Genomic DNA, 144179 nt, shown 5'->3' with positions numbered 1-144179 from the left:
AAAAAGTAGAGGAGCACCGCTCCCAACTGCTCCCGCTCACTTCGACCACTGGTATACACAAGATATGTAGGTGCGCTCAAAGTGAGAAGGAATGATTCTCCCTGGCTCTTCATAAAACCAACCTTCAAGCAAATGGGAATACAAACTGCTAAAATAAAAATCCAAATTAAGGATAACAAGCACCAAACAATCAAGCAAAAAAAACACTTTTAAGAACATCAATTCTGATTTAAATAGCATTAACCTCCTGATATCCACATGCTAAGCGGTGAAACACGTGTTGAAGGTTCAAGTCTTCTGCAATTGAAAATGGTGGAATAATCAATAACTGCATAAGAATGTCAAAATTGAATGTGACAAAGTTCTGATTTACAGTAAAAACGTACAAAAATATAACAGGAAACACTATTGTCATCCTTCACACATGAATAACGAAGGTCATAACTCCTTCACTGTAAAAGATATGTATGGTGTACTTTGTTAGTGAAACACAACACTCCAGAAACGTCCATAGCAATAATCAATTGCCTGCAACTTATCTACACACTACTAATGAACCAGCACCGTAACTGGTACAGTGTCTGATACACTGAGAAGAATTCCGGCGGCCATGTCTCCATTTTCTTTTGTTTGAGAACTGACCCTTTATGTCTGAGATACATTAATCTGCCAAAGTCTAGCTCCTGCTCTGCATAGAAAAGACAGTACCCTCTCAGCAGTGGAAACTTATCACATCTCCCCTCCTCTATTTTATGCTTGGCACCCATTGGGGTACTTGCAACATAGACATCTGATAAAATGGGTTACCTGGGAGGCAACTCTGCCCTGTGTCTTCCTTAGCTCACAAGGGAAAACACCTCCACAACCTCATCCATAGCAATGAGGGGCTAAATAGATCTATTCAAGGGCCATCTTTGATGCCGAGGGGCAACACCCATCCTCTACTCAACACGGGAGCCCATGTATCGATACCCCTTCACCGAAAGGGACTTGCTGCCACGATACGATTTCCAATACCTTTCCTGGGTGCCTCACTCATACCTAAGCACATGGGCAAGTCCCTCTCCAGGGACCTTTATCGTTTTGCCCTGATCCACATAATGGCCTGTCATTATATGTTTGGATTCTACCATCCCCAATAGGAAATATTGTTAACAGTGAAAATGTTGCCAGCAGAAATGTAGTCAGTGAAAAAGTTGTGGTGAAAATACCTCTTAAGTGAAAAAGTAGCCAAGCAGAAAGTAGTCAGAAAACGCTGCTGACAAGTAGCCAAAATGTAGTGTTGCTAGGATAAGTGTTAAGCTAAAGGAGGGTTTTGTGGGCTTGTGATTACCTGGTTTAGGGCAAGGGATAAGGGTAAAGATTTTGGTTAGAAATCGGGCAAGAGTTAAGGTCTGGTTGGTTGCTGCAGGGCTGGTGATGTTGGAGTTTGCTTAGTCATTAGGGTAGATTAAGTGCCAGGGTAAGTGTTAGGGTAGGGTTTATGGTAAGGCTAGGGTTAATAGTGTAATGCTTTGGATAAGCGTTAAAGAAAGAGATAGGGAGTTGGAGAGGGCTGGTGATGGTTTAGGATATGGGTTAGGATAAGCCTATAGGATAGGGTAGTGTAAGCCATAGAGTTGCGGTTAGTTTAAGGCTAAGGTTATAATTAGAGTAAAGGGTTGGGTTAATGCAAGGGCTGTGTCATTTGAGGCAGGCTGGTGATGGGTTTGGAGTAAGGTTCACTGTTCATTCTCCATTGATTTTGTAGTGAGTAACATGCAAATAAAATGCTTTAGCGCGCTGAGGGGTTAGTGTTCTGTAAGAGTTTTAGGTAGTAAGTAGAGTTAGGGGATGGTTTAGGAATGGAGTTAGGGTGATTGTGGAGGTTTTATGAAAGGTTTGGATCATTGGCAGGGTTACAGTCTTGTACTTTTGTGTATTTAAAAATATTTTGTACACCTTATTACTGGGAACATTTTCACACTTTGTATTGATTGTATTGAATGACTTTTTGCTGATTACATTTTCACATGAACACATTTTTTCCGAGGACCTTGCCACATAGAACCAAACTAATAAAATGAGATACCTCTTTGTCAAAGACTCTGTTCACAGAATCACTCAGCAAAAAACATTATGTTCCCCCATTTGGGACCTCACACTCTCGCCTCACAGACATCTCCTGCCTCCCTCTCCTGTCATAAATCCTCACAGTCATTGGCTCAGTCACATGTCAGTCATGCAGTCACTGGGATAAAATTAGTCTCATCCAGCCTCCATGGAGACACCATGCTGCCACCTAGTGTCAGACACCTGCCAATGTAGTGTAGACCAACCCAACGAATGAACAAGCGATGTGACATGACACCAAGAACTACTGATCTGAAAGCTTACCCATTAGTTCCCAGACTACATTTTTACAGGCTCCATTTTTCCATCTACAGGCTAAGTAGGAAAAACAGCATTCTGACTCTTTATAATGACATGGGGTTACAATATGACCATGAAACAGCTCTGCATTTCATACTGTATTTTCAAGATATAAAAATTATGAACACATGAAACAAAAGTAACTGTGCTAAAGTCACTTGCGCATGGTCATTATTTAACACAGACATGGAGCCATATGAAATGAAGGGAAGAGTAGAGACTTGCAAGAGACCAAGATAGCAGTTGGTTTTGGCTTTTTGGGTGGCTTATAACTTCGCCCCGCCAGGCGAATCCGCACAAAACTTTGCAAAATAAGTATATGTCCCCATCGGATTGATTCTGCAAAGTTTGGCGAGGTTTTGTGCATGGTGCAAGTTATATGGGGGGTTCCAAAACATGTGGCTTTTTCCCACAGATGTAATGGAAAAAGAATTTTGCTCACCCCTACAGCCCAAACCGCTGGATGGATTTTTGCCTCATATGCACCACGAGCAATGGCTTGGTCCCAAAAGCGTGCTTTTGTAAATATTATGTAAACCCGTCCAGTAGTTCTTTTTATAACAACCAAAAAGTTGGTCAACATGTTTTAATGATATCTGGGTTCAGTCCACAGACTCACTTCCCTATTCACTCCGCAAACAGGCCTCCGATTGGCCCAGACTGTGGTGTGAGGTCAGCGGACTTTGGACGCGCCCACTGATTGGATCGTGAGGTGCGTCAGATTTTTGGAAATGCCGCGCCATGGTGGATTTGCAGACAACGGGCTTGTCTGTGGACAGCGCAGTGGGGGGAAGTCTCGAAAACACATCTGAGGTTATTTAGTGGTGTCAAGGGTGGGGGAGTGGATGAAAGATGACATTGGGCTATTTAAGTAGGTTGTAAAATGTGGGGCAGGTGTCATAGCTGTCCACGGACACCGTAGTAGTTCGTGGACAGCAACGTGAACAGACAGCTTGGGAAAGACATTTGGGGTTATTTGATGGGTGTAAGAGGGCATAGAAGTGGTAAGGAAGTGGAATGAAGGTAGTGTGGAGCTGTTTTTATAGGTGAAAAAAGCGTTTGAAAAAATGCTGCCGAAACCCTGGTGTCATCTTTGACTCCACCCTCTCCTTCTGTCCTCACATTGTGGATGTCTTCAAGAACTCCCAATACCAGCTGCACCTAGTGAGAGGTGTTGTTGCTTTTGTCACTTTCCCCCAGAAGCCCACTGTCTCAAGAGTTCTAGTTCTGTCTAGGCTGGACTATTGTAACAGCCTCTTTCTAAATCTTCCTGCCTCTACTCTTCGACCTCTGCAATTTATCCAAAACAGGACTGCAAGACTTGTCCTTGGCTTTAAGCCAAGGGATGATATATATCTCCAGTCCTGAAATCTCTACACTGGCTCTTATTTGTAGCTGTAAGGATCACGTTCAAGACCCTCTGCATTATTCACAAGGCTTTCTGAGGTAGGGACCACACTACATGCAACTTTATGTTCCTAAGCATTTTTCTTCTTGAGCCCTTCGCTCATCCACCTCCAACTCTTTGAGGGTTAGACGCTTCTCTCAGTAGATAGTCGGGGGGCTAGATTTCTATCTCCGGCTGATGGGTCCCTCTGGAACAGCTTCACTGCCTCTCTCAAACTTGAGCAGGAACACCTCAGGTTCTGGAAGTAATTGAAGACTTTTCTTTGTGCTTTTGCTCTCTCCCTCTCTCTCTCTCTCTCTCTCTCCTGCCACCCTCTAAATCAGGGGATCAGGTTCCCTCATAACCAGTAGCCCCATGCACTGTTTCCGGGCCCACCACACATATTGGAATGGTACTGCAACCCCATGGTGTCATGCATATGTGCACTTAGTTAGAGCTGGCCACCCTGGTGTCACTTACTGGGGGCTGCTTATTGCACGCTCACCATTCCATCCCCCTGGCACTTCGCTCAAATTCTTTGCTGGTGAAACCCTTCTCATAGCAGAGAGCAGGGTCAGATCACTATTGACGTATAGGGAAATCGTTGCCTGTGTGCACCGTGCCTGAGGTTATCTTTGAAAGAAAACGTAAATGTATTGGGAACAGGCGTGTTGATACCGGTAAAATGGAAGTAAATATTGTGATATGTGGTTTACTTGAAATATTTCATTGTTTTTCAGTACACTGATTGGCAGTTATACTGTTCATTCTTGTGGCATGTGTTTCCAAAAATGAAACAGACTATAGGCACGCTGTGAACTCTACATAAACGGTGTCATTGTTATTTGTCCTTGAATACACCACACTAAGAATTTGAAGGACTTAATGTGGTGAAAATGCACAAAGAAATGATAAGATTTACTATATTGAAAGCTGACGTCAGAAAGTAAAGTTTCTATTTTAGAAAACTGTGTTTTGAAGCATGTACTTTGTATATTTAACTATAAAGTGGCTACTGAAATATGTTTTTGCATTCTCAATTTTACAGAGAATGGCCTTACCTTGTTGAGTGGTGGCATATACATGCATTTTCAACAGTGCAATGTTTTTTCATATGCTTATCGACATGGTGAAAGTGTGACAGGGTACTGACGCGATATTGTGCTTAATGTTTTTTTTAGATCTCTTTCTCGGGATATAAACAGTGCGTAACCACGGCAGAAAAATATCAGTGAAAAATCTATAATCCTCTAGAGTGGTTGTTTTTAAATCAACCAGGAGATATCCGTAGGGCTTACTGGTCACGTGTTCAAAAGCTTCCATGAAAAAATGCATTTTGGGCGGATACATCTGGTGGGCTATCAAAACTAGATGCTGTTTATTCTGTTTTTCTTTTTAAATAACACTAGATTGCTAGCGTATAGTGTTATCTATCTGTTACTCTTCCCCTTATTAAATAAGTTGTGCACAATATAACATATGCTCAGATTGCGGTGATGGGAGTATTGAGTAAAGGCTTTTTCTAGTTTGGCATTCTGAACACCCTCGGTCATCAAATCATCAACAATAATGATATTTACCATGCTTAGCGGTAATAAACAATCATTGTTGAGACTCTCTGGCATCCCTTCTACAACCCAAAGACATTTAAACTGCTGTTGCAGGGTGTTCTATAGAGGTTGCTAGCCGCTATAAAAGCAAATCATATTTTTGGAGGCATGTGGTATCAAGATGTGTGCGTTTTCTAAATGTTTTTTGACAAAATATCTCTTGTTGCAGCTAGAAGGGCCTGCCAGCACACACGCAAAGTGGTGTTGTAGCCTGGTATTCATATTGACAAATACGTGTGCATTAGCGAAGCATACACAGAAATCCAAGTATGAGTCTCTCTGTGAGTTCAAATCACATTGAATGGCGCGCCTTTCAAGCTTCTAAAAGTTGATAAAACAAACATTACTACGGCTGCGTGCTTCTAACTGGCGTTTAAGTGCTATACCAAAACTTACACCAAAATGAAAATAAAAAAGCTGTAAATAAAAAACATGATGCATTGTACATCTTGAAAATGGTATAAAACACATGCAATATATATCACACACAACATAGCTTCAGAAGTTATAATGAATCAATCTGCATATAGTGCCCCAGCCAGGTGCACATGAAAAAACATTGTGTTAGCATTTGCCAGGCATTCCACAGCACCGGTTTTCAGAAATAAGAGAAGAATTTGGGGCGTTGGAGCCATGGGCCCCTTTGGATGAAACAAAAGAACAACTCCTGTTTATGGAACCCCCAGACACTCCTCGGCCTGATGGGTGAACCAGAAACAACTCTTTGATCCTAGGCCCCTATCAAAAACAGTAATTTACCCTTTGTGGTTCGGTTGTCAAAACTCTGTGATCAATTTCTGGGTAGCAGCAGCTCCTCCGGCGTTCAACCCTTGGTGATGACGAAACAATGGAAGTCATGCAGACCCAAGTGGGCCCAGTGTTGAATTTACAAAAGAGCTCTGCAATGCCTGTCCCACAGACACTACATCAGGTGTAGAAAACACACCAGACCCAAGCGGGCCTAGTGTTGAATTTACAAACAAACTCTGCAGTGTTGGTATCCCCAAATCCCACGACTCTTGCTGATGCTGTAACAAAAGAGGGTACCCCATTCCGGGGTCATGGAAACATTCCAAATGTGTTGCTCCATACAGAATAGCCCCCATCCCAGTGCCCTCAAAAGCCCCCATAGAAACAGGTTGCATCATTCCATTCACCTCGGGACATCCAAGATTTGTTGAAAAGTCTGCCAAAAGCACCATCCCCACTCCATCCTGCCATCCATAATTTGCTGAATCAGTCGCTCTACAATTCATATCCAGCGATTGCGACACCTGTGCCATCTGGGTATTGTAGGCTATTTCTATAAAAACAAAAAATATAGAGTCAGCGGCTTATAATGTTAATATTTATACCCTGAGTCAGAATATAAGATACTGAATCTAGGAGGCTTAAAAAATGTCAACTGCTCGTGTGATCTGTGACACATTTACAAACCGAACATTCTTTTACAAAAGGCGCAGTTATATTTTAAAACTATGACACACAGTTCAGAAAACAACACAATTGCAACTATGTAACCAACAGGCACAGTGTCCCTCATGGTCCAAAGGGTCACACTGTCCCTGATGGTCAACTGTGCTCTCCAGCAAATTTGAAAGAGCGCCTGTTCAAAATAAATATTGAACACACAATATTACGTATCTAACTCACATTTGTTTTTTAAAAACTGACTCACACAAGCACTTGCACACAGTTTGCTGGAATTTGTGATTGTAATAATACACATGAACACAACTTTCTGCAATATATGCTTAACACGTTGAACTATCCTTTGAACTATCAGAGGATAGTTCAGTGCCTACGTTTATCAAAATGTATTTCAAAATTGGCTATTGAAATGTTCAGACATTATGTGCTTAACACACTGTGCTATCTTCTGAACCATCACTGTGCCTAAGTTTATCAAAATGTATTTCAATTTTGACTATTGTAAATGTTCAAGGCAGTATGTGCTTAACACACTGTACTATCTTCTGAACCATCACTGTGCCTAAGTTTATCAAAATGTATTTCAACTTTGGCTATTTTAAATGCTCAATACAGCCCACCAGAAATATGAGTCAGGATCGCTTGATCAGCGCGTAATTGACAACAACAGCCATGCGATAGGGTTAGAGCTGCAACGGCTGGCAGTAAAATATCCATCTGTGTGCTATTTAAGTTTGGTGAACAATGCAAATGGACTACTTTAGCACAGACCGATCTGTAGTTTAAACACCCCATACCAGAAATGGCTAAACCTCTCAAAAGCCAAGTTTTCAAATAATGCCTTGCTTAACTGAAGTAGAGTGCTGTGAACTACCTTGCAGATATTTAAAAAACATTCTCACACCCATTGCTTGCAACAAAATACAAGGTATTTGGTTAGTGGTTGGTAATCAACTCTGTCCTCACGCAAAAGCCTCTAAGACCCAAAAACATTGCAAGGCCTGCAGAGAAACACATGCCTTTACATTACACATGTCACACTTGTTGTATGTAGCTATTTTTCACACAGTGGGGAGCTGTAAATACCTCATAACACAGATTGACTAGTCCTAACACTGCTATTTCAAATTTTAAAAGCACAATGCCCTGCTGTCAGAAACACCTTTGGAAAAATATATGCAACCTCCCGGGCAATGTTGCTTACCTTATTCACACTGGGTTGTTCAACACCTCGATAAGTCAAGATAAGATAAGCTGTGCCTGGGGCAGTGTCTTCCTGCCGAAATATCTGCCTTCAGGGTAGCTTTGCAAAGATCTCTGGCGCCAGCCCTATCCTGCTCACTGCCAGCCCGGTAAGCTGTCTTTCACTGAGTGCTGTGCCTGGAGGGGCAGTCCGTGTTAGCTATTCACCTTTGCAGGGGTGGTTGCACCTCACACATCCCGTTGTGCAAGCCTGGCACTGTAACAATGGTTCAGGGGACCCCTCTTTTATAGAACAAGTTACACATATTTGTAAAAGGGGCTTTGTAGTTCTTTTTTGACTCATGACACTCTGCTTCTTCATTTTTAATGTCCCACATTGTCTCCTTAGATTGTGCGAGCACGCGATACTCAGCCCTGGATCTCTTGACATTGCCAATTTGTCACACCTAGTCTAATAGCTATTTAAAGTTCTGTGTTTATCAGGAAATGTGTATGAGCAGGGTTCTCGGGCATTATCATGAATGCCCTGTCATTTTAAATGTTTGATATTATCTCTTTAGATTGTGTGAGCCCGCGATACACAACCCTGGGTCTCCTGACAGTGTCATTTTGTCACACCTAATTAAAATACTTGGTTAAACCCCCCCGGGCATAACAAGAGCCCAGATTCATGGACTGTCCTCTCAGCCCTGGCTCTCTTGACATTGCCAATTTGTCCCGCCTATTTTAATAGTCATTTAAAGTTCTCGGTTTATCAGGAGATGTGCACTCTCTAAAACCACTATCAAGGCGTGACGTCATTTAGCATGCCTAGATTTATATTACTAAAACTCTTAGCAATGCGTGATTCACCCAATCTGCCTAGTTTTATATTCCATCTCTATCAAACTCTCACACAAGCAGCACCACCCACTCCTGCGTCATCGCCGTGTCACCAAACCCTAACACTCGCCATCTAACTCGTCACAACTCACTTTTCCCTCAACCAAGCAACAGCATACACGTGCTCTGTCACATTAAAAACATTTTGATATACATGTTATATCAAACTGTATCAAAGTACACAAACACACTTTATATAGCTGTTTTTCTAAAACGGATATCAAATCGATATAAAATTTGATATTGAAACATTTTGATATAAACAATTATTTTATATCAAATTCCATATCAAAAAGAAATCAAACCCACCTGTCAACGGAAAGATTTGTGCTTTGGAGGGAATTGTTTCCCAGTCACCTGTAATTTGAAGAAAAGTGCGAGAATACAAGTGCCAGAATCCTTAGAGACATCAATGTGAATGAACCTGAAACACCTGAAAAGGAAATGTAACTAGACACACCTGAAAAAGAAAAGAAACACAGTCTCCCTGATGATTGATGGAGTCAAGAAAACGTTTGGAGGAGAAGACAATTTGTTGCTACAGCAGGACAACTTGACTGGGAGCCAGAGTCTGTGCCTTGCCATCTTTCTTAACACTATGTTCCAGGAGTCCCGGGCTCAAGAGGCTGCAGCACCAGGGCCATCATGCCTTACTATGGAGAGCCATAAACATGGTTTTCCCCCTCCCCCTATCAAGGGAAAGATTTGTGCTTTGGAGGGAATTGTTTCCCAGTCGCCTGTAATTTGAAGAAAAGTGCGAGAATACAAGTGCCAGAATCCTTAGAGACATCAATGTGAATTAACCTGAAACACCTGAAAACAAAATATAACTAGACACACCTGAAAAAGAAAAGAAACACAGCCTCCCTGACATTGATGGAGTCAAGAAAACGTTTGGAGGAGAAGACAATTTGTTGCTACAGCAGGAAAACCTGACTGGGAGCCAGAGTGCGTGCCTTGCCATCATTCTTACCACCTGTCAAAAATGTTACATTGGAAAAAAGGGACCCCCTAGAACTACTTATTAGCATTATAACTGAACACCTATTTATATATGCAGTGGATCCCACCAATATAGTAAGCGCTTCTCTCTTCTGTGGATATTTTCTCTCCATTATATCCAGCTACAGTTCTTCTCCTCCTTCATATCTAGGCATCCCCTTTTATAGTGCAAGTCGGTTTTCTCTCTTCGCCCCCTTGCTAAAAGAATACAGCCTTTTCAAGGCGGGTAAAATAGGAGAAGGTGGGAATAACAATGATTTCTGCAAAGTCTGGCATTTGAGCACCCACCCCCATCACTCCCTCTATGAAGAGTAGCCCCCAATATGCGTGTATCTTTTGACAATTAAATAACTCTCAGGGAAAACATGGCTCACCTTCTAAGGGTGCACTTTGAAGGACATCATGCATGGATTCAATAACATTCTGGGATAAGGAGCATCTTGCCGGTGACTGGATGCACTGTGGACTGTAGCCATTGGCATTCTCTGCACTCCTTGCAGTCAGCATATTTTGCACGACAACGCCTTTTAATCATTTGCATGGGCTGCATTCCATCTACAGCATCTTGCCTTTGTTCTTGAGCTATGTACCTAGTGAGGGGCCAAAGGTACCACACATTTCAGATTGGTGTTTTGTGGGATTGAAAATTCCACACCAGTGGCAGGAATTCTCCCATCCCTACCCCTGTTCTCACTGCCAGCTTGTTTCTCGTCAACTTTCTGTAGCTAAGGCACACCTCTGTGCTTAGTTATGGTGCCCCTGCTAAATGGGACACTTTGAGGAATCCTGCCTAAACCTTTTATCTTGCTGACTCTTTTATTTATTTATTTGTTTTGTTTATTTATCTATTACGGGCCGGCGCCTGAGAGCATTAGGGTGCACATATACACACAGGACAACAGCAAGTACACGACATTAGACTCTGAATCTCATCACCTTCTTCTGCATGGATTCAGCAACCCAAGTTATGAAGCCTAACTACAGGTGTGTGGGGTCGTTTTTTGCTTGTGCAATGCCATGTGAGTGGATATTGAGGCCTTTTCGAGATGCTGGAGAAACATTCCAGGAAAAATGGCAAGGGGTTCTGGCCCAGGCCCCGTCACCTGACAAACATTGTTCTTTGTCAGATATACATGGTGTTGACTGACAGAAGTCCCAAGAGGCCCAACTGGACGCAGCCCCTCTGTCTGCTACCATGAGGTTTAAGATGGCTCTCAAGAAGGCTCTCAGTCTGCTCCTAGAATGCTGAAAAAGGAAATATGGAGGTACTATTTTCCCCAAACTAAATGCTCCTGCTTCCCAGAGCTGCTACCTCTGTGCTAAGGGTAATACGGTGAGCAGACCCGACCCTTACCAGCCAGCTCCTTCTCCTTGGTGCGACTATGGTACAGTGTATCTATGAGAGAGAGAAAGCGAGAGAGAGAGGGTGGAGAGACAGATTGACACTAGCAGAATGAGTGAACACATGAAAATCAAGCTGTCTGCAAAGACAATGGGAGGAGTGTAGGGAGAAGTCCTTGCTGTATCATCTCATTCCTCTTCATAATTTCCATGCCTTTCTATTTCTTGGGATGACTTCACAAGCCTTGACAATCCTTTCCAGGCCTCTTAGTTTGCCATATAATGCCTTGTGTTACCTGGCTAGGCTATATTATGTGACGCTAAGCTCTGCCATTGTATGTTAGGTCACAATGTGCCAGGGCACACACTCCAACTCTGAAATGTGTCAGTTTGCTGAAGTATCCCATCTGAATTCCTACCATTACCTTAAACATATTTCAAATGCAGCACTGAACATGGAGCTAACCACACAACCTATGGCAAATACACACATTGCGGATAGTGGCTACATCATGCTGCTTTCTTATGCTGTTCTGTGTGAGATGCCATGTTAAGGTAACTACAAATCGGCCAAAAACCGACCATTCTGGAATTGTTTTACACAATGCCATGTGTTATTCCATAGACGGAAGGCACCTGTTCCCAGAGCCTGAGTTCATTGCTTTGCCCAACACCAATATGAACTACCGAGTATTCTTTCAGCCGCCCACTCTAGCCAACAACACCACCCATCACAAAACCATTTCTCTGAAATGATGCATGACAAGCACCATTGCATACACCCTGAAAGCACATGAAATGCAGGCATTGACTCGACTGTTGCAACAGAAAAATGCACACTTAATGCCATACATATTCTACCGAGAGTATGTTGGGTGTTGTGAAGTGTGTGCAGTTTGTGGTTGTTTAGGTTTGTGCTAGAGGTATGAGTGTGTTTTGTTCAGTGTTTGAGGGTGAGTATGCAGGATACTAGAGCGTTTTTGGTAGGGTTAGTAGAGATTTGTCTGTGGCCTTTTGTGCCATGGTTATGTTGATCTGTCGAGTTCATACTATTTTGTGGTGATTTGTGATAGGTTTGTGGCTTTAAAGTGGCTGCTCTTCCCCAACGGTTCACAAACATGGGTCCACCGAAAATCAGCAATAGGGACCTGCGCCAAAAATGTATTTTCAAAATTCTTATGCACATGCTTTCAGAATTTCTGGTTGCACTAGCTCCTTCAGAGCAGCATACCTGCATCCAGGCACCATTCAAACATGCTGGACTTGAGCACGTTTGTATTCTCACATCTGCATCTCTAGTTCTTCTAGTAGTTCCGAGCATGCAGTCTGTTCATGACATACGAAATATTCACATTGCCTTCAGGTCGCCTGGCTGCGCCCCACTTCACAACATATGATGTGTTGATAGCCATCAATGTTTAGTTTAGGCTCCTTGTGAGGTACAGGGCAGCTTTAGCACCACCCATAAAGGGATAGGGCTAATGGTATAGACAGAATGGATGAGATATGGTATGTGAAAGAAAGTGCACACATAATGTTGTGTGCCTTAATTATTCACACGTCATCACCTTTACTCTCTGTTGTGCTGAGTGCTTCGTCCCGCGGCTTTGGTCACAACAGGATCTGTGCAGCTCGAAAAAAAAGAGAGGGCTCGTAAAGCCAACGTCTAAAGAAGAGCAAGACACTTGACACCTATTCCCAGTGACTTGCTCACCTGTGAGCTAACCACTCTGAGAGGCCCCACAACAGCAGAGACAAACAGCGTCCCAGTAGGTCCCCTGCATTGCCGGTCACTCTGGCTCCTCTGCCACAGGCAGCATGAGTTGGACGAGTCAGCTGGGCGGTAGGGGCACTGTCATGTGTCCTCCTGCCTACCCTCTCGTGAAATCCAAGACAGTGCGCCCTGGGAAGCAAGCAGGGCTCAGGGTGTGCAGGAACACTGCATTTCTTTTCGGGCTACCGCACCATCGTATATGCAAGTGCATTGGAGGGCCCCAAAGGAGCACTGGTCATTTGGCAAAACCCTAAACCATTGGCTTCTCCAGTACATGATTGACTATTTTATGGTTGATAGAGCAGCGCTTAGGAAGTCCTTCCAATAGGTTGAATGGTGGCTGGAGCTGGGATCCTTGTTACTTTCCAATAGAAAAAGGCAGTCACTTTTTCCAGGTATCCTATGATTGAGCTATGATGAGTTTCACCTTGGATTATTTGCATTTACATTTCCTAATTCTGAAATCCTGACTGGATTTTATTCTCCTGTCTTTCAAAAAATCCGGCCTAGAAATGGTGGTACATTGTGTTATCGTCAAAAAGATGGCCGTCACGGAATTACTGCCAAATATTTACCACACCTCCAATTCGTAATACGGCAAGCATGAGGGGAAAGGTAGTAAAGTGCCATCAACTACAACAGAACCTACAACACAACAAAGTAATTTGATTACGAATCCAACGTGGCTGACAGATTTGGAAAATATTTCCTTCCCTCTACGCAGTTGCAAGCAAATACATTTTTAATGTGGCGCCTTGATGTCCCGTAAATGCTGACAGTGGCGTAATGTCCCCAGGGCATTTTGCTGATAATGACAGAGAGAAAAGGATGAACACAGCTTCCAGGAGCACCTATAACTTCATGAAAAGGCAGCTAAGGCCTCACACAGCACCTGTTGCCTGGGCTCGGTTAATTACTTTTCTTTGTACTCAAAGGGCTGAAATATTAATGACGGTGCCTGTAATCCCCCAAATCAGAAACTGACACCCACATCAATCAACAGCAAGGAAACCCAATTTCTCATCTAACCATCTAACCTTGGATGCGTATAAACAATCGCATTAATTATGCATTGTTTTGAAAATGCAATGCGAGGGGAAACGGGGTGCGTGCGCGCGTGGGCGGTGCCTCATTTCCACATGTTCTATTTTTCGTAGACTTTGGGAGCTCGCGGACGATTGTCTTCTTGCTGCAGGGCAAAGAGGCGAGGAGACACAGTTGCTTCAGAGCTCACGTCATCATAGCAAAACAAAAATAAAAAAAATAGGGGCACGCAGGGACATCATTTAGGGGTCGCCAGGGGGTCGCAATTGTGGCCCCTGAGGACTCCCTTGCTACCCCTGTGGTCTCCCTTGCGCCCACTAAAAAAGCAAAAAAGTTAGTATTTTTTAGTTTCTTTTTTTTAATGCAAAGTATTGGGCTGTGGCCAGCGCCATGTGGCTCTTTGATTCTGGAGTGTCTGGATTTCTTGTTCAGGCCTCTTAAAAAAAGAAGAAGAACAGGGGTTCCACAAGTCTAACACTTTCAGTAGTGACCCTCAATAAGAAAGAATGGGAATACCAGATCATTTATCTTTCTAGAATTCTTTATAATAAATGCTAGACTCATTAAAGGTTTATTTCAGGCACACTCAACTCAGCCTTTCATCCCCAACACAGGTTGAATGATATTGTATGCATATCTATTCCATATAAAGCGCTTAAGTGTAAGTGCTATATAATACACATCATTATCATTTGGCCATGGACGTCTGCTTGCATTCAACGTAATTTGGTAATATGGGCCTATACATGCTGATCTTAATGATACATATGGCGATCCATTCTTGTATGAAATGTATATCAAATTATTGTGATATCGTAACCATATTTTTTGAAGCGTGCTTAGGAACAATGCTATGTGATGCCACTTGTTTTGTCAAGGGGTGAAAGGTCGTGTTTCATCGCTTACTTTGATATCACTTCGGGGTGGAGTCAAATGACATCACTTCTGTGATGTCATCAGAGGTCAAGGGTCGTGTGATGTCACTTCTGCTACCCCTGGCGTTTTGGTGAAATGATGTCCCTGGAGGCATGCACTTCAAAAAGACAATGGGCCTCATTACGAGTCCGGCGTTAACCGAGGCGGTAAAACCGCCTGGTTAACGCCGGACTCGTATTACCATTCCGCCTCTGTGATTCCCGGAATTACCGGGGCATTACAACCCCGGTTTTACGGGAATCACGGAGGCGGAATGGTGTAAATCCCTATTCCCATTGAGTCCTATGGGACTCGATGGAAATATGGATCATGGAAACACCGGCAGCATCTCGTAATGCTGCCGGTGTTTCCTCGTCCGCCTGCATGCGGGAGGTGTTAAACCCGCCAGGTCAGACCTGGCGGGAACATCACCTCCCGCCTGCAGGGGTCGGACTCAGGCGGTCCGGAAACAACAGTGGCAGCGGGTTTACCACCACCGTTATTTCCGGACCGCCTGGGTCGTAATGAGGCCTAATGACTGTCCTGCAGAAATATTATGACAGATATAGTTTGAGAACGGCCATGTAACTGAGAGACTTTAAGAGGCAGTTATTGAGCCAAGTGGCTCTATGAGGACAGTAATGCCTAGCCCAAGTTTTCAAACATTCTGGTGTTTGCACATGGGGATGGGAGCTGGGTTTTGCCCTTTTGAGCACGTCTGTTCACAGGAATAAATATGTCCCTTCACTACCTGGTGCATTTGTAAGATGCGCATCCACCAGTTTGTTAGCCTCTGGCCATGTGGGTGCACGTATGCTGTGGCAACCAACATGACCATTTTTCGAGACTGAAAGTGGGAAGAAGCAGGCAATCCAATGGATTCTTGTCCCTATCTGGCCATCATGAAATAGAAATGGGGGCTGTTTCAGCAAAACAAGGGCATACGTGGCTGAGTGCCAAAAACAAGCTTCAGCAAAAGAAACTCTACCCCCACTTTTCCGACCCAAACACTTACAGACAACGGACTGACACCACAGCCATTTACCTGACATGTCCCAACACAAGGGTCAGGCAGAGTCAGGCAGTTGGCAATAATCTCACACACCCGACGGCCTTTTCCCTTCCCCACATGGATAAAGGTGGCGCACGAGAGCACACTACCGACATGGACGAATGCACAAGGAGACAGCTACACCCAGGGCTTTAAGTGGGCCGGGGCCTGCCGGGGCCGGGCCCCGGCAGCCTCCAAAAAGTGGGACTGAGCCGGGGCCCTGCCGGGGCCCCCCCTTCCACTGCACGCAACATTGGCGGGATGCATTATCCCGTCGCGGCGGCAGCCGCGACGGGAGATGCGCCTGCCATGAAGTCAGGCGATCTGACAGAAGTGGCAGCCAACCACAGCGATGCTGTGCCTGGCTGCCACTTCTGTAAGTCATAGTAACTGCCTCTGGTGACCTCTCGCGCGAGGGGTCCCCAGAGGCAGTTACTGTCCCTTTGTTTCCCCAGGTCGCCGAGGCGTCTTTAACCCTCGGCGAACCTGGGGATTCCTCGACATTTTTCGAGGTTTATGAAAGATGGCTTGAAAAGTACACAATTCAAGCCATCTTTTATAAAGCTTTGCCGACGGACAATTTTGTCCGTAGTCAAAGCTTTATAAAAGATGGCTTGAATTGTGTACTTTCAAAGCCATCTTTTATAAAACCGAAATGTTTTAAAAAAAATGGCCTGAAAAGTAGGCAAACCGTAAGGTATGCACACACACATATATATGCATGTTATATATATATGTGTGCGTACCTTACTATGGTTTGTGTACTTTGCAAGCCATCTTTTCTAAACATAGAAATACATATTTCTATGTTTAGAAAAGATGGCTTGCAAAGTACACAAACCATAGTAAGGCACGCACACAGATATATAACATGCATATATATGTGTGTGCATACCTTACGATTTGCGTACGTTTTAGGCCACGCCCCCCACAAGCCACGCCCCCAAATGAGGGCCCCCCCTCGATTTCTTACCCCACTTAAAGCCCTGGCTACACCAAACCGGCAGTTCAAACGGAGGAGAAAGGTGGCGAGACCTCGAAGGATGATGAAGGGGGACTGCCATTGCCCTTTTCAACTGAGACCCACAAAGCCTCTGTAAAGGGATTTACAAGACCAGGGAGTACAGCTGACATGTGGAGTGACCAATGTCAACAGTGCACAGGGGCCTCCCACATTGACAACACAGGCGGTGAGGTACGCTGGCTACCGTGTGTCGTCCTTGACTCCAGAAGCAAACCAAGCGGACCGAACACAAACAGTGAGACCGAGGGAGCTGATAGCGAGCTGAATAATATTAAGCCCAAGGTTGAAAGCAGCAACATTAGATGAATGCAAGAACTTGAGAACAAAGAACTTGAGTGTGTTTTAACTTTTGGGGGAAGCCCAGAGAAGGGCCATCTGCAGAGTGGTCAGGCGCCGCAGGCGTGCTCATTCGAAGGACTCTCGATGGCCCCTTTTTCATTGAAACTGCAAGTACCAGAAGGCCCTAGGAAAGGGCGGCGTGAGGCGTCGGAGTGGTCTTACAAGGGTCACGTCAAATCCTTTGTATGCTCGAAAGTCTCTGACCTGTTGCCAAGAGAAAGCTAAGGGAAGTGAATCCTGAATTGTGAGAATGTAAAGTCAGCTGTATATTTTGCAAATGTGAACATTGTGTAGAATAAGGCGAGAGTGAACCCGATAGAGGGATGCTGAAAGAAAGCTAGGAAGAGGAAGTCCATGCTTTCTGTTTAGACGAAGCAAATCACAAACTGTATTAGGTAATCATGAACTGTGTTAAAGGTTCTTGAATAAGGCAAGGAAGTTGCATTTGAAAAGCTGTAGTGAATCCAATGGAGGGGGGCCCAAGAAGCAAGAAGGAGCCGTGCCCGGCAGAGGGAGATCTAAGCGGTAAAGAGTATCGAAGGAACTTGTGTTTGTTTGTTATTGATTTTATACATCCGTCCTTCTAAGGCAAGAGACTTTGCAGAGAAGAGACTTGGCCCCTGAAGGTTCTTATATTGTTGAACTGGAATTGTGAGCCTCGTGCTGGAGAAGCCCAGGAGTGTACTGTGCTCAGAAGTCCCGCCTTGGCCCATGCTAAAAATGTAAGCAAGGGAGACCTTGCCATACCATCCTGATTTACCATTTTGTGAACACTTCTTTCTTTTCTGGGGAACATTATCCGACATTCTTATTGTAACTTAGTGGTAAGGATAGGCAATATTTTTATTATTAATATAGACCCTTTTTATTTGTCACTAGGACTGCTTTATTACTATTTGATGTTGTAGCTTGCTCCCATCTTAGATTTAGGTTTAGATTAGGCGTTTATCTCACCCATTATAAAATTTAATAAACACCCTTGAACTGATCACTTGTGTCTGTCTTTACTAGTGAACTGGATGGACCCCAGCCGGCCCATAAGGCTGGGGGTCTCCAAACAGCCCTTTAAAATGAGCAGCAGCACCCTCAAGATAAATGGGGATGCAGATTCGTACTCTTGCATCAAATAATAATGACAACTCAATAGTTTGGCAAAAGGAGTCCGTTTAATGACAAGTACAAAAAACAGGGCGTTCAATGAACATCAGCACCCGCTCGATCTTCCTTCTCGCTTAAACTCAACATAATTTCAGAAAAAACATAATATTTATATCAAAACTCATCATCACTGACGCGTAATCTTAAAAAACCTAACATGCAACATGACTGGTTATAGGAAGGTAAGTTTAACATAGGTACTATAACTATATGTGGTAACGGGGAGAGGGGATTGGATAATCAATGTCAAGTGGGGAACCTAAGCCCTTCCTTCAAAATGGCTACTGTAAACATCACTAAAAGTACAACGTCTCATTGGTTCTACTAACTATAGGACCCTAGATTACATGGTCCACTATGATTGGGTTGGCATCAACCCCACTCATACTTTTCCACTTGCACCTAGCAGCATGCAGAATAACCAGCCAGGTGCAGGGAGTTTGTCTGCACCCCAGCTGTCCTCCAATTATGTTGCAATCAATCATCACCTCAGTGGTCATGTGTCAATTACTTCTTTGTAGTTTGGCCTTGATTATACTTCTTGGTCTGAGAAAGTTAAGGAGTATGGGTCTGGCAGGGATCCATGCGTAGATGTGAAAGTCTCATCCCTTCCTGCCTGCCTTGTCACGTGATTAGGACACAGTGAAATCGACCTCTTCTTTGTGCAATTTCGTGTATTTGATTTAATTCTGCCAGTATTCTACCAAATGTGGCTTATCTTGACCTTTCTGGACAGGATTTCTCATAATTGTATCAACTGTTGGCCTTTTCCAGCCCGATACAACCCTGGCTTCTTTGCATGGTTAACTTCAGCTGGGTTTCTCTCTGTCGTAATTCTCGATTTGTTTGTGGCAGCACTCTCCTCTTGAGACCTTTAGTAACCTTTGTTTAATTTTGATCATGTGCATAGTCGATTTACACTCATCTATAAAGTGCTTTTGAGGTATATATCTTTATAGTTGGTGCTTGCTGCAAGCTACTGTACTACTAGGCATAAGCAAGCTTCACGATTTCTTTGCTTCTTGCGGTTTCTTGCATCTGTCCCCGTTTAAACTAAATTAATTTCTTCATTGTGCATATGGCATACATTTCTTCATCTTGACTTCAACTGTTTCACCTTAGGCTCAAGATGTCACTTATCCATGGTATTTCGTCTCTTTGTCAGCATTCCTAGGTCATTATAACTTCTATATGTGCGTCAGTCCAATTTCTCATGAAGTCACCATTCGTTTTCCTTTAGTATCTTCTTGGCTTCTTCGGGTATCCCAGTCTCACAATCGTCTTTTTGTCTTGCCTATAAATATGGTTTTCTCAATGGGTACCTTAATGTCCAGGTTTTCTTAGGTGTCGGTACTTCAATAGGTGCTTTTACTCTTATAGATAGCGGGCAGAGCCCAGATGTGGCTCTCTGCTGGTTTATCTTTTCATCCTACGTCACATATTTTGGCGTGAACGTACCTGGTACTTCGAAGGGGGCGGCGTGAGTGTGGATGACACTTGGCACTTCCTCTTCACTCCCCTCTCTGGGTGATTCATCGACCACTCTCCCTTTTTTCTTTGCATTCACTTTTCTGTCATCTTCTGGATCTAGACATCTAGGTCTGCAGAAATGTTCCTTTGGGGTCCATATCTTTATGACTCCCTTCAAACATCCTGCTGCTCTTACATGTTCATCTTTGCTCCATGTCTTTAGTTGACATTCTCCACTTGGATTGCAATAGATCCATTTTCCCACATATTTTCTATGTTTCTTCGGATACCGAAACTCTGTTCCTTCTGGTGCATAAATGCTGGCCTTCACAAAGTCTCTTATTTCTTCGTCAGTCAGGTCCTTAGGCTTCCATCCTGACTCAACATCAATCATGATTTTCATCCCTATGGCCTTTTTTGCAGTTTCCTGGCACTGAGAGATTATTAGCTTGATTATACAGAATCCAAGCAATATCATTACCAACAGGGCTCCTATGAACTTGAATGCATCTGCCATCCACTGAGGAACCCATGAAAACAGTGATGCAAACCAACTGTCATCGTCGACTTCGTCAACTTCATCTATCATCTGATTCTGTAGTTTTGTCAGAATACCTGTGGCTTCTGTTAATGTCACGACCATAGCCTCTGGCCTTGGGACTTGGGGTCTCTGGCCCTCGCCACAGTGTTCCTACAAGGCCCCAAGGGCCCAATCATACCCCCATCGGCTGTCCTGGAGCCAGTCCTGGCGCCTTTGGTGCCAGGCTCATATGGCAGGTGGAGTTTCCATTGGGGAATGGACCAACATGGCTGCCCCCACAAGGTTCAGCGTGGAACTGCACCATGCAGTCTAGCATCTAGGGCGTGGTCCAGCCTGGAGGTACCTGGGATACCTGCAGGCTATTTAAGCCACGCCCAAGCTGAGGAACGCGCTTTGCGTTGTTCTTCACTCGCAGAGTGACGTTCACCGAGTCCTGCTCGCAGCCTCCTTGGCCTGTATTTACAAGATGAGGAAGGCTCTAAGGGAATCGCTAGGGGGGCACTTGGGTGGCGGGCCGCGAGAGAAGGTGATTGTGGCTAAAACAGAACTCCTGTCTTCTAGAATAGACCCACGGCAGCGCCAGTGCCCGGGGGAGGTGAATCCAACTCAGAAGCGATCCGGCTAAGTCGGGTGGCGTCCCAGTGGACACAAGGTGAGCGTTACAGTTAAGGTTTAATTTTCGTCATCGTGAGATGGTATAAATGTGCAACATGATGCTCCGATTTTTGCACAAACACCTCCATCCATAGCTGTGATCATGTCTAGGACATATCTGTTCTGGGGCGTCATTAGTCGAACCGCTCTTAACTCTTCCTTGATTGCATTAAATCCCTTTATGGTTGTGTTAATGGTCTGAAGTAACTCCCATCTGGTTATCTACAACCATTTAGTATTTTCTCCAGCCTGAACTCTCGGCATCAGGATTGTCGTGAACACTGATGAGGTTAAGCTGAACAACCTATGTTCATATGGGATTGCATCAAAGGCTTCTATCGATTTGGCAGAGAAGTCGTTTTCTCTTTTCATCCTGGTTATCAGTTCCACAGATCTCTTCTTCCTCAGGTGAGCATCTGCTTTCGGGAAACTGTCAATATTCAGATCACTTCTTGGAATCACCAACGCTGGAACATGGACATTTACCAATGTACATATACCTCCCCAATTCTTCGGCAATCTGATATATCCTTTGGATCACACGCCCAATAATGATCCATTATCACTGCAGTTGCATGCATCATTCCTGTAGCATCGAAGATCCATCCACAGTTTTGATTTTCTTGCATTTTTCTTGTACCATTGTTTCTGAAGCACTGTTTGGAGTTCTCCAATGGCACTATCTGTAGGGGTTCTCTTCTATCTTCGACCCATGTTAGCAGTCTTGCAAGTCTTGGTGTCGGGAACCGGATCCCACGACGTATCCCCTGACGTCCGAAAACATCAGGGGGCTCCTTCAGGGAGAGACTTTCCCTCAGAGAGCGCAGTCTGCAGGATAGAAACAACCTGTCATACCATGGGCTCAGGTGAAAAGGCCGGGCAGCAAAAGAGCTAAAATTGGAGAAAACACATAGGTACACTGGTCATGTTATGAAATAACAGATAACAACACTCCTTCCATGACATACTTCCCAACTCTTAGCTGTGGTCCAAAAAGGGATGGTCAGAAACCTACGTACGCTGTGCAAGGCCTTGACTGGCGTACAGGACACGCCAGATGCCGTGCAGGATCTCTTTTGAAGGAAGTGCTGGTGTTGATGACCTGACCCAGGCAGAACGAGGGCGCAAACTAGAAACACCAAAGTCAATGGGCCTCATTCCAAGGTGAGTGGAGCGGTAAATCCCCATTCCCCATTTACCCTTCCCCATTCCCATTTTTGCCCCATAGGGCATAATGGGAGTGGGGAAGGCGCTAATTACGGCACCAAGGCGGGTTAGCGCCTTGCATTTTAACGCCTGCTAAAAGCAGGCGTTAAATGGTAATCAGGCGTTAAGGGTTAACGGCGCCGACGGCGCCGTTAAACCCTTAACGCCTGTGTTGTAATGAGGCCCAATGTCAGTTCACAACAATCCCAAGTGAGGTGTAGAAAGTTCCCGGTGCAATCCGTCTGAAATGGGAAAAGTCACAAAAATCCAGTGAATCCAAAATGAAGAACCACAATGTACTCTGGTTTGTACAGTCTATGCAGAAGAATCCAGTGCGCTGATGAGGAAGAGTGGGCTGGGTTGGAAGCAAGGGAGAAGTACCCAGAGCACTAGGGAGTAAGGAGGAAGCAGAAGTGGGTAAACAAGGGGAGTGGTGAACGTGCGAGGAATAAGGCATTGCAAAAAGGTATAAAGCAAAAGAAAACACAATGCTAAATGCTGTGAGAAATGTTCAGCAACTGGAGGCACGGGGAGCCCAAGTTGTGATAGAGGTGGGGAGCACCAGAACAATGTGCGAGTCCACGGGTGCAAGCGACTCCGTACTGATCCGTGTACAAGAGCAGGCGCCTGAAGATAGAACTTTAGGCAAGTAAGCAGTCCATTGAGCGTAGCAGAAGGTCGAGAGCCAGGAGAGCAGCAAAATGAGAAGGGATCCGGGCATCGAAGCAAAAGGGCAAAGAACAAATAGCAAATCCTCTGAACAGAACAGGGTCAAGAAATCCAGGAAGTCAATGGACGGGATGAAAAGCACTAAGCAAAAACACAGAAACCTTGCCGGGCGAACGCGACGGTAAAGGAGCGTCGCCCGGCAACATCGAGGAAGCTTTGAACTGCTGCTTCCGTGTTGCGCGTGAGGCATGATGACGCGGTCTGCATGTAGGGTGGCTGAGAGATGTAGTGCATACCCGTATCTTCCTCTGGGACAGGTGCCAGGGCAGCTGACATCGTCTCTGCGCTATTGGGAGGTGTCTCCCTCCAAGAAAAGCGCAGTCTTTCCTGACACTTGGCCATAATGGTTTGCATATCATCTGTGCATTTTCAATTGTTTCTTTACAGTATCCAATGAGCATCCATGCTCTGCAGATCACTACTCCTTTCTCCCATCCCTCTGGAGAAAGCACTGTTCCCCAAATTTGCATTTGACCTCTGTTCTTCCATCTTTGAGCTTCTTCTGGAGTTTTCCTTTGATGGTCAACTTTTTGTTTGTTTCTCTTCTGATTTCTGCTCCTTTAACTCCAGGCTTCTCATATCTGATCACAATGTTCTTTGTTTTGCCATTGTTTTTCTCGTATTTATGTCTTGGACATAATCATCTTCATCTGGGTCAGTTGCTTCAGTTGCCCATTTGAGTGAAGCATCACTTCCCATGAACTGGCCTCTGGTCGTGCACATTTCTAAATGTGACAGACAGTGTGCTGTCTTGACATCTATTTCAACAGCTACGAAGATTTTTGACTTCCCCATGATGTAGGGTAGGAGTGCACACACAAAGCATTCTTCCTCTGAAGTTCGTCTTCCATCTTCCTTCATATGTTGGTACCATATGTTGTTTCCCAAGTGTGCTATGCTGTCCAGGTAATCGTTCAATTCGTTATTGTCTTCTCGCATGCTTCTTCTAATTCTTAAGGTCTTCCTGTAGTTTGCTATAACGACATCCTTAAACACATCTGTATAGCTTCTTCTTGCTGGAGGATTCTCAGGTATCTCGATCAATGATCCAGGCATTTTCATCTGTATCATTTTGAGTAGGAGGAAGTTCGGTAAGTCTTTCCTTGTCTTCCTGTCTCTTTTTGGCTCTATTTATGAATGTCCATATTAATTTTGTCATTATCTCAGCACTTGATTATATTTCAGGACTTAAGCTTGACCCTTTCATCACAGGATCAGGCATGCTCGTCGGTGCTGTCTCTGTTCATTCATTTTCTAGAGTCTTTTGTTTCCTTAACAGTTCCTTTTCCCTGTGTCTCGTGGCACTCTTAGGTAAGGTGCTTCTTGTTGAGTTCTGTCCAAATTCTCCCCATTATGTGTAATGTGATTCTGCAGTCATTGACACTAGACCAGTTGTGTATGTACTCATTATCTGTGTACGTGTACCTTTCATCAACTCCTTCTCGGGTTTACTTTGCTGACCCTGTCTCTGGCTTTTCAATTGATCTATTATCACGAGTGTCGCATGTGTGTCATTGTTTATCACATCAATCTCAAGTTCAGTCACTCTATCATTCTTTCTAGGAACTAGAATCCCTATGTAGGGTCTGGGTACCTTTGTAGGTTTCATGCGTACATCATTGGGTGGGTGCACAGGAACCTGAACGCTTTGTGCACCAAAGAAAAATGCAGTTCTAATCGTCAATGACAGCAGTATGGTAATAAACACTATGCATGTGTAAATGATACATTTATAAGTAAGCTTGTATTTCTGGGCCAATATGAACGCCTTTCCTCATGAGGACAACGCTGCTATTTTGGTTTCCCATCTTGATCATCTAAAGAAGCAAAACTAATTTTTTATTACATGCTAAACATTGCCACTTTAATCTGGATTCTGCTGCTTCTGCTTGCAGGTCGCAAATGCTGGACTGATTATCCTCTTTGTCTGAATAAAGAATGTCTCTTGTCTCTGGAACCAGTTCTTTTCCATCAACGAAAGTTCCAAGTGAGGCAATAAGTTCATAAAATCCTAATTTGCATGTTCCATATACCAACCAATTCCCAGTCTATGCCTCTAATCTGTTTCACTCCAGACGACATGTTGGTTTCTTGTCAGTATAAACAAAAGTGAAGTCCTTGGCAACACCTTCACGATCTGTCCTTCGAAGGAAAGTTTACACTCCTCTCCTGTGATTCTGAGGCTGACTAGAAAGTTCAACCTGCATCACGATTCCATGCAGGAGCATACTCAGATGTGAAGTGTTCGCTGGGTCTCTGATGAAAGTGAGGATGTCGACATTTGCTTGTCTCCCCACAAGTTCTGGAAAGTCTTCAATTAAGCGAAAAAATACATTACTGGCTAGTCTGCTATTCTCTGGTGACATGGACATTTGTTTTGTACTCACTGTACTCCGGGAGTAATAGAAACTGCTCTGGAATCAGGCGAGCAGCCTCCTTATTGTCTTTTCGTTTTCAGGATTTTGAAGAAACTCTGTTATACTCGTACGCCTCCCACCGACGACGGGTATGACCTCATTACTAACTCAAAATAGACCATAATGTCTTTGGTGAGGTCACTATTGCGTGACACCTTAAGTAAGTCCAAATAGGGATTCTCTGTCGAAAGAATCAGGATACTGTATTCTCTTCCAGTTTATGTATCCTCAATCAAAATTTGGCATATTTTTTCTTATCAAGGCTTCAGTGTGCCTCCGCCCAAAGTTCAAAGTCAACAAGCTATTTTGTGGCTTATACGCGCAATCCTTCTTCTTCACCCTGCAACTAGGATGCACAGAGAGTACGTTTTTTATGTCCTTTTTCCCTTATTTTGCTCATAGGAAGTGTCCAGAACTAAGCCACAACTTTGCACAAAAGTTCTTTGTCTTTGCTTTGCTGGTCATGCGTCCTTCTTCCTCGTCATGGATCTCGTCTGCACGTGCTGTTGTTCTTCCCCATTGTCTGTAGTCTCTTCGCAGTGGGGTGCAGGCAGAGGGTCTTCTCCGATGTATGGCATGATGTCGCCCAAGAGGATCCAAGCCCTTCTTCCCTGTAGCTTGACTGCAGAGGGTATGACGTCCTCCACTCTAAAGGGGCGGTTGAACCTTGGCTCGTCCACTTTTTCCTCATGTGGTTTCTCAACAGGACCATGTCCCCAGGGAATATTGTAATTCTGAAACTTGGTTTGGTGTAGCATCTCCTTCTGTGTTCTGTACTGCCCTAAACCCTTCTTGTCGCCACTGCAGCTGTCGTGAAATTACAGTAAGACAAGATGTCATGCAATTCAAGTAATTTTGCATTTCCAATCCTAACACTTCTCCTGTTGGCTGAGCATCACATCTAGCTCTATTTTTAGGTGTCAATGGCATGCGCATCCTTCTGTCTGTCATGATTTCGTGCGGCGTGAGATGATGGCCAGAACCAGGCTGGTTTCTGAGTGCATACAGTGCCAGTGGAAGACAGTGCAGCCATCCCTTCTTCAGAGTAAGCTTCAACTTGGCTATGCTTTCTTTTAACAAGCCGTTGAGCTTCTTGCATATCTCATTCCCTTGAGGATGATATGCCGAAAAAAAGTTGTGCTTTATACCAAGCAACAAGTTAATCTGTTCAAATACTGCATTAACAAAATGAGGACCATTTTCTGATCTCATTACTTCACACACTCCCCATTTAGGAAACACCTCCCTCACCAGGAATTTGGCTGCACATCTAGAGTCTTGGTGTGTACATGGACCTGCTTCTATCCATCTAGAGAATGGGCACACCACAACAATTAGATACCTGTACCTGTTACATACTTGAACCATATCGACATAATTGATATGCAAGTGCTGAAAAGGCCCATTAGGCCTTGGGATAACTCCTCTAATCACACGTAGTGTATGCCCAGCCATGAACTGCTGACAGACTATACAGTTTACCATAAAAAATGCAACGTGGTCTGCCATGTTCGGTATAAACGAGTCTTCTGCAATTGTTGCTGCCAGATTCTCCTTTGTTGGGTGCTAGATAGTGTAACTATTCCAGTTCTATTTTCAAGAGGGCTATAGGCATCACCGGTTTACCAGTGCTGTCTTGTCGCCACAAGCTCTCTGAGGGGTTTAAAGAACACCCTTGTCGGTTCCAAAGGTTCTTCTCTTCCTGTGGTGCTTCTCCTTGAAGCTCTATTAACAAAGTTTTTGTTATATTGCTGTAGCCTTCCGGCTAACTTTGTGCAACAATAATTCTCTCATGCACATCAGTTATTTTCACATTCATTATTATTTCATCTTTGTTTGCCACACACTTGGCTTCAGTGTCTGCTGTTTGATTTCCACGTGAGATCAAATCGGTCCCTTTCGTGTGGGCTGGGCATTTCATGACTGCTATGCCCACTTGGAGTTGTAGTGCCTTAATGAGCATGTCCAATAATGCTGCGTGTTGCACTGGCAGGCCGTCCCCTCGGAGGGAGCCCATCCTTTTCCAGCGCGCTAGGCCTGCATGCACTCTCAACGTCACATAGGTGGAGTCACTGTACACCGTTACTTCCTGGTGTGCGTGATTTTTGAGTGCGAGTATCAATGTCAATAATTCTGCAGATAAGAAGTACGGCCTGCGGAGGTGTAGAAGGAGCCCAGGGGGGGGGAGGTGGACAGAAGAGGAAGGAGCAGATGGCAAGGTAGCCAAGGAGGAGGCAGAGGGTTAGGCAAGGAAGCAGAAGAAGGGAGAGAACAGACAGCAGGAGAAGAAAGGAAATTGATGAGGCACAGGAAGCTCTTACCAAACAAGAGAAGGTTGGCCTGAGGGCCTTGGACCAAGACGGTGCATTCAGGAAAACATTAATGATGAACTTAGAGGAGTGGAAGGGGGCCCGGAGGGCCTCCCACCGGGTGCCACCATTAATGGGAGAAGAAGAGAAAGGAGAGCGCACAAAGACCATATGAATAGTCCATAGGTCTGGCAAGGGAACAACAAAGAGGATGTCGGTGAGGGTCTGTCTGGAGGAAGCACTGGTATAGGTGTCAGCAATAGGGAGGCCCGAGTTGGAGACAAGGATATCGTTTTTGAACTTCTTCCTACCAGACTTAGGGCCTCATCACGACCTCGGTGGTAACCCTTAAATCCGGCGGTAGCGCTATTACCACCAGATTTAAGGGTCCGCCGAATCAGGGCTTCGGCGGATTTCGCCCCAGCTCTTAGCTGGGGGGAAATCCGCCGAAAATTCGCGCTATTACCGCCGGCGGGAAATCCGCCGGCGGTAAGAGCGCGAAAATTCCCCATTGAGCCCAATGGGGAATAGGGCATTCCCGAATGGGCTCAGTGGGGAATGGGAACTTCCAAGTCCGCCCAAGTCATGATCCCGCGCTATTAGCGCCGGGGGCAATGGCGGTCGCGCTAATAGCCCCCGCGCTAATAGCGTTACCGTTACCGCCGAGGTCGTGATGAGGCCCTTAGTGAGTAGAACAGGATAGTCGATAGAGAAGCAGTTTGAAAAGATAGGAGAAACACAGAGCACCATAGAGTAGGTGTGGGAAGAAGAGAGAGGAAGAGGGGTGGAAGGGAAAGGTGGGGGAAGACACTAGAGGAGGACAGAAGGAGGGGTGCAAGCAAACAAGACAGAAAGGGACAAGACAAAAGTGGACGATTGACTAAGTAGACAAGAACTCAGATGGAAGAGCCGGCAGAAAACTAGGCAGTCCAGTAAGCAAATCAGGTTACCAGGACATCAGGAACAGAGCAGTCATTAAAAAGAAAACCTAGAGGAGGGTGGAGCACAGCAGAACACAGAACAATATACAAAAGAACAAAGATGTTGACAAATGTAAACCTAGAACAAGGAAGACTACAGCAGAACACATAGCAATACAATGCAAAACAGGGCAGTCAATGAGGAAGAGCAAAGGGGGCGCGTAGGTGCAGGGGTCTGGAGAAGGTGGGGTGCGTGGCACACGCGATAGGAAGTTGCGAGGGACCACGCAGTCAGGGAGGCACCTCTGCGAGTGAACCGCACACACATGCTGCAGCATGAGAATATAACTTTTACAAATGTACAACTTACTGTGCCACGCAGTACCTGTACTCGCCCCAGCATCGGAGAAGTTGGCGTTGTCTGATGATAGTGAGGATGGCCTGTGGGGACAGAGGGAGTAAACACATGCTGGTACATGCTTACCTGCTGTCTGGTCAGGGTTTTCCGGTCCTGGTTCCTCCTGGTCCGAACAGGTCCAAACAGGAATTGCCCTTTTCTTTGTCTGCCCTTCACTTCGGACGGCCGGGGCGAGAGATGCCCTTGATCTAAGAGTTAAGAGCAGAAAGGAAGAGGCAGGGCTAAGAAGGTGGGTGGTGCTTAGGCCAGGTGACCTACATCCACTTGCACTTGCTCCCCATCTGCAAAGGAAAAAGAGGCTGGAGACAGCAGTCAAAGTGTATGGAAAAAAGTAGTGGAACTATGTTCCCTACAGGCCTGTCCTCGATCCTCACAAACCGCATCACCACGCCCCCTCACATGCACAATACAAACCCCCAAACATGGGCCTGCTTTTTAAGGGAACATTCAGTGCAGTTTCATCTTCTTCCTACACTTTTATTTTAAAACAAAACCATCCCATAACGGTTTCTTTTTAAAATAAAAGTATTGGAACAGTAGATCTTAATTTTAAAAAGTAGAGGAGCACCGCTCCCAACTGCTCCCGCCCACTTTGACCACTGGCTGGAGGGCTCCTTAAGTATGGAAATTGAGCGGCAACCAGGAAGGCAACAGGTGGGTGGGGATTAGGACAGGTGACCTAGATCCACTTGCACCTGCTCCCCCATCTTCAAAGGAAAAGAGGCTGGAGGGCTCCTTAAGTAGGGAAAAAGAGCAGCAACCAGGAAGGCACCAAGTAGGTGGGGCTTAGGCCAGGAGCACAGGGCGAGGTCCGGCCTTATGCTATCGGTATAGGCGATTCCAGGAAATTGAGAATTTTGCGATTTTTCCATAATCGGAAGTTATGACACAACAAAACGTACACAAGGCTATATCAGACCCCTACGTGCATGTCAGCTACAGGCGGGTGGTACCGCTAGTTACCTATAATTCAAATAAATACAAATGGAATTCGATTTACCATTCATTTACCATTGCTGATTACTTCTTGAAGTGGACGCTGTAGAAAGAAAAGTATTGTAATTTGTGTTTTCCCAACACAGCGGTATGATTTATTTGTGTAACAAGAAGTTAATGTGAGCTACAAAGAAGGTGGCATGTGTAGTTTAGTGTGATATCTATTACCTATAATTCAAATAAGTAAAAATATATTTCCTGTACGCCGGCATTGTTCTTGGCTCATTGGTAGCTCGGGGGGGGGGGGGGGACCAAGGGGTATGATATGAAGCTGAAATAGGGCTGAATAAAAGAACTGACATTAGACGTTTCTTGTGTGACACTTAGCCTGGAGAGGGAATGAACTCCATATGTTGAGGGTGGCCTCTCAATTAACCGTTACAAATGATGCTAGTTATTTATCTTGCACAATAAAAGGGTGTGCACAGCAAGCACCTTCACACTTTTTCCAGTACAACCACGCCCTGTGAAAGAAGACAAAGGATCACTGCTCCTCAGAATAACCAAAGGCCTGCAACGTCTGCATGTATGGGGTCGCTGGAGAGGGAAAACAAGCCCCCAGATAGGGAAAACAGTTTTATGTGTTATGGTTGACTATGTTTAATATATGTGCACTTACACGTGAACTATTCCTCAATTCGTTTTTGGTTAATTTATTTTTTTTAATTGGGGGATACCCCCAAACCCCTTTCTAACTCACACTCAATCTGTTTTTGGTTAATTTCTTTTTTTTAATTGGGGGGTAACCCAAACCACTTTCTAACCCACACCGCCTCCCACTCACCACTCACCCCAACCCGTACCTCTACACAAACACACATATATACAAAAAGAAAATTCGACCAAAAGCATATCAATGAAAAGTGCACGAATAAAGTGCACACATGTAAAATATACTCGACAATGACACGTGTTATGGAAAAAACATGTTAACAAAGCCAACATCAAAGGAAAATTGTTGGCAAAAAAGCCAAAAGAAAGAAAGATATTAGGAAGAAACAAGAGAGCACAAAAATTGCGTTCCTTAACCAGGAAGTAGTTGGTATCACAATGGTGATGGCAACTCTAGTCTGCATCAAACAGAACGCAGAAAAAAAGTAGAAGAGCTTCTGCAAGCTGCATTGCCAGGAGAAATGGGTGGGTATTCCCTTACAGAGGGATGGACTAGAGTTATCACGAACCATCAGCCCTCGGCCCACGCCAGTGTAGAAGTGATGTATCCTTGAATGTCCAACCTAATGGTCCATAGCAAAACAAAAGAGTTGATGGCTGGAAGGTTTAGAATAAATCTTGACCTCTGGCACTGCTCTGGGCAACCCTCCAGACCATCGTTCTTCGCCTGCCAAGCCATTACAAAAGGGGAAAACCATATGCAAATCAGGCTTGGTCCCACCCCCAAAGGGGTAGTCCAGCCCGAACTGCTAGGTCACATCCCTTTTGCATAAGGGCACAAGGATCCCCAGACATGTTTCAGCCTTGTTGGGCATCATCAGTGAGGAGTAGCATGGGTCTCTAGGCCCAACAGGCAAGGGACCCACGTCTGGGCATAACCTTCCCACTCGGGGTGACAATAGCAAAACAAAAGAGTTGATGGCTGGAAGGTTTAGAATAAATCTTGACCTCTGGCATTGCTCTGGGCAACCCTCCAGACCATCGTTCTTCGCCTGCCAAGCCATTACAAAAGAGGAAAGACCATATGCAAATCAAGCTTGGTCCCACCCCCAAAGGAGTAATCTAGCCCGAACTGCTAGGTCACATCCCTTTTGCACGAGACCACAAGCATCCCCAGACATGTTTCAGCCTTGTTGGGCGTCAACAGCGAGGAGTAGCTTGGGTCTCTAGGCCAAGCAGCAAGGGACGCAAGTCTGGGCATACCCTTCCCACTCGGGGTGACAATAGCAAAACAAAAGAGTTGATAGCTGGAAGGTTTAGAATAAATCTTGACCTATGGCATTGCTCTGGGTAACCCTCCAGACCATCGTTCTTCGCCTGCCAAGCCATTACAAAAGGGGAAAGACCATATGCAAATCAGGCTTGGTCCCACCCCCAAAGGGGTAGTCCAGCCCGAACTGCTAGGTCACATCCCTTTTGCACGAGACCACAAGCATCCCCAGGCATGTTTCAGCCTTGTTGGGCGTCATCAGTGAGGAGTAGATTGGGTCTCTAGGCCCAGCATGCAAGGGACCCATGTCTGGGCATACCCTTCCCACTCGGGGTGACAATAGCAAAATAAAAGAGTTGATGGCTGGAAGGTTTAGAATAAATCTTGACCTCTGGCACTGCTCTGGGCAACCCTCCAGACCATCGTTCTTCGCCTGCCAAGCCATTACAAAAGGGGAAAGACCATATGCAAATCAGGCTTGGTACCGCCCCCAAAGGGGTAGTCCAGCCCGAACTGCTGGGTCACAACCCTTTTGCATGAGACCACAAGGATCCCCAGGCATGTTTCAGCCTTGTTGGGCGTCATCAGTGAGGAGTAGCTTGGGTCTCTAGGCCCAGCAGGCAAGGGACCCACGTCTGGGCATACCCTTCCCACTCAGGGTGACAATAGCAAAACAAAAGAGTTGATGGCTGGAAGGTTTAGAATAAATCTTGACCTCTGGCATTGCTCTGGGCAACCCTCCAGACCATCGTTCTTCGCCTGCCAAGCCATTACAAAAGGGGAAAGACCATATGCAAATCAAGCTTGGTCCCACCCCCAAAGGAGTAATCTAGCCCGAACTGCTAGGTCACATCCCTTTTGCACGAGACCACAAGCATCCCCAGACATGTTTCAGCCTTGTTGGGCGTCAACAGCGAGGAGTAGCTTGGGTCTCTAGGCCAAGCAGTAAGGGACGCACGTCTGGGCATACCCTTCCCACTCGGGGTGACAATAGCAAAACAAAAGAGTTGATAGCTGGAAGGTTTAGAATAAATCTTGACCTATGGCATTGCTCTGGGCAACCCTCCAGACCATCGTTCTTCGCCTGCCAAGCCATTACAAAAGGGGAAAGACCATATGCAAATCAGGCTTGGTCCCACCCCCAAAGGGGTAGTCCAGCCCGAACTGCTAGGTCACATCCCTTTTGCACGAGACCACAAGCATCCCCAGGCATGTTTCAGCCTTGTTGGGCGTCATCAGTGAGGAGTAGATTGGGTCTCTAGGCCCAGCATGCAAGGGACCCATGTCTGGGCATACCCTTCCCACTCGGGGTGACAATAGCAAAACAAAAGAGTTGATGGCTGGAAGGTTTAGAATAAATCTTGACCTCTGGCACTGCTCTGGGCAAGCCTCCAGACCATCGTTCTTCGCCTGCCAAGCCATTACAAAAGGGGAAAGACCATATGCAAATCAGGCTTTGTCCCACCCCCAAAGGGGTAGTCCAGCCCGAACTGCTAGGTCATATCCCTTTTGCACGAGACCACAAGCACCCCCAGACATGTTTTAGCCTTGTTGGGCATCATCAGTGAGGAGTAGCTTGGGTCTCTAGGCCCAGCAGGCAAGGGACCCACGTCTGGGCATACCCTTCCCACTTGGGTGGACAATAGAAAAACAAAAGAGTTGATGACTGGAAGGTTTAGAATAAATCTTGACCTCTGGCATTGCTCTTGCAACCCTCCAGACCATCGTTCTTCGCCTGCCAAACCATTACAAAAGGGGAAAGACCATATGCAAATCAGGCTTGGTACCGCCCCCAAAGGGGTAGTCCAGCCCGAACTGCTGGGTCACAACCCTTTTGCATGAGACCACAAGGATCCCCAGGCATGTTTCAGCCTTGTTGGGCGTCATCAGTGAGGAGTAGCTTGGGTCTCTAGGCCCAGCAGGCAAGAGACCCAGGTCTGGGCATACCCTTCCCACTCAGGGTGACAATAGCAAAACAAAAGAGTTGATGGCTGGAAGGTTTAGAATAAATCTTGACCTCTGCCATTGCTCTGGGCAACCCTCCAGACTATCGTTCTTCGCCTGCCAAGCCATTACAAAAGGGGAAAGACCATATGCAAATCAGTCTTGGTACCACCCCCAAAGGAGTAGTCCAGCCCGAACTGCTAGGTCACAACCCTTTTGCATGAGACCACAAGGATCCCCAGACATGTTTCAGCCTTGTTGGGCATCATCAGTGAGGAGTAGCTTGAGACTCTAGGCCCAACAGGCAAGGGATCCACGTCTGGGCATGCCCTTCCCACTTCGGGGTGACAATAGCAAAACAAAAGAGTTGATGGCTGGAAGGTTTAGAATAAATCTTGACCTCTGGCATTGCTCTTGCAACCCTCCAGACCATTGTTCTTCGCCTGCCAAGCCATTACAAAAGGGGAAAGACCATATGCAAATCAGTCTTGGTACCACCCCCAAAGGAGTAGTCCAGCCCGAACTGCTAGGTCACAACCCTTTTGCATGAGACCACAAGCATCCCCAGACATGTTTCAGCCTTGTTGGGCGTCATCAGTGAGGAGTAGCTTGGGTCTCTAGGCCCAACAGGCAAGGGATCCACGTCTGTGCAAGCCCTTCCCACTCAGGGTGACAATAGCAAAACAAAAGAGTTGATGGCTGGAAGGTTAAGAATAAATCTTGACCTCTGCCATTGCTCTGGGCAACCCTCCAGACCATCGTTCTTCGCCTGCCAAGACATTACAAAAGGGGAAAGACCATATGCAAATCAGTCTTGGTCCCACCCCCAAAGGGGTAGTCCAGCCCGAACTGCTAGGTCACATCCCTTTTGCACGAGACCACAAGCATCCCCAGACATGTTTCAGCCTTGTTGGGCCTCATCAGTGAGGAGTAGCTTGGGTCTCTAGGCCCAGCAGGCAAGGGACCCACGTCTGGGCATACCCTTCCCACTCGGGGTGACAATAGCAAAACAAAAGAGTTGATGGCTGGAAGGTTTAGAATAAATCTTGACCTCTGGCATTGCTCTGGGCAACCCTCCAGACCATCGTTCTTCGCCTGCCAAGCCATTACAAAAGGGGAAAGACCATATGCAAATCAGGCTTGGTCCCACCATAAAGGGGTAGTCCAGCCAGAACTGCTAGGTCACATCCCTTTTGCACGAGACCACAAGCATCCCCAGACATGTTTCAGCCTTGTGGGCGTCATCAGTGAGGAGTAGCTTGGGTCTCTAGGCCCAGCAGGCAAGGGACCCGCGTCTGGGCATACCCTTCCCACTCACGGTGACAATAGCAAAACAAAAGAGTTGATGGCTGGAAGGTTTAGAATAAATATTGACCTCTGGCATTGCTCTGGGCAATCCTCCAGACCATCGTTCTTCGCCTGCCAAGCCATTACAAAAGGGGAAAGACCACATGCCAATCAGGCTTGGTCCCACCCCCAAAGAGGTAGTCCAGCCCGAACTGCTAGGTCACATCCCTTTTCCACGAGACCACAAGCATCCCCCGACATGTTTCAGCTTTGTTGGGCGTCATCAGTGAGGAGTAGCTTGGATCTCTAGGCCCAGCAGACAAGGGACCCACGTCTGGGCATACCCTTCCCACTCGGGGTGACAACAGCAAAACAAAAGAGTTGATGGCTGGAAGGTTTAGAATAAATCTTGACCTGTGGCATTGCTCTGGGCAAGCCTCCAGACCATCGTTCTTCGCCTGCCAAGCCATTACAAAAGGGGAAAGAGCATATGCGAATCAGGCATGGTCCCACCTCCAAATGGGTAGCCCAGCCCGAACTGCTAGGTCAAAACCCTTTTGCAGAAGCCCACAAGCATCCCCAGACATGCTTCAGCCTTGTTGGGTGTCATCAGTGAGGAGTAACTTGGGTCATTAGGCCCAGCAGGCAAGGGACCCACGTCTGGGCATGCCCGTCCCACTCGGGGTGACAATAGCAAAACAAAAGAGTTGATGGCTGGAAGGTTTAGAATAAATCTTGACCTCTGGCATTGCTCTGGGCAACCCTCCAGACCATCGTTCTTCGTCTGCCAAGCCATTACAAAAGGGGAAAGACCATATGCAAATCAGGCTTGGTCCCACCCACAAAGGGGTAGTCCAGCCCAAACTGCTAGGTCACATCCCTTTTGCACGAGACCACAAGCATCCCCAGACATGTTTCAGCCTTGTTGGGTGTCATCAGTGAGGAGTAGCTTGGGTCTCTAGGCCCAGCAGGCAAGGGACCCACGTCTGGGCATACCCTTCCCACTCAGGGTGACAATAGCAAAACAAAAGAGTTGATGGCTGGAAGGTTTAGAATAAATCTTGACCTGTGGCATTGCTCTGGGCAACCCTCCAGACTATCGTTCTTCGCCTGCCAAGCCATTACAAAAGGGGAAAGACTATATGCAAATCAGGCTTGGTCCCACCCACAAAGGGGTAGTCCAGCCCAAACTGCTAGGTCACATCCCTTTTGCACGAGACCACAAGCATCCCCAGACATGTTTCAGCCTTGTTGGGTGTCATCAGTGAAGAGTAGCTTGGGTCTCTAGGCCCAGCAGGCAAGGGACCCACGTCTGGGCATACGCTTCCAACTCGGGGTAACAATAGCAAAACAAAAGAGTTGATGGCTGGAAGGTTTAGAATAAATATTGACCTCTGGCATTGCTCTGGGCAATCCTCCAGACCATTGTTCTTCGCCTGCCAAGCCATTACAAAAGGGGAAAGACCACATGCAAATCAGGCTTGGTCCCACCCCCAAAGAGGTAGTCCAGCCCGAACTGCTAGGTCACATCCCTTTTGCACGAGACCACAAGCATCCCCCGACATGTTTCAGCCTTTTGGGCGTCATCAGTGAGGAGTAGCTTGGATCTCTAGGCCCAGCAGACAAGGGACCCACGTCTGGGCATACCCTTCCCACTCGGGGTGACAACAGCAAAACAAAAGAGTTGATGGCTGGAAGGTTTAGAATAAATCTTGACCTATGGCATTGCTCTGGGCAACCCTCCAGACCATCGTTCTTCGCCTGCCAAGCCATTACAAAAGGGGAAAGACCATATGCAAATCAGGCTTGGTCCCAACTCCAAAGGGGTAGCCCAGCCCGAACTGCTAGGTCACATCCCTTTTGCAGAAGCCCACAAGCATCCCCAGACATGCTTCAGCCTTGTTGGGTGTCATCAGTGAGGAGTAACTTGGGTCATTAGGCCCAGCAGGCAAGGGACCCACGTCTGGGCATGCCCTTCCCACTCGGGGTGACAATAGCAAAACAAAAGAGTTGATGGCTGGAAGGTTTAGAATAAATCTTGACCTCTGGCATTGCTCTGGGCAACCCTCCAGACCATCGTTCTTCGCCTGCCAAGCCATTACAAAAGGGGAAAGACCATATGCAAATCAGGCTTGGTCCCACCCACAAAGGGGTAGTCCAGCCCAAACTGCTAGGTCACATCCCTTTTGCACGAGACCACAAGCATCCCCAGACATGTTTCAGCCTTGTTGGGTGTCATCAGTGAGGAGTAGCTTGGGTCTCTAGGCCCAGCAGGCAAGGGACCCACGTCTGGGCATACGCTTCCCACTCGGGGTAACAATAGCAAAACAAAAGAGTTGATGGCTGGAAGGTTTAGAATAAATCTTGACCTCTGCCATTGCTCTGGGCAACCCTCCAGACCATCGTTCTTCGCCTGCCAAGCCATTACAAAAGGGGAAAGACCATATGCAAACCAGGCTTGGTCCCACCCCAAAGGGGTAGTCCGGCCAGAACTGCTAGGTCACATCCCTTTTGCACGAGACCACAAGCATCCCGAGACATATTTCAGCCTTGTGGGCGTCATCAGTGAGGAGTAGCTTGGGTCTCTAGGCCCAGCAGGCAAGGGACCCGCGTCTGGGCATACCCTTCCCACTCAGGGTGACAATAGCAAAACAAAAGAGTTGATGGCTGGAAGGTTTAGAATAAACCTTGACCTCTGGCATTGCTCTGGGCAACCCTCCAGACCATTGTTCTTCACCTGCCAAGCCATTACAAAAGGGGAAAGACCATATGCAAATCAGGCTTGGTCCCATCCCCAAAGGGGTAGTCCAGCCCGAACTGCTAGGTCACATCCCTTTTGCACGAGACCACAAGCATCCCCAGACATGCTTCAACCTTGTTGGGCATCATCAGTGCGGAGTAGCTTGGGTCTCTAGGCCAGGCAGGCAAGGGTCCACATACACTTTGCCCGAACCAAATATTCTCAACCTAGAGGGGCTTGCTATATTGCCCAGAAGCCCTCAGTCTGGGTTCTCAGATGTCATTGCCTAGTTTCCCGAATCACACAAAAAAAAGACATTACTGAAGGCCCATCCACTGTGGATAGACCCGAAAACCTCACTCAGAGAATAATAAGCCGACAGGATTGCGAAAGATGGCCACCATTGCAGGAAGTGAGCTCTAAGAGCTGCACGAAAGCACAGAGGTAAACAGAAAGAAACTTCAAAGCAACAGTGAAAGTGCAGAAAAACAGACACAATACTCAATAGTACTGATGAAACCTCTGAACCTACGATAAAAGCCAGTAATGGAATGGAACCAGCTCTGCGAATCAAGAACTGAAGATGACTGTGCATTGAAAAAGCTAGTACCATGAAATGGAAATGAACTCAGCGGTAACAGACAAATGGCCAGAGCACATTGGCTGTGCCACGCTGCCACCACTGACAATGCGGGAGTGAGCATAGAAAGACTAACAAGTAACAATGTGCTAAGTTGCATTGCATTGCATTTCTCCCAAAGAAATCGTCCTGTCGTGTGTTTCCACTTTGGCCGCCGTTCCATTTTTGAATATCCTAATTCATTTTAGTATTGCCGTGTCTCAGACGGCCAGTTTCACTGATTTCCTTGTTCATGTGTACAGACTCTGTAATCTCTCAATCCTTGGGCAAGATAGTGGTGCCCTGTCCTCTCCATTTGGAAAAGGCAGGTCAGGTACACTGTTTTGAGGAAAGGTTTGGGAGGTGCACATTGCTTAAATTAGGCTGTATTGGTCTGTTTCCTAACAACAATAGTTATAAACGTCCATCTTGCATTTAGGTAATTGCCTTATATACATGAAATGTTAATGGGGTTTTCCAGAAAGGATTAGGCGGAGGCCCATTGTGCCACTCGATTTGTCGGCAGCCCCAAGTGCTCAAGTGCTAGAGTAGGGGAGGACACCTTGGCCACAGTCCTGTTGTCACCAGACGTGTGCCCTTCCTCGGACTTTGTCTCTAGAGCAACTGAGGAGAGGAAGAAAAGGGGTTCAACTAATACCTTGGTCCTTTAGAATCATGAGGAAAATGCACAACCAATACATTTTTCTTTCTAAAGAAGCTGAGCTATCCAAGGCAGAATATATTGCTACTGACCTCAGCAAGCATACCATACTTGGCACACAATTGGGAAGCGGATTTACTCCCTGGCAGAACATTTTGATGGCCATTTATTCCCCCTGACATAATTTCCCTGGATTTAGGATCTTCCTCCCAATGAACATTTTCTCTGTGGCAAATGTTTTTTATCGAGAACCATATGTGCTATATTATAAGTGTCAATCTTTAATCTTGGACATGTTTACTGTGACATTAGACTTAGCTAGCAATTTTGATGGGCACGCCCCACTTGGGACAGCGTTCTGGTGGACACTTCCTCTTGACAGGTGTTATCCTGGACATGATAGAATCATACTCATTTATACCACCACGGTGCTCTCGTGGCACTAGGATCTTGACTACATAAAGGCAGTGTATTAAAGGAAGAACGTATCCTGCACCTGTGACACAAACCAAGTCTTGATTGCTTTACAAAATCTGCAATACTCATCAATTATGAAGAGGTCAGGTGTCAACTGAAACGAAAAATCCCTGTCATGCTTTGCTTCCTACTCTAAAAGGGGTTGGGCACAGTGTTCTGTTGGGGTACATCTGAGGGCCTAACTGCCACAGAGATGGAACATTTCTGAATAAGATTATAAGAGCGGCACTCGGCAAAGGCCTGGTGCAGAATGCAAAGAATCTTTAATGTCACTCGTTGCCCAGGAAACCAATGCTATGTTCCAATTGCAGAACTAATGTGAATTCAGGAAGGTACATAGATAAACTGTCCTAGGTCTCAGAATCTTGATATGGGTTGTAATATCAGCAAGACGCGATCTCATATTGTTGGGTGTGAAAACACTGTACAATAACTTTCAATGCAGACCTTGCTGTTGAACCCTTACACGACTTTTAATCGAGGTAACACATCGTTCGATGGAGGGGATGCAGAATAACTCTTACACAAAATCATAAGACCGCCTCAGGAAGTTGGCAAAATGTCTCTGTTTTATTTTCAATTGTCTAAAACAGGGAGTTACAACGGACATCAACGGACACCGCACAGCATAGTCTCAAAGTATTTAATAAAAAAGCATTGTTATATAGCAAAAACTTGTCATATGTGAGATCATACTACTTGGCAAACTAAGAAAACCTATGTGAGATTGTGGTTTTTTCAAGTGGAATATCTAAGTATACTTTCAATAAGGGATTGGATTGTAATTGGGTCTCTTCAGTCAGGTGGACAACTTATGCCCACCCCTAGTGCAAGTCATCTTCAACAGAGTACACAGCATATCATTGGCTCTCAAACTATAAAGCCCTTCAGCATGTGGCCCTCTACAATTGGTTTGGCACGCTTGTACTCTTCTGGAACATTTGACTCACTAGCAGCACGTAAGCTGGTACCCCAGGTGTCAGTGGGTGGAGTTGATCATGTCTCCCCACCCAATTAGCCAGACATCCATCACACTCATGCTGTCTGCCATTCAGATTGTCTTTGAACTTGTCCTTGTAGTAGCTTCTCTTCCCTGGGAACATAAGGGAGTGTGAGCATGTTCTTATCAAGGTTCAGATCTGCATGCCCACTTCTATTTCCATCCTGGACTCACATGACAGGAGACTGTGAATCGGCCCATATTATAGCATTTCATTGTCTTAAATAGAGAAACTTGGCACTCATGGTGTTCTCTCTTTGCAACTTAACAAGGGATGCCTCGGCATCTCACATTCACTGTTCTTCAAGGACTGATAACCAGTTTTGGCAGCCTCAGCCTATTGACACCAGTCCAGACAGCCTTTCTTGGTCTACCTTCGAGCTTCAGCTTATTTCTTTGCTGTGACACATGCATAGCCATCAATCTTCCTTTCTCAATGGGTTGAGGTTACTAAGGTTGTTACATCGAATATCCAGATTCTATATATATTGGCGGCACCGCTTGCAGTCTACTCACTACATATAACAAGCCATTATTTTGAAGGATCTGTATTTTATTGGTGATGCATTTGCCAGTCCCACGATATAGGGCGTTGCAGTAATCGAGTTCGGATAGAATTAGGGCTCTTGAAAAGGTAGTGCAGCTGATGGTGGATAGGAAGGGTTTGGCTGTTCTGATTAGTCTACATGTGTAGGCGGTGGAGGAGTCTATAGAGTTGACCTGTCTGTTGAAGGAGAAGGTGGTGTCTAAGTAGAAACCTACAGTTTTGACTTATTTGGCTACTTTGATGGTGTTGCCATCTATGATGAAGCTTGTGTAGTTGTGGCTGAGTTTTCTGATGTTGGAGGTGGTGCTGAGGATTATAAGCTCGGTCTTGTCATCATTCAGGCATAGGCCATGAGAGACCATCCATGCCTGGATGATGAGGTACACTCTATTCACCAAGGCCAAATCCTTGTCATAATCTCCCGTCAGCGGTATGAGGATCTGGGTATCATCGGCATAATTAGTGTAGGTGATACCAAGACCGTCGAGATCATTGAAAAGGGGCTTTGTGAATATATTGTACAGGGTAGGGGAGACATATGAACCCTGGGGCACCCCACACGTGATGGGGATGGGGTCAGCAGAAGCAGAAGGTGAGAAGACACGCATTGTCCTGTTGTTAAGAAAAGATTGTATCCAGTCTATGGCTTCTTGCGAGAAGTTTACGGCTGAATACAGGTGGTTACAAAGGATTTTGTTATCTACTAAATCAAACACTGCTGATAGGCCGAGAAGTAGTAGGGTCATGTAGGGTCTTCTCAACGGATACTTTGTCTCAAAGGCTCGTCGTGGTATAGGCATTATTACTGGCGTTGCGCATGTCGCCATTTCCGGTATCCACATATTGGCAGAATGGGGGCGGGACTTCCTGCAGAAGCATTCCGCTGCTCCTCTACACTGTGTTATTAAATAACATGGATTGGTGGATTGCATTGCCATCTCCATCATTTCTGAAACTGGCATTTTTCCAAGATTGCAGTACTTCTTCTTTTCCTTAAAATATGTTCTTCACTGCCCAGCACATTCCTCTATAGACTACACACTCCAATGTTTGAACTGGTTGGAACAGAAAATCAGCTGGGATGTCCTACTTCGGCGATATGCGAGAGAGCAACTTCCGTAGAGCCATTTCAGGAACATTCTACTTGATAGCTTATGCTTATGCTTGGAATGCCTAAGATGTAAATCCTTCTATGGGCTAACAGAGATGGAGGCGGTGGTGCAGACGGTCCACATCAGAAGTGTTGCATAAGAGAGCACAAAGAAAATCAGACATCAACAGTGGGAATTGAACTCTGAATGCCATCAAGGTAACTCACACCTGCACGTTATGCATTGCACTCTACGACCCATCAATTCACTTATGGTATATTCTCAGTTATCCAGTCTACTTTGAAGCCAAGCAATTAGGGAACGTATTCAGAGATGGCTGCTTTATAGTCATAGAATGTTTTAAGCAACTTCTGTATTCTGGCCATGGTAAATTACTTTCTGCAAGAACCTCAAAGTAGTGCAGTTTATATTGGCATAGCAGGGGACAAGAATACTAGTCTCAAGCTCACTTATAATTGCACTTAATAAAGTTGGATGTCCCACAATTACATCTATTATTTAACAAAGCATAGCAATATTTATAATTTTATTTTTGTTCAAGTACAAAAAAAACAATGATGTGAAGTTAATTGTTTTATAATGTATTCACCTACAAAATTAAGCTCGATATCATTAATATTATTTCTTCTTAACGAGGTCACATGCCAATGCATGTTTACTTGAAAGCTTTAATTAAAATAATCATTAAGTCACCATATACTTGCAGGTGTAAAATGATTCATGTGGGCAACCCTAAAAGAAACACGGTATTCCCATCACACACTCGTCACGTGGGCACTGATTCCACCCTTCTTGTGAGAAACGCCCTTATCTTTCGGATTATTTTTCAAAGAATGCAAATGGAAGTAGTAAGGTGACTTTTTACGTTTTTTAAAAAAAGTAGATGTTCACTTTTAATGATGCATAAAGATGTCTTTCAATAATAAGAATATATCAGTAAGATGAATAGACCATTAAGCTGCAGTTTGTCCTCTCCCACTGCCTTGGTTATACAACATATAAAAGATTGTTTTTCAAGTACTAAAGAATGTCAAATATACACATACTAAAAATGAGTGCATGACACAACAAACAACATCTATATTTGTAGTCACAAATTATAACTAAATATTGATAGTCCTCAAAGAAGCAAATTATGCACAACAGTTATTACAGCTTTGTAGTATGAAGTTATCCATTCTTCTTTCAATCCATGCACCTTTCTTTGGAATGCACTTATTTTCAGTTTTACATACACATAGTTTATTGACATTTCATTATATTTGTCTGTTCCAACCCTACATGTTTTTAACGTCAACACTTTTGCTGCAGGATCTACAGGCGTAAACATTACTCGGATTGTTACTTTTCATTGTAGAATTAAACCTTAGTGTCTCTTAGTGATTTTTGAATAACACATTTGTTTTATTGAATAGAAGATCTATAATCACAGTGAAATCTTATTTCACTGTGAAATTAATGCTAACATTCTTGTAAGTATTGTATTTACGTGTACGTTTGCTTGAGGACCATAAATCAAATTCAATTTCTTATTCTGGTTTTTGGAAAATAATCCTATAATTATAATTTTAATGGATTTAAGTGCCGCATTTACAGCTTGAATTCATGATGGCTGCTGGGTTAAGCAGCAGCCATTGTGATGTCACAACTGACACATAATAACTGATTGCATAGCTGTAGTGATGTCACTTTCTTATTACAAGTTAGTACTCATGGCACAACTAACCGGTAGTAAGACAAATACTTAAAGGATTGTATACACGTTTTGCAGGTTGCCCTGAATTATATGCAAATAATGACTGCAAAATAGGTTCTAAATGCGCTAGCAGATGTAACTTAAGTGCTAAGACATAATCTGGCATGCCGGAGAGGGTATTAGCGTTATTAGCACTGCAGGTTGTCAATCCGGTAACCCGGGTGCTGTGAGTATTGTATTTTCATTCAATGAATGGGGCGCCTCATTGCATCCCAGTCATTAAATGAAAATACTTCAGTAAGATGGCCGCCATGGATCTGGAAGGCGGGCCTCCATACCTAGCCCCTCGTCCATTTTAATGGTGGCCACACCACACCAGGAGTTTAAGCAGCAGCAGCTACGGCAGCAGCGGCATCTTCCGCTGCCGCAATCAGGCTAGTGGAGAGGGGGGAGAAAAAAGGGAAGAGAGGGTGGGGAAGTTGGCAGGTGGCAGAAGCAACCATCAGGCAGCTCGGAATGCAGGCTTACGTCTGGCGATTCAGCCCGTGTTCCTTGCCTCCTGATTGGCTGCCTCCCCCGTTCCAGGTGCTAAGTATTTCCTAAATCCCTTTTATTTCAAATTGAAAGAGAATGTTGCATTACAATTTATTGTTTATGATTTATTTGAAAGAGATTACCTATGCATAGAGTACAAATGTACAGTGTTATATATTGTGCATTTTTACATGTATCTACTATGAACTATATTGTTTGAAAATACGTGATCATTTTTCAAAATAGATTAATACTGCAAAATGTCTTCTTAAATGTGATGGCTGTACATATAACAACAAACCCAAAGTGGGAGCCTCAACTTTCACTGATACCTTGAGGTATTATATTGGGAATTAACTGTTATTAACAATGTTAAGGCGTTGTGAATTATTAACAACACAATGGAAAAGAAGTGGTTTAATGAAATGATCAGCTTCTGTAATTTCTTAGTATGCCTATATATCTTTTAGATATTGCATTAGAGAGTGAATGTATGGATGCATGATTAGTAAAACGTCTTTTAGAATTAATTAAATAAATATGCTTCTACGTGTTTTTTAGACAAATCCTAATAAAATGAATATAATGATTTGAGCTTCATATTTGTCTGCCCACCTTCTTCAGTATCTCGTGTTCTCCTGGTACCACTTTCGTTCATATGTACATACAACAACACTATACCTTTACAAGTTTGGGATGGCAGCTTGTAATACAGCAGGCTCCAATTCTCCACAAACACACCAATGAAGGATGCATGTAAACTACTGAGCTGAAGTGACATGGTAAGAGAGAGAGTTTGCAGACATGAAGGATGCATGTAAACTATTGAGCTGAAGTGACATGGTAAAATAGAGAGTTTGCAGACGTGATTGGTTCACACATGCTTGAACAGAGCCAATCAGAGGGAGCTGGAGATGTATGGGTAGAAACAGAAGAAGGCATCCCATGTTCCTCTCCCCTAATGCCCACAAACACAGCCAGATGTTCATGGAGGGATAGCATATGCCATCCAGGCACTCTGCCATGCCTTTTTCTTACCCGGTAGTGAAAGTGGTCTGACGCTCTTGCAGACATGCCCTGCTGTCCGTGTACAATGAGAGGGGATACAATGTGCTCTGTTACTGGAAGGGGAGTTGTTACACTTCACTCTGTGCATGGCTAAGTATGGTGCAGAGCAAGAAGACTGTGTGATTGGAGGATAGTGGGTTCATTGGTTGGACATATATGTAAAGGTGCTTAGTACCTTTACCTCGATGTTAGCAATTAGGTGGTGATGTGGTATGTGTATGTGGTATCAAGTGGAATCAGGTGTTACTAATGCATCAGCATATGTTTAATTGCAAACACCTAGAGATGATAATTCATTGTGAAAGTGATCGTTTTTCATATTTTCCTGAATATCTTTGGTATTTTCCGTGAAAGATACGTGTACAGATCTGATGCCTCTTTTTCCACAAACCATATTTATCTTTTCTGGAGTAACTCAAAGACAAATGTGGAAAAAAGCAAAACAATGTGTTTCACAAACTTAAAAATCCACGCATATTGTAAATAAAGCTGTCTCTTCATTTCTTCATGACCCTAGTGTGGCATGTGTTGAGGCCTCGCCTGGGCCTCTGTGTACCTACCAGAAATGAGTCACGGGAGCCGGGACAACCTACATCCTTCTTTATTAGTATACAGGCAGCAACTGCCAAACCCTGGTCCCGCCCCCTCCCTAACCCCTACGTAACATCCTGTCTGTCCTGCTTGGGCCGCAACGATGGCCTACCCACACAACGATGTGGGACATGCTGACAGCATGTCTTAAAAAAAAGTCAGCCCTCCACCCAAGAACTTCAGGCATGTTCTCTGTATCAGTGCCCGATAACAGTATTTATATTGGCATATAGTTGGGCACAGGCAGCTTGTCCAATCCCTAGAAAGGACCATGTGCACATTAATGTGCAGCACATTACACCCACACGTCCACCCAAGCACATCCGTCCACACACTGACAATCCAATCCAATCCATCCATCCATCCTCCATTTGCCAAGTCTTCCGCAATTCCCAGGAGCCTCCAGCAAAGGAAGATGAACACCCACACTCCCTCCTCTTAACAACATTCTCTCATGAAATAATGTTCTCGGGTGGCCCCCGCTATTTGTATTTTATCGATTTATAAAGTGCCTTACGCCAAAGCGCTATGTTCCCATTTCTGTGGTGGACGAACTTTGTAGCTATTGGTGCACTAACAGCCAACCCTGAGTGCAAATGAGGTTGAGGTCATCATGGGGACGTCACGTGTCTCTGCGCTCACGTTAGCAACTGAGTCCAACACAGCATAGCGCCAACCATGCTGTAAGCTGTTCTGTGGGGTTGCCTGCAGTGCACATTGTAAAGGCGCAGCTGGTCACCCTGTCACTATTCAAAGCACCAGCATATTTGGGCCAGCACTGTGTACAAGATGCCTGGGGCACTTTACAGTGCTTTCTAGTTTAGATGCAAGAAAGGTGGGCTGCTGAAGGAGTGTGTGAACAGTTTCGGGCACCCACATATGTTTATGAATGCTTGTAGCAGGCTCAGAACTCGACTGCTGCTGAGCAGGCTCTGGGGCACTTCCTTTATCCACATTGGAGGTGGGATGCCGGTTTCGTGCAGTTTGCTGTTGGCGCCCTTGACATCCTGCTGTACCTGCTGGCTCTAAGATCAGTGAAGCCCTGTACAGTCAAACGATTCGGGCTCAACCATTTTGCATATGCAGTCGAATCACTAATAGAAGAGTCTTTAAAATTGATGAAGAATTCCGGCATGATTCAAGTTGTACTTGTTTGCAGTGCAAAAGGTCATGCACTTGGTTACACTGTCGCTGTAACCAGCGGATGAAACAAGGTTACTTCAAGCATTAGGGACATCACAACAAATAGAACCCCAGAGAGTAATATCAGTTTTTGATAGTCAATGTATCACGAAATGTCATATTAAGACATTGCCAATTGAGAGACACATAACTTTGTGATATACAATACATGAACGAATGGTCACTATCATAATTATACATGGATCAACACTATAGTCTATTTAACTTTGAGCGTGGAACGTTGCGGCTAGCATGCACTGGTCAGCATGGACTGACTAGTGTGCACTTCCAAATGTTGTAGATCAGTCACAGAGAAAATGATTTGCCCAGCATGACACCCTGTGTGAAGCTGTGAATTTAGCTCAGCCTGCAATTTAAGTACCATCTAATCAACTCTAGCAAGTACAAATATGTGTTAGGGTTTAATGGTTTATGTATGGATGGCTTGGAAGGTACACACCACATAATATACACACCTCACAAATACATAAGTACTTTCAGAAACATGCTAAGCGAAATGATTTGAAGTTGTATTTGTATTGAAAATATCAGAATGTAAATTAGTGGAAAGTATGCAAGGAACACAAAGCAACGTGAGTCTAAAAGAAATCGGGATTTCGTAACGGTGCGTTCCAGACGTGCAGAAACTTGAAGAAATTGTGTGGTAAGGTCACATACTTGTAGTCGTTGCTTAACCCAGTGCAAATGCGTTTTATTATGAACGATGTAAAGCTGTCAGCGTGCATTGCCTGCCTGGCTTGGAGTCTGAAATAAAAAAAAAAGCTGCAGTAGCTAAAATGGGTATATTTCTTTATATGCAAGTAAGACAAATAATGAAAAATGAAAACCTTGAAATACATGTGTTTTCATTCATGTAATTCATCATGCAGCTAGGTGGCATGCTGCTGTGCTATTCAGGCTAGCTGGTACATCAACACACAGACGCTCTAGCACGGCTACAAATATCTCAGACTCGTGGGCGTTCAATTGCCAAATCTATATTTATATTGGTACAATATTGTTCAACTGCATGTTACTAAGCAGTGGCAGCACGGGGAGCCTTACTGATAGATCCAGTCTGCCACCAAACAGTGAATGCAAGCTGAATTGAGGAACAGTTTGGGGTGGGGCACAAGTTCACACGACATTACACCTCTTGCCTTAACACATTGGGCATTATTTCCTAAGCTCCAAGAGTGGCGAGGCAGGTGTTAAAACCTCCACCGAAAAGGGTGGGAAATGGCTGCACTCTTCAGTTAATGCTCCGCAGAGAGTGATCAGATGTGCATTTTTGGAGCAGGAGCCCACATCCTGACATACATTTCAATCACCACCTTCCATTGCACAGAAGAAATAATTTATATCAGCCTGGAATGTACATGATAGCGTCACCTCACATCATTCCTGTGGACTTTAACTGCTTCTTGTAGATGCCAAAAGGTAGACTATTCCTTGTGTTGTTTGCAGTATGAGTTGGACATGGTGGACAGAAATCATCACAATTTGGCATCTGACGTATGATGGCTTTCTTTCTGCCAAGATGTGTCCGTCTGTCCACTGAGGGGATGAAGGGTGGCTTCCTGTAAGCACTCAACATTCGTGGCGGTCTCCAGAATCTGGTGCAGAGTCAAAGACACTAGCTCAGTGTTGTTGGCAATGAGGTGGACATGTTCTTCCATCTGCTCCACTTTCACTGCTTCTACTTTGTATTTGGCTTGGAGTGCATAGTCTGCAGTATTCATCACATCCAGTTGGTATTCTTTTAAAACCCCAAATAATTATTTAAACTTGGCAAATGCAAGTGAATAGCATTAATATATTATAGCACAGGTTTATTCAGGTATCTGGTCATTGCATCTAATGCCATTCCATCGAAATGTTTCCATCTAAAACATTTCCATCAAATGCATATGTTTGGGGGGTAAAGGGTTAATTTTCGTTTAGGTGCATTATAAAGGGTAAAAAACAGGGGTTGGGGGACACCCCCAAACCCCCCCCAAAAAAGAAAAAAAAAGAATGCATTCAATGCAAATTCTTTAGATGGAAAAAATGTGATGCAAGGAATTTGATGCAATGACCATAAACCTTTTATACATAAGCGTTATGTAACAGATTTGTCACCTACACCACAATTCCAAAATCGAAACCTCAGTTGAGATAGTCACATATCAGCCTGGTTTTGGGACAGATACACCTGGACCTCACACCAGATATCTCTAGGTCTAGAAGTCACGGGTTGTGTTAAAATTAATGCTTCCTCGCTGGACCATGGTAGCTCCTCCAGCCAGTCTTCCTCAAGCAGGGGACGAGGATCCCTCCATTTCTTCAGGATGCATCTCTTGGCCATCATGCATCCCACATTCAGGAATGATCTTTTGCGCCTGTCTGGGACTGTGCTCCAAATCCCAAACAGGGCACTCATGAGTAACAGTTCCAAGTGTACGTCCAACACTTCAGACATTGAAGCATAGACATGGCTCCAGAACTCCAGGGAAGTTCCAAAGCATGTGTAGATAGCCTGCATTTTCATGCGTGCATAGTGCAACATATGTAAGGTCTTGTATTGAATTTGCTTAAATCTTGAGTTCAATGATATCTGATTGGCGAGAGCACACATCTTACCCCACATTTTGGTCAAGATGTCCATGCCCAGTTCAGTGGCCCATTTACCTATGGATTTAGACACTGCCACAGGTTTTTGTCCATAATCATTTATATGATATGATATGATATGGTATTTGTAACGCGCCTATACACAAGTGTTTCAAGGCGCGACGAGGCAGGGAGGGAGGGAAACAAGGGGAAGACAGACAAACGATCCTACTAGGCCAGGTGTCATTCAGATCGCGCAAGTGCAGAGGTAGGGGGAAAAGGAGAAAGTGCAGGGGGAGGAGGTGGGGGGGAAAGTGCAGTACACGGTAAGTAGCGTAATAAGATAATAAATAATAAATAATAAATAAAAGGGCCAGCTGGTGGCAAGTGCGAGGTAAGTGCAGAGCAAGTGCTAGGAAGGGGGAAGAAAGTATCCTCCGGCAGCCATACAAAAGAGGAATAAAAACCATGAGTTCACTGTCAGGTGGTTCAACCGGACAGCATTCCTACCACTTCCAAACAGCTGTCCTCATCCTGTAGACTGTAGTATCTCTGTGAATATACATTTGTGCCCTATCAATACTAGTGTGCATCGTCAGGAGTTGGCTGTCGGAGAACAGGTCTCCAATGTGTTAGACCCTAGTTTTCCCCAATGTGCATGGAGTATAGCGTCCCATGTATGCTGCAGGTCAGGAAATTTCCACAGTGAAAGCGCTTTATAGTATGGGCAGAGTGTGTCTGTTCTCTGAAATATAGCACGCCGTGCCATCAGGGTGGGCTGCACCAAGTCGAATGGGCAGTCATCTTTATACAAGGAGTTCAATATTAGTGTTCTCATATCAGCCGTCTCTGACACTGCCCATTCTAACTTCACATGTGGGGGGGCATTTGCATCACTGTACCAATATGTCGCAGACTGTGCCTGGGCCGCCAGCCAGAATACTTCAAGGTGTTGGTTTGGAAGACCTCCCTTATGGTACAGGAGGGACATATCCTCACATTTCTTCCAGCCCGCCCCCCTGTGCAATAAAAACTGGGACATAGTATTGTGTAGACGATCAAAAAATCTTTTACCCCCCATAGTGGACCATTCACAAATAAATATAATAGCTTGTGGGGAAGTATCATCTTAATCAGGGCCAGTCAGCTCATCAACGATTGTGGTACATTTGACCATTTATTCAGTTTGGGCATCACGTAGGTCTCCTGTTCACCAAAGTTGTCGGTAAACATGGAGTTCCGTCCTCTGGAGACTACAAATCACAGATATTTAAATTCCTCCGGTGTCCATTTAAGAGGGTTTACACCCAGCAGTCATGCCATGTTGTCTATTAGGGGGAACATTTCAGATTTTGTATAGTTCACAGTGAATCCCGAGAATTTCTCAAAGTATGTGACATCATCCATTATGGGGTTTAGGTTTACGCTGGGCTCTCTAACATACAACAAAACACCATCGGCATATAGCAAAATGATGTCAGTGGATCCCGCTTTTCGGATACCTAACCCTTTATGCTGTTCCCTAATCATATTCGCCATGGGTTCTATTGCTAGTGCAAACAATATGTGTGACAGGGGCCTGTCCTGGCACTTTCCTCTGCTGAGCTCGAACGAATGTGAGGTTACCGAGTTTACCTGAACCCTAGCGGTCGGGCAAGAGTACAGCAGTTTTATAAAAGTGACAAATTGTTCCCCTAACTCACATTTTTAAGAACCACAAACCGGTATTCCCAGGACACCATTTCAAAGGCCTTTTGTGCATCCAGCGTCACATCCGCTGCCAATGCTTTAGGCAAGATACGTGCCGTAATGTTGAACAATCGCTGAACATTCAAAGACATGGATCTCCCAGGAATAAATCCTGCTTAATCTCAGTGCATCAAATGAAGCATTAGGAGTAGCAGGTGATTTGCAATAACTTTTGCGTTCATTTGAGTGTCTACATTCATCAATGATACTGGGCGGTATTACTCGCATTCATCGCTAGGCTTCCCTGGCTTGAGGAGTAGAATCATTACAGCCTCTCAAAGTGACTCCGAAAGCTGCCCATTTCCCAAGGACTCCTCCAAAACTTTCAACAGGTAGGGGCCCAATATTGCTCCGAATGCCATGTAGAAATCAGTCGTAAGCCCATCTAGGCCATCGGCTTTATTTCTCTGGAGGTCTTTTATTGTATTGTATTGTAATGGAACTTAATAAAATGCAACTACGGCCCATAGGCATATAGGCGCTGAGCAAGTTGGTGATTGAGGAGAGGCAAAAAGGATCAATAAGCAGAAATATTGTGTTAAAACAAATGGGTTTTAAGAGCTTTGCAGAAAGGCTAATACTCCTCAATTTCCCTAAGGAAGGGAGGAATCCTATTCCACAAAGTGGGAGCCGAAAAGTAACAGCCGCCAAGCCGAGCACGTTGATAGCGATGCACTTTTCGAAGCACATGGGAGGATGAGCAGAGAGACCTGGGAGAATAATATCGTTTCAACATTTTTTTTCAAATGGATGGCACCTGTGCCATGAAGAGACGGGTGCGTCACACAAAGGGTTTTGAACTCCACTTGTGACTTCACCAGCAACCAGTGAGTTGTAACCAGCCCACAGAAGGGGTCAGCCTGGGCACATTAAGTGCTAGCCTAGCTGCAGAGTTTTGCAGTACTTGCAATCTTTGCACCAGTTGTTTCGACTGTCCCAGATAGACCCTGTTGCAAGAATCCAAAGAGCCCATGATTGCCAAGGTAACTACCTTGACCTGGCAATCACCGGGGAGAAGAGAAAGAATCTTCTTTTGTACTTTGAGTTTTTCTGAAACCACCATTAGAAACTGCCGCTATCTGCGCTTCGTGGGAATCAGAGGGCAGAAGCTTCACACCCAGACATTGCACAGACATACTCGCAGTAAGGCATTGGCTAAGGGAGTCTGGCCAAAACTGGGAGCTCCAGGTGTTTCTGGCCATCTGGGGGCCGAACACAAGAACTTCGTTTTCTACCCATTGAGCTTCAACCAATTGGCAGACATCTATTTGTCAATATAAGATAAACTGTGCCTCAATATACAAGAAGGCTAATTTGAAGGCTAATTTGCAGGGGAGTCCAGCCGAAACACCAACTCAGTGTCATCAGCATACGTATAAAAGTGAACCCCCGACTCTGAAATAAGATCTGCCAGTGGGCGTAGATATAAGTTGAGCAAAAGTGGAGATAGAGACAATCCTTGTGGCACACCACAAGAAAGAAAGGGAGAAGAACAACAGACCTGAAAAGAAACAGTCTGAGTATGCTCTGCCAGAAATGAGGTAAACCAGGCGAGCGGAACCTCTGAGATCCCTGACTTCTCCAACTGGGTCAGGAGAATGCCATGGTCTACTGTACCAAAGGCGGTGGAGAAACTTGAGAAGAATCAATACTACCCCCTTCCACGGTCCTGAAGCAAAGCTAGATCATCCAAAAGAGCGATCATGACAGACTCCGTACCCAGAGAGGGCCTAAAGCCTGATTGGTTCGGGTGCAAGAAGTTGTTAGCTTCGAGAAAATGAGAAAAAGGCAGGATAACCAAAGCCTTCATAAGTTTCATCAACACCGTCAATAAAGAGATAGGCTGGTAATTATCCACTAAAAGGGATCAAGATTTATTTTTAAAAAGGGGTGTACCTAAAGCATGCTTCAAAGAGGTTGGAATCCCCCGAGAGAAAAATTAGTATTGAAGCGCTGCTGTAAGCCCATATAATTTAATCAATCATAAATGGGACGATAATTTGTGATTTGGCAGTGTTAGAGAGTCTAGATAATGGGACACTGTCCAACAAAGCATGAATACTCACCTCACTGCTAGATATGTCAACACGGTGTAGGCCAACCTAAAATTCTCTAAATACCATGTTGATGTCCTGGTCAGCGTATTTTATAGAGTTCTGGTCATCCTGTATGGAGGCAACTTGTATTGGTCCCCTCTCTGATCGTATCAACCATGCCAGCACTCTACCCAGATGTTCCCTGTTTGTTTATTGATTTATAAAGCGCACCAAACCGGAGGTATCAGGGCGCATTAGCAAAAGTTACAAGAATACTTTAGGCTTGAGTTACAATAGTTACAGTTCGTATATACAAATAATACAGTGGATATATACATAATTATACAGATGATAGTGCATTAGGTACAGACGGAATCACATTGTTAAAAGTTGGAATCAATGGTTACATCGTAAGGAAGTCATATAAAACAATCAATCATGGCCTAGACAATCCTGAGTTATATCAGTGGTCTTTAGCTATAAGCCAGTTTATGGTTTTTCGCCTGAAGTTAGTGAAGGATTGGTCTGCTCTAAGGACAGGGGGAGGGCAAACCAGGCCTGTACTGCTATGACGGGTAAGCTGCTGCCCCCTGCCATTGATAATTCTCTCTGAGAGGTACAGTGGGGTAGCTTTATTGAGACATTCATGAGTTAGAGAGACCGTTTTTTAGCAAGATTTTGTTGTTAATGGATAGCCATGTGTTCTGTCTTCTTGACTCCGAAATGTGCTCTCTCCTGGGTATGCCAAGTGCTGTTCTGAGTGCATTATTATGGAGAATTTGGATTTTGTTTACGATGTACTTATTTGCACCCAGATACAATGTATTACAATAGTCCAGCTTAGAGTGGATGAGGGCTCTGGCTAGGGTATCACAACTTTCTTCGGAGAGAAAGGGTTTACAGGCCTGTGATACTTTGAGTATTTTTATTCAATAAAAATAAAAATAAGGAGACCTCAGCCAGCAAGTACTACAAATGTGCCAGAAAGTATCAGATTCCCCACAAGATCTTTGATCAGGGTTTCCACAGCGATTTCCATGGGGCCATTAGCAAAACTTTCCAGTAGCCCCACTATACAGTATTCTAAGTCCTCGCATTTTTGTAAGGCCTGTTTCAAGTCTTTAGACATAGTGGGCACTTGAGACTTGAGAACCTGGAGATCATCTTCGGCATAGCTGATTCCGGTTTCCACCTCTTTCAACCTTGCACTTACACGTTCCCTTTTGATATTCATAGGGCTGATGTTGGTTGTTATTCCATCTAACTTACAATTCACAGACATAAATCCAGTTTGCATACTTTCCAGAATTTGTCCTAGGTCAGGCGGATCTTGTTCTCCAGCAATGGATAACGCGTTGCATTCGGGATCAGGGTTGGGTCGGAATTTGCCTGACTGGTGAGTGAAAGCCTCGATGTTACTCTGTTTTTTGGTGCCACCACCTCCCTTAGTCATGGCACCAGTTCAGCGAGTTGGCGTGTGCAAGGTGCCCTGTCCACCTCGGGCACACGGACGGGGTCCTGGCGATTCCACTCCTCGGGATTGTTTGCATGTGAAAAGAGCGGGAGTAGGCCAAAAAGCAAGGGCCCCACAAAGGTAAACATGAGAACCAGATTTTCAAGATCTCAATTTTACAATATTTGTAGCCCAGTACTTGCTTGCAGGTGAAATCTATATAGTTTGCAGTAGGAGCCCAGTTGCCAGAGCACACTGCATTTAGCACTGAAGTGTGTGCAGGACCGCAGGGCTCAGGATCCCACACTAGCATAAAGCAGGCATTTCTCCCAGGGCCCAACGCATCTAGGCTTGTCCATCCTCCCATCAGAACTTTCCCCCTCAGGCCCGGGTTTCTAATAACCGCTAGGTTGAGAAAGATATAATCACTGCCCCCAGGTTTGGAAAGTAGGCCGGGCCGGGGCACCCACAGTATGAATGGTCGCTGTTCCACTCTGCAGTCACTCACAATCAGGGTTATCAACTGCTGTCCACCTCCAACAGTGGACATCATGCCTGTCTCGTCTTTGATGTTTCACGCTGCATCCCTGCCCTGCTCCTAGCGTAGGCGGAGGTCCGTCAGGCGAGCAGTGTCCCAGATCAGTGCCCCCGGGGTGGGCCACCGCAATGCAGAATGGCTGGCTTGGAGACTCAGCAGATGGCGGCCATTTTACAGGCTGCTCAACAGTGGCCTGTCGCCCACACCCAGTTGTTATTCTATTGAGGTTGGTATTCTTTTAGTTCTAGTATACATTTTTAGTTTTGGCTATTTTGTGGTGCTAAAGCACCACCTATAACCTGAAGCTATTGCTTTAGAGTACTGAAAGGGGATGACATGTGAGGAGGTAGGCACAGTTTGGGGGTGTTGTTTGGTTATGTATCCACTCACTGACTACCCATGATCCTGCTAATCACTATTGCCTTTCCCTCCCACTACCTGCCCTGCCCACCCAAAACAAATCCTCCTGGGATGTCTTGGAGCTTGGTCTATCAGGAAGTAACATCACACAATGGCCTGTCAGTATTATTTATAAGGAGTGTGTGGAGAGAAGAGGACTTAATTGCAGCTGCAAATGTGCTACTGATGCAATACAAATGGCTTAGCCAAGTCTGCCTTCAGCCACTTGATTTATATCAGTTCCTTGCACTGATATAACAAGCCTTTAAAAAGCCAACAGTTTTGGCTTGTATATGGGTATGAGATGGGCATTTGCATGGAAGCGGTATCATATGCCCAGCTAATAACACCATATTGCCACCTTACATTCAGGTAGTTCAATTATGGCAGTGCCTGGCAAATGCCTATCCTATTTCCACACAAAAGTCAACACTGCTAAATTTGGCAATGCTTCCAGAAGCAGTGGCAGCGGAGGTGCTGACCCTTGAATACCCAGCCAGTGTTTTAGAGTCAAGCAATATTATGAAAGCATATCCATACAGATATAAGGGAAAATGGTGGCAGCCTCACAGGATTTTGATGGTCTTCTTTTTGGATAGCAGTGCTGATCAGTAGGGCAGAGTGCCCTGCTGCCATACGGCCCAATCGTGTGTCACCATGCCTTAAATGTGCCCAGTCCAGATGGGCTGTCATCGACTACCAACTCTGTGCTATAGTGCAGGTCAATGTAGTCCATCATGGTATTTGTCTATAAGGTGCCCATCTTTCTTTTAATAACCTCTCATGCCTCAACTCCAATAGCAAGTCCATGGAATCCTTTGGGAGCTTGAGCAGCATTCCTTGAAGATTGCCAGTTTGGTAGAAAACCAACCATAGTGGTTCTATGTCATAATCCCGACTACTGAAGGCAATATTGAAAAAAGGCCTCCTCTTTTTGGCCGATTTTGTGTGGCATTCAACAGCTGGCATAATGACAATTTTGGGGGGTTTCACTGCTGGAAAAGGCCTTGGAGACACTCTCCCCGACCTCTTCCCACCCCCACCTTTTAAATCTAAGAGTTCACTCCCCAGCCATCTCCCTTCCCATAGAACAAACATTGCGCCCAGTTACCCCAGACACACACACACACACTTAAAAACAAGTGAATGCCTACACACATGTACCGACATGTACACACTTACACACTCCCAGCAACCCGCAACCACATCCAAACGTGGTGAGATGGGAGGGGCCTTACTTAATCAGTAGCTGGGCTGTGTCTGCCAGGTGTGGCCTGGCAAATAATGCAGCTAACAAGGGGCGGCACATGGTCGCCCCCACCACACTAACAAGGCAAGGAGTAAGGCGGGTCCTTTTTTGAGCCCAGGCCAAGACTGTCAGATGCGGCCCAGGCAAGGTGGAGAACAGCCGTATTAGCTTGGGCGTCAGAGTAGCACTCCCATGAAGAGAGGGAGCACCGTCCTTTGAGCCATGGCTGCCAGCGTGGCACTCCTGTGATGAGAGGAAGTGCTGCACAGAGAGCCATGCATCAGCGCAATGCTCCCTCTCATCATGGGAGTGCCACTCTGTAGTATTGTATACTACATCGGGTGATGATGTAGCAAGGAATCTAGAAGAGGAATAAGGGGATGGAATGGGGAGGACAGTGGAGCTGGCAGTTGAAGTAGCTGAAGGACTCGCCTAATGCCGCTCCGTTCATATCCCCTTATATACTAATATTATATATGAATCATAATAACTAAATAAAGTATTTTTGTAATATAATCCTTTAATGTGTTTTCCCATACTTCACATGGCGACGAGGATCTTTGGTCTGTCCGTGTACGCTGTCAGGCCAAGGATCTGAAGAAGCGGAGAAACACTAAAAGAAAGGAAGAGCAGTGCAATGTGACTACCTGACCAGTGAGGATACGGCGACATAATAAGAAAGGTACAAAAAAAAGAAATTATTATAAAAAGGAGGCAGACTTACGGTTTGTGAGCTTCGCGCCTGCATTATACGAAAGTTCATCACGAGTCGAGCTAGAGTAAAGGAACTTTGAGTGACTTTCACGTGCGTCAAATGAGTGCGGCCATTTTGTAAACATCAGTCGTTGCTGTGTCAACGGCTGTACTGGGAACCGAAGCACATGAGAATACGCGTGTTAATCTTACATGCTGGATACATCGTAATGTTACGTTACACTACGCGGTGATCTACTGATGAGTTAATATATTCACCCCCACATTCTAAGTCAGAATCACTTGTCCTCATACACAGAAGTAAGGAACGGAGACGAAATATAAGGATTACCCGATCCACTCCTCCTCTTCACAGTATATAAAAAAAAACAAAGTTGAACTGTGCCAGACAAATAATACTGATTGGCTGCGTAGCTTATAGAACAGCAAATATAGAGAAGAATTGAGAAGTGTATAGAAACCAGAGCCATTGATTGAAGTGGAGCAGGGGATCACCTCCATACTAGAAACATGTCTATGCATAGTGTTCTGCCACCAGCCATGTTCTTACCAGAAGCTGGTGAACCGAATCTACCTTGGATAAGGTGGTTAAAGTCTTTTGAGCACTATGCTACTGTAGTGTGCGGCACAAACTACAGCGTAGAAAGAAAAAAGTCATTGCTCTTACATTGCTTGGGCCCAGCAGGCCAGGAGAAATATGAAGATTTACCAGACCTACTTGATGAAGGGGATATGAACGAGTATGAAAAATGCATTGCAAAGCTGAACAAACACTATGAAAAGAAGTTAAGCACTGTATTGGAGAGATACAAATTTGGTAAAAGGTCACAAGAAACAGGGGAAAGTGTTGAACAGTAAATAACTGTTCTAAGGAAACTAGCAAATAATTGCAAATTTGGACACCAATTGGAAGAAAGATTGAGGGATCAAGTTATGTTGGAATGTGGCAGTACCATGCGGAAGATGACCCACCCCTTGATGTAGTGTTACGAACTGCCAAAGAAGTAGAACACATGGAGAATTGTGTAAAGATAGAGTGAAAGGGACCTCACTTAAAACAGAATCTACTATCAATGCTATTCAAACTGCACAGCCTGGGAATGGAAGCAATCACGGTTCAACTATGAAGAAGAGAGAAGAGTTCAAAGCACAAGGTGCGTTCCGGTACAGTGGAGATGTGAGAAGTCGAGGATATGGACGGGGATACAGTGGATACAACCAAGGACGTTTCACAGCTACTTGTCGACCTTAAATCGGTAAAAGAGGCAGAGGAAGGAGCAGAACTTGCTTCAGATGCTCAACACACTGGGCCAATAGCCCTGAATGTCCCGCTCTCCATATAATATGCAGGAACTGCAATGGAAAAGGTCATTTAGCTAAGTGTTGCAGAATAGATAAAAGCAACATGAATTGGATCGGTAATGAAGGAGATGATGAAAGAGAGGAATGTGTCTTTGCCATCGGTGATTACGATAATGAAGTAGAATTAGAAAGTCCAAAGACCATCATTATGATAAATGGCAATCCAATCAGAATGATGACAGATTCTGGAGCAAAATACACATTATTACCAGAAACAATATGGAAAAAGATTGGTCCGAAGTGGTTAAATGAACCGGATATTAATCCCAGTGCTTACGGAGGAGTAAAAATCGATATTATAGGTTGGTTCAAGGCCAAATTGGCATTCAAAGATAGGACGATGACTGGAAAAGTTTATATATCAAAAAGAGGTGCATCTCTTTTACTCAGCTGGACACACCAGGCATGGCTCAAAGTATGACTAGATGCCAGTGCAGAAGAATCCATATATGTTGTAGAATGTTACACTTCGGCAGAGAAAAACTTCCCTGCGGAGTACGTGCCATTCACAGGCTCCTTTGTGGAGCAGATACAGGTTGCCATGGCGTCTGTACAAGCTACGGCGGAACCCGTGTCAGCTGACACGTTTCGTACGTGAAGGACGTACAACAAGGCACACCCCCCTAACGGCTTTAAAACTGCTGCCTTCCAGAGGTCTTGTTGGTGCTAATTAGTGTTTCTTACTATTTGCGTCCGTTCTCCCTTTGTGAAATCTCGTCACGAAATCCTGACTTGATCTCCTGGTTCTGACCCACACCCGAACTTTTGGATTGTTACGTCTCCTATTCCATTGGCACTTCTTATAGACCGCTACGGTATCGACCCAGACTGCCCCTGGACTGCCTTCTCTCCATCCTTTTCATTGTCGTGATCTTCTGGTATTTGACGCGGAACGTTATTTGGATTGTCCTTCCCTGCTCCTGCTGTCTTTGCAACTCATTCGTCAGCAGTTACTCGGAACACCGCGCTTGCTCCAACCCTCGTTTGGGAAGCGTGTGTTTCAGGTAACCACCTGTGTTTGTTTGCTGCTATTTCTGCCAGCGCCATCTTTGACTATTGTACCTCATTTACCTACTGCTCTGTTGGTATTCCTCTCTACTGGATTTGGGACAGTCATTGAACTACAACACTCAACAAACTTATTTTCAAAGTGCATATTGACACTCTCCTGATCCTGCACCAACCCAGCTCTAGCGCGACCCACGTGCCGCCCGGGTTTACTTCCCTGTACTAACTTACCTGTTTATAATTTTTTCATGTCGTTTTCTCCAATCCTGGAAATCGTTAACCCTTGAGAGTGCCACAATTCAGGTCTGTAGTTTTCGCTAAAAACTCTATAGGAAGAATTCATTAGATTAATTCACTCATTTGGGTTTACTTCTTTACTTGTAGGTCCATCCTGGGGAAAGTTCCACTTCAATCCCTGCCTAGGTATTTCTTGTCCCATACTGTGCTTGATTACTTACTTGTTTTGTCAGCACTATCTAATATCTTTGTATTCCTTTTCAGCATTGGTATTGGCGGTGTGTGTTCTCCCCGCTCTGTTATTCAACTGACACCTCTGCCTGTTCCAATAGAAACAGCAGAGAGGTACGTTGTAAAGAAGAGCCCCTCTTTGAGGAAGCCTGAGTCTTGTACTCAGGGGAGCTGGAATTGGAGGCTGAATATCGATTCCTTTGTACATATCATCTCCAAGGTCATCTATCTATCTTCCTGACCTGTTTGTGGAGCGGTGAGTAACATAGAATCAATGGAAAGAGATACAGAAAGGATAAAGAAGGAAGTGTTCAGAGATGGAATAGGATGTGTGAAGGGTATCACACACCATATACAACCCAAAGAAAAGTGCAATAAGGAACTCAAAAAGTTGGAAGAACAGGGGATAATTGAAGAAATTGATGTCGGGGAATAGGTGTTGCCACTATTAATCGTGAGATCGAGCTCGGGAAAAGTCAGGGCGTGTATTGATCTGAGGGAGTTGATCAAAGGTATTATTCCAGAGAGACACTCATTGCCAAATATCCAAGAACTATTATCAACTATGGGATCAGCTAAAGTATTTTTGACGCTAGATCTTACATCTGCATACCATCAAGTTTTATTGCATAAAGACTCAAGACATCTTACTGCATTCATTACGCCGGAGGGATTGTATCAGTACAGGAGGATGCCGTTTGGTCTCATCTCAGCAGCCTCAGTGTTTCAGAAAATTATGCACCATATATTTGATGGTGATGAAGGTATAATTTTTTTTCAAGATATATACTCATATATGCATATAACCAACAGGAACATAATAGAAGGCTAGAGAAAGTGTTAAGGAAACTATACAAAGTAGGCATCACTCTGAGCAAGTAAAAATTAAGATTAATAGGAAAGAATTTTAATATTTGGGTCATGTCATATCAAAAGAAGGTATTGCACCCAGACCAGAATTGATGTTGGCACTAGAGGAAATGGCCACCCCAAGTAACAAAGAACAGCTGAGGACGTTTTTAGGCATGGCCGAATATTATTCAAAGTATGTGAGGAAATTTGCTGATCACACAGCTATGTTGAGAGATCTTACGAAAATCAATAAAAAGTTTGAATGGAGTGAAGAGTGTGAAAAAGAGTTTAATTATATCAAGAATTCTTTGGGAACAGCACCAGCTCTAAAATACTATGTACGAGGACGACGTACAAAGATTATGACAGATGCCAGCAACGTTGGACTGGGGCAGTGTTAACACAAGTACATGAAGGGGAAGAGAAAATAATAGCATTTGCTTCGCGATTACTAAAAGGAGCAGAGAAAGCATGCGCAACTATAGAAAAAGAAGCATTGGCTATTGTGTGGGCGGTCAACAAATTTAGAAGTTTTGTGTGGGGAACAATTTTTGAATTACACACTGACCATAAACCACTTGTTGAAGTATTCATGACTAAAGGATTGGATAAAGTATCAGGAAGAATAAGACGATGGGTTTCCAGGATGCAAGAATTTGATATAGTGATAAAATACATTCCTGGTGTGAAGAACTATGCTGCAGATTGTTTGTCCAGATTGACGAATTTTCAGGAAGAGGGAGAAGGAGTGCAAGAACAACGAGAGATGATTTGTGCGTTGCAAGATACAGCCATTTCCAAAGATGAATGGTTAGAAGAGTTGAGCAAGGATGCAAAAATGAAGTTTGTGATTGACAATATTAACAGGAGAACTGTTTCAATGAGTAAAGTTCAAGAAGCTGAAGTTATAGGGTTTTGGAGTGTCAGGGATGAACTAAGTTGCCAGAATGAATATCTGCTGAGAGGAGACAGATTGGTTCCACCTGAGGGAATCAGAGAGAGGATAATAGAATTAGGACATGAAGGGCATCAAGGAATCTCCAAAACGAAGAACAGAATCACAAATACATACTGGTGGCCGGGCTGTGATGCACACATTGAAAGGAGTGTTAGGAATTGTATCCTTTGCAACAAGTCTGACAAAAGTTGTGTGGGTGAAAAGTATTCTATGGTAATGACTGATATACCGGGTAGACCATGGAAAAAAGTGGGTATAGATATTGTAGGTCCGTTGTGGAGTAATGGGTAGCAGACATTTTGTGTTGTGGTGATTGATATGCTGACTAGGTTGGCGGAAGTCAAGATGTTGTCAAGTGTTACGACCAAGAGCATTATTGATTTTCTAGAAGAAATATGTGGTTGTGAAGGTTATCCTGAAGTAATTTTGTCTGATAATGGTTCTCAATTTAAATCCAAGGAAATGGAAGATTATTTAAAAGGGAAGTCCATTACTCACACAACTAGTGCTATTTATCACCCCCAGATGAATGGTGTTGTGGAAAGATATAACAGGATACTCAAGGATGCTATTAGGTGGGCATGGTCGAATTGAAGGAATTGGAAGGAAGTGGTTAGAATGACTGTTATAGCACATAGGTTTACCCCACATAGTACGACAGGAGTGTCACCCTTCGAGTTGAGTAGAGGAAGGAAAGCAACCAAGTTATTTCCAGGGTGGATGAGTGATGTGTTAGGTATGGAAGTGTCGACTAGTGATGTTGAAGCTAAGATCAGAAAGAGGCAAAGTAATAACAAGGCATAGCATGATAATAGAAGTTTCAGGGTCAATAAGGTGCCCTATATAGGATGTTATGTGAGGATTAAATTGCCAGAGGCCTTGAGGATGTGTCAGGAATGGCACTCTGTCAAGAGTGGCACAGGGTACCCAGGTAGATTTTGGGTGGCTGTGTCGAAGTAAGGTAGCAGATAAGCACACACAGCAGTGAGTTAAACAAGAAAGAAGAGTAGGAAACTGTAGCTGTGAGCCAAAAGGGGCAAAAGATACAAAGGTACAAACAAACTGGATTCCCTCTTGGGGTATATGCTGAAATGGGAAAGAGTGTTCCACGAACCTTAGGAAACTCCAGCCTTCTGCACAGATTGCTATAAAAGAGGCCCACGCTGTATGCTCATGGCTGGGAACAACAGCAGTGGGTGTCTGTAACACTGAAAATGCGACAAGGGAAGGGGCAGAGGTTGCCTGCCGGAAACCAACAGGCAAGCTCTGTACAAAGGGATTACATAAGACACATGAGAAGACAAGAACAGATATATCCAGCGAAAAGGAAGTCAATGAGCAATCTAGCAGAAGGAAATGAAGGAAAGGCAGTTAGACTGAAGTAGATAACCTAAGGTGGAGTACAGAGGACTCAAGGAAGAGAACAAGGGAGCAGCAGTCAGGAAAACAGAAGGGCTGCAAAGTAGGAAGCAGGTCTGCAGTCAAGAGTGGCACTAGGTGCAGGCAAACTATAGTGGACTGCGGAGGACTGTAGTAGGCTGCAAGGCAGGGAGTCCAGAAGAACAGGACAGAGAGAGATTAGTAGTAGGCGACAGACAGAGAGCCCAAAAGAATAGGGCCGCGAGGTAGGGAGCCCAGAGGAGCAGGGCCGTAGGTAGCTAAGTGTAAAACAGGCTGTAAGGCAGAGGAGTGTAGCAAGCCGCAAGGCAGGGAGCCCAGGGGACAAGGGCTGTAGGCAGCAGAGGGAGACAGGCTGCAAGGAAGGAGCCCAGGGGACAAGGGCTGTAAGCAGCGGAGGGAGACAGGCTGCAAGGAAGGAGCCCAGGGTACAAGGGCTGTAGGCAGCGGAGGGAGACAGGCTGCAAGGAAGGAGCCCAAAGGACACGGACTGTAGGCAGCGGAGGGAGACAGGCTGCAAGGAAGGAGCCCAGAGGACACGGGCTGTAGGCAGCGGAGGGAGCAGGCTGAAAGGAAGGAGCCCAGAGGACAAGACTGTAGGCAGCGAAGAGGTGCAGGCTGCAAGGTAGGGAGCCCAGAGGACAAGGGCTTGGAGACAGCAGAGTGTTGCAAGCTGCAAGGTAGGGAGCCCAGGGGACAAGGGCAGTAGGCAGCCGGAATGAGGCAGGCTGGAGGCAGGGAGCCCAGAGGACAAGGACTGTAGGCAGCCGGAGTGAGGCAGGCTGCAGGGCAGGGAGCCCAGAGGACAAGGACTGTAGGCAGCCGGAGTGAGGCAGGCTGCAGGGCTGGGAGCCCAGAGGACAAGGGCTGTAGGTAGAAGGCAGCGGAGCGAGATCGGCTGCAAGGCAGGGAGCCCGGAAAGGGCACTGGATCAAAACAGGATAATGCAGCAACAGGAACAGCATACAATGTAGCAGGTCAAGGCAAACAGGAGCGGGGAGATCTCAAGATGCAAGACACTGTGCTCCTGCAGGCAGCTGCTTATATACAGCCCTGCCCTGTTCTGAGGCAGGCTAATTAACAGCACCTGGGGCAGCACACCTGATGACAATCTGCCTCCTCCCTCTCTGGTCCTGAGCAGGTGGAAGCTGCACTGGCTGCTAGGGCTTCTGGGGATTGTGGTCCCAATAACGATGAATGAGAATAGCCAGGAATTGCGGACTGTAGCCAGGTGCATTATGGTAAATGTAGTTCATTGAATAAAATAAGAAAGAACCAAAGTTGAGCAAATGGAAATAAAAGACCAGGGCGTGAAAAGGAGTTGTTCAAGGAGTATTAGGAGGATAAATGAGTACCAAGTAGTCCATGATGGTTGCCAATGCGTGTGCCAGCGGCACGGGCATGACAGGATGAAAGAATGCAAGTGGTCAAATCCCATTAAAGTAATTGAAGTCTTCATGCATGCTGTGAGAACGAATGATGGGAGAGTGTGGAATAATGATCGAGTAATGGTGATGTCAAGTGGTGGCAATGTTAAAGATGTGGAAGGAATGGATGTAGATAAGAATATGATGAGTCATAGTTTGTCCTTACCATCAAATCCAACGCATATAGCAGTTACAGTACAACCTTCAAGATCGAGGTTTGGAAGAAATTATCAGAGACCACGTCACTTGATGGACTTTAGCGAATAAGGAAGATCTTGTGGAAGAAGAGGGATGTGTAGTATTGTATACTACATCGGGTGATGATATAGCAAGGAATCTAGAAGAGGAATGCGGGGATGGAATGGGGAGGACAGTGGAGCTGGCGGTTGGAGTAGCTGAAGGACTCTGTTCATATCCGCTTATATACTAATATTATATATGAATCATAATAACTAAATAAAGTATTTTTGTAATATAATCCTTTAATGTGTTGCCCCATACTTCACACTCTGAGAGCCATGCGGTGCTGGCAGCCTGTCTGTCAGCACGGTTCTCCCATGATGAGAGGGGGCACTGTGCTGATAGCCATGCCACCAGTGAACCTGAGGGAATTGTGTGCCTTCACATTGGCCAATTTCCAGGCTATGCTGGTTTTCCGAGCATACCGGCTCGTATAGTCTGGAAAAGTGCCTATACAGGAGTGACATGTCACGCCCCCTGTATTTAATATGGATTAAAACAATGACAGATGGTACATAACACACTTAGGGTGAGCGCAGGTACCCCCTGTGTTGCAGCCTCTGGAGTATTACTCTTGGTTGGTTATGCTGTAGATGATTGACTGCATTTCGCAACATAATATTTTCTGCCTTGGGAATCGGATGACATTCTGGAAGACCTCTGCAACTAGTGAATAGCCAGAGTTGAGCCACTTGCACCTTCTCAGCACCAGATGCACAATGAAGGTTGTGATTTAAAGAGAGTAACCAGCCACTTTCAGGGTCAGAGGGCCTGCTCAACCAATGCAGCCCTCAAGTGACGGATCACGTGCACATCTCTCACCCATTTTTACCATGTACATTGGGCGTTGTTGCCCAGGTAGTCCATTGAAAGGGCAGATCTTCTAAGGGCGAGTGTCTATCCAGTTTGCTCCTGTTCACGCCGGGGTACGTCATATCCCCTCATGATTCTCTATCCCTCTGTGACTCATTATTTGTACGTACCACAGCAGCACTGATATTCCATCATGGGTGGCCCATCAATTCCATTACTTTTGTATTGCTGGTTTCCAATTTCTCTCCTGATCTCCCATTTCCTAAGCAGTCTTCCCTTCCTCAGCCTCGCCTCACTAAGTCTCCCAACATGCTCTCACAATGATGTACTGCCAATCCTGTCTACCCTCCCGTTCAATCATCACTCCATTCTGTGACATCTATTGGTCTACTCAACATATGCTCCATTTGTACTAAGACTCACAACTTTACAACTTTTTTTACCAGATCTTGCTATTTTCACACTAAATATCAATCTCCACTGTGGAAACACTCCACCCTTCTTCCATGTTTTTCCCTCTCGTAAACCTTCACAGCCTTGGCTGTTCCCTGCTCTCTGTTTGCTTCACGCATTCCTCCATAAAACTGAGCAACACTGGAAAAAATACCACTCTCAAGCTGATCTCGATCACCTGGCTGCTTTTTATTATTCTTACGATTGCTCACTTTTGCCTACCAAACAATGCTGCTTCTACTCTCTAACGGTTTTCTTTTCCCACCCTCTTCGCTGCCTTTTCAACTTCCCCCGTTCTGCTGATCTCTTCACCCTATCTATAGCCTCTCTGAATTCTCGAATTATCTCACAACAAAAATGTATACTATTTGCTCCTCTTTGTCTCAGACTCCTTCCATTTATCTCTCCCCTACCTCTTCTCCAACATTCCACAATGAATTCCTAATTTTATCTTCCTAATTTTCCTCCATTTCTCTGTTAACTGACACTGACATTTCTAACGTTTTATCTCAGGCTCATCCTACCACGTTCTCACTTGATCCCATTCCTGCTTCTCTTGTTCCTCAAATCTATCCAATGCTACTACCTTATTTTACCATTATTATCAAAATTTCTATTAAGACTTCTACATTTCCTTCTTCTTTCAAACATGCTGCTTTTACATATATACTTGGAAAACCTTCCCTGGATTCCCCATATCTGTCTAACGTTTGCCCTATCTCCCTTCTTCCCTTTCTTTCTAAACTCCTAGAACGAGTGGCCTGCTCTCAACTCTCTGCCTACTTGACTCAACAATCTTTTCTACACACTACTCAATCTGGTTTTCATTCTGCTCACTCCACTGAAACAGCTCTCTTCCATGTATCTAACTATATTCTTTCCACTAGACTCAATAGGTCCTCTTCTAATTCTCCTACATCTTCCTGCTGCCTTTGACACTGGCGATCACCCTACTCTACTGTCAGCAGTGTCTTCTCTGGGGTTTTTTATGCCCTGCTTTACAATGGCTTAACTCTTACATTTCGGCTTGATCCTTCTGTCTCATGGTCTAGCTGTACCTCTTCTTCTAGCCCCCTCTTCTATGGTGTTCCCTATGGTCAAGTTTTGGACCCCCTCCTCTCTGCTAACTACACAATACCCCTTACATCAATAATTGAATCCATTAAACCTTTGTGTCATTTCGACACAGACTCCCAGATTTTCTTACCCTTTTCTTTTTTTTCTGATTCTCTTCACTGTCATCTCTTCTTGTCTCTAAGCTATCCATTCCTGGATGTTTTCACGTTTTCTTGCTCTGAATCTCTCTAAAACGGAAAGTATCATCTTTCCTCCTCGTTCTCCCTTTTCTCCACTTTGTATTCCCTTAGTCTTCTTCCCTCTGTCCCTCTTCCCCTGATCTCCTACTGCCCATAACTTAAGGGTTACTTTTGATTCTATGCTATCCTGCTTTCAACGCATCTCATCTACCGCCCGCACCTGTCATTTTCATCGCTTTAAGCTACATACAATTTGCTATTTTCTTTCCTTCCAGGCCACTAAGCTCATCATGTTCTCTTTTATCTCCTCTAGACTCGACTATTGCTCAGCCTTACTTGTTTGTCCACCCGCCTCTCATGATATCTTCAGTTTTGCTGTTCTCCTTCTCGTTCAACTACCTCCTCACTCCTCTCTAAAAAAATCATTTCTTTCAATCTCCCTTTTTCCCTTTGACTCCTTCCTTCTTTTCCATTTCTTTTGTAATGTCTTCAAATGCTATCATGGCCTTGCTCTTCCCTATCTCGCCTCCATTATTTCTCCTTACATTCCTAATTGCTCTCTCTGCTCTCAGCACCTTCACTTTCTTACCTCTCTGAAGCCTCTCTGCTCTCCTTTGCGGTTCCGTTCATTTTCACTTCTGGCTCCTAAACTATGGAACAATCTACCTCCTGACATCCGTGCCTCTTCTGCCCTTCATTTCTTTCCATCCCGTCTTGAGGCCCCTTTACTACTGTCTTTTGCATCTGACTGATCTATCCTTTAAGATGTAACTTAGTTTTGTGTACCGTTTTCCTTATTTACTGTAAAGTGCTGAATAAATGGAAATAAATACAAATTTCAGCTGTGTTACAGCTTTTGAGGCTAACACACTTGATGAAAATAAATGTTTCTTATTTTCATCTGGAATGTTCCCTGTACTTGAATGGGTGTCTTTGCGTCATTGCATAGTACTCTGTATCTGTACACCTCAGTATTGGCCATGACGCTCACAGATTCTCCAGTGTCTATGAGACATTTTTCTTCAAGCCCTTAAATTACATTTACATTTCAGATTGACTCTTCTAGTCTTCAATTAGGTTTCAGTCATGGATATGGTGTGTACCTGTGCATCCCCCTCCTTTCCATTCTCTGGAAGGAAGAAATCAATGTCTTCCTTTTCTACCTTTCTCACTTCGCCCTCTTCTGTGTCACTTTGTGTGTCACTCCTGGAATAGAAGTTGGTTGAACATGGAGAAATGAATGATTTTCCCAAACGTGCCTCCCTTTGCTGGGCAGGCACTATCATGAATCACTTCTCCACTGAAGTTGCCACCTGCTTTTGTGACTTTCTGCAAGGCTGTCTTTGTTCTTGTCATCGTTCGAGAGCTTGGATACCTGATGTGATCAAAAACCTCAATAAAGTCCCCTTTTACAAACTAGTCCACCATGTTTGCCACTAGGTGTGCAGCTCCAACATATTATCTAGGGTCATGCCTCATTTTCTCAGAAGTAGGTGTCACCTATTTGCAGACTTGCACCTGTGAATAATTTGCATCCATTGCTCCTCATCCATGGTGTGGGTCGGTTACCAGACATTTGGTCGAAAAAAATTGGTCGACTGGACAAATGGTCGAACCAATTTGGTCGAAAACCAAATGGTCGAATTTTTATTATTTTTATTTTCACCCCTTTGTTTTGGGGGGGTCCCCCTTTTTTTTCTAAAAAAACCTTTTTTTTAAAACGAAAACCCCAAAAATATATATATAATTAAAAAAAAAATTCGACCATTTGGTTTTCGACCAAATTGCGTCGACCAAATGTCTTTCGACCAGTTTTCAGTCGACCAAATGTCTGGACACCGTGTGGGTCATGTCTGTGCTCACCAGTTACCTCAATATGGTGTGAACTGTTTTGATAAATGAATCGGAAGTCTGCCTCGCTTGTCGCATCACAAGCCTTTCATAGTCTACAGTGGACCTGGTTGCTGAAATTAGTGTCCGGATCGTTATTGCAGCATCACAATTGTGTGCTCCCACATTCAGTAGGGAGAGGAGAATCCTGCACATATCACCAGAAACATAATGATTAAACAAATACACTTAGACAATGCATCTGTCTCCTTGATGGCCTTCCTGGAGTTGGAGAACCTCACCATCCAAAACTGTCACTTGGGCACTTTCGATGCCGTTGAGATGTGTGGCCGTAATTGAGGAATGATGGCCTTTGTGGCACCCTGCAACAACCTAAAGAGTGAAGCGACTGCATCCAGAGCACCTCACCTGCCACATCAAAACCAAGGGCATATGATTACCCGCCTTCCTTGACCGTACTCTGTTCTGAAATGATGGGCTTTGTGCAGTCACCAAAGTGGTAGAAAGAGAGCAATACACACAGTGGTGGAGTCCGCCACCAGCTTGTAATGGCAATTTGAGGAATTTGAAAACAGAGGTCAGCACTATTCTGAGACTCCCAACACACGACATCAATGGGGAAAAAAGCATGACAGCAAGAACATATCAAATGTCTCACCTGTGAGAGCACAGTGTTTATGTTTAAACAAGTATTAGAAAGTAAATGGAGAAGGTGCAGGCAAAAGGGTCAACCTTTCGGCGAATATCATGATGAACGCTGTGGTTTAAATAGTTGTCAGCAATCTTGCCCCTAGTATTGTGTTTGCCCAATACTGTGCAATAATTCTGAAAGGGCTAGTGTGGGGCACATACGGATTGCGCCAAACGGTCATGCTTGAAAAGAATGCAACATTTGAAACAGTAAAGTTCTTTAATTAGGTCCTCATGGGTATTTTACAATGCAAAATAATGAAGTAAAGTTGCTTCCAGTTCTCTGGACTGATTTTAAACCTCAACACGTGTTTCACCACTATGTATCCAATGGGTCATCAGGCGGTATTGTATTATTTTTAGTTAACAATTATCCTTGGAAGTAAATGGTCAACGTTCATTCATTTATGAGCTGCCTTTCCTATGTGGGTTTTCTTGTTGATACGAGCATTACCTTTAGAGTTTTTTCAGGGATACAATTGTCTCTTGGATTAGATCAAGTCCCGTCCTGCGTTTGATTATGGCTCTTCTTATAGATGTTCCTGTAGTTTCTTATTCTTTTTGTGCCACTATGCACGCAGTGCCTGGGATCAATCCCAAAGGATGGATTAAGAGTATTAAGGACAATATATTCGCTACAACAGACTATTAATGGCCTAGGATCGAACAAACACACAAAAAAATAAGGAACTACTGGAGCATCTATAAGAAGAGTCATAATTAAACGAATTGAATAGAAGAGCCCAAACCAACATGGACCCTAGTGAACAAGCAACTCAAATTGCATGGGGCCCATAATCAAGACCAATTGCCTTGAAAACGACAAAGTGTTGAAACATGTGTCGGCTGACAATAAGAAAAAATTTGCGAGCACAACTAAATTGACTTTGGAAATCATTGTATTGTATTAAAGAGAATATATATCTATGAACAAAGGGCAAATCACTGGGACAATACCATTAGCTAAACTTTTACTGTGAGAGGTTTAGGGTAATACCTCCCAGTACATGGGATATAGCTAGCCAACACAACAAATGCAGCGCCCATAGCGCACCAACACATGGTAATAATCTACACAACCCAAGTATTAGCAAGCAGTTCCAACAAACATACAGTGGAAGAAGCCAGATGCTTGCCCTTTCTATATCAATACCCAACCTCATGATGAAGCCAAATATTTAACTGCTCTGCTCTGTTTTTGACGGCTCATAACTCCAATGATTAGCATTTATTTGCGATACTGAATATCCTCTGAATTTGAGTCAAAGATGGCTTTGACGGCCAAAGGATGGATTAACAGATATTTAGCCTCATGACTTCCGAGTGTGGCAAGGGTTGGGGGAGGGGACACAACAGCCTAAAGGGTTTACACACCTACTGCAGCCACCTATGCATTCATGTGCAGACAACACCGCCAGTTCCTGGACAGCTACTGATACAGGTATGCTTGCTATGTGGGGACCTGCCGTCAACTCACATCAGCTCAGGACGGTGCCCTTTTGATTTCTCGCACACATAACATATCAACACTGAACACTAGGCTTCACTTTTTTCCCTCCTCTTTCTCAGTACAGTTAGGAGCAGAGAGACAGCTTATGTATGAGCAGTGGTGGAAGTGGAAAAAAGGAACTGGTGATAGTCTGGCTGTATCCAAAAAGGAGGGAGTGGGATGGTCAGACAGATGGCGAGGAGGGTGGTGGGGGGATGCCACATTGTGGTGGAGTGGAGGTTTCACCAGGATTACACACTTTGGCTCAAATTGTTGGATATCAAGGTCTACAATAATAACGACTTACATAGTTTACTTACAAAAAACACACATTGCATAATAATGCCACATGAAAACATATAAATCATTATAGCAACATGTTAAGCCAAAAGAATATTATTGTGGCTTTAATTTTCACATTCAGATTGGTGAACTATAAGTTCCAGAATGCAAGATAATGTCAACCTGAAAAATCTAGTTAACCCCACTGTACTTTGTGATGAATCCTGCAGAGTCCTCACAGAATCCCTGCCTAAAGTCTCCTCCCAGGTGACCAGGGAATGGCAGACGCTTCTTGATCCTAACGCTAGGGGTGGTACTAGCCGGGTGGATCACCTTGGAGGAGAAGACCACCAAGGGAATGGGATGACTCTGTTAGGAGAGACACTGTATCCATCCTCTTTGAAGGATGAGAATTACATAGTACTGAAGTACCTAATGTCTTGTTGTCAGAGTAAGGCTTCCCTTCCTAGAATGACACAAACTGTCAGAGGTTAAGATTCTTTATGGTCAACCTAAAAATGGTTTGGGGAAGAATGAGAGACTTGATATCATCACTTCTGATAGTTGTCAACCTTGGGTTGAATTGTAAAACCAAAAAACAATTATTCATTCCTTTGGAAGCCTAAAACTACATGTGATAAAACATTCAATAAGTGTGAAATAAATAAGGTTAGGATACATCAGATCATTATTGACTTCAGGTCCCATAAGGCCCTAGGTAGTGGGATGAGGAAGAGGGGCTTAGGGGCACAGAACTGCAGTATGCAGTTTAGTGTCTCTATTGGCCCACACCTGCGCGGGACTTTTGATTATTTAAAGCAGGGCATGGGAAACAGTTGGCGAAGATGTCAACTGCAGCAGTGGAAGCAGCAGAAGCAGGAGGGAGAAGGCACTGGTGCCGCCACTGTATATCCAGCGAGTAGCAGAGCCGAGAAGGTTGTTAAAGCTGGGAATGCAAGTTGCAGAGGTCATGCAGTGGAAAGCGGTAGCAAGACCAGCTGTTCTGTTGGAGAGGAAGGCTCTCCTGGTTCTGTGGCTCAATCCAGCGATTGGAGCTTATCAGAGTACTTGAGAAGCGAAGCAGGCGTCTTTTGCCGAGATCGCAAGCAATGCGGATACACGCAGAGTTGTTGGATGCCCAGATCCCGAAGAAAAAAGAAGTGAAAGTGTCAGTGGGTCGAATGGAGGCGCAGAGGAAAACAGGTGAGTTTGCTTTAGATAGGTAACCCGGTGTGCTCTGTATTAAACCATTGATACAAAGTAACGGTTTTGAACCCCAGCTAATGAAGTAAAACATAATGCTTACATTGAGAGAGATCGAGCAGAGTCACATTGTAACCCTAATGTTAAAGTGAAGGCGGGACGCAATGGTTTTGAAAACAGAGCTAATGAAGTAAAGCATAACGCCCACATTGAGAGAGATCGAGCAGAGACACATTGTAATCCCGTTGTTGAAGTGAAGAGGGGACAACATTATTTTGAATACCGAAGTAATGAAGTAAAGCAATATTGGCACAACGGTTGTATTGAAAGAGATTGAATGAAGAAACATTGTAACTTTCATTGTCCAAGTAAAGAGAAGACAATATTTGACCAAAACTAATGTAATCTGTGTGATGCTGGAAATGCATTGGAGAGACAGGGCCTCCATATCATTGTCCTGTAGTCCTTTCATCATGTGTGCTCTGTGTTATTTTCTGCACAGGAGTCCATGCGGGTCTCCTGGCAGTGCAGCTCTTCCTCTTTTTGGTCTTGGTGAAGGGACCCTTGGGATACCCTTATGGCATCCATGGGTGGGGGTACAACCCTATACCCCTATTGTATGTTTTTGGGCACCTGTGTGTGGCCAACAGAGCAGGGTATGGGCTGGAGGCAGCTCCATGTTGAGTTTGACAGGTGCTCTGAGTATCCTCCATTTTGGGATTGCCTGAGCACAACGTGTGTTATTGTGTGTATATATAACTTGAACCTTATTTATATAAATAACTGTGTTATCACTAACATAGTGTGTGGACATTCCTTTGTGGGTGCTTGGGGAACACACTGTACTTAAGAACCAGCCTGCTTCACCTCCTGAGAGCTAAGCCTTGATTGCTCGTCCATTGCTACCTTATAGAGAATGTTGGCTGGGCTGCTCTGTGCTTCTACTCTGCCATATAGAAGGCATAAGTACAGATAGCCCCCTCCAGTCTTTACAATCTGCAGACAGGAAGATTATTTAAAAAGGGAAATGAAATCCATCATTGCCTAAGCCAAGAAGAGGCAATTATAAATGAGAAATGATATAACTTTTCTAAAGAGAGGAAATTAAAAAAATAAACAAAATCAGCCATTAACTGATGTTGTAGAAAGAATCCAGAGGTGACGGGATAAAAACCCTCCTTGTAGAAATCATCAAGGGGTAGGGGGAATTTACCTGTATTGCATATGGCAATCAAACCAGAGGAACAAACTGCATTAATGTGTATTACATCCTTATGGAATCCTTGTGAAGTCCAATGTGGTTGTTGAAAGTGAATACTTATACAAAGCTTGAAGTGAACCTTACTATAAAGTACTTGTAGTAGTAGTAGTAGGAGTTTTATCCTGGCAGGTGAGTACACCAGGAAAGGGATTGTTAGTGGTAGCCCTGGCAGGTAAGTGGACAGGGAAGAAGACAATTAACGTACTACAATGTTGTATACAGTGGTATTGGAAGAAAACAATTAAAGTTGATATTGTGTTATAATGAGCTGTGGAAAAATCATCCTGACAAACTTTCTATGATTATTCTTCAACAAAGAGAGATTACTTTGAATACTATCCGAAAGTACAAAGATAATGTTGTTTTTGGTTATTAAACTAGAGCATGTGGAACTTAGACATCATTGTGAAAACTCACAAATTCAAGTGCCACGTAGAAGACTTGTGGAGAATGAAGGATGTTTGTGTTGTATTGAAAGACAGAACTTATATCTTGCAAATAACTTGCTTGATACAAACTCTTGTGTTTGAAATCCTGACTTATTCCTGGGGAAGGAGATCCGACCCTGGTTACAAGGATACATATTTGCAAAGTTATGTTTGATTGCAACTATTGCTTATTTAAGTGGAAACAGCCATATGATACCTATGTCATTAATGTTGTATTTATGAGAGTGAGGGACAAAAACTGTTCAGAGTGTTTTCCTTTAGTCTTAGTTTAACAGGCAGGGAAATCCTCATTAGGTTAGCGGAAGTGAGCCACTTATCATACCCTCATCAATTAATAAATGTCTACTTGTGATAAAAAAAAACTATCTACTTATCTGTCTTGCATTTCTGACCCCTCACAACTTTCAGTGATTTGAGACATGTGATAAAAGACGTTGTGTAATGAACAAAGATAGATATGCAGATTCTTTGTCAGAAACTTCCAGGACATTGTTATTCATGATGAAGAAAACATTTGATTTTTGACTTAAAGCAACTTAATTGTTTTGCATATCAAAAAGTAGACCTCACTCATATTAACAAATCTTTAAATTGGTGCTTAGTGTTGCACACTTTAACTATCACAGAGGTGCAAGGTAACTGGTGCTTTGCAAGTTCTTTGAGTTGAAAAATGTCCATCATGCATATGAAAGGCTCTGTCACTAATAAAAGAAATGTGTTTGCAACTTGAGCACCTTAAAGACCTGCAGAGCCGCTGTGTGCGCGCGTCTGCCTAGCTGTGACTTGGGAAACTGGCAGTGCTTGAATGTCTGGCCTGAGCTGATTCTATATTTGGCTCAGGAGAAAGAGAAAGCGTCCATGATGCATTTCTTGAGCCTTTGAACTAAAGGTAGCTTTGAAAAAATTAAAAGAACTAGTGGTACAGCGTACCAATGATTTATATTACACTTCCATCTCTGTGTATGAGCATTACCGAGGCCACAGTGCACAAGGCAAGGGCGCAATGGACAGTAGGCATTCAGGAGCTTGGAGGCACACAGGATGTTAGGTGATCCCTCAAGGCCCCATTTATTCTACCCTTTTTAAAATTGTGCCCCGAAATTTTGAAGCTGGCATCACCGCTGCCTAACAGTATCATTGTTGGTTGGGAATCCTGCCCTTGCGCAGGGACTTCTCTCTGTATTCTCATGTGTTACACGTGCACTCTGCATGCATGTAAGAATGTTTGTTGCGTGACCGCTGAAGCGTGATTACTGTAAGTAAAATGGATGTTTAGGCTTGGAGTCACTCGCTGTTGCCGAGGGTTGTGCATCTTGCTCCATAGTGGATATCATGGTCTGGCCAAGTTCCACTGCCATTATGGACAATCCGACCCCGAACAGGCCACAGAGACCTGCTGCAACTTAGTCTCTCTGTCTTGCCCCAATGAGATGTCACAGAATCCTTCCCTCTGGTGCTGAATTCACGCTCCAATTCCCCCACCCCCTCTCATCCCGCCAAATAAATTAACACTGCGTTTCCAGGGACATTTGACTGTTAACTACGCTACTGTAATGTCAGCGTTCTTTCTTCTCCTCAGCTGGAGGCCTAGCTCGGTTGAGCTGCCAGGAGTCGCTACGGTTTAAACGCATTTCAATAGGAAAGAGATAAAAGATCACGGAAAGAAAGCATTTCAGGCACTCGCAGGCCTGCTGAAAGAAAGCCAGTATAATTTGGACATCAACACTCTCTGGCTAATCTCAGTGCAAGAAAGCAAATGTTAGACTTGAAACGGGAAACTCGAACAGGTCAGCCGTCTTTTGTTGAGCTTTTCCCTCTTGTCAGACCACGGGGTTGTACTCTGTATTCTTTGCGGGTCACTGATAGCCTATCACAAAGCCCCTTCTGTCCGCGTGCTGTACCTGAAACTTCCACTAGCCAGCAGAGCAGAAACGCAGAGGTGGAGAGAGCCTCGGAAAAGATTTCACGCACAATAGCTGCCGCTGTCAGGGCCGGACAATCAAGCGGCTCTTGCGCGGGTATATTTTTCCCATCATATGCATGACAGAAAGTCTAATGGGCCCAGTTAGTTCCTTTAGCAGCTTTTAAGAACCCTCTAAAATGGCCCTTTATCGGTTCCATCGGTGTTCTCAAGATGTCTGCGGAATGTCAGAGAGCACTTGCAAATGTTATGTTTTTATTTCTCCAATCAGCAATGCGCAGATAAGATAATTAGCTCGGAAATCGGAGACGGAACCCATTAGCATCTACAATATAAAGACAAAAAGTAATGTTGCCCTTGTCATGTAGGTAGTTCTCCAGGGGCACCAGCCTCCATCGTATGGCCACCGCACTCCTGCGCTTCATGTTCTTTAACAATATGAAACAACCACAGACACTGAGGAAACGGAGCCTAATTCTGTTTGTAGTGGCATTTGCTGACTTCCTCTGTCCGCGTGAGCACTTCCAGATTATGACAGACAGGCTATGCCTCGCAGGAAAACATCCTCGCACTAGGGGATACAATTCGGTGGTTGCTTGTACAAAATTCCAAATTGAAAATAACTTATATTTCGCGTTATTTTTATACCAATTAAATTTGAATTAAAAAAGACATATTTCATATGGTAGCAAATTGTAAATGTGGCTTCCCAACACTCGTAACACTTTCCAAAAAAAGAGCATGACATATAAAACCATTTAATTGATGGCAACAGCTAGCTAATTGTGTTATTATGAAGTGCCTGGCAAATGCCTGCATAATGTACAAAAAAAACTATTGGCTTTGTCAATGGTTATTCTTTAACATGAATTCAGTGCAGTGAACAAATGCAAGGACACCCATATTGCTTATAAATCGAGTGACTGAAGTCACACATGGTGAAGACATTTTTATTACAACTGGTGCTAGTTTATAGCTGTGTTTAAGCCATTCACTTTCAGAACTCTCCTGAGAAAGTACAGATCAGCGAAAGAGATCTCACAGGGATATGTTCTGGGTAGGGTGGTACATGTAATGAGTGGGACGTGTACACATAGACTTGCATGGCCATGGTCGGTGGCTGTTTGACGAATCAACTTCCAGGGCACCAGTGGTCCAGGGATGAATACCAGTTTCTAAACCATAAATCAACCCCACACCTCTAGTACACCAGAAGGGATCTGAACAGATAGGAATACAAGTGAATTATAATACCTTGTTGTCCAATTTTGGTAACGCGGATGGAACCGCAGGCTTTTCTCTGCACGGTCGTGGATCATTGATTAGTTGCAACACAGCAAAAATACAATTATCACCCAATGGTAAAAGGAACTGTCCAGTCAAGGTTGCATAAAAATATCTACTTTATTATTACTACAACAGACAGTTCTAGCACACTACAAATACAACCCACCCTGTAAAGGAACATAGAGGGTAGACAGTTTCATGAAGGAAAGAGATACACTCTGGATACTGACAGGAGGTTCGTTGGTAAAGTAATCAGTCTTACTATTCAAGGTTATTTGGTTCCAGCACCAACTGGGCAAAGGGTCGTAACTCTCTCTACGGGCCTTCGAAGGAGGACCAGGGGGGCAGAACCAAAATGTGCCTGGTTCTGAAGAAGTTCTTGGTGCTTGGCAGTGTCGAGGCAGTTCCAGGGAACTTTGCAGCCCTTGAGACAGAGTTAGTGGTGGGAGACAGCTGCGAGTACCAGGTGGCAGGCAGTTCGGCAAGCGAGGTTGGACTGACATCTGCAGGCTGTCTGGCGGAGCGGCTCGGGTCCAAGAATCTTTGTCTCTGTGCTTTTTGGCAGATCTGAAATACTGGTCGAGGCAGCTCGGACCGCTCTTGTGACTGCGGCGTGACACCAGTCAGCGGTGCAGCCGGATGTGGTTCGAGGACTCGACTGTCTCAAAAATGTCCTTAAAAGATGGACACTGGTTGATGCTTGTGTGGCACTCCTCCTAGCTTCTTCTGCAGGGCTTGTGTCCTTTCAAGACGAACAGCTGGAATCTCAGGAGAGTGATTGAAGGCAACAGCCTTGTCCTTTGTCCTGAGACTCTCCGGCACTTCCCACCTAGGAAGATTGCTGGCAGAACCTAGCATGGCATGCGGTGTGCTGGCCGGGTACCGGTTCTGGAGCTGTTGGATGGGTTCTCTGAGTCCGGTATCTCCCTCTATTGCCTGGGAGATGTTTAGGTTGAGGGATCTTGCTTCCCTCTAGGAACTCCTGGACTTCATTCACTAGCGAAAAATGTAAGGTAGATTTTACCTTCAGCCTGGGTCCAAATGAGTCCTTCTTCTTACTCCTTTCAGAGTTGTCAGATGATCTCCTAAGTGATGGGTTCAGCCCTCTTTTAAAGCCAAATGGGCCCCAGTGATTGGTGCAGATGAAGCCCGCCTTAATGAACCAATCCTGGGTCCCCACCAACAATCTTCTGTTATTCATGAGGCAAGGACCAGAGTGCTCTGCAACAGGACGGACATGGGGGTGACGATATATACCTAAGTCCCACCCATCTCCCTGTCTGTTATAGATCAAAGTGTCGCTCTGGTTAACTGAGCCCTCTGTGACTCTTGATTAAAGCGCATGGTTCCCTTGAAGTTTGTGCTGGGAGCAGACTTGCTGTCTCCCCCAAACCACATACTTCTCCCCTCTGAAAGGGGTAAGCTCTGCAGGGGTTTACCTACAGTAAATAGTGAACCCAGCCATGCATTCCACTGGCTTTCATACAGTGGGATGGGTACTAGCTTCAAGTTGACAAATTTCATACCAAAGGGGTGTTAGCCCGCCTTTCGTGTTGTCTATTCCAGCATTGCTTCAATTATCTCTCATTAGTATGCACTGCCACAAGCCGGAGGACAAAGGAAAGCAGATCCATGGGGCCTTTGATATTTAAATTAGTCTGCCCATGCTGGAGGAATCTGTACCTTCCCTCTCCTTGAGATGCTTTGATGTACCCAGGACTGTCACATTCCAGCTGAATATGACAGGGAAAGACATCACCTGTATGCTGTGTCTTCCCAAAGTACATGTAACTATACGTTTTGTGTGGAAAGTTGATGGACTGTGTGTGGAATGGCCTCACACACTCCTCGGAGGTTGGTCTCCCATCATTCCATTACAATATTTAAAAAAACAAAAAAGCCCAGGAGAGCACACTCTCCCCGTATGGATGGTCAAATTCCTCACAGGCTGGGTTGTAAAAATCCAACCAACACCCAAAGGCTGTGGGTTCATCCTCCCATCGCATATCTCCAATCTTCACTTGCCAAGATAATAGTTTTGGGTTAAAAGCAGTGCTGACACTGAATATCCAAAGCTAAAAACTAAATCCGTTGAAGACAGCAGTGGGATAGAGGAGTATCTGATAAGGCATACCCTCATGTAAACAAGCAATGTACTCGCCTAACTGTGCTAATATAAACTCCTGCCCTCTTCAGTTGCAGGCAGATGGGGTGGGGGGGCCGGGAGGGGGGGCAAGTGAGCATGTGTGTGGGTTTGTGTGATGATTCGTCCCTGGAGATCCTCATCCACTTGTGTTCATTCTATAGTTAAGCCAGGCAAACCTACTGCTACCCAGCCTACACAAACATATTTTAAACAATATCCTCCTTCATTTTTATACTTAATCTTAGTACTTGAAAAAAGAGTTACAGTAGCATGCCACAATTTTACCATCCAGGCTTTAAGGATTAGCATACAATCTTTAGATACCATGCACTTTTACACGGGAGTGGTAAGGGGGCAAGCAAATTATATCATACTGTGACGCTGACACAAATATCGGTTGAATTGTAAGATGTGTAGATACTTGTATTACTGCATATATATGGGAATATGCATTTATATATATTTAGAGATGCATTTCGGTATTATATGCACTATAATCTTAAAAACTGGAAAGATGGTGTTATAAGTACTCATTTTGTATGAAATTGTTTATGCTAATTTTAAGAAATACTTTGTATTTTATTGTAATTGTTCTTGCATGCATGTGTATATTTCTGAAATAAAGTTTGTATTGATTACTTGATTGAGAAAAAATGGCAGAGTATATGGTACAATGCCATCCTTGGCAGTGATGAGCCGATGTTTCGGGAAATTGAGATTTACTCTGCTGCCTGTTTGGAGCTGCAGCTAATGTGTGGTGCTGCAAAGGCCATGGATCGGGACGGCAGCAAGAACAATTAAGAAAACTAGCACTGGCAAAGTCAATAATTTTGACTTTATTTGATATCACTTGCACCCTGGCATGACTAGCTACAGTTATCATATGCTCTGGGATAGCCTAATATGCATAAATGCTGCTATCATCGGTTAGGTGAGCCTGTCAAATGGTGAGCATCATACACTTTGCTGACTATAGAAGTCATTTGTATGCAAACATCATCATACAAAAAATAACCTTTAAGAAACCTATGCTTTCTACCTGCCACCACCTCCTTCTGCTCAGCTTGCTGACTGGTCGCCGGGCTCACCTCCGAACATTACAGGTCCCAGGCACCCACACAGTCCCTGCACTTGCCTCCGGGCCCCCGCACTACTTGCAGCACTATGCACTTCCTTAAGAGACAACCCTCTGCACTGACCCGGCTTTCCTGGACCAGGCGCAATTGATATGATATGATATGGCATTTATAGCGCGCCTATACACAAGTGTTTCAAGGCGCGACAAGCCAAGGGAGGGGAACAGAGGGAAGACAGAGATAGCGATCCTACTAGGCCAGGTGACATTGAGATCTTGCAAGTGCAGGGGAGAGGGGAAGGGGAAAAGTGCAGGGGGAAACGGAAGGCGGCAGTGCAGTACATAGGCTAACAGTAACATAAATAAGACAATAAATAAGAGATAAAAGTGGAGCCAGCTGGTGACAAGTGCAGGGGTAAGTGCAGACATCAGGTGTCAAATGCTAGTAGGGGCTGTAGGGATACAGAACAGTCCCTGTGTGAAAGAGTTGCCAGAGGGCAGTGCAGGTTTGCAACTGGGGTGCAGGGGACCTGGGCTAGAGATCAAAGGGTAGCCAGGTAACTAGTGCAGTTTCGGTTTCAGCAGGAGATCAGCAGGGGAGAGGAGAAGAGAAAGCAGAAGCAAAGAGGAAGGTCTTGAGGTGCTTCCAAAACCGGAGATGGTTCTCCTCAAGTTTTAGTGAGACAGGGATGCTGTTCCAGAGGGAGAACCCAGCAGACGAAAGAGATCTACCACCAACTCGCTGCTTGGAGAAGCGACTTACCCTGAGGAAGTTGGAGGCGGATGAGCGAAGAGCTTGAGAAGGAAGATATTTAGGAAGAGAGAGTTGAAGGAATAGAGGCCCCAGTCCCCAGAAGGCCTTGTGGACAATGCAGAGGGTTTTTAACTTGATCCTCGCCGCCACTGGGAGCCGGTGCAGAGATTTCAGTCCTGGAGGGATACGATCCCTGGGCTTGAGGCCAAGGACAAGTCTTGCAGTCCTGTTTTGGATGAGTTGCAGAGGACAGAGAGTAGAGGCAGGCAGAATTAAAAAGAGGCTGTTGCAATAGTCCAACCAAGAGAGAACCCGAGCTCTGGAGACAGGGAGCTCTGGTGAAAGGAGAGGAAAGAAAGGATACCTCTGAGGAGGTGCAGCTGGTAGTGTGACTTCATAGAGTTGTCAGAGCCATGAGGAGAGAAGGAAAGTGTGAATCGAAGATGACCCTGATATTTTTAGCCTCACAGTAGGAGCAGGAAGAGGGCCAAGAGAGGCTGACCAGAGAGTGACAGGAAAGTCGGGAGCAGGTTTACCGATGAGGGGAATCTCGGTCTTACTGGCATTAAGGCACAGATCATTGGCGGCACACCAATACTGTATGGCAGACAGACAGTCAGAGATGAGAAAAGGAGAAGAGGTGGCAGAAGGGAGCCTGAAAATGAGTTGAGTGTCATCCTCATAGCACTGAAAGTTGGGGCAGAGAGCGGCAGTGCGGTGGGCAAGAAGTGCCAGGTATTGGTTTAACAGGCAGGGAGAGAGGTTAGACCCCCGGCGAACAGCACAGATAGAGATAGAGGAGAGGAAGGACCCGAGTTGGACCTGGGAGGGTTGATCAGAGAGGAAGGAGGTCAGCTAAGCCAGGGCCTGATCGGTGATACCCAGGTTATCAAAGAGACGGTTGAGCAGGATGGCATGGTTGACCGTGCCAAAGGCAGAAGAGAAATCAAGTAAGATGAGGACACAGGTGGTGTTGGAATCAAGGTTGGAGAGCAGGTCTTCACGCATGTTCAGGAGAGCAGTTTCCGTGCTTCTGGCAGCTCTGAAGCCAGACTGATGGTCATGAAGACAACCAACAGATTCTGTGTGAAGATTAAGCCGGGCGATGGGCAGCTTTTCCAAGAGTTTGCCAAGGAAAGGAGTGATGGAGATTGGACAATAGTTAGCTGGGCAGGCAGGGTCGGCAGAGTGTTTCTTAAGAAGAGGGTGCAAAAGGAGGGCTTCAGGGGAGAGGGGAAGACTCCAGTGACAAAGGAGTGGTTGCTGAAGTCGGCCAGAGCAGGAGCCAGGGCGTCAATGTGGTCCTCAATGGTTTTGGAGGAACAGGGGTGAACCTGCTTTGAGGAGACTTTCATAGATAGGACTTGTCTAGAAACCTTGTCTGAGGAGAACAGAGGAAAGACAGAGAAGGAGGGAGGAGAAGTGGCCCTTCGCCCATCACTGGCGCTTCCTGTCTGGCACTTACATGACTGATTGCACCTTACCCAGTAAGTTTGCTGTTTGTCTGTTCCTTGCCCCCCCCCTTGCATTGTACACCTAAAACACTTGTGTTAGTGGCACATCATAAAGGCACAATAACGTACTCATTTTCCCTCCTATCCTAAATTCTGGTCACACAATTGCATTACTGTCAGTTCGTTATGCTTGTAACTCCTCTCCTCCCCACACACCCTACCCCCCTCCCAACTACCTGGTAAAGCACTTGAATTAGCAGAAATGTTGTCAGGCCTAGTATGCTTATTATTATTGTATATCATTCTGAAATGTCCAAGGCCTTATGACTGACTGTATCCGATGTTCCCCTCCCATCTTGGAGTGCTTTGAAGCACATGTTTTGTTTAAAAGCGTTTTTATAAATAAACAATAGTGTACAATACAAAAACCTTTTCAAATAGCAAGCAAAGGCTAACACAGTTGAGACTTTTACCTTCTTGACTGGCATACATGTATTCATCTATAGCCATTCTCCACATGCTTTGACCAAGCGCATTTACCTAATTTGTGGTTTTTCATCACCCTTCTGAAGCTAAGGGGCCTGCTTCAAAGCAAGACAAACACTACAATCAACACCTGAAGATCGGACATGACATGACTTTGATTTGTGTTCACACATGGCCTACATGTAATTTCACTTGTCCTGAAGAAGGCTGTCCACTTTCAGCCAAAACATAAGTCACCAATTTCAACCACACTCCTTTACGTGTATATTACCTTCATATGGTTCCTCTTTGATATCTTCAGTGAAATATAAAGCATGTGTTATAAAAAGTGATTTGATAAACTTTTAAACATTTTGTTTCAGTTCAGCATGCCATCAAATTAATTTGGCTAATGTGTTTTTTATTTGAATGTGTCAGACTCATTTGCTTGTTTGTTTATTGATTGTTGATTTGTCACTTATGTTGTGTTGCATTCTAATATACTGCTTTCATTCAGATTTCAATGGGCTCTAATTGTATTCAGTGGCTGGTCTTGAGTGTGTCCTCTTTTAGTGGTCATACAAAATGCTGGTTGCAGAGAAAACAATATTATAGTTCTTGGTAAGCAGAAGGAGATGATATACAGAGGCTCTAAGTCCCTACAACATCTTTGGTGGGCAAAAACAATTATGTTTTTTGAAGTTCTGAGAAACATATCTTAGAAGGCAATATAGTTTATGCAGTACTTGCTACTTAGCTACATCATTTCGTGAAAGAGCCAATACTATTGGCAGAGGAAAAGTGTTTCAATTCTTTTGAAGCAGAACAAGAGTATATTCCGATTCTGTAAATGGGCGTGTCAATTTACAGCGATCACACCAGATACACGTTGAAGATGAAAAGTGTAATATTAGGCAGGATGAAATTGTTTTGAGAGGCTGTAACTGAGTGCATTGTCCTTTGGTTGCCATGGCAAAAAAGTATTGCAGAATTAAATCTAATATTCCTTTTTAGGCAGATCGAATTAGGTGTTTGTAAGTGACTTCTGCATCTTTTAGTGGCTGTTAGAAAAGTTTGCTGCTTGTAAAGTTATGAAAAACAAATCCGAGAATAATGTCAAGGCAATAGAGGAATTCAGTGTTTGTCACTGAGCATGTCCTCTTTTAGGTGACAGACCAAATTCTAGTTTCTGAGTAAAAGTTTTAAAATTCTTGGTAGGCAGGTGAGATTATAATCAATATCTGCAGCAAAGTGTGTTATCTTTTAGTGGCAATACAAAATAATGGTTGCAGATAAAAGTTCTTAGAATTCTTGGTTGGCTGGAGGACATTATATTCAGTGGCTATAACTGAGTATTTGACCTTTTAGTGACCATACCAAATATTAGTTGAGGAGGAAAATGTCTTATAATTATTGCTAGGTAGGAGGAGACTATAATCAGTGCATTTAACTGAGTGTGCTGTCTTTTAATGGCATACCAGATACTAATTAGTAGTTGCAGAGAGAAAAGTCTTATACACTGTGGTAGGGAAGAGGAATTTATATCCAAAGCCTGTAAGTGACTCTGACACTTATTGTTACCAAGATTTATATTAATTGTTGGCAAAGTTGCAAGTAACATATATTAAGATTTTTTTAGACTGGAGAGATCTAATAATTCCTATAGGGCAGAAGGAGGTTGTATATGTATTGGCTGTAAGTGACCTATCATCTTTTATTGGCCACACCAGATACTGTTGGTTACAGATTTGTGAATAACAAATCCTAGAATTCTTTAGAGGTAGGAGAGTGCATTTACTGCCTCTTACTGTGTGGAGCATCTTTCAGGGTCCTGACCAAGTGCTAGTTGCAGAGTAAAAGCCTTTTAATCTTGAAATGCAGGAGGAAAAACTATTCAGTAACTGCACTGTCTGTTATTGGATAGCCTAAATACTTGCGAAGTTGTGAATCCAAAATTCTTAGAATTCTTCCAAAGAAAGGAGCGTGCATTCAGTCTGTTACCGAGTGTGACATTTTTAGGGTCCTATCTCAATAATAGTGGCAGAAGAAAATATTTAAATTCATGGAAAGCATATGCAGATTATATCTAATATCTGCAGCACAACATCTTATATTTCCTGGTAGGCAGAAGGAGATTATGTTTAGTACCTGTAAGTGACTGTGCCATCTTTAAGTGGCTAGGCCAAATACTAGTCTAAGAAAAAATATTTTATAATGCTTAGTATGCAGGAGGAGATTATATTCAATGTATGGAAATGAATGTGTCATCATTTAGTGGCCCAAACAAAGATTAGCCGCAAACAAAAAGTCTTATATTGTTTGATAGTCTGGGCAAGATTGTATTCATTGGCTGTAACTGTTTTTGCCAAATATGGTAGCCAGAACAAACATGTGTTGATAACAAAGTTGCAAGTAACAAATTCTGACATTCTTTCAAGGCAAGAAAGTGCATCCTCTGTCTGTTACTCAGTGTGTCATATTCTAGTGACGAGACCAAATGTTAATTGCAGATAACGGTCATATAATTATTGGTAAACCAGAGGTGATTATATTCAATGGCTTAAAGTGACTTAACCTTCCATTAGTGGCCAGAACAAATTCTAGTTGGGGAGAAACAACCTTATACTTTTTGGTAGACAGGAAGAGATTGTGTTTATTGTCAGCAACTAAGTTTGTTTTCTTTTAGAGGTCATAACACATGCTAGTTACAGACAAAACATGTTATCATTACTGGTATGGAGGAGATTATATTCACTCACTATAGGTGACTGCAGAACCTTGTGAAGCCATACCAAATATTAGTTTCAGAGAAATGGTCTTATTTTTCAAGCATGGGGAGGAGGAGATTATATCCCATTGCTGTAAGTAACTGTTCTGTCTTTAGTGGCTATACAAAATAGCAGTCACAAAGAAAAAGTAATGCCATTCATAGTGGCTGTAGCTGATTGTGCTGTTCTTTAGTGACCATACCAAGTACCAGAGTCAGGGGAAAAGTTTCATATTTCATTGTAGGCTGGATGATTTGTAAAAGTTTATTGAGAGGCCGCCCTCAACACAGGGAGTCTCCCTCACCCCCGAGCTAAGTGTCTCTTGCGCTTTTCTACACTGTGCTGTCTGTAACAGGTCAGCTTCTGCTTGCCTCACACACTCATGAGTTCTTCATTTTCTTACCTATTTCCAGTCAGTTCCTGAGAACCCTACTGACTCTTTTCGGAATCTATTTTCAACTGAAGCAGCCCCTTTGCAAGGACACCATTCTCCTGGTTGAAGAGGATTTTTTCCTTCACCAGTTGAATTTTCAGTTTTTAAAAATATGTACCTGCTGATATATCTGATGGAAGTCATTTTAGGAATCAACCCCTTTTATAATTAACTGACTGCTTTCATTTTTCAATTCCTTTATTTGTAATTGAAAGGCCATAAGGTCATCTAACAACCCTCTATTATAAATATTCTGATCATTTACCTTATGTTGTAGTGTGCTCAGAATTTCAACACACTCTTTATGTGCATCTTGCAGTGAAAAAAACTGTGTTTCACTCTCTGCACTCTCTTGCTGCTGGGTTTTTAGCTCATTTTTGAGTTGTTGCATGAGGCTTTCTTGTTTTAACTCAAACTCATGGCTCTGCTGCACGTGTTCTTTTAAAACTCTAAGTTATTTCTGCACCTCATTTCGAACCTCAGTCTCACTACGCGCAGAGGCCTCACTCTTCGGCACTCTCTCTTCCACTAACTGCAGGTGGAAGTATAGATAAGCTGTGAGCTGTGCTATTTGGCTCAGTTCTTCTTGAACATTTCAGGCCACATCAAATGCCTCTAATGCTATGTGTCATATCCCACCTTGCCACCAACAGTCAATTCCTTCTGATGTAACATCTTGCATCATTTTAGCTTGCCAGCTCCCTTCTTTCACCTCTCTCCACTGACCACAAATTAACAGCTTAGTAAGGCAGTGTCTCCTGGCATCATCTAATTCAATTGTATTCATTGAATTTCCTTTGTGCAGGGACAAAAATGACCCTGCTACTGCTTAATTTCCACTCACAATACAAAATCAAAATCAAAATCCATTCTTAATTTATCACCTATATAAATCCCTGGAACTCAGGGTTAAAGTCCTCATGGCACTTTAACAAAACAATGATGACTTACCTTCCACCTTAATGCACTTACATCAAAATGAATGATCTGTCACAATGCACTTGTCATGAATCATGAGTCAGAAATAGCCAGCCAAATACCGGGCGAGCCCCCAATTTGTAACAGTTTACACAGGGTGTTCCTTCCTTCCCCAAGCTAAGTTTCACACAATAAACGGTTAATGTCAGTTATTTTATTCCTCCCTATCTCAGCCTCATATCATGCCCCCTGCATTTATCCCTCGGAGCTACGAATGAGCCAAGAACTCGGCCGGTAAAGACATATATTTTTATTTATTTGAATTATAGGTAATTGAAATCAGACTAAACTACACACGCCACCTTCTTTGTGGCTCAGAATTAACTTCTTATTACTGTAAGGAAGGCATGGTATCGAAGTAAGACCACAGTTCAACAGTGTTTATTGAACTTTCACAAGGGGTTGAAACCTAAATCTACAGACAGGAGCAAGCTACGACCATCAAATAATAATAATGCAGTCCTAATGGAGTCTTGTCAAAATAAAAGGGCCTATACTAAAAAAAAAAACGATTGCCAATAATTTCCTCTAATTTACAAATAATGTGGGGGAATGTTCATGCAAAAAAAAGAAGTGTTCACAAAATGATAAATCAGGATGTTCGGGCTGTGGCCTCCCTTCCCCATGGTTTGAGTATGGGGCAAGTGGGTTCACTCGAGCCATACACACACTCTGGATTCCTCTACACAAGCATACAGTTCCAATTTCCAGCATCAGGGCCTTCTGTGCCCAATTCTCTTTTCTCCTCAAAGTCTCTTGATTTAGTGGGCCTGATGTACAAAACAAAAACAGAAAGTTCTTTTCTTCTTACAGTTATGTCATTCGGGATCCCCTCACCCAGGCTCAGATCCTTTTCTATTACAGTGGATCCCCCTCTTCTGGGTTCAAATCCCTTTATTTTAAGGTTCCAAAAATATTCCTTCTCGGGTGACTTATGGTTCACTGCGGATCCCCCTCAGCCAGGCTCAGATCCCTCTTCCACTGTCAATTAGTCTCCCTCAGCCGGGCTCTGACCAATTGCAGTTCACCTTATACTTATCGAAGACTTTCCAATGTGCATAGGGTTTAGCTTGACCCATCCTATGACCACTTCCACAAAGTTCCTTTTTTTACAATGCGGTTACCATTCAGTTGCCTCATCTTACTCGATCTCTCTTCTGCCTTTAACACGGTCAACCATGCCATCCTGCTCAACCGTCTCCGTGATAACCTGGGTATCACCGATCAGGCCCTGGCCTGGCTGACCTCTTTCCTCTCCGATCGACCCTCCCCGGTCCAACTTGGGTGTTCCCAGGGGTCTCACCTCTCTCCCTGGCTGTTCAACCAATACCTGGCACTTCTTGCCCACCGCATTGCTGCTCTCTGCCCCAACTTTCAGTGCTATGTGGACAGCACTCAGCTTACTTTCAGGCTCCCTTCCGCCACCTCTTCACCTTCTCTCATCTCTGACTGCCTGTCTGCTATCCAGGAGTGGTGTGCCACCAATGATCTCTGCCTTAATGCCAGTAAGACTGAGATTCTCCTCATTGGCACACCTGCTCCCTCCTTTCATATTGCTCTCTGGCCGGCTCTCTTGGCCCTCTTCCTTCTCCCGCCTGTGACGCTAAAACCTTGGGGTAATTTTCGACTCCACGCTCTCCTTCTCTCCTCACATCTCTGACGTCTCGAAGAAGTCACACTACCAGCGCACCTCCTCAGAGGTATTCTTCCTTTCCTATCCTTCTCTCAGAAGCTCACTGTCTCCAGAACTCTGGTTCTTTCTAGGCTGGATGACTGCAACAGCCTCTTTCTAAATCTGCCTGCTTCTACTCTCCTCCCTCTCAATTCATCCAGAACAGGACTGCACGACTTGTCCTTGACCTCAAGCCCAGGGATCGTATCTCTCTAGGACTGAAATCCCTGCACTGGCTCCCAGTGGCTGCAAGGATTAAGTTCAAAACCCTCTGCATTGTCCACAAGGCCCTCCGGGGCCTGGGGCCTCAATACCTTCAAATCCCTTCCAAAATATCTTCCTTCTCGTGCTCTTTGCTTATCCACCTCAAACTCACTCAGGGTCAGTCGCTTTTCCAAGAAACAAGTTGGTGGTAGATCTCTTTTTTTGGCTGGGGCTTCCCTCTGGAACAGCCTCCCTGCCTCCCTGAAACTTTAGGAGAACCATCTGTGGTTCCAGAAGCACCTCGAGACCTTCCTTTTGGCTTCTGCTTCCTCTTCTCCCATGATGAACTTCTGACTGAAACTGCACTGGTCACCTAGATACCCTCTGATCTCACGCCCAGGTCCCCTCCCCCACCAGCTGCACATTTGCACTACCTCCCGGGCAACCCCTGCACTTGGGGGCTGTTTCTGTATACCTACAGTCCTCACCATTTCTTGACACTTGATGTCTGCACTTGCCACAAGCTGGCCGCACTTTTTACCTATTGTTTTATTTATTTATGTATTACTGTTGATTCTATGTACTGCACTGCCTCCTCCACCTATCCCACGCACTTTCCCTTTCCCCCTCCCCTGCACTTGCGCAATCTCAATGTCACCTGGCCTAGTAAGATTGTTGTCTCTGTCTTCCCTTTGTTCCCCCTCCCTTGCCTCATCGCGCCTTAAAACACTTGTGTATAGGCATGTTATAAATGCCATATCATACCAAACAGAGACCTTGGAATGAGCACCCACATGGTGCCAGACCACTCTGTACACAGTATCTTATTTTGCTTTTTCAAAGTTCATTGACTCCTTAAGTTTTCACTTGTTCGTGCCTCTCATTACATGCGCTTCAATACTGTCCTTTGTGGATTTCTTCATACAATGTTGCTGCTTGCAACCTTGGTTCAATGACAAGCTGATTCTGTATCAGTTTTTCCGACTCACCGCCTGTGCTGCTTTTACTGGCGCTGCTTTCTTGCAGGAGCCAAGGACAGTACCACAGCGGCAATCGCTCCTCCCGGCCTGTGTTATCAACACAGGAACGCCTCGGATGCCTTCAATTCACAGTGTAGTATTGTTCAGCTTCAGTTCCCAGTCTTAGGCTTCCCACTTTCCAAGGCTCGTGAAAATAGCGGTTTCTAGAGGTCAAGGGTATATCCCTCCTTGCAACCCTCGCTGGTTTTGCTGCCTTTCTTCTTGTGTTAAACTGCCATCTTGGAGCTGCTGCTTCCTCATGTGCATTTCCTCGGTCATAGTGTGCTTTCATGCTCCGCCTTTTATCCGTGTGGGGAAGTATGATGGGAGTCAGGTGTGTGTAATGATATGTAATTGCCTGACCTTGCCTGACCATGGTGTTGGGACATGTAAGGTATACGGCTCTGGTGTTAGTATGTTGTCGCTCACGACAAACTGCCCTTGAGAAAGTGTTTGTGTTCGGAAAGGGGACGGGGTTGAGCTTCTAGGTATGCTACCTGCTAGGATGGGGAAAAGGTGTTACAGGGAAGTGGATACCACGTCTCACCCTTTGGTGTCCCACTTCCACTCCCCAAAGAGCCCTCATCCAGGTGATCCTCCTGCACTTGTCCACCCCCAGGAACTGGTAACAATAGCGATAGCCATGTCCTGGCCACCTGGATGACAGATCCCCGGGGACTGGTGGGTGAGACACCTTCAGGTTTCTCACATTACACAAATAAATCACACATGTTTGTTGGTAAAAACACAAATCACAATACATTACTTTCTACACAGTTAATTTCAAGAAATAATCAGCACTGCTCAATCACCAAATTCCTTTTACATATATAATGTGGTGCAATTTCCATTTTCCTGCACACTTAAAAGGCTAGCAGTTTAGTTTTCCAAATGTGTGCAAATGCATATGGCAATGAATATTTCACCCACACTTTTGCTTTAAAATAAACACAGAGTGATTTAGCAGTGGGTTTTTCAGAGCCCCTACTTTGGTCTTCGTTGGGGAAGTCAGATAGAAAAATTGTGCTGATTCAAGAATTTGGGATTTCAGATGCCCCCTCCGCTTAAAGGCCTCTGATGGAGAAGCTGGATGGTAAATATTGGAATGATTTGCAAATTTTGAATGTCAGACCCCCTCCACTTAAAGGCCTGTGTTGGGGAAGCTAGATGGTAAAAAATTGAATGATTCAAGAAGTTTGGATTTCCGACCCCCGCCTCCACTTAAAGGCCTGTGTTGGGGAAGCTGGACAGCACAAATTGGGATGATTTGAGAATTTTGGATTTCAGACCCCCTGCCACTTAAAGGCCTGTATTGGGCAAGCTGAACAGAAAGTTTGCCCAATTAAATTACAGTCTGTAGTTTTCAGCGCACACTGGTAGTGTGCTTAGTCAATTTTGAAGTTTAACAAAAATCAAGCAGTGGTGTTCTGCCAATGTGAATTAATTAAATTAGTGAAATAGGATAAGGATCTAGCCAGTTTTGCCCCCCCCCCAACCTGCTATAAAGGGAAAGGATTTAAAGCCAGCAGATTCCCTCACCTTTTGGTTGCAAAGTGTTACATTTTACTTAGATAGAAAGCCTCTGTTTAAAGTTCTGGAAAGCCAGCTGCATCTCAAGACCCTCTGGAAGGACAGGGCAGGGATCTGGTCACTCCACTCTCAAGAATGGCCACAAGCTCTCCGTCATAGGACCCAGTCAGCTTTTAGGCCTTCCCAACAAAAGGCAACACCACCCAGATGCAGTGCTCAGCAATCTCCTCTGGTGTTTCCTTGCGGCTGTCAGATAGTAAATCTGTCCCTTCTCCCATAGTGCATCCACTTGATATAGCAGTGATGACACCATCAAGATTTACATTTTGGGCAGTTCCCTGCAATAGTTCTCACAACCAGGATTGGACTGTTACCCTTACCTCTCCTCCCAAGACCAGACGCTTTCTATTGATTGGTTTAGGAGTCTGGAACAGACATATGGAAACTTACATCTGAAATCCCTTTTTTTTTTCATGTCTACCTTTTGGCAAAAATGTGTTATGTGGCAAAACCTCAGTAACTGCCATAATATATATATATATATATATATATATATATATATATATATATATATATATATATATATATATATATATATATTCTGATTCAGCTAATCAATGGGAATTAAATAAAATAAATAAATAAAACGGCAGCCATGTCCGCACAATGTCACCCATCCTTTTGGAAATTTTCCGATGTTTTTTATAGAAAGCAGAATAGTTATGAACGTATAATTTATTACCCACATTTCGTAATTTTACCCCCCACCAGTTCAACAACCCTTAGATCCGGGACATGTTCATAGCAGCCAGGAACACCTTTTAGCTCACCATTACCATTCCCTAAGTCGCAAGTGGATGAATTTTATTTCAACAAAATCGTCTGACAATTACCAAATAAATGACACATCAATCCAGGAAGTACGATTTATGGTTGCTGGGAAAAAGGCCTAAGTTATAATAGTCCTTTAAAATGAATAGTACATTTTCATGTTGTACAAATGGGAGCTCTGCTTCATTCAGGACATTTACCAACCTTGGCAAGCCTGTGACCCTTTTTTTGTTCTTTTATTATCCTCTTTGTTGTTTAAAGTTGGTAGTTGGAGATCATAAATGGGGATGCATTTGCTACAGAGAGATCTCCCACTGCAGAAAATGAGCTGGGCCGGCCATGTGATGTCACTAGGCCTGTCCTTTTATCTGAAGGGAACCCTCCTTCTGATCTGAAAGGCTTCAATTTCTTGTATTTCTTTCAAAGTTTCAGCTTCCTTTAATTGTAGCCCCTGTTTTCACAGCTCCCCCCTACATTCCGTTCACACACCAACCAGGGCCAATTGTCCTGCAGAGACAGCAGGTCTAGAGAAAGGTTGTTTCCCAATACCCTTCAGGCAACACAAATTGTATTGCAGTTTTAAACAGTTGGCATGCACAAACCAGGCTGGCAGTAGGGGAAGCTACTTGTGAATTGTGCCCATTGCCCTTGGCTGAAATTAACTCACATAATGCATTTTCTAACATCAGCCTTTATTCTTTGGAACACAGTATTTCTTACTGATCAGAGTTCACTTTGCTTTTGTGCTGAAAGTGCATGGCTTTTCTTTCAGTCATTAACAAAATACAATTTTAATTACTTGCTGTTTGTTTTTCTGCTGAACAGTGGGTCCGAACTGTCACAGTGCACCCCATTTTGAAGGTGGCAGTTTCAGTTAAATTATTGCTGCATTTATTTCTCAGCCCACTATGTGATGTGCTTTTGCAATCTGCACTAGGATTACATTTTTGTTTTAGCCTTCTCTGGATTTCCCTTGCAGAAAGACAACTACATAGTCTGCCTAAATAGGCCCAATTATTCAGCATACAGGTTTCTGAATGCTGGCAGGTTTGTTTCCCAGTGGGCCCGTCAGTTCCGTTGGTTGGGCCCTTCGAATACACCCCACAGAGATTATATCAACTTCCTGTAAGTGATTGTGCCATTTCTAGTCACCAGAACATATACATGTTGTTTATGAAATTGTGAATAACAAATTTCAGTAATTTCAAGGTTACATTTTGTGTTTAGCGCTTGTTGCTGATTATGTCGCCTTTTAGTGATCAGACCAAATACTGGTTGCAGAATAAAAGACTCACAATTCTTGGTATGCAGGAGAAGATTTTATTCCTGGCTTTAAGGGACTGTGCCTTCTTTTAGTGGGCAGACCAAAGGCTACTTGCAGAGAAAACGTATTATTATTTTTGTTGGTCAGAAGGAGAAGATTATATTCAGTGGCTGTGACTGAGTGGAACATACCATATACTATTTACAGAGGAAAAGTCGTACTATCCTTTTTGGACTGCATGATGTAATATTCACTGGCTGCAAGTGATTGTGAGATTTGTTTCATTTGCCTGAACAAATACTTGTTGTTTATGAAATTGCAAGAAACACATCTTTAATACTTTCAGGACAAGATCATGCATTCAGTCTCTGTTACTGAGTGTGTCATCTTTCAGTAACCACACTAAATACCAGTTGCAGAGTAAAATTCTTATCATTCTTGGTAGGAAGGACAATATTATATGGATTTGCAATCTTTTAGTAGCTGGGCCAAATACTAGTTGCAGTGTAAAAGTCTTATAATTCTTGGTGGGTAGGAAGAGATCATATTTACTTACTGCTGCAACTTTTACTGGCCATACCAATTATTAGTTGCAGACAAAAGGTTCTAATGATTCTTGGTCTTTTCGAATTTTTGGTCGGCAGCAGAACATTATATTCAGTGGCTGTAGTTGAGTGTGCTTTCTTTTAGTGGTCATATCAAATACTAGTTGGAGAGAAAAACTCTATATTTCATGGCAGGCAGGAGGAGATTACATCTAGCAGCTGTAAGTGAATGCACCATATTTCACTGGCCAGACCAAATATGTATTGCTTGCAAAGTTGCAATCAACAAATCATAGAATTCATTTGTGGCAAGAGAGTGCATTCAATGGCTCTAATTGAGTCTGCAACATTGGATCTTCCTATACCTAAGGATAAGTGACCACTTTGAGTGTCAACCTGTCAGAAGCACGTAGATGTACCAGAGGGAAGAGGAAGGCATGAATAGCTGGATCGTCCCACTGTCTTTGGGGCAAAAGGGTGAGTGTCATTACAAACTGCATCAACTGATAAGCTGGGAGAAACAAGTGCAGAAATTCTTGATGTGGGATCTTCCTGTTCCCCAGCACCACCCACATCACTGTTGATGAGTCTAAAGATTATGCTGTTGATTAGGATAATAACAACCAATGTAAAGATGGCAACCCAACGGAGTCTAGTCCGCCGCCTGAGCTTCTCCTCCACGCCACCCTGTACAGCTGAACTCCTCCTCTGTGCCCTTCTGTATCCTACCACCAGCTGTATATATGTTCTGTTGTCACCTCTGTAAAGTGCGCCATTGTGTATCTGTATTGTTGCTTCTCGAAGCCAGGTCTGCACCCAATAAATACTATAATAATAATAATAATAATTACAATTGGAACGTGAACAACCCTAAAACACGTTCCTTTTGGGGGTGAGATGGATGGGTTTTACACAGAAAGTTGATAAAAGGTGTGCAAAGAAACCTGTTCCCAGATCTCTTTGCTTAGGATAAAATAACTGAAAGGCCAAGCAGTTGCCCCCGATGATGTTGGGAATAAGATGCTCACCAGCACATCAAGATAGAATATACAAACAATAGAAAATTAGGACATCCTAAATATAAATATTATATTAAGACTCAATCCAAAAGAACATGAAATGTAGTGCACAAAGCTTCTTACTTATGGGTGCCTCAGAGACAGAGTCCAGGATTTGGGAGCAAGCAGAAATGTCAATATACAATCCCCTGCAATTGCACCAGGAAGTCGTTAGTCTGCCAGGCATTCCAGTATGGAAACCAAATTCATATTAATTCCCAAAAATAGGGAAGATAAACGACAGAATGTGAGTGGCCTCTACGCCAACACTGTATACAATCCCAACACTTAACATGCCTCACTTCCATCCATCCATCCATCCATCGCAAAGCTGGTTTTCAAAGGGCAAGGAAGGAACATGCTAACAATTGATCCTATTGATGTTCATGTGTAAGTATGTTACTGATTTGATACTATATTAATTTCTACATAAATTACTTTTTCTATATAACTTATATTTGCAGGTTTGCTGTGATCAACAAGTATGTTGTTGACACCTCGTTCATTTAACGTAGCACCTGTGGATTATCAATAGGAGCAATTGTTCGGTGCTGACATTATACTACTAAGACTATAAGAGATAGCTACACAAAGCAATGGAATCCCATGAGATGGCAGCAATCCTCATCTCATTCAGACTATTCTCGGTCCATTCAGAAAACTTGAAAGTAGTTTTAAAACTTGTAAAGTATTGACCAAATGTCCAGTGATCTTTAACATTTGCAAGGGAACCTTAGGTGCAACCGTGTGCTGAAAGTGTATTATTTGCAAGATATGTTTAGATACTGTCGACATTTGAGAAAGAAATGTTTCGTTCACAGGGACATTTTGAGTTAGGACTTTTCACATTCTGCACCCGTCAGAAGATTATCCATACTTTTGAGATGTTTTGATAGGAATTTACAGAAGTATACTTTTAGACTTTGTCAAACTAATGTTGCAAAACACTATGAGGTCAGATATACATGTAGATGATAGAAGTGATTGGGAAGATATACTGATATATTTAACATGGGTCTTGGAATCAATGAGCCAATCCAGGTTAATAAGAAACGTTTTTTAGTGAAAAAATGATGGTCGGGGGTTTCCTTTTCAGCAGGAAACTTTTTTCAGACTGGCTACAGAAAGGAAACCAATCTTGACACGAGGACAAGAGACTTAAATTATGAGGGCACTTTGGCTCCTCTTGGATCCTCAGTTGGTTGGCCGTGGTGGTGGGCCACCTCACAATGCTGTGTAGAGTCATGTACTGTAATTGAATGTTCTGCCACCCACATTTGTGGTCAGGACAATTTTAGTTGGTGCTGAGAGGAATCTCTGTGAAAACTCAGTCAAATCAATATATTATCCAAGCAATGAGTCCTGGGATTGGGGTTCATCTCCCACACTGAACAAAGTTCACTAAAGTTTTCCAATCACTTTTTCTTTATTTTTAGCAATGCTTACGATATAATGCTATGTGTTATTTTGTTATACTATGCCAGTCACCACTATAATGGTATAACAGTGCAAAGGCTTGTGGTGTACTGTGCCAGTGGTTGAGGTATGTCGACTTTGGTCTGCAATAACATAATAGAGGGCCTCAGAATCAGAGGAGGTGTGGGCAGTTTCTAGTCCATTTGGTGCCCAGGGCGAAACACTAGGAATGCGCCCCCCCAGCCCATCTGCGTGCCACTCCCACCGCACTCCGCGCACTATTCCCAAACTACACCGTTAAGGAACTCCTACCCAAAGTCAAACAGTCCGTCACACAATGAATGAATTGCCATTTGCAATGGTGGGCCACTTTTTCATTGGTGCCCAAGACAATTTTATGCCCCAGTCCCACTTAGGCTGCAGATAATGAGGACTGGGCACACCAAGAGACCATGAATATGGCATAGGATGCAGAATATACAACCAAAAAAGAACACAAGATGCTGAAGGGGGTTTGGAGACAACCTAAGCCAAAAGGGCAATGACAAGGAGACATCTGAACCCAATAAACAATCACTTTAAAATTCTTTGAATGGGAATCAAGTGTGTGCTTTGGGCCCGGATTATTTATTTATTCATGCAATGTTTGTCGGGTACCTGTATATTTATTTATTTATGAAATGTTTGTCAGATACAGGTATCCGACAAACTTGCATACATAAATAAATTATCCATGTCCATGTACCCGGGTCGTGGCATAAAGTATATTTACTCAGCAACACTGGTCAAAACTATTATCAGCATAATGAAGTAACTCATCAGCAGTGCCTTGGAAGTGGTTTAAAGTGAAATTGATATATAGTTTGGAAAAGAAGCAGCATGAAAGAAATAGCGCCGCTTTAAACATTTATTTTGGGCATTTCCTGGGCTTGCAGGGATGCACCGTGGGCCCAAACAGGTCTCCATTTGTACCGTGTCTGGGCCCACGGTGAGACCCTGCAATGCCAAGACCCTTCAATTATCCCCCCAATATTCAAGGAAGAAATGAATAAATACTTAAAGAAAGAGAAATAAGGGCATACAGTTAAAAAGTAATTAAGCGCTTTTTATGCTGCAATAGTGGCGGTTGTATGAATGTGAGTCAGAGAGTGTGAAGTGTTAACTTGCACACCTGCAGAGAGGCAAAGCTGCCTACAATGCACGCTCACTCCCCACACCTCACTGCAGGTCCCCTCTCATCACAATGCCGGCATGAAACCATTCAGTGACTAATGGCCCATCATTAGCAGTGTCCCATTGTGATGGGAGGGGCTGGTCTTAGCTGCATGGGGAACTGAGGAGTTCTTATTGTTGTGCTTATGCCTCCACCCCACCCCAAGTGTCAGGAAAGTACTTGAGGGAACCTCTGACTGTCAGAAGAGGCAGCGCAAGGAACTCACCCCACGGCAATCTCGCTGCCCGACAAACTGGGGAATTTCATCCCCTCAAGCATGAGGGGCTCCAGGGATCGTTGCAAATGCGTCCGCTGGGCAATTGCGCCCCAGGCAGCCGCCCACCTCGCCCGGGCCAAGAAACGGGTCTGAGGAGGTCCAGTAGTAAATGGACAGAAAGGTTATACCCACATGAACAATTTGAACAAATATGAGTGAGACCTGAGGAATCAAGTTAGCATGGGGTAGGTCACGAGAAGCAAGGGTGCAAAAGAGCGATTGTTGTAAGGGTCAGTGCACTAATCTGAGAACACCCCTTGAAACCTCCCGTTTAACATCTCTGCACTGATTCAACCTTTGCCCTGATGCACACAACAACATCATAACCTCGTCTAACAACCTGTACAACCACTAGAGCTCTGATAAAACCTCTCACATCATCACAAACCATAACAATTTTCTGCCCGGCTTCCCGTCCAATTGTTATCAGTAACTACTATAATTATATCCAGCTTTATTTATCATCTACATCAAGACTGATCTATAACTAGAGGCATGCTGGCCATCCAGAAAGTATTCTACATTTGGAGAAAATTGCTTTTCTGGGTGTTTTGGGCTAAGGTGAATGTTATGTTATGTTAAGAAAATGTATAGAGCACAGCAAAGACCCGTGGGCATCTTGGCACTGGGGAACCACTAATAACGGGGAAGGAGCCCTCGGCTGGAGGGGTCGTGGAGGCCACACGCTAAACGAATAAGTGAGTCTTGTGTTTTTTCCTAAAAGAAAGGTGGTGAGCTGTCGCCCTCAAAGAGAGCGGGAGAGAGTTCCAAAGAAAAAGCACAGCCACCATTAGTGCTCTTGACCGCTGGAGGATCACAAAGCAGATGGTCTGCTGAGCGAAGATTACGAGATGGAAAGTACTTGACAAAACTTTTTTGCAAGTAGACAGCACTGTAGTACGCCCTGTTCACTGCCAATGAAGCTCCCGTAACACCTGGGAAATGTTGGCAAACTTGGGTATGCCCAACGCCAGACAGGCTGCAGAGTTCTGTAGTACCTGTAGACGTTGAATCTGAAATTTGGGCTGAGACGAGAACAGTGCATTGCAATAGTCCAGAGTGCCAGATATGGTAACAGAAACACCTCAGAATCTCAGGAATGTAGGGCAACATTTTTCTAAAGGTTTCTATTTTAAAGAAACACGTACTACAACTGGCACTGACCTCCGGAACCATGGGGGGTGAGGAAGAGTTTTTCACTCCCAGGTTCTTGACGATCGAGAGCAGGGTTGGCAGTGGGCCCCAGGAGACAGGCCAAAAGTCATTTGTCCATAGGGAAGCTACGGTAGGGGATTTCCTCAGAATAAAAATGTTTGTCTTGACGGAATTTAACTTCATCCAATTCCCAATGGCCATGAGACAATTTCTCAGACAAGAAGACACAGAATCACAGTTATGATCAATACGGAGTGTCATCTGCATATGCATAAAGGTGGCAGCCATGGGCACGAATGAGACATTAAACAACAATGGGGAGATAGCCGAGCCTTGTGGGACCCCCACATGTCAAATTGATGGAGGCAGCGGAAAAAGGAGACAGGGTAAGAATTTGCGTTCTGTCCTTCAAGAACGATCCAAACCAGTCAAGAGCAGCTCCACCGATCCTGATCTCCTTAAGGCGTTGACATAGTATAGAGTGGTCAACTGTGTGGTTAATGGCATGCTGTGCGGTGACCCTTTAAGGGAAGACACGCGTGACAGGAAAGGAGGGGCAATTGTAAGGAGAAGGCAGTTATGAAAATAAAGGTTTTGAAGACAGTCTTGGCCCTGTGTGTTCCTTCCTGAACCAGGGCAACAACTGGCGATGAGAATGGGGTAGGGCTTGCACCGTGCATTTGTCCTGATGTAATCTGCAGTGTCCTTTGACTCCGCCATGATCCATGGCATCCTGGGCCCTTGCTGTGTGCAAGCAGCATCCTTAGTCCTGCCAAACTCTGTGGCATCTGGATAACTTGCTGTGCTCTAGTAGCAGGCAGCAGGCAGCCGCTGCATGCCTGCAGCATCCAGCATCCTTCATCTGCCACAATCAGTGGCGTCCTGAGCAACTCATATTGCCGGTTGGAGGCGGTGGCCAGTCGCCACCACATCCTGTGCCCGCACAGAGGCAGCTGCCTCATGCTGTGGGTCTCTTTTCCCCAAGCTACAGCACTGCAGTGCTATTGTCCAGCTGCAATCTGTGGCCCACCACACCCTCTGGGATGCTGGGAAAAGCACCAGTGCCTGCCAGTACCTGTCCGCCAATGACACGGGTTGCCGCCCGCAACATTGGATCCCCCGTGGGAGGCATCCGGGTCCACAGCTCATCTGGACCTGAGAGCAGGCCTGTCAATACCAGCAATGGCCACACCAGGCACGTGGCACATGCCCAGGCTGCTGCTGCTGCACACAGAGGCTACAAGAGCCAGCACAAAAGCATTCTGTGTACCAAGGAAGCAGAGAAGGAGCCAGCCCAGAGCCCTCTGTGTACACACACTGATCACTCTCCAAAGGACTGCTGTCCACAAGAAAAGAAACATACTATCATTCTCCAAAGGACTGCTGTCCACAAGAAAAGAAACATACTATCATTCTCCAAAGGACTGCTGTCCACAAGAAAAGAAACATACTATCATTCTCCAAAGGACTGCTGTCCGCAATAAAAGAAACATTCAATTAGGTTCCAGGTTACTCTAATTCATTGAAGACCAGCCTGAGAACATGTGGAGGCATGGAAGATCAGGCTGCGGGTCAGCCAGTCATACAGCACTTAAGCCCCCTCTGTTCACGCTGCAGCTCCAGCACAATGAAGGACCCTGGTGGGTTGACTTTGATGAATTTATAAGGGCTGTCAGGGAAGATTAATCGCCCACCATCAGTGATATTTTCACCAATTTAGTGCGAAAAGAGATTAAATGGATCATAAAAACTATCCCGGATGATCGGAAAGAATCTTATGAAGACCTTATGGGAGCTTTGAAAAAAAAACTAGTAATACAGTCCAAAAGAGACTACGAAAGATATGTGTTTAGCCAGTCCTCGCAGCTACTCCATGAAACAGTACATTGGCAGTTTTCAAGATTCTCAGGCGATGAAGCCGTTTGGCTTAGCGTGAATGAAGGCTGCACGTCGTCTGCTTTTTCGGAAGCAACTACTAAAAAAAAAACACTTGAAATCGTTGAAGTGATTGAGTTATCCAGAGTCCATGAAAGAGTGAAGATACAAGCACCATCAATGGAGACACTGAATAAGACAGCAGACAAAGACGTAAATGTAACAGCCATCACATCAGCCAGCGAAAGGACCAGAGGACCTTCAAGTTTCCAGGCCATTTCGAGAGGACCCGAGAGAGAAACCAGCAGCTGAGGCAATTGGACAGGCCCCAGAGAATATGTGTTCCTTATGGGTTAGCATTTGCACGCTTAGGGATGTGCCCAGCTCTCCAGCAAAGAAGCTCCAAGTGCGGGAGAGAGGGCCACTTCATCACTGTATGCAGGGAAGGGAGGCTGTTTCCCATTAGAGGTAACCCCATGCAAATGTCCTAGAGATACCCAACCAGACTGTAGAAATAAGAGATGAGGGGGAGGTGCTGTTCTTTAGTGGCATGCCGCGTGCGGACCCTTTAAGGGAAGGCCTGCGTGACATTACATGGATGGGCGATTGTAAGGAGAAGGCAGTTATGAAAATTAAGTTGTTGAAGACAGATCTGCCTCTGCGTGTTCCTTCCTGAACCAGGGCAACACTGGTTAATGCCCTGCATCGTCGGCTGTTCCCGAAGAGAACTTGCAATCCATATATACACTCTTGGTCGTAATAGGCATTCTGTTTCTATCGTTCTTACCGTAATCTTCCCCTGTTGGAAAGTATCATCTTCCCTGGTGAGTTTAGTTATGTTTGAAGAATCTCCAAAGCTGTGTTCCATTTTAATCGAAGTCCTGCGTACCATCACAAAAGTCTGTGTGCTCCTCCGATCAGAGTCTGTGCACCGCACCTCTAATGCATGTCTGCTACCTCCTTCTGAGACTGTATGCTTCCCTTTACAAAGATCTGCCCTGCTGTCTACTGGGTCTGTAAGGCTTCATGCAGGCTACCCACACCCAGGTCTGTGAGTGGCCCATCCACTGCCTGTGAGGTCCCTGATCTTGAGACTCTGAGGTGCCCTCTCCTGAACCCTGTAAGATGACCACTTTCAACACTGTGCATTTCCTCCTTCTTCCCAGAGATGTTGATGCATCACCAGCTACCGATTCTGTTACTGAACTTTGTCCCATTTGATAATCTTGTGTCCTGGTCTACAAGTCCCCAATTTTATGAGTTGTACATATTTCTATGTTTCCATTGAGCCGACCTTCATGCATTTTTCATATCACTAGTCCTGTCCTGCTATTGTTTTATAGCTGAGGCACGTTTCTATGCATTTATTATGAATTGTATTGATTTATACTCCATTAATATGCAAGGTTTTAGGAGTTGTCTTATATTTGATGAACGTTTCCTAACCCCTCCTTCAATTATGTACATTGCAGTCTTGTCTTTTTGTACTTTCTATTTAAGAAAACCATGAGCTGCTGGAAGCAATAATGCATTACAAGTCCCATAAACTGCTATCAGCAACAATCTTTCTAAGTAAACAATGAAGGCTCAAAGTCTCGTCCTACACAGATATTTGAGCCATCTTAGCAGCGGGCAGTAAGCTCTTCAATGGCATTAAATCAGCCACCTTGGAGCATTTTCTGCAATCACCATAGTAACCATAATCCCGGGGGAACCTTCAATGATAAATTGAATATCAACAGCCTTCAAATGCTCTGGTGCCACCTCATTGACATCACCTTAATAAGTCTATTATCAGCTCATTGGAGAACTTATTCTTAAGAGCAACTGCACCACAAAGTAAATATTTCTGAGCATCCACAGATGCAGGAAAACGGTGGATTCAGTTCCATGTCAAAACCTTAGGACCCCATGGAGCAATGTCTGGATCATGGCGCACTACTAAAACCGTCCCCGAAGCTCTCTGTACAGTGCCTGTAAAAAAAAAATCCTTTGCAACCTCCTTAAACTTAGATGGAAGAGCAGACAAAATCTCCTCAGAGGAATTAAAGATTTCATTGACCCTAATCAAAGAAGAAAATGCCAGACCACAACTTCATCTCAGACCGCACCGGTAGAAGCTACAATGTGCCCTTGATTGAACCAATGTTAATGCTGAGACAAAGCCTTACCTTTAATATTCTTAGACCCAAGGAAATAGGTTATAGTCAAATCATATTGGGCACAGAAGTAGGCCCACCCAGCATGACAGGTGCAATGACACTGGCCCTGTCAAAACACGTGAAGTATGATATGATAGGATATTTATAACGCTCTTAATACCCAGAGGCTTCTAAGCGCAAACCTGGGGATCGAACCTATGATGCTCCGTGGTACTCCGTGACGTCTTGCTTCCAAGGCAAGCACATTGCCCCTGAGCTATCCTCCTGAGAAAAATCACATCTGGAAATCAAGCTTTAAGCAACTATTCCTATTCTGAGGATACCAAGAATTAATGTCCTGTGTGGTGGGTGGGGTGGGGACATTAGGTAGGAATACCTAATGTCTGCATGGGGCAGTAGGTGGAAAGGTAGGATCTGGTCATGGATCTTGTACTGAGTAGACGTAGGATGGTAAGGCAGGATGCTAGGTAGAGGTCCTTGTAGGTGGGGAGGCAGGATAGCAGTCACTGGTCTCTTGATGGGAGCGGGTGATTTGGGGAGGCAGGATGCCTGGGAGGTGTCTTGTGTGGTTTGAAGCATGGCACCAAGTAGTAGTGTTGTGTAGTAGGGGTGTGGTGACAGGACAGCAAACGGGGCTTGCATGGTCGAGAAAAGGGATGAGGAGTGCAGAATGCCTTGTATGGATCTCATGTAGTGGGGAAGAGTGGGGAAGCAGGATGCCAGGGCAAGGTGTCAGGTAGGCGTGTTTTCAGGAGAGGCTAATGGGGTTCTGCTGTAGTGTGCCAGATCAGGGACCTGTGTTGTTGGGGGGAACACAGGGTGCCAATAGGGGTCTTATATATGTGGAATGGTTTGGGGAGGCAGCACTCCAATTAGGGGTCTCATGTGGTGGGCTTGGGAAGGTACAGTCCCAAGTAGGGGTCTGTTGTGTTGGCCGTTGACTGGGTTGGTAAGCAGGATGCCAGTGAGGGTCTCATGTTGTTGGGGCGTGTGGAGCCAGGGTGCCCAGTAGGGAGCACATGCTGTGGGGGAATGAGGTACGCTGGCTAAGCTGAATGCCTTGTGTGGTGGAACATGGGAAAGCAGGAAGTCTTGTATGTCATCTTGACTACTCGTGTTTGGCTCTGAGTCTCCTGGTTTGGCCATGGCTTGGCTTTACCCATACATTCTATATCTCCCCCACCTCTACATTGAGACCATGAGTTTTAGAAGGACGTAGATCTCTGAATCCCATCAGCGAATTAATATCAGGATATTAAACCCCAGTCACAAAACTGTGTCCTCTGAGGTCAATATAGAGATGAGAAATAGCAAACTTTAGCCAAGCTTAAACTGGGACCTGGTCAACTTGTCCTCGCACACCCTTGTTGGTTTTTAGGCTTCGACAACAGGCAACAGCTCATGAACCACAAGTGGTTGAACAACCACTGATATATCCATATACACATACATGCCAACCCTCCTGATTTAGGTGGAAGGGTCCCAATTTTTAATTTGAAAATATTGCTACTTTTTAGTTTCTGCATCCTAAAATAATAGTAACCCCAATGCAGTCCAATGGGAGCATTAGATTCTCCTGCTTTCTGCGAGACAATCTCCCTCCAAAGTGATGCAGAAGGTAGGTGTGTATGATATACAGGATGCAGACATTAAAGGAATATTGGTTGAGAAACAATGAATTACCTTTAAAAAAGCAAGTCCACTAAGAGATTATCTCCCAACCAGTCGACACCAGAGAAAATGCAAAAAAAATGCAGAGAAAGACAGAAACGTTTTTTTTCAAATGTGAAACATGCAATGATTGTAAGCATTCTTGTTAAAGATGGCGAAACAAAAGGATTTATTTTTTAAATAGTCTGTCCTTTATTGGTACACATGTATCAATTATTGCAATAAACCCACATAGACCCATATAAATAAAAATGCATCAAATGCATGTTACCTAGTCAGAATAGAAGGAATTGTATAAATCAATCATTAAAAAGGTCACACATAGTAAACTTATTTGCTGTTTATTTGAATATGCATTGAGGATATATATATATAAAAAGAGCAGAATTACAATGTGTTCCAAGTGAGCCATTTTATTTGTATTGTCCATTCGTAGGATCTCTAATTTGAACTCTAATTTGAACTGTCCATTATGGCAATGCGCCAAAAGATTTACAGAGGATATACCCTGATGAATGTCCGACCTATTTTCTTTTAGGGACAGAAACATTTCGGGTTTATGAGTGTGGATACACAAATTGGATCAAGTGCAATTATTTGTTGGTTCTATTGAGTCTTTGTATTATGTTTTCTCAGGAGTCTATTGTGAGTAATGTGTAGATGTATCTTATGTTCTGATTTTAGTTTTTGAAAACAAGCTTGTGGGTGTTCTTAGATAAATGTTTTTTTATAAAAATGTTTTAGATTTGTACTATAAGTATGATATGAAAATGCAATACATATGAATATGAGATTTTAGTTTTTGACTAGTAGGTCAATTATTTCAGGACTGAGCAGTACGAAGGAATATGAGATAGTCTCTGTAAGTGTTCACATTTGTTAGTCCCTATCCCTTCTTTTTGTATACATATATTCTGTCAACCCCAGGCAGTATTGTTTGTTTGTTTGTTTATTTATTTGATAATGCGCTCCGAACCCTTAGGTAACTGGGCGCAACAAAGATAAGTATACTTCAGGCTTGGTTACAACAGATACAACAATGATTACAACAATGATAGCGAGCTAGTCACCATGTGTGTGTTACAGAGGTGCAGAGGTGCTAGGGGTCACAGAGTGTATGTTACAATAAAAAAAAGTTGGATACAGTGATGAGGCAGCAAGACATGGATAAATGTTGACTTCGTAGTTTACATTGAGACAGATGTAGGTCCGGGATAGTATGGTCTTAGTAGTAATTTATTCGTAGCCAATTTAGCATATTGCGTCTGAATTTTCAGTAGGGTTGTTCAGTTCTCAGGGCTATGGGAAGTGCATTCCAAGATGTAGCAGCTTTGGCTGGGAAGCTGGAGCTGCCCGCTTTGGTTTGTTTGAATCTCGGAATCTCAAGAAGGTGGGCATTAGCTGATCTTGTTGGACGTGTTCATGTTCTCCTATTTATTCTTTCTGTATGGTAAGGGGGTGCTATATTGTTCAGACACTTGGAGGTGAGGAATACTGTTTTAAGAAGAATCTTGTAGTTTATTTTTAGCCATTGGACATTTCTTCTGAACTTAGCGATGTGTTCTCTGTTTGGAATATTTAGGGCTGCTCTTAGGGCGTTATATTGTAGTTTTTGCATTTTGTCCAAAATGTATTTGTCAGCGCCTAAGTACAGGGTGTTACAATAGTCCAATTTGGACATTATTAAGGCATTAGCCAGTGTGATGCAGCTGGTTTCGGAGAGAAATGGTCGACAAGCTCTAATAAGTTTACAGGTATAGGCAGTCGAGGATGCTGGGGAATTGACCTGTTTCTTGAGTGTTAAGGTGGAGTCCAGGTAAAAACATAGCGTTTTTACTACGGACATCACCTTAATTGTGTTACCGTCAATATTGAAGGAGGCGAAATATGGGACTAAGTTTGGTTAGGTTAGACTCTGTGGCCAGGATCAAGATCTAGGTTTTATCGTCATTCAGGCAGAGGCCATTGGATGCCATCCATGTCTGAATGAAGAGGTATATCTTGTTTGCCAGGGCCGTGTCCTCGACAAAGTTGCCCAAAAGGGGAATAAGGATCTGGGTGTCGTCTGCATAGTTTGTGTAGGTGACACCCAGTCTGTCCAACTTGTCGAAGAGGGGGTTGGTAAAAATGTTATACATAGTGGGTGAGACACAGGAACCCTGAGGCACGCCGCAGGATATTTGGATTGGGTCTGCAGAAGCTAAGGGGGAGAAGACTCTCATCATGTGGTTTGCTAGAAAGGACTGGACCCAGGTTATGGCATCACTTGAATAATGGGAAGCCTATTCCAGGTGTTTGCATAAGACTTCGTGATCCACCAGGTCGAAGGACGCCGATAGGTCAATGAGGAGTAGCATAGCTGTCTTCCCATTATCATCAGCTCATCAATTTGGGTCTTGAGGTCTGTTAATGCCGTTTCCATGCCGTGTTGAGAACCAGCACAGGTTCCGGACAAGGACCTTCACCTCCTCACACAGCTCCTGACTTTGAAGGTCGCCCAATTACAGCAGCGGACCTCAACTCTTCTGCGTACCTGCACAAATTTCCCCACCCAGGGCAAGGGCAATTGCCTTCCCTCTTCCACTTAACTATTCAAGGGACATCCATCCTCCCCTCATGATTGACTTGACTTTGCAGATCCCGAGGAAATTCGCCCCACTGGGCCTTTCTTCCACACCGGTTGCTAGCCCTAGCACTGCCTGTAGCCTATACCGGGACCGTGCCTCCCCATCTACCTGCTGCTCTTCATCTTCCCTAGAGTGAGCCACTCCGTTGTGGAGCTCCCAGCAAGATAGACCTGACTTTTTGGCCCTAGAAGAAGGCTCTCCCTTCATCGAGCCAAAACATCTGCAGCAACCGTGCTCACCATTTTGGGTGACCCCTGAGCCTGCCATCAAATTTCCAACCTGAGATCTAGACGTCAACCTATCATGAGGTCATCCTTCTGCCGGGCATTGGTGCACCTCTATAGAGGTCTCTTTATTAGATTACAAACTCAGACTGTGGAACTAATACATTAGCCTACACGTTCCTTTCATCACTTGTCATTAACAAATGTTAACTCAGTGATGAGTTGTAAGTCACATAATGTATACTTACTGTGTTGTCATTAGATTGGAGGCCACGCTATGTTGTGGTAATGTTTTGTGTTGAGCTTCTCTGCTTTTATGCTGTAAGTGTATTACAGTGCTATGGTCATTACAGTGTTCATAAGCCATCATGTTCTAGCATTATGGGCACAACTGATTGAATGACGACATGCTTTAAGATAAGTAAACAACAGCTAAACAATAGAAAGCTGTACAAATACAACAGAATGATTATGTGTATTTCTAGGTCGCTTACTCATGAGACAAAAGTACTATTGCCTCATTGTTTTCTCGCAAGGGTTTGAATGTATCTGCATTAAATTTTTGCATAGATTTGAATTCTAGAGGGTAGGACACCCCCCTGTTTCAGCGTGTTGGGGACGAAAACCAGACTGGTGGGATCCTAGTAGGTGGTTTGCTTCAAGGTAATCCTGGATTTGAAGGTAAGCTACTCTATCAATTATTTTGAGGAGGAAGGGGACTGCGGTGATGTGTCTGGTAATTAGTCGGGATGGCAGGGTCTAGAATTTGCTATTTTAACAGTGGGAGAACCCATGATTCTGTAAGGTTGTTAGGCACTGTGTTGGTCTTGAAGGAAGCAATAATAAGCTTAGAGATTAATGGGGCTAAGTCTCTGGCTGCATCCTTTATGATTTGTGCAGGGCAGTTGTCACCCGGGCAATTTGAGGGCTTCAAGGAGAGTATTATTTTCTCGTTCTCTAGGATGGAGATTTCAGTGAATCTAAAGGGAGTAATGGATCTGTCCGATGTAGAAGGAGAGGCAAGTTGCAGATCAGTCTGGAGCAGTAGGGACTTTTTATTGGCTATTTTAAGTTGGAGGGATGCGATTTTATTTGACAAGGCATTTTGGATGTCAGTGCACTATTGCTTGTCTTTAGGGACAGTATCTGTGGGGGTATGGGGGCTTCCATTTCCCGGAGGATGGTGAATAATTCCTTGGTATTGGAATTAGCCTTTGATATTCTGTCGTTGAACGTGATTTTTTTTGTAAGGATTATTTCTTTTTTATACATGTTAGCAAAGTCAGTAGGGATGGGTCTTCCCAGAGCGGTGAACGCTTGGGGCTCTCTAAACCTGTATTATATTGGAATGTGACAAAAGGCAACATGGGAACGAATGTGATAACCTATAATATAAGTGCAACGTGTAGTAAATACATGCACTGCCTTTTTAAATTAGCAAATGTCTATCCACTATACGATGGCTGAGCTGCAAGGCTTGCCGAGAAAATTCTCTTTTCATTTCCTTACATGGAGTTACTATGTAAACAATCCAAAATGGTGCAGTGGCAAAGGGTAAATCAGATTTTGAATTTCTAGTAATGTAAAATTATATATTAGTAACAGAGTAGCATATGTGGCATTTGCATGGCTCTCCCAAGTGGAGTATAGGACTTTTAAATGAATACAACTTTGAAACACAATTTGGCATAAAATAAAGTATATGAAATTAATTGTATGTGATGAAGTATTTGTTAAAAACTAGTATAGGGTAAACGCCCTGCATTATCTATATTCAAGGAAAAAACTTTAGTTGCAGGGATGTTAAGGTAAGAACTTAATGCAACAGAACCCCTGAAATGCAGATAAAGCCACCTTAACTTTGCACCCCCTGTTGTGCAGCCTCTGACCACTAAAACGACATCACAGAGGTTATTCTTTTTAAAAGTTCCTGAAATCTTACAAAGAAGTTCACCCACCAAGAGACAAAAAGCAATGACAGAAAACAGGAAAGAGGCGCTTCTGAGAGTGGTATAACTGGAGTTACACAATATAGCCAACCGGAATGTGTTTTCTGTATGCACGGGTACTCCCAAGCACAATGACGTGTTTGTGCCTAAATTATTGACCAATCGCTGAGAAGATGTGCCTCCATGTGGCCGTAGACAAGTCAAAGTAAGGCACAATCACTTTGAAAGCTGCGTTGACATTGCTGCATGGTTTTGCGTCTCTTTTTGACAGCAAACCGGATCATGGGTTGCGGTCACACGCGTCAATGATCGACCCAATCACTCATGACTTCTATCTGCGTCAACGAATGGCCCAATCACGTGTCATGCATACCACGATATATATATATTACAGGGCCTGTGGTAGCGGCCCCGTAGTTATGGCAAAGTTGCTCAACCTACAGGAAGAGCAATATTTGGGCGGCTTATAACTTTGCCCCCCTGGAAAAATCCTTACTAAACTAAACTGAGGCTTCGTCAAAGGGGGCAAAGTTGTAGGGGGGGGTCAAAAAATTTCTGTTTTTTCAATAGAGACAATGGGGAAAAAAACTTGCTCACGTCTACAGCCCAAACCTCTGGACGAATGTTTACCAAATTTGCGGCAGGAGCGGTGGCTTGCTCCTGAAAGCGTGCTTTTGTAAATTTGGTGTAAATCCGTCCAGTCGTTTTTTTTAAACGCCCCAAAAGAAGGTAAAAAATAATTTTTGATATCTGGGTTCTGTCTGCAGAATCACTTCCCTGTTCAATCCGCGGATGGGCCTCCGATCGCTCAAGAGTGCGATGTGATGCCCGCGGACATCGGACGCACCCACTGTTTGGATGGTGAAAAGCATGAAGTGGGTCATATTTTTGGGAAGGCCCTCCACTTTGGATTCATGGACATCCACCGGTGTCCGTGAACATCGCGGTAAAAACCTATTAAAAAACACAACATTGCAAACTCATCAAACAATCTCTGCGGAGGTGCAGGGTGATGAGGATGGGATGGGATATGGCCATGAGAATCCCAAAATGTGTGTTTTTCATCCCTGAAGTGCGCGACCAGTCCGGATGTTTGGCTGCAGTCCTTTGTTGTTCGCCAACACTTGAGATGTTTCGGGGGCATCTATGCCTATTTGTGCATTACAGGGTTGGTGAAAAGCAGTGTTTGGATTGCTTATAACTTTGGCGCCACTCAATGAAACGGCATGAAATTTCGGAATCTTATTCTAGAGCTGATTCTGAATGGTAAAGGCGTGGAGCTGTTTTGTCAAGGGGGAACAAAATTAGAGGGGGGGTCCCAAAATATTGTAATGGCTTACGAATGTGGTGCCATTTGACGAATCTGCACAAAAGTTAGCAAACGATTTTAAATCTATATATAAATGTTTTTGCAAATTTTGTTGGGATTCTGTCAAGAGAGGGCAAAATTAGAGGGGGGGTCCCAAAATACAAGAACTTCATCAAGAACTTATTTACAGACGATTCAATAACCATCAGACCAGCTGACAAAGGTGGTGCTTTAGTCATACAAGATACCGAACAATATAATAATGAATGTCTTAGACAATTATCAAACGCAGAAACATACCAAACATTGACACAAGATCCAACAAAAAGATATTAAAGCTCAATTGGACAAAATACTAGAAACAGCACTAGAGAACAACTGGATTAGCAACAAGACAAAGGCATATATATGGACTTCCTACCCCACAATGCCATATTTATACATCTTACCTAAAATACATAAACAACTCATCAACCCTCCAGGAAGACCAATCGTAGCAGCCAAAGAAAACATTCTGCAACCATTGGGCACATACATAGATTACTTCCTTCAGCCAATCATCCAATGAACATCCACTTACGTGAAAGATACAACTTCTTTCTTCAGATTTTGGACCAAATTGAACTCACAACAGAAGACATCTTATTCACCATTGACGTTGCAAGTTTGTACACTAGCATCCCACATGATTTAGGACAGGAAGCAGTAGAGAAACTGCTACTGCATGCAGGACCAATAGGAGCTAATAAAGAATTCCTAATGATCTTACTGAAATTCATTTCCAAAAATTCATTTTTCAAATATAAAGATACATACTATAAACAACTTACTGGAACAGCTATGGGAGCCACCATGGCACATCATATGCCAACCCTTTTTTATGTATGATTTTGAAACTACTCACATAATCAAATACCCACAATGGGGGAATTACCTAAAAAATGGATATGTTACATCGATGATGTTTTCGGAATATGGTCAGGCAACCAAGAAGAATTAAACTACTTTCTGCTATATCTCAACAGTATCGACAGTCGATTACAATTTAATATGGAAATGGGAAACCCGAATCTTCATTGTCTGGATGTACAAACAGCAATTGAAGGTTCAAGGATTTTCATGAGATTATACTCCAAACCGACTGACAGAAACAACTTACTTCATAGAATGAGCTTTCATTCACCCAATATCTTATGCCATTTACCTCTTGGCCAAATGCTACGAATCAAAAAAATTGTGAGCGACCCAACGGAATGTGATCTTGAGTTGAATAAACTACATAAGAAGCTCCAAGAGAGAGGATATCCAGAGGAAGACCTCATAGCAGCTTAAGCTAAGACTAACACACAAGATCGCACCCAGCTTCTATCCAAAAAACATGAACTGGATAGTCCAGAGTTAGTCTTTGTCACCAAATATTCGATACAGAGTCAACAAATCCAAGACAGCATTTTAAAGAGATGGAGCATCTTACAGAATGACCACAGGACAAAGGAACGCTTTGCAAAGCCTCCAGTATTTGCACATCAAAAAAGCAACAATTTGTGGAATTTACTGGTCGACACTCACAACAGAAATACTAAATCTAAAGCTCGAGAAAAATACCCAGGACCATATCTGTGCATGAGTTGTGGGAACTGCAACAACATGATATAAGGACCCTACATATCACACCCAAAAACAGGAGAGAAAATCCAATTGAGACAAATGCTACTTGCCTATCAGAAAACATGATTTACGCTATCAAATGTCCATGTGCCAAATATTATGTTGGAGAGACTGCATGTAAAGTACGCATTCATATTAATGAACACAAATCATGCATCATATTGAACAATCAGAAATCAGCAGTGGCAAGACACTTTCAAGAAAACGGTCACACAGTGGCACAACTCCGATTTGTAGTACTAGAAGTGATACCCACTAAAGGACAAAGCACACACATGAAGAAATTGAGAGCACAAAAAGAAGCACTATGGATCGAAAAAATGGGGTCCCTAGCACCAGAAGGGATGAACGAAGAGTTTGACCTCAGCTGTTTCTTATGAACTATCCATTATCATTTTCATAGAGGACACACACCAGCAGTGTATTTTGTGCTTGTTCAAATATTTTTATTCTCATATTCTCGTTATTGACCATTTTTATATCTCTTTATTGTGCATTATTTCCATTGTCTACTATTATTTTAATTTCCACTCTATGTTTCTAATTTCTGTATCTATGTGCTTAACCAGGTAACCCTAGGTTGGCGATCCACACTCCTTGGTCCCCTGATTAGATACTCGCAGTCATTTATCATCATTCAGCCGATCTTACATGTCTTTTCTCACGCTTCTCGTTCATTCCATTATTTTACATTATTACCATAGGATTTAGTTTGAATATCGTCTCCACATCACGTGTTCTTACTTTTTATTTTAGCTGTTACTTATCTCTCATATATACTCACAATGAGCGGTATTCACATCCACAAAATTCTTCCACATTGTGATTTGACAATCTTTTTTACTTTCTAGCACCATCTTAAAATGGCCGCCTTCATTTCCTAAACTGATCCAACTCCCTTCATCACGTTCACATCCGCACGTATAGCCACGTACTATGGCCGCCGCGCACCCTCCACGGTTGCCTAGGCAACCACTAACAACTCAGCAAGAGGATAGCTGAGCACGCACTCGACAGCGTTCTGCTACAGCATTCTGCAGAAGCATTTTACAACAGGTAAGCATACGATCTTAGTTCAGGTCTTACATTGTCAGATCGCTTATGATTCTGAATCGAGCAATCAGCATGGTTTTCTACGTCCATCTTTTACAGACTAAGTCGCCGATCCACTTGAGTGACACGGCTAGTGCAAGCTCTGCTTTTCTACATAATCATTAGTATAGCACGAACGCAACCAGCAGGTTAGTAATACTGACACATATCGTCACGCGAATGCATATATTAACATAGTGCCTCTTATTAAGTACTGTAAACCAAGCTTAATCACTATGCCACATATCTCGCTCACTTCTTATTTTATTATTGTGTCTCTCTCTTCTTATTATTATTTCATGTATCCTTGACGATGATCCATGTAATCACTCATCACACGGCATGACATTTGGTAATGTATATGACAATGCTTATGTGCAATTTATATATTCTATTCTACGTGCACAAACGTTATCATTTTACTATGTTATTATTTTTGTCTAACTGTTGATGCTGAAAAACGATGCACGTATATTCAATGCTCTTTCATGTATGAATCCGGTTGGAATGCCTTGCCATCAAATGGTTTATTTGTTTATGGACTACAACATATACACATCTACGTTGATTTGACCATATGGTAGCTAAAAGATATATGATCACAGGCCCTGAGGAAGGGCATGAATGCCCAACATGCATAGGTCTACTATGTGACATATCTGCCTTTCAAAATATATTGAATATTAATCATGAAAAATTACTTTTTGAAGTAATTAGTGGAAATAAAATGTTCTTTCAAAAGCTACACATACCTTTGTGGAATAAGAATTACTTTATTAAACCACCTCAGTGTGGTTCTAAGGTGTGCAGCCCACACCACTGGCCTCACAGCCAGGGTCTTTTTTTCATTGATAACAAACATCTTCACACTTCTAGTGTAGGGTAAAGCCCCTGCATTATCTATATTCAAAGAAAAAACTTTAGTTGCAGGGATGTTAAGGTAAGAAGTTAATGCAACAGAACCCCTGAAATTCAGATAAAGCCACCTTAACTTTGCACCCTCTGTTGTGATGCCTATGACCACTAAGATGACATCACAGAGGTTCTGCTTTTTAAAAGTTCCTAAAATCTTACAAAGAAGTTCACCCACCAAGAGACAAAAAGCAATGACAGAAAACAGGAAAGAGGCGCTTGTGAGAGTGGTATAACTGGAGTTACACAACTGGAATGCGTTTTCTGTATGCTCGGGGACTCCCAAGTGCAATGACGTGTTTGCGCTTAAATTATTGACCAATCGCTGAGAAGATGTGCCTCCACGTGGCTGTAGACAAGTCAAGGTAAGGCACAATCACTTTGAAAGCTGCGTTGACATGGCTACATGGCTTTGCACCTCTTTTTGACAGCAAATCGTATCATGGGTTGGGGTCACACGCGTCAATGATCGACCCAATCACACATGACTTCTATCTGTGTCAACGAATGGCCCAATCACTTGTCAAAATTAGAGGGGGGTACCAAAATATTGTAAAGGCTTATACATGTGGTGCCATTTGAAAAATTTACACAAAAGTTTGCAAAAAGATTTTAGATCTAGATATACATGTTTTTGTAAAGTTTGGTGGGATTTTGTCAAGAGGGGCTAAATTAGAGGGGGTCTCAACATGTTTAGATGGCTTATAACTTTGTTGCCATGTGACGAATGTGGACAAAGGTTTTCAAAAAGATTATAGGCCCAACCTTGAATATTTATGTAAAGTCTGATGGATTCTGTCAAGTGGGGCTAAGTTATATGAATATTGTATGTACATACATTTTGACACTTCTGAAAAAATAAAACATGGGTGGCTTTCCAGCAAACTCGTTTAGCATTGGCAAGGACCTTGAAGCATGTGTGTCTGTGTTTTATTTTTGACAAGTGTCATAATGTAGGTATAAGAAATTGTCATATACTTTTGGTGACTGAGGTATAGCCTGTGGCCATGGGGAGCGGCCAGATTGTCCGGGTGTTAAGAAAGGAAGAAGGCATTGACTATGGCAAGGGGAAAAGTGCACAGAATTGCACAGTGAACAACTTGAATCTAACAACGTGCATATAATACCCAAGACTTGTGTATATATAAAACCCAGGAGTGCAAATAAAGTAAAACAATATTACCAAGATATGAAAAGGGATGTGGGGTAAGCACTTAGGACCTCCTTATGACTGAAAGGAAAGTCAGCAAACTCTTTACCCACTATGCTATTACAGATACTGACAGCGCCAAACCCACGTAGCGGGCAAGCAAGGACAGATTCTGTGAACTGACACTCTGTAGAATACTGAATAAGGAACTTAGAAACAGTACTCACGAGGACCGGAAAGACCACTTGAATGTCAGTAATTTCACGAACCCTGCAGATCAAACAGGGACCCAGAAGGCTGTAAAAGCAAAGGGTTAAAGATAACAAAATACATAAAACCCTAGTCAAGGGCAAGTATGAATTGTGATAATAAATTGTGAGGAAAACAAAAAGGGAATACACACTGGAACTAGTTACAACAACACCCACTCCTAATAATCAATGGAAAATAAATGCAGAAGTGTAATGGAAAACATGGAATGGAATCTCAATAAAGTAGGATCAGGAGTAGGGAAAATGATATCACAAAAGAAAACCTTTCCCACCCATCCAAGGAGAAAAGGCAGTAAACTAATTCTACAAAAGTAAAGGTTAATTCATCAAGCTTTTCAGTAACCAGGACAGCATAAAGGGACAGAAAGCACCGGCAAACTGGGCTGCATCAAAGAGTAAAGCACAGGGAAAGGCTGTCTGCAGACAGAGGAAGACAGAAAGGGAAATTCAGAAAGCATAAATCAATTAAGCACATTAATCCGAAATCCAGGACAGAGGAACAAGATACAGGAACTAGGAACTGGGCACAAAAGCTAGGAGCTGGAACTAGGTACTTGGCACAATAACTATGAACAAGGAACTGGAACTAGGTACTAGGCACAGAAACTAGGAACAAGGAACTGGAACTAGGTATAAGGCACAGAAACTAGGAACAAGGAACTGGAACTAGGTACAAGGCACAGAAATTAGGAACAAGGAACTGGAACTAGGTACAAGGCACAGAAACTGGGAACAAGGAACAGAGACTAGTCACAACAGGAACACTGCTACAATGACCAGCGCCGGACTGAAGCAAACTGAGGCTTTTAAAGCTGCTTAACGAGCACACCCCCAGGCGTGCCGCCTGCTGCACCTGCAGCCACAGGTGTTGCCTATCCTCCTCCCAGCCTTGTGCTGCAAGGGAGGAGATGATGCAGTGAGCCAGGCATTCTGGGAAGCAAGAGGTGAAGCAGTGAGCCAGGCATTCTGGGAAGCAAGAGGTGAAGCAGTGAGCCAAGGCATTCTGGGAAGCATAGTCATTTGATTTGAGTAGCATGCTGGATGCCAGGGAGGAGATGAAGCAGTGAGCCAGGCATTCTGGGAAGCAGGAGGTGAAGCAGTGAGCCAAGGCATTCTGGGAAGCATAGTCATTTGATTTAAGTAGCATGCTGGCTGCCAAAAACCTGGAATGGATCCGGAAGGGAAGTAACTTGGAAAATAAGGTTTAAACGCTCCCAATTCATCAGAACACTGTAGCATAGGGTTCGAAGGAAATGTCCAGTAGGGAATAAACCCCAAAACATGCCCCCAAGTGGCGGGAACGGGAACGAAGGGAGCGAGAACGGGAGCGAAGGGAGCGAGCCGTGACACTATACCCCCACCCACGGCCGACTCCAGGCGGCCGTTACTCGCACAAAACATCTTCCTTCCATGACAGGAGCGCTTTGTCTTTGAAGGTGGCACTGACGAAAACGAAGATACACGGGCAGAAGCAGAAGGACTGGAATGAATAGAATCAGGCTGCAGTCTATAAGAGCCATAGGCAGGTTTTCGATGAGGAAGAGACTCATGGGCTGAAGAAAGACATGAAGGACTTGCAGGACCCGAAGCAGATTTGTAAGGTCCAGGAAGCTCAGTCTCTGGGAGCGAACACTCATACATCATTGAGGAGGGAGGCTGGCTGGTGCAACATGCTTTGGATAATGACAGATGCTCTGGTAGCCCCCCTGCTGAGAGCATACACACAGGAGGTGAGAAAATTGCAGGTTTCAGGAAATGTTCATGTTCAGACAAAGAAGGTGGCGGCCGAGATAGAGGTTCGGATCTTCTCCCATCATCCATCTGGTTCAAGGCCTGTGGTTGAGGGTGACCAAGATTCGATTGCATCTGTTCAACACCTTGGGGGCCTGGAAGTCCAATGGGTTGTACAAGGCTGGCATTCCTGGTGTCAGTCATATGGCCACCTTGTTGCACGTGGGATACAACCGCAGGGACGTTTGGCATACCGATAGGAGTGATAGACGCAGTACTTGGTACATCAGGCACACTCGCAGCTGGAGCAATAACAGGCACATCTTGAACTGCAGCAGTCATATCCTCCCTTTGACTACTAGCACCCGAATGGTGCAGCAGTTGGGGGGCCGTGCCCGTCCCTTCCTTCAGGCTCATGTGGGATCCGGCAACAAAAGGGCTGTCAAGCGGCTGATCCAAACCGGCCCCCAAATGTGAACCGGCCAGCCCGTTATCCTGGTTGGCTACTTGTTCGATGTCTAGGCCATGGCGGATGGTAACCGTCTCCCTCTTGTAGCACTCCAGGCAAGTCCAACGGCCTTGTATGTAAGGCTCTCCCGAGTCGTGAACCAGCTTGATGTTTTTGGCAGAAGTCTCAGACTCAGATGTTGCATATTCGGGAGGCGCTGATGCTACAGTCAAGCAGTTGGGAGAATTAGCTTGTGTAAAAGGCAGGCCTTCTGGTGATCCTCCTGAAGCATAGGATGGGCAGATTGGATGTTCATCCGTAATAAATGGTTGGGATTTAGGAGGTAGCTCTGAAGTAGATGAATCTGCAACATGATCAAACAGAGCAGACAGGTGCACCTCCGATATTGGCAGCGAGGCTGAGCAGGATACAGGTCTTCCATGAACTGAAGCCAAACTAGCAGTAGGCTCTGGGACCGGAGACAGGCACTCAGGATGTGCTACCGGAGGCTCCATGGCTGAAGGATAATCTGCTGGATGAGTCACTGTAGCCGAAAACAGGCATGCCAGAGGAAATTCAGAGGCTGAGGGCATGCAAGCTGGAGCCGTCTCGTTGGCTGAAGACAAACTTGTCAAGGTCTTTGGCTCTGACCACGTACATGGTGAAGGCTCTTGAGTGACTGGCAGACATAGCAATTGTTCATTGATCGAAGACACGTTTGACAACGACGACTGCAGAGCCGTGGACTGGATAATCGAAGAGTCAATAGTTGTAGGAGGACAGACTGAAGTCCCAGAAGTCGACAGGCACATTTGTGGCTCAGGAATGGAAAGCACCTTTAGGGCGGTTGACTCCTTGGCACCAGTAACCAAAGACTGAGCTGTAGCCATGCCGTCCCTCTCCTTAGTGGATGACACAGAGTCTCTTCCTTTGTAGAAGTCAAAATCAACCATAGGAATCACCATAGTAAAGTCTCTGTTAATCAGGATTTCGTCAAATGTCCATTCCTCTGTCTTAGCTTCTGAAAGTGGCATATTAACAATCAATAGTTCAGGAATTGCCTGCCGGGTCTTTGGTTCAGTATACTGTGGAATGAGTCCATCAAAACATGAATTTTGTACTGTCTTTGACTGTTCATTGTGACAAAAATTGGCAGAAGAAGGAGCGAACACAGAGGTAGCATCGTTTTCCACATCAGCTTGAATGTCTACTTCAGTCTCAGCAGCTAGATCAAGGGCAGAACCTAAGCCTACAGTAGTGACTGATTCTGTGTAAGCCACCATTGTGGATTGTGTTTGGAAATCAGAAGTATGTATGTGTTCAAGCTCAGAATTATGACAGACTGCTACACAGGAAATCTTAGGTAAAGGAGTGGCTAGTAAATCTTCAGCTAACGGCAATTCCTGACAAACGGTAGAACAATTGTCAGAACCTGTGCCCTGAATAAGTGCTGTGCTAGAAAGAGGACTTTCACTCCCAATAGATTTTTCATATTGACAAGTATCATGACCTACAAAAACCTCCGCACTCAGGGATTGAACAGTATTCACTTCATCAACGGATAAAGTTTGAGGTGTATTCAGAAAAGACCGTAGGGTTTTATTCTCCTCTAGTAAAGTAATGTATTCTTGTTTTAACTCCTCAAGTTCAGCTTTTAGCATGCCCCGCCTTAACTGTACATCCCTATCAGTAGGCACAGGGGAAGGCATGGTGGCATCAGGGCTGGATCCTGCCCTAACCATCTGGGTGTGCACGGATTGTACATTGTCATTTGCTGTTTGCAGGTTTTGTGATCTATACTCACTCTTACCAACTTGGTCTGTGTTACCCTTAAGCAGACTACTGACATCAGACGTCTTAACATTAGGGACTACATTAAGTACTTGTGCAGAGGAGTAAGCAGTTGACTGAGGGCTGAAAACAGAAGATATGCAATGAACCCCTCCATTCTTTATGTTTGAATCATGAAACTGTTCAATCTGAGGTAAAGCACAACCGGAATCATGGGTTTCAACAACAGACGTACTCGTGTGTAGTAAATCTAACAGTGTGTTTTCCGCTGCTAAGGCTTGTGCGGACATAGAATCTGGATCAAAATTAAAGACAGAACTAGGATCAGGCAATGTACTATGGGCCATCCTGTGGGTAAAATACTGTGCACGTAAATACCCATTTGTAACTAGGAGTTCATTTAAGTCAGGATCAATGATTTGATTGTCACAGGTAAACTTAAGGGAAGCTTTCTGTACAAACTTGTTAGTGGCCTTGCTGCCTTTCTTTCTTAAACTGGCCATATTCGAACGGGAATAAGGGCTGGTCATTCTGTTAAGAAAGGAAGAAGGCATTGACTATGGCAAGGGGAAAAGTGCACAGAATTGCACAGTGAACAACTTGAATCTAACAACGTGCATATAATACCCAAGACTTGTGTATATATAAAACCCAGGAGTGCAAATAAAGTAAAACAATATTACCAAGATATGAAAAGGGATGTGGGGTAAGCACTTAGGACCTCCTTATGACTGAAAGGAAAGTCAGCAAACTCTTTACCCACTATGCTATTACAGATACTGACAGCGCCAAACCCACGTAGCGGGCAAGCAAGGACAGATTCTGTGAACTGACACTCTGTAGAATACTGAATAAGGAACTTAGAAACAGTACTCACGAGGACCGGAAAGACCACTTGAATGTCAGTAATTTCACGAACCCTGCAGATCAAACAGGGACCCAGAAGGCTGTAAAAGCAAAGGGTTAAAGATAACAAAATACATAAAACCCTAGTCAAGGGCAAGTATGAATTGTGATAATAAATTGTGAGGAAAACAAAAAGGGAATACACACTGGAACTAGTTACAACAACACCCACTCCTAATAATCAATGGAAAATAAATGCAGAAGTGTAATGGAAAACATGGAATGGAATCTCAATAAAGTAGGATCACGAGTAGGGAAAATGATATCACAAAAGAAAACCTTTCCCACCCATCCAAGGAGAAAAGGCAGTAAACTAATTCTACAAAAGTAAAGGTTAATTCATCAAGCTTTTCAGTAACCAGGACAGCATAAAGGGACAGAAAGCACCGGCAAACTGGGCTGCATCAAAGAGTAAAGCACAGGGAAAGGCTGTCTGCAGACAGAGGAAGACAGAAAGGGAAATTCAGAAAGCATAAATCAATTAAGCACATTAATCCGAAATCCAGGACAGAGGAACAAGATACAGGAACTAGGAACTGGGCACAAAAGCTAGGAGCTGGAACTAGGTACTTGGCACAATAACTATGAACAAGGAACTGGAACTAGGTACTAGGCACAGAAACTAGGAACAAGGAACTGGAACTAGGTATAAGGCACAGAAACTAGGAACAAGGAACTGGAACTAGGTACAAGGCACAGAAATTAGGAACAAGGAACTGGAACTAGGTACAAGGCACAGAAACTGGGAACAAGGAACAGAGACTAGTCACAACAGGAACACTGCTACAATGACCAGCGCCGGACTGAAGCAAACTGAGGCTTTTAAAGCTGCTTAACGAGCACACCCCCAGGCGTGCCGCCTGCTGCACCTGCAGCCACAGGTGTTGCCTATCCTCCTCCCAGCCTTGTGCTGCAAGGGAGGAGATGATGCAGTGAGCCAGGCATTCTGGGAAGCAAGAGGTGAAGCAGTGAGCCAGGCATTCTGGGAAGCAAGAGGTGAAGCAGTGAGCCAAGGCATTCTGGGAAGCATAGTCATTTGATTTGAGTAGCATGCTGGATGCCAGGGAGGAGATGAAGCAGTGAGCCAGGCATTCTGGGAAGCAGGAGGTGAAGCAGTGAGCCAAGGCATTCTGGGAAGCATAGTCATTTGATTTAAGTAGCATGCTGGCTGCCAAAAACCTGGAATGGATCCGGAAGGGAAGTAACTTGGAAAATAAGGTTTAAACGCTCCCAATTCATCAGAACACTGTAGCATAGGGTTCGAAGGAAATGTCCAGTAGGGAATAAACCCCAAAACATGCCCCCAAGTGGCGGGAACGGGAACGAAGGGAGCGAGAACGGGAGCGAAGGGAGCGAGCCGTGACACCGGGTCATGGCATAAGGGCATGACCCGGATGATCTGGCTACTGGCCATGACCACGAGGGATGACAAATGGGGTTAAAGTGGCCATGTCCACCTGGGATGGCTATGGGGTAAAGTTATTCGAAGTGGGATAGGTTTGAAAGGGAAAGATAAATGTGCTTGTGGTAATATGGTCATAGGGTTCTCTCTTTGCCTCCTGCAGGCTGCCATGGAAAGGGAAGAGGGGCTCTGTACGGAGTCAGCCTTCCTTTTCCATGGTGGCCATCTTGGAAAAGGATTTTCCTTCCTACAGCGGGATGCCACAGGCGTCCCGGTGTAGGAAGAAAAATACTTTTTTTTTAGCACCACAGGTTCCCTTTTTTCCCACTTCGAGAGTCCACAGACACCACTTTTTTACTCACTGCACTTTTCACAAAGATGGAATATTCATTTGCATATAAGTCTTTGTCCCGCCAGTCCAGCACCAAAATGCCAGGCAAACTTCCTTTGAACAAGAGTACCAAGGCAACCCCAGACACGTGTTTCAGCCTTGTTGGGCCTCATCAGTGAGGTGGAGCTGTGCCTCTCTAAGGACAGTGAGCAAGGGGTCTACGTCTGGCTTACCCATGTAACTTAGGTAACTTGTTGTGTATGTCTTCCAGCTGGAGGTGGTGGTGCCTCTTGGGAGGAGGGAAGGCAACAGCTGATGCCATTTTTAAGATAAATAGCAGTTTTGCTAATATTCTTCCAAGTAGGTACTTTGTACTAGATTTTTAATTGTTAAAGGGATGTTATTGTTACAAGTAAAACCGAAAAAACTCAGAAATTCGGGTGTTAGTCTTAGCAGTGCATGGTGGTGTCGCGAGTTATGGTTGCTTAGCTTACCATAACTGGCAAATTTCTAGGGTTTTTCGGTTTTACTTTAAACCATTACGTCCCTTTAACAAAGTTTTTTCACTGAATTTCATAGGTTTTTAGTAGCGCAACTTAACCATAACGTCCCTTTAACAAAGTTTTTTCTCTGCATTTCATAGGTTTTTAGTAGCACAACTTAAACATAACATCCCTTTAACAATGTTTTAGTAGCGCTACTTAACTATGACATCCCTTTAACAACGTTTTTTCACTGAACTTCAAAGGTTTTTAGTAGCGCAACTTAACCATAACATCCTCTTAACAAAGATTCTTTCACTGAATACTGATATAGATATCATGAATTTGATAGGTTTTAAGTAGGATTCCCTTAGTTTATCTACATGTACCATACAACATATTGAACCCTCTGTTCTACACTAGTGGTTCTGATGTCCACGGACCATGCGCATGTCCGCGGACGGACTCGGTCAACATCAACACTATCCAAAAACTCAGGGGGTATCTTACATTGTTGTATCATGCAACAAAACACACTGAACATGTTCAAAGAGCAGCATATACTTAAATTACATTCAAAAATAAATAAGAAGTGCAAACTGTATATGTAAGACACCAACAGTCCAATTACATAGCCTATGAAACATAATGGAACATACCAAAAAAAAATAACAAATGCCTCCAACAGAATTACCTCAGTACAGTACATGAATTCCTATATTTATAAACTTTCTGTAGTAGGATACACAAAAAAATAATTTTCTTTTTTATTTGCACAGAAATGTCTAGTACTTTGGAATGGCTAGAAGAACATTTTCCTCAGGACGAAATTAGTGAAAACAGTGATACTAATGGTAAACACAGCACTTTTCTAAATAAGCCAATTAGTAAACATTATTTTATATGTAGTTAACACATTTATTTTTTAACAGAACGTACAGAAAATAAGAATAGTACTAAAACAGACACTTTGGAAAATCATCTGCAGCGTTTAGAGCATTTCATTATTTTGAAAAACTTTGTTGAATACCATATCATGGAAAAAATGAAGGGGGTAATTCATAGAATTCAGCGCACAAGTGGCGCACGCGGCTGGCGCACAGTGTGCGTGTGCGACAGTCTGCGCCAGCCGCGTGCGCCAAAACCCATTTCGGCGCACAGCGTATTCATGGATTTTAACATCGCTAAGCAGCCGTGGCGCAGAGTGGCGCAGCGACCCTGCAGCAGCACCAGTTACTCCCCAAACCCCACCCCGTGCGCCATGAACAGCGCACAAATCCAGTACATGGCGCACAGGCCAGTGGACCAGCATACAGACCCCCAACCACGAAAACGCCTCGGAATACACGTACCCCACTTGCGCTAGGCCAATTGCGTGTAAAACTCCCTGCGCACCCCTCGGAATACACGTACCCCGCTCACGCTAGGCCAATCGCGTGTAAAACTCCCCGCGCACCCCTCAGAATACACGTACCCCGCTCGCGCTAGGCCAATCGTGTGTAAAACTCCCCGCGCACCCCTCGGAATACACGTACCCCGCTCATTCGTGGGAAGTTTCATACGCGATAGGCCTAGCGCGAGCGTGGTACGTGTATTACTGGGGTTCGTGAGGAGTTTCACACGCGATAGGGCTTGGGCGAGCGGGGCGCGTGTATTACTAGGGTTCGCGGGGAGTTTCACACGCGGTAGGCCCTGTGCGAGCGGGGCATGTGTATTTCTGGGGTTCGTGGGAAGTTTCACACGCGGTAGGCCCTGTGCGAGCGGGGTGCGTGTATAACTGGGGTTCGCGGGGAGTATCACATGCAGTAGGCCCTGTGCGAGCGGGGTATGTGTATTACTGGGGTTCACGGGAAGTTTCACACACGATAGTCCTTGGGCGAGCGGGGCACGTGTATTTCTGGGGTTTGCGGGGAGTTTCACACACGGTAGGCCCTGTGGGAGCGGGGCACGTGTATTTCTGGGTTATGCAGGGAGTTTCACACGCGGTACGCCCTGTGCGAGTGGGGCACGTGTATTTCTGGGGTGCCCAAGCAAATTGGCAGTGTGTGTCCTCCCAGGTGTGCCCTCACACCCCTGCCAAGGGCCTGCAGGCAGACCACAACACAGGGGAACACACTGCACCCCTGGCCATGCCCCACAGGCAGCCCATCCACCCTGGCGAAGCTCTCCAGCCAGCCCACATGTCACCACGCACAAGTGAGCACTGACTCATGTCCCCCCCACCCACTCCCCCACCCAGCAGTGAAGGGCACCTGCCAGCAGGCCCCCACTCATGTCCCCCTACCCACCCACCCAGCAGTGAAGGGCACCTGCCAGCAGGCCCCTACTCATGTCCCCCCACCCACCCACCCAGCAGTGAAGGGCACCTGCCAGCAGGCCCGCACTCATGTCCCCCCACCCACCCACCCACCCACCCACACAGCAGTGAAGGGTACCTGCCAGCAGGCCCCCACTCATGTCCCCTACCCACCCAGCAGTGAAGGGCACCTGCCAGCAGGCCCCAACTCATGTCCCCCTACCCACCCACCCAGCAGTGAAGGGCACTTGCCAGCAGGCCCCTACTCATCTCCCCCAACCACCCACCCACCCAGCATTGAAGTGCACCTGCCAGCAGGCCCCCACTCATGTCCCCCCACCCACCCACCCACCCACCCAGCAGTGAAGGGCACCTGCCAGCAGGCCCCCTACTCATGTCCCACCACCCACCCTGCAGTGAAGGGCACCTGCCAGCAGGCCTCATGTCCCCGACCCACCAGTGAAGGGCACCTGCCAGAAGGCCCCTACTCATGTCCGCCATCCACCCACCCACCCACCCAGCAGTGAAGGGCACCTGCCAGCAGGCCCTCACTCATGTCCAGCCAAGGCAGTGAAGGGCACCTGCCAGCAGGCCCCCACTCATGTCCCCCCACCCACCCAGCAGTGAAGGGCACCTGCCAGCAGGCCCCTACTCATGTCCCCCCACCCACCCAGTAGTGAAGGGCACCTGCCAGCAGGCCCCCACTCATGTCCCCCCACCCAGCAGTGAAGGGCACCTGTCAGCAGGCCCCCACTCATGTCCCCCCACCCACCCACCCAGCAGTGAAGGGCACCTGCCAGCAGGCCCCTACTAATGTCCCCCCACCCACCCAGCAGTGAAGGGCACCTGCCAGCAGGCCCCCATTCATGTCCCCCACCCACCCACCCAGCAGTGAAGGGCACCTGCCAGCAGGCCCCTACTCATGTCCCCCACCCACCCACCCAGCAGTGAAGGGCACCTGCCAGCAGGCCCCCTCTCATGTCCCCCCAACACGTCAACATGACCCACAATCATGGCCCTTATGGCCACCCAAATCCCACCGCACGCCACCCCTGCCCAAATAACCAACCAAGCATAACATACACCCCACATTGAAATGGCCATTACATGAAACAACCCAAATGGCATGTATGTACATCAACACATGTCCGTCACACACACACAATGGGTGCCAGTGAATGTGAAAACGCACATCGTGACATGCATGAAACCAATGAGAGAATACCACACATTGAAGAACGGGAAAAAATGTATTGAACAAAAAATGTGGAGAAACAAATTTAAACACCAAACAATGGACATAAGGAAAACAATGCAGAATGTCACATAATGATAAAAAAAGGAAATCAGAATCCAAAATATATAAAATCAAAAATGTCTCCAAAGTCTCCATCCAACAAAGCAAATCCAAACAGAAATGAAAAAGCAAAATCCATTGCTCCATGGAAAAATGAAAAAAGAAAATGGTGACAAATCCACACTACAACTATTTACAAGGATGAAATCCTGGGTACATGAGCCCAACTGTCCAAATGAAACCTACAAAAATACACTAACTAATGAAGAACTATATACAAAAATGTAGGGTATTGTCCAGGCGCCCCAAAAAAAAAATGAAAACAAAAATGAAACCTAACAATAACTAACTAAGTATTTACAATGGCAGCGGGCTAGTCCGACAGCTCACTTTTTGATGTCCCGGGCCAGGGTATCATCGAACTCCCGCTCAATGTCCTGGAGGCGGTCCTCTTGGTTACCAGACATTTGATCGAAAAAAATCGATGAAATGTCCGGACACCGGTCCTCTTCCATGGCCCCGAGGGTTTGCAGGGACGATGACATGTTGACCTCCAACTCCCTGCGAATTGCCTCGAGGCACTCGGCCCGCCTCAGTGCCCTCCGCATGGAGTTTTCCGCCCTGACCATTGTGAGCCGTGCCTCTTCCGCCCGCTGCCGCTCTGCATCTATGGCGTGGCCCAACCGCTGCCACATGGAAGACACTTGTAATCCTGGGTCCTCCTGCCCTCTGGCCGATGCCTGCCCCTCTGATGTTGAAGACCCCGAGCCATCATTGCTCCCACCATGTTGCTGCTGCTTCTGTGCCTGCGCCCTGGCTCTTGCTGCCTGCACATCCTCCTCCGGCTGGAGTGCAGTTGTCGTGGTGGCCACCCCTGCTGGACGTCCGATTCCCGACTGTGGCAGGGATGTGTCCTCCACCAGCCTGGCCGCTGGGTCAGAGGCAGCTCCACAGGGTACCCAGGTGATACATGGGTGGGAAGATTGTATGGAGGACGACTGGCGCGTAGGGGGTTCAGGTGAGGAGGGGGTCGCAAGAAGGTCCAGCACACGGAGGAATCCAGCACTGGTGACCCGTCCCAGTAGGTCAACATGGTCAAAGAGGCATCCGAGATGACATGCAGTGTCTTCACGAAAACACTGCAGGTCACCTCGCATGCCCCGTTGACGCAACGCTATCCCAGCCAGGACAGGCTCAACCCGGTGCCGGATAGCCACGTCTGCAGGGAGAGGAAGGCCAGTTGTTGTGCGCCCATCCCCTCCCTGAAAACGGGTCTGGACGTAGGCATCCCTGCTGGTGCCGGATGATGCAGTCACAGGATCAGGGACAGGATTACACACAGGCACCTCCGCGGCGGCCTGTGCTGCCTCCTGTCCCTGCCCCTGCACTGCACCACTAGCACCAGTGGAATCCCCACCTCCAGACCCTGTGTGCCTCCTCCTCCTCCAAACCCCCCACCAACCTTGATGACTCCATGCCATCTTCCTCCGTCGGACCCTGTGGGGTCTCAGCTGCCCCTTGTGCTGCTGAGGAGTCCATCTCCAACCTCCGCCTCTTGGACTTACCCTCGGCAGCTGCGGCCTGGGACGCGGCACCAGACTCCTCACTCCCTGAAGAGATGACAATCTGGGAGGGGAGCCCGGCCTTGCGTCTCCGGCTGGTGGTGCGATCCCTGCCGCTTTGCTCCACAGCACCCTCTCCGCCCTCTTCATCAGTTGACGCTGCAGACAGGGAGAGATAGAACACAGGCATCAGGGCACTGTACAATGGACTGATACACACATGACAGTTGTACATGAGTGGCAGTGTCAAACTTCAGACATGGCATCACACTCCCTAACACACATGTCATTTCTACTCACACACATGAGCAATTCCACAGCAATATTGCACCAGGCAGCACCATCCATACACATACAACAGCATCAGCATCCAAAGGTGAGCCTGACGTCACATGAAACACGGGGAGTGCACAACACATGCACACACACCAACACACCTACATGCATGTGTACATGTCCACTAACTGTCACAGTGATGAGATCGCCATCCATGTCACATCTGGCATTCAGCCTTCTACATGTCAGTGCCACATGCATCCATGTTGCATCAGAGTTGCACACTTGTCAAATACACACACATGCACAATGTGCAGATACATGCAGCTGGAACCCCCATCCATGTGTGACACCACAACCATGCCAATATACATACACAGCAATGCAAACTTGTGTGCTCTAACACCTGCATTTGGGCTGCATGCTTACCTACACATACACCATCCATGTGTCTCACACATGAGAGGACTCACATGTGTCAGCCTCACGCCCCTGTACATACACATCCATACATTGCCCTACAAAAACACATGTATAACCTGCACACTGCTGGCACACCACAACACGCACATCGTCCAATCAGTATGCATGTACACGTACCGCTCGACTCCAGACGGGTCTGCCTATCAAGGACCTGGTCGTGGAGCGCTGGGTGTATGTGTTCCAGGACCCTCATTTGGTGGTCTGACAGCTGGCCCCGGCGCCCCTTGGCATCCGCTGCCTTCAAGAGGCGCTGGGCCTTGTCGAGGGTCCTGGACCTGAAGTCCTCCCAGCGCTTCCGGACATGTTTGATGTCGCGGACTGCCACCCCCTCCTCGTTGATGGCAGTCACGATGTCCATCCAGATCCTGCTCCGTCCTTCATTGTCGGCGCATGAACTTCCAAAGAGGGCATCATACTGCCCCAGGACTTGCTCCACCAGGACACCAACTTCCCTGGCACTGAAGCTGGTGGCCCTCTGCCTCTCTGGCTGGAGGTTGCCAGTGGTGCCAGATGGTGTTGTGCCCGACATGGCAACCCCAGAGGCAGGTGTGGGTGGGCAACTGGGTCCTGGGGCTGGGCTGTGGAGCAATGGTATCCCAGTCGGGAGTCTTTAGTTCCAGCAGGGGTGGTCACAGCAACTGCACCCCTGGCTGACGTGCATGCAGCAAATAGCAGGGCACGTGGGCAGCAGGCAGGCAGGCAGCAGATGGCAGGTGGGAGCGTGTTCGGGGGTTCTTGGGGGCAGTAATTCGGCCTTCTGGGCAGGAGCGTGGTCTTCCGTGTGTTGTTGAGTGGCCAGCTTGACACAGAGTGAATTGGCACTTGAAAAAATTGCACGTCAGTGTGTAATTCGAGGAAAGGCCCTTAGCGCGTAAGCGCGTCTGTGACGTTACGCGCGCGGGTGTTTCCCTTGTGACGGGTGCATAGTGAATCAGCACGTGAAGACATAGCACGTACGCGAATTCATTGGACCAAAGTCCCTTTAGCGTGTAAGCGTGTCTGTGACGTGACGCGCAAGGGCATTTCCCTCCAACCGGGTGCATGTTCATTGTACATGTGCAAAAACTGCACATCCGAGTGTCAGCTCGTGTAATTGGAGGAAAGGGCCTTAGCGCGTACACGCGTAAGTGACGTTGTACGTGTGGGCCGGTTGAAAAGGTACGTGTAGGACGCCATTTTCTTGTACATGCTTTTCGTGGAGAGCGAGTGGGTGAATTTTGTACTTCAGGTCGGTTAACTTGCGATTCATTCACAACGGTTCAAGTTCGTACTCCCTGTTACCTCTAACAGCGTTCAATTCTTATTTTGGCCTGTTTCCAGCATTCACTTCTTCTTTTGTCCTGTTTCCTCAGACAGCGTACAATTCTTCTTTTGGCGGGGGTGTTGCCAACGCGCACACATGCGTCTTTTTCACGTTATTTTTGCAGGCATACGGTGAGTCGCGCATGTATTTACCAAGTGTGCTTGCCCCGTGTGTCGCGTACCCCATCAGAGGTCAGTGTAGGCTGCGTGTATTACGCGTACACTTATTTTTGTTTTTCTGGGTGCCACAGCGTAGTGCGGGTTCATTTTTCCATGCACGTGCTCTATGAGGGGTTGCGTGCACGTTCATTTTTGTTTTCAGGGTGCCTGTGTGTTGCGTGACCCGTCATCTTCCCCCAGGGGTCACAGACAGCCTTGCTAGAGCACTAGGGTACGAATTCCATCTAGTACCCCCTTTTACCCCCAATTGCCCAGGACAATTGTTTACTGTTACTCCCATACGCACAACAACATCAGTGCCATGGTTGGGAGGCGACCAAGCAGTAAGGGAGGCAAAGGTGGCCGACCTCCAAAAGGTGGGCGTGGTGGGCACGGTAGGGGACGTGGCCAGGATTTGCAGGATGCCTCTAGACCCCCGTGTGTGGAGGACCAATCACGGACACCCATGCCCCCCCATGGTTGTGGGAAACGTAGATGACACCATCGCAGCTCAGCCCTTGTTGGACCAGCCAATTTTGGCACCTGAACCGTCACAGGATGACTCCCAGGCGGACTTCCAGGTCAGCAAGTCTAAGCCACGTGTGGCGGTGCAAGTTGCTGTCACCAGGCCACGTGGATCTGGGGCAGCAATGTCATCTGCTGCCCCAAGTAGGCAGTGTGGGGAGGCTGCAGGGGCAGCTGCAGCTCTATCCACCCCAGCTCTGAGTCTCCCAGCTGGGACAGTGTTGGTCCAGGTCCAACAAACCGACGTTGGCCCTGCCAACATCACCCTGCAGCCAATGCCTGCACCAAGACCTATGGTCATTGTGCATTCGCACACTCCTAGTACCCAGTCCACCGGCGCTTCTGCCCCTACTGACCAGAGCGGCGTAAGCCACTCAGGATCCACACCACCTTTGAAAAAGAAGAAGGGTGCTCTGGCACTACAGGCTGAGACCCCAGACATGGCTACACACTCCGGCACGTCAAGGAAGCCTAGCTTTAATGACGCCGAACTTGATGCACTTGTGGCCTATGTGTCGCACATAGCCGCGAAATGGTGGTGACTGCAGGGTGCAAGACCACACCTGGTCAACATAAGGCACACTGGCAGACCATCGCGGACATCATTAGTGCCCTTGGATTTGTGAGGCGCACAGCTGATGATTGCTACAAGCGGTGGAATGACTTGAAATGCAGAGCAAAGAACAAGCTGGCCTCAAATCATGCCTCTACTCTGGTGACTGGCGGTGGGTCTCCACCAGAGGACAACCAACTCACTGAACATGAGTCTGTTGCTGGAACATTCGTCACAGAGGATCAGATCCAAGGCGTGGGAGACCTACCAGATTACGACGCATTGTCCGGTGAGTGCCCATGCATGTGTGTGTAATCCATGTGTATGTTGTTTGGATGACGGGTTCTGATTGAGTGCCAGGTGAGGGTGTGTACTCCTGAGTGGTATGGGTCACCCATGTGCTTCCTCCAAAACATTCACCGGCCATGAATTTGGGTATGACAGTATCCCTTCTGCCCACAGTAGCCAATTAGCGCAACATTACTGCAGTTGCCCTTGAACTGTCATCTTGCAACAACATTGTTCAGATTATTTCAGGGTTCATTCAGGCTGATTGTTTCAATTCTCTCATTTTTGCAACGCGTTTATCAGCCCTAATGCCACATATATGACATGCTTCTGTCATTGATTACACCCCACATTGGCCCACATTTGTTACCTTGTTATGTGAATGATTACACCATTCAGGCTGATTGAGTATTGGCCTGTTTGAATGTGGTACATGATAGTTGTTTCCTGTCATATTGAATTGACCAACCATTGATGTGTACATCTGCCTGCCATCACTCTATTAATGCACACTGGATGTGTTGCAGTGTGTGGCACATGCGTATTTTGTCACACTATTTTGCATTTTTCATCTCATCATGTCCATCTCACATGGATGGGTGACAGTACTCATTCACTGACACATGGCTGTACTTGTCAAATGTACCATGGCTATGCTACATGCCATCTGTGTTCTGGCATGTGTCACGTATGTGTATTGAACATGCCACTCACAGGCTAATGTGTGATGCCAGTGCTACCCAGCATGCAGCAAATGTGTTGCTTTTCCATCTTGGAGTCCTCAGTGTCTGCTTTTTGCCTCCCCTTCCAACTCATTGACAGTGCATGCATGCCAGGGCTATAGTCATGTGGGATATGTGTAAATCATGTACTGGATCTCTGGCTTGTCAGGCCTATGTGTGTGCTATGGTGCTAATGCCTGTTTCCATTTTTTGTCTTTCATGTTTTTGCAGGTGATGACGCACTTGATGCTGTTGAGGTTGAGGAGATGGTGCAGACCCAGGAGGAATCTCAGGCACGACCGGGCACCAGTGGGGACGTGGTGTGGTGGTGGCTGAAAACCCAATCTTACTGCAGACCATACTGTCCAGGGGTGTCTCTTGGTGCACCTTCCCAGACCTCTATTCAGGTGCTGAATCGGATGATGAGACTTATGTGCTGTCGCAGGAGAGTGTCACCAGGGATAGAACCCTCTATGGGGATGTCAGTGTTGGTAAGTCCGCCTTTGGCGGTTACGGATGCAGGGTCACACTCCACAACATCTGATCCTGTTCCTGGACCAGCAGATCAGAGGGGGATTGCAGTCCTGCAGCCTCAGGCAGTGCCAGCACAGCAAGGTGCAGATCGTCTTGCCCCGAACAGGTGTGGTGCCCGCCGACGCGGTGGCCGTACGCCATCAGGCAATACTGTATGGGAAAACTCCATTTACAGTATAGCAGCCCAACAGGGAGCATCAGTTGAAATGATGGCTCAGGCAATGGAGAGGGTGGCCACTTCCATTCTCCCCCCTGAAAGGCAGATGGAGGAACGGTTGTATACGAATTGTTCGTTTTACAACTGTTCGAATGACAATTGACCTTTTCACAATTGACCGAATTGTGAAGGTCAATTGTACCATATATGTGGGGGGGGGGAAACCCCCCAACAACCCCCCACCCAACGCCAAACCCCCGGTCAATTGTGAAAAGGTCAATTGTGACCCTTTAAATTCGGTAAATTGTTCATTCGAACAATTGTAAACAAACAATTTGGGTAATACCGGAGCAACAACAGCAGGCAACAGACTCCATTTGCCAATCACACAGGGAAGACATATTGGCGTCCGACAGCGACCGACGGGCGGCACTGGAGATTCTGCGTGAAGCCATATCTATAGAGCCACAGGGCCACAGGGAAGCAATGAGGGTCGAACTCCATAACCTCAGGGAGACTCTGGGTGAACTTGAAGCTTCCCGAAATGTAAGGTCAGAACAGCAGCTGGAGCTGCTCACACGTTCGCTCTCAGCTGAGCTGCAGGCAACTCGGGAGGAGATCCGGGCATCACGGGAGGCCATGCGTGCAGAAATGCAGGCAACCCATCAGGTGCTGCATGGGGATCTCCGTACTATCATCCTCCAGAACGAGACCTTCCACACCCGCATGCTTTCTGCCATGGAGGACCATGCCAGGGCTATGTGTGGGCTGCCTCCCATAGCACCACCACCTCCTGATGCAGCAGCAGAGGGTGATGAGAGCGACAGCAGCACTCCTCCCATGCAGGTGGCTGTTGGTGTGCACCCTGTCCTTGAACTTCCTGGGTGGCCTCTCCCCTCACCCCCTGGCCCTTACATGGCCATTTTTTTTAAAAAAAAAATTTTTACAGTGTGTTGCCTTGTGTGGCTCCCGTGGGCATCCACTGTGTATTCCGGCTGGTCACATGCAGGCTTGTCCTGTGTTTGGGTTAGATGCTTGGGTTCCTGACACACACACCCCTCCTGCTTCCCGTTTCCATGGGCATGCAAAGGGTGTGACCAAGTGACAGTGACTTACACAGTGACATTGGTCTCCCATGAGCTGTGTGGGCAGTCTGTAGTCATAACTGTGTGGACATCCCTAGTGGGGTTTGTTTTTGTATTGAACACTGCATGGTGTATTGATATGCGCTTGTGCATCCATGTCTTTCTCCTTATTCGCAGGTACCTTCTTCATGTCTTCACAAGGCTTTCTCCTTTGCAGATGCAGTTCATGTTGTATGCAGTACACTGACACATTTCCCTGACAGCAACACTCTGCAGTTGGAAGGGGTGGATGTGCTGGATTATTCAGGTTGGAAGACTTGCACTACTTTGAGTTTGTACTGTCATATTTTGGCAATGTTTCATGCTGTGTTGCTGTATTGTGTTATTGGTAAGTATTTGGTCATGTGTGCTGTTTGTTATTGATTACTGGGAGCATATTGTCTGTGGCCTCTTTCCATTTGGGACGGTGCACTTTGTGACACTTGTATCATGTGTTTTGTGCCTTCCTTTGTTTGCTTTCACATTGCATGACATGCCATGGTGTGTTGGGTGGCGGAGATGGGGAGGGGTTGGGTGACATGGCGCTATTTTCATGTTGTATTTTGCAATGGGGTAGTCATTCATACAGCATAAATGTGTGTCTTTTTGTGACATAGCATTGGTTGTCTTTCGGTAGGTAGGGATGCACACAATGTAACACTTCCAGGTGACTAATCTCAGGGTGGTATGGTTGTGACAGTTGACTGTCCCTTATGTCATCATCATTGATTGTCAGCTGGTATGTGCCAGGGCTGTGTGCACTCCACAGGGGTGTGATTTTAGGTGAAGTAATTAGCCACCAGCTGCGTACGGGCTGCCTCACCACGTGCCCTTTGCCCTCCCATGCGCAGCGGCCGTGCATGTGGTTGGGGATGTAGCGGCACCACCATGTCCACCGGCAGGCCCCGGCGGGTTGCACGTTGTGCAGGACACATGCTGCCACTATGATCCTGCAAACTACTGGGGGCGCGCATAGCAGCTGCCCACCAGAGCGGTCAAGGGAGCGAAAGCGTGACTTGAGCACTCCGAATGTGCGCTCCACTATGCCCCGGGTTGCAATATGGGCTGTGTTGTATCTTACCTCGGGTGGTGTGGTGGGGTTCCGAATTGGCGTCATCATGTGGGTGCTCAGTCCCGGGGGAGGTGATGATGGGTATCATTAGTGGGGTTGTGACATTACTCAGTATCTGACATGCATGCATGTGCAGCAGCATTTATACTCACCAAGCAGCCATGTATCGCCATGCCGCCCAGCTTCTAGGTCCCGGTTTAGGGTTGACATTCTGTAGATGAAACTGTCATGGGTGGACCCTGGATAGTTGGCATATACTGAGGTGATGATTCCCTTGGCATCACATACTACCTGCACGTTGATGGAATGCCAGTGCTTGCGGTTTCTATAGTTCGTATGGACGTAGAGCCACATGGGTGCAATCAATGGCATCTAGCACTTTGGGGAAGTGTGCCACCCCGTAAAAATCCTGGACGGCAGCCTGCCTTTCTGCAGGTGTTCAGTGCAGGTATATGTGTCTGCGGACTGATGGGCATGCAGTCATAATGGCCAACACCTGGTGCCGGCAGCGTGCCTGCGTGGCCTGTGACACACCCCCCCGATATGGCACTTGTCCGCTGAAATGAACCAGTGGCCAAGAAGTGCAGTACATTGAGCACCTTTTCCAAGGGGCTCAGTGCTTGGGAGCACAGGATGGGTGATGTGAGGTCATCCTCCCACTCACTCACCAGGTCGAGTATTATGTGAGGTGGAAACCTGTACCTCCCATACACCTGGTCATCAGGCATCCCAAAAAGGCTGGTCCTGGGTGTAAAAATTCTGGCCCTGACTATCCTCCTCCTCCTGCAGTGTCCCACGACCACTGCTGCGAGGAACGGTATATTCATCATTGCATCTGAGCTTGTTTGTTGTTTGCGCGCACTTTTATGCTGCTGGCGTACGTGTTTCCGAATTAGTGCGTCTTCATTGGCGCGCGCGTTTACCCTGTTCGATTCCATGAATACGTGTTGTAGACGCACGTGTGGGCGTTCTGCACATTTGCCTCCTGTACTTCCCCCATAACACCCACATTTTCACGCGTTGTTCCCCATTCCGCGTGTTACGTCCTGTGTTCTGCCTACTTTCGTTGTGTGCGCCGTGCTATGTGCGCTTTCGCTGTGCGCGTAGCGCACGCCGTTTGATGACGTGTGCGCCCCCGTGCCCCATGCAGAATTTTAGCGCACATCTCAGAATTTACACGTGCACGGACTTCCATGAATCGATGCGCGCATTTCGCACGCTTGCACTGCGATTTTCGCACTTGCGCTGCGATTCGCACGCTTTCGCACGCTTGCGCGCAGATTTTCGGTGCACATTTATTCCATGAATCGGCCTGTAAATATCACTGTCCCACATGTACCTGTACCCCTTCTCCAAGTCCCAGCCAACCATCCCCAAAAAATCCCCATCACCAAAAACTTTATGATGAAACTTCAATCCCTTCCTCTCCTACCATCCAACATGTAGAAACCCCTAATTCCACTGTATTTGTATCAGTTTCTGCTTCCCCCTCTCTTTCATAATTTCTATATTTTTATACAATAATAAAATATTATGTATGCTGTTACTATATTCCCCTGTGTTTTTTTTAATAAAGATCATTAGGGTGTCCGGGATGTCCGCAATTAACCAAAATGGGGGTGTCCTAAAGACACTATACCTGTCCGCACCGTTTGCAATCAAAAAGGAGGTGTCCGCAGGACACAAAATCTCTGCATGTCCACTATTATTCAAATTAAGGTGTCTTACGGACACCTGTCCCATTCGCGAATGTGTCCGCAATGTCATCATGTGACCGCACCCACGCTAAGCATGGGTCCTTGTTCGCAAACACAGTCCGGGCCCCCGGAAACACAAAAAGTACTTTTTTGAGCAATCCAAGGTATTTGTGAAACTTCACCGTTGCACATGTCCCAGACCATGTCCCTAGCGATCTGGATACTTTTTGGAACTTTTTGAACCCTTTTTGGTGTTCGAAGGGTTCACGGACAGTGCGGCTGTCCGCGAAGCACGCACCAGCACCCCTATAAAAGGCCACACCCCAGAGGTGTTCCTTATTCTGCTTTCGGATTTCCAAGACAGAGCACTGCCTCTTTGGCTTATATTGACATTCACTGTCATTGCTGTCTATTGGTGCAGGTTCCTGCTTTTCCTGATTCGTGGTTGCTGACTTCAATAACCCTCCTGATGGCATCCGAAGCTGCTCCTGCTATTACTGCCTCAGCTTCAGCAACACTCCCAATCCCTCCACCACCAACACCTTCCCAAGGGTCTGCAGAGGGGAACAGGTGTGAGGTTGCAGAGGGGGAAGAAGAGGATGACAAGGATGAGGTAGTGGAAGTCCCTACTACTAGCAGCCACCATGAACCTTGGGTGTGGAGGTTGTTTGCCACTTTGATGGAGTACCAAAAGCTTGTGCAAACAAGGTGCACTGCACTGAGTGCCAGTTGGTGCTCAGTCGTGGCAAAACAGGTTTGCACAGTTACGGTACTACCTCAATGAAGCAACACCTAAGGTCATTCCACGGTGGGGCTGTTCGTAGGGTTGTCCCCTGCGATAAATGTAGTAGGCTGAGTTCCTCTGCAGCACCCACATTTCTGCTCCTGCCACCACAAGAGGTACTCATGTGGGGCAGCGCATCCCTACAGCTGCCTCGCAGGCCATACGCGACACAGTAGACCCTTACCTTTCGACGGTCACAGTATTGTGTATGTACTGCGACGCAGTACTCTGCAGGGGGAGACCCTTCAAAGTGCTTTTGAGGCTGCGGTCTGGGAGCATGAGAGGGGCTGCCCATTACCTGATTAAGGCCCACCATACTTCTTCCTCTCTCCACCTGCCCTTCTTATCCCTGTGGTTGGTGTCCCGTCCTTACCCACCCTTTGCTTCCTTTCCTTTTGTGTCTTGTTTAAAAAAAACAAAAAATACAAAACAAAAAAACAAAAAAAAGAGGCTCTTTTCAGAGCTACCTTACACAGTTTAAAAATAGAAGTGCCAATGAAATGTGCAGGGCCCTGTGCATTTTCAGGATTCCACGGACAGTCCGCAGACATGTACATATTTGGGGTACTGTGCTATAAAAACCATGGCACTCTTCTCCGGGAGGAAGTGGTAGCCCTGAAAAGAGCCTTTTTGTGGTGTTTTTTTGTTTGTGTTTCAAAAACTGCAAATGGTCATCACCTACTGGAAAAAGGATTGCTATAATTCAAAAAGGGGCGCAATGCATTTTTTATATTTCGCAGCAATATCTGATTGCCAGCATAATGCGAAAAATGTGTGTACTATGAAACATAATATTTTCATTGTGGAAAGAAGACATGTCAACATCTCTCAAAAAGGCACAAACCGCCTTGTTGACATTTCACCTCGCTTTCTCCATTTGTGGATCAAATGAAGAAGAATGCAGCCACATTTGCGCAATACGAGTAAAACATTACTCGGGAGTTTGGAAACATGTCCATGACTTTCCCAAGTCCTTCTTTCATTGCAAATTGCAAGGAGATTCCAGAGACATGTCCTAAACTGTTCCCTCCACAATGAATAATAATAATGTCTAGATGACCCTGTGTCACCAGAGTAGCACAAAGAGGAACCAAATCCAGCCACTTGATTCCACATGCTGCATGCCAGTGCACATCCACATGAGGGAATCCAAGATGTGCAGCACCTCCAACCAATTTATCCATGAGTCACCCAAAATCCAGACAATCTGCCTTCTGAAAGACACAGCCATAGCTATCTGCTCTCCTCTCAGAAACAGACTTTCTGCCAAAGTCTCTCCTTACACATCATACCCAGTAAACCTTATTGACCAATCCCTTGCCCTGCACAGTCTTATTTGCATGCCTCTCAGCCTCAAAATCCCCCTTTATAATACACGCTGTCCGCGGACAACCACAGTGTCTGTGGACAAATCATAAAATCTGAGCGTGGGGAATGAAAATTTAAATAGTGTGCCTCACTTCCCCCTTAAGGATGGCTCTGAAAAGAGTCTTTTTTTGTTAAAGATGCTTCAGAAACACCTTTTATTTTATACTGTTTTTGTTTTTTTTCTCATTTTCCTCCAAATATCTTCACATTAGCTTCTCCAAAGGAATCCTTATATTCCAAAACAGCATGGCATTTTGCATGAGAGATAAAAACATGCCATCTGCTTTAAAGTAAACAACATTACCAGAATCAATGTTGTCATTATTGCAAAAGAACATCCCAGCTCTAATCATAAAAGTCAACATGACTTGGTTAACTAAACACCTAGCACGATTTTGGTGAGGACAAAAAACATAATGATTGTCCCATACAGCCTTAGGTAACAAAGCAGAAAAAAATAACCTTTACATTTGGATGGACTTTCATGACTGCCTGAACCAAGTTTTGCAGATCTTTCAACAAAGTAGGGGCACTGACATAGCCCAAATGCGCAGCACCACAGTGCAGGACAACTTCATATGGACTATTTAATCTAGCCATATCCTGACAAACCTCCATCACTCCCTGCAAATTAAAACCAGGCACAGTGCACCACACCACCGCGACTCCTTATATATCAAAATTGTTAGCCACATTCCTAGATTTAGCATACTTCTCCAAACCATTCACAAATATACCTCCAACCACCAACAGCCTGGCTTTCTCCACCTCTGCCATCTTCACTACACACAGCCTCTCTCAATACAAAGCAGAACCTCAACACCTGATTGGCTAATCCCCAAAAAACCCTCCCATTTCATACTCAGAAGCCCCGGATGGGGCACGCCCTGTCCGCAAACAGCTGCGGTGTCCACAGAGCGCATAAAACTGGGGCAGCCCTTCTTCCCTTTCCACTTCACACAACCATCCACCAATCACATCCAAGAACTCTACATATAACTCAGTCATCACAGTTGAGCACTTTAGATGTACTGTTGATCACTCTGAGTAAAATTCTGCTGTGATTCCAAAGTACCTACAGCAACAACTACTATAAAACTCTCCAATAATTTTGTTTTCAGATTCAGGCACATCCACATGCATGAACACAAACTACAGTATGAATATTTTTTGCAAAGTACATCTACGGCTCTTGTATAAATGCATGTAAACAGGGTAACTGCCACTTACCCTATATAACCTGTAAAAAAAAGCTTACTGGCATTTCTCCCATCTACTATGATCAAGTGTCACTTGCAAAGCTGTGTGCTCTCCACATTTCTATTTACCCATATTGCTAATTGTAATATGCAAACTGTTATTCTCTTCATTCCATTCATTCTGTCATTTGTGTAACCACTGCCACCTATTTATCCACATTTCAACCATAATAGCATTTCATTCATTATAGTGCATAGGATGTACATACAATTTCCTTTCTATACATTCTAGGCATTTTACATACAATCTATCATTTGAACTTCCTTTAGGAATGATTACAATAGTAATCAGACACAACACGCACAGCTGTCTAACAAAGTGTCATTTCATGTTAAAAGATGGGAGAAATAAGAGTATGATTGGAAATGGTAACAACCTTATTCAAATGCATGCAATTAATGGTTTCCTGTTCTGTGTTGTGATATGGATATATGAAAACTTGTAAAACACACACCATTAAAGTGACACTTGATCATAGCAGATGAAAGAAATGCCAGCACAACATGTGCACTACTTATCCAGGGTAAGTAGAAGATACCCTGCATTGTAAATATATACATTGCATGCTTTTCACCAGAGTTCCTGCCATTTACCCTGTATAAGCAGCAAGAAAAGCATACAGTTATTTCTCCTATCTCCTAATATCAAATAACACTGCCTTAAAACGCCAAGTGTGCTTTGTGTCCTTACTATTGTAATAATTTCTAAGGCAAGTTCAACTGACAGATTCTAAGTAAAATATACAGAATGCACATAGACAAAGGAAACTGCATCTACATGCTTATCAGAAAGCACTACTACTGCAAAAACAAGTACATGTCTACATTAACAACAGTGCTGTTAACACACATATTTACTAACTTCTTTCTTTCACAATTGCAGTGAAGACCACTCTCCTGAAACCAGCAGTGGCTGAAGTACGAACTAGAACTCAGAAGAAACCTATTTTTTGCATCCAAAAAATTAAGTGCAATACTGCAATACTGCCATAATGCTCTAACTGTTACGCAAACTCTGTAGAATTCTAGTATTGTAGAACAAACAATTGTACTAACCCTACAGCATTAGATTCAGTATTACTGATTGCCCCTCAGCAGGTGCACACTTTGTATTGTCATCTGAACACCGGTATAGTAACACAAAAATACGAGAATAGCCTTCCCAACCTGAAGTAACAGCCCATTTCACAATCACACGCATCTACATACATGCCTACCATCATACTCAGACACTCATGCACAATGCACACATACATTGCACACTTTCTTTTTTTTTCCAACAGACCCCAAAGAATGCCTACCAAAATGGAACTCTGTAGAAAGCAATGCAGAAGTAGAGCAAATCAAAATAAAAGTGTCCAAAACAAGCATCCACCTCTAGCATAATTTATACAAAAAGTTCAAACAAAACAGCTAATACAGTCACTAAGCGAAACAGAAGCAGCTTCCAGTAAAGTTACTTAGCCTCCTCTTTCAAAATGTAAAACTAAA

Source organism: Ambystoma mexicanum, chromosome 6q (assembly GCF_040938575.1).
Source record: "Ambystoma mexicanum isolate Mex_15411 chromosome 6q, UKY_AmexF1_1, whole genome shotgun sequence".
In the NCBI taxonomy this organism is placed as follows: Eukaryota; Metazoa; Chordata; class Amphibia; order Caudata; family Ambystomatidae; genus Ambystoma; species Ambystoma mexicanum.
This window is presented reverse-complemented; position numbering follows the sequence as displayed.